The 144,179-nt window shown below is 42.7% G+C and overlaps 3 protein-coding genes, 1 long non-coding RNA gene and 3 pseudogenes across 4 annotated transcripts; 4 read left to right on the top strand and 3 right to left on the bottom strand.

The window, feature by feature from the left end:
• Positions 1-6,778: 6,778 nt before the first annotated feature.
• LOC132891534 (E3 ubiquitin-protein ligase TRIM39-like) lies at positions 6,779-12,028 on the bottom strand. The gene is made up of 6 exons (XM_060929209.1): positions 11,381-12,028; positions 10,742-10,837; positions 10,419-10,649; positions 8,549-8,571; positions 8,344-8,462; positions 6,779-7,763 (listed from the first exon to the last, which is right to left on the bottom strand). Exons 1-6 carry the CDS (start codon positions 11,777-11,779, stop codon positions 7,228-7,230), a joined length of 1,404 nt encoding a protein of 467 aa, XP_060785192.1. The 5' UTR covers positions 11,780-12,028; the 3' UTR covers positions 6,779-7,227.
• A 522-nt stretch (positions 12,029-12,550) lies between these two features.
• Positions 12,551-45,243, bottom strand: LOC132892121 (protein dopey-1-like; annotated as a pseudogene).
• Positions 45,244-47,347: 2,104 nt separating this feature from the next.
• Positions 47,348-48,175, top strand: LOC132892122 (kelch-like protein 10). Its single transcript, XM_060930521.1, has one exon. The coding sequence runs from the start codon at positions 47,348-47,350 to the stop codon at positions 48,173-48,175; it is 828 nt and encodes a 275-aa protein (XP_060786504.1).
• A 17,781-nt stretch (positions 48,176-65,956) lies between these two features.
• LOC132891536 (zinc-binding protein A33-like) lies at positions 65,957-72,826 on the bottom strand. Its single transcript, XM_060929210.1, has 6 exons — positions 72,235-72,826; positions 68,047-68,142; positions 67,727-67,954; positions 67,576-67,598; positions 67,371-67,489; positions 65,957-66,736 (listed from the first exon to the last, which is right to left on the bottom strand). Exons 1-6 carry the CDS (start codon positions 72,631-72,633, stop codon positions 66,201-66,203), a joined length of 1,401 nt encoding a protein of 466 aa, XP_060785193.1. The 5' UTR covers positions 72,634-72,826; the 3' UTR covers positions 65,957-66,200.
• A 33,503-nt stretch (positions 72,827-106,329) lies between these two features.
• LOC132892123 (kelch-like protein 10) lies at positions 106,330-107,348 on the top strand (annotated as a pseudogene).
• Positions 107,349-126,861: 19,513 nt separating this feature from the next.
• On the top strand, positions 126,862-129,049 carry LOC132891537 (uncharacterized). Its single transcript, XR_009655334.1, has 3 exons — positions 126,862-126,948; positions 127,043-127,177; positions 128,903-129,049. It is a non-coding gene; the product is annotated as an uncharacterized LOC132891537 (long non-coding RNA).
• Positions 129,050-140,161: 11,112 nt separating this feature from the next.
• LOC132892124 (kelch-like protein 10) lies at positions 140,162-141,513 on the top strand (annotated as a pseudogene).
• The last annotated feature ends 2,666 nt before the right edge of the window (positions 141,514-144,179 follow it).

The raw sequence follows: 144,179 nt of genomic DNA on the forward strand, positions 1-144,179 counted from the left end.
AAGGAAAAACTCCCTCAGACGACATGAGGAAGAAACCTCGAGAGGAAACAGACTCAAAAGGGAACCCATCCTCATTTGGGCAACAACAGACAGCCTGACTATAATATTAACAGTTTTAACAGGTATAACCCTCAACTGTCCTCATGGGGCCGTCCTTCACAGGAGTGGGGCGATAAAACTCCGACCAGACACAGGGCACCAGGATGGATCAAGCAGGTCCGAGGGGCAGAAGAGGCCAGCATCTCAATCCCAGGATCAACATGTAACTCAGAGGGACAGATGGGGGGGGATCCCCAAAATTATCGAGTGGGTAAGGCGAGGATTATCCGCTGCCTTCACTATAAATTTTTCCCCTCGAAAAAAATGTGGACCGACACTAAAGGGTAGTTGTGAACATCCCCATGCACACACAACACCTTCACCAATTGTACTCCCCCCAATGCCTCGTCTTGCACCAGGTATTGGTGGATTGAGGCCTGATTACAACCAGAATCCACCAACGCCTGATCTGTATCCGCTTGGATACTCACCGGTATGCGATATGCTCTGGCCCGATCGAGGGCGGCTCCTGGCACGTCGGGGATCCGAACCACCGCGCCCACCTCCATTACTGAGCACTGCTGTTGGAGGTGGCCTGGCTCCCTGCAGCACCAGCAAACCTGTCCGGGCTTCCTCTCTGCACTGGTGCTCTGGGGCTCACTCACCTGAGCGGGGGGAGAGACTGACACAGAAGGGAGAAATGGGAGGGCACCCGGGTGCAGCGGGTCGGCTGGGGTGGGGCCGGCCCCCGCCTCCGCGGTGGGGGAACAGGCCAAGGATGAGACACAGGAGGAGAGGGGGAGAGAGAGAGAGAGAGAGAGAGAGGAGAGGAGAGATGAGGTTGTCTGCTGTCCTGCCATCGGGACAGCCGCCAAATGGTCCTCTGCCAGCTCGATTGCCTGATCCAGTGACACCGGACGGTGGCACTGGACCCACTCTGCAGCTCCGGCTGGTAGACGCACGATGAACTGCTCCAGCGCCACCTGGTCGATGATCCCCTCGGCGTCGTGGTTGTCGGCCCTCAACCACCACCCGCAGGCATCCCGGAGTTGCTGGCCAAACGCGAACGGCTGGCCGACTTCCTCCAAGCACAAAGCGCGGAAGCGCTGCCGTTGTTGCTCGGGGGTGCGCCCCACATGCTGGAGGACGGCCCGGTGAAGGTCCGCGTAGGCCAGCCGGCGGTCGGCGGGGAGCTGTAGCGTGGCCAGCTGCGCCACTCCCGTTAGCAGGGGTAGGACGCGCGACGCGCGCTGTTCCACCGGCCACCCCGAGGTCTCTGCTACCTGCTCAAAGAGCGTGAGGAAGGCCTCGGGGTCGTCCTGCGGGCCCATTTTCGTCAGGGTGAAGGGGGACGGCCCCGTGGCAGTGGACCCTGCCGACGTGAGGAGGTGCCGGTACGCCTGTCGCTCTTCCTGCTGAGCCAGCACCAGGGCCTCGAACCGCTGTTCCTGTTCCTTCCGGAGGGCGACTAGTGCCTGGTGCTGGCTTTGCTGGGCCGTGGTGAGGGCGTGGACCAGCTCGGCGAAAGGGGAGGACTCCATGGGGCTGTTCTGCTTCGACGCTCCAAGTCCCGGGTTTTGGCACCACTGTAGCAGTTCAGATGGGTGGGTGGAGCACAGAAGGAGTGCAGGCTAGAACTGAGTTCACAAAACCCGTTTATTTTAGCTTTTCAGCCTTAACTATACACATACACACACACTCCAGTCATCTGGTTGGGGAGAGAGCCCTCTCTGCTCTCGCTCTCTTCCTTAAATAGGGCGCGGTCACTGGAGAAGACACACAAACACATTAAATCAACCTCAGGTGCAGTGATTCTGCCACTTACCTTCCCCAACTCCGCCCTCCGGTCACAGACCGATGCTTGGCCACGCCCCCGCTGCCACACCATGTAAAATATATCTATTATAAGCATGCACCTTCACATACAGTGGGGCAAAAAAGTATTTAGTCAGTCACCAATTGTGCAAGTTCTCCCACTTAAAAAGATGAGAGAGGCCTGTAATTTTCATCATAGGTATACCTCAACTATGAGAGACAAAATGAGAAAAAAAATCCAGAAAATTACATTGTCTGATTTTTAAAGAATTCATTTGCAAATTATGGTGGAAATTAAGTATTTGGTCAATAACAAAAATTCATCTCAGTACTTTGTTATATACCCTTTGTTGGCAATGACAGAGGTCAAACATTTTCTGTAAGTTTTCACAAGGTTTTCACACACTGTTGCTGGTATTTTGGCCCATTCCTCCATGCAGATCTCCTCTAGAGCAGTGATGTTTTGGGGCTGTCGCTGGGCAACACGGACTTTCAACTCCCTCCAAAGATTTTCTGGGGTTGAGATCTGGAGACTGGCTAGGCCACTCCAGGACCTTGAAATGCTTCTTATGAAGCCACTCCTTTGTTGCCCGGGCAGTGTGTTTGGGATCATTGTCATGCTGAATGACCCAGCCACGTTTCATCTTCAATGCCCTTGGAAGGAGGTTTTCACTCAAAATCTCAAGATACATGGCCCCATTCATTCTTTCCCTTACATGGATCAGTCGTCCTGGTCCCTTTGCAGAAAAACAGCCCCAAAGCATGATGTTTCCACCCCCATAATTCACAATAGGTATGGTGTTCTTTGGATGCAACTCAGCATTCTTTCTCCTCCAAACATGACAAGTTGAGTTTTTACCAAAAAGTTCTATTTTGGTTTCATCTGACTATATGACATTCTCCCAATCCTCTTCTGGATCATGCAAATGCTCTCTCGCAAACTTCAGACGGGCCTGGACATGTACTGGCTTAAGCAGGGGGACACGTCTGGCACTGTAGGATTTGAGTCCCTGGCGGCGTAGTGTGTTACTGATGTTAGCCTTTGTTACTTTGGTCCCAGCTCTCTGCAGGTCATTCACTAGGTCCCCCCGTGTGGTTCTGGGATTTTTGCTCATCGTACTTGTGATCATTTTGACCCCACGGGGTGAGATCTTGCATGGAGCCCCAGATCGAGGGAGATTATCAGTGGTCCTGAATGTCTTCCATTTTCTAATAATTGCTCCCACAGTTGATTCCTTCACACCAAGCTGCTTACCTATTGCAGGTTCAGTCTTTCCAGCCTGGTGCAGGTCTACAATTTTGTTTCTGGTGTCCTTTGACAGCTCTTTGGTCTTGGCCATAGTGGAGTTTGGAGTGTGACTGTTTGAGGTTGTGGACAGGTGTCTTTTATACTGATAACGAGTTCAAACAGGTGCCATTAATACAGGTAACGAGTGGAGGACAGAGGAGCCTCTTAAAGAAGAAGTTACAGGTCTGTGAGAGCCAGAAATCTTGCTTGTTTGTAGGTGACCAAATTCTTATTTTACCGAGGAATTTACCAATTAATTCATTAAAAATCCTACAATGTGATTTCCTGGATTCTTTCCCCCCATTCTGTCTCTCACAGTTGAAGTGTACCTATGATGAAAATTACAGGCCTCTCTCATCTTTTTAAGTGGGAGAACTTGCACAATTGGTGGCTGACTAAATACGTTTTTGCCCCACTGTATAGTACGCATGCACAACCCATGCACACAGACACAAAAAAGTAACAGAAAAGTGTTCTCATAACACTTAGTGCTACCCATCACCTCCCACATCTCTGTACATCTTAAAATAGTATCTTTGAACCTCATTTTAAACGTAGAGCCACCAATTAGCCTAACCTACATGTCTTTGGACTGTGGGGGAAACCAGAGCACTGAGAGGAAACCCACACAGACACAGGAAGAACATGCAAATTCCACACAGAAAGGCCCCCATCAGCCACTGGGCTCGAACCCAGAACCTTCTTTCTGTGAGGTGACAGTGCTAACACCACCGTGCCACCCTAAGACTCACATAAAGAAATCATATCATTCTTTCCATAATGTTTTACAATTACTATGACAACTAAATTTTTTTTTTAGTCTCCAAGATATCTTTAGGAAGTCAATACAATTTATTATCTTCTTCTCATATGTTCCTGCATTATGCAAACTTTAACTGGGAAGCAGGGATAAAATGTTTAGCATAATACAATGCAACTTAATAAACATAATAAATACTTTAAAAATGAGTAGCTCCCCACCAATTAATACCATATGGAATTTCTCCTGGAATGAATAACAGCTCTGATCCTCTTCCTATAATGTCGAACAAGGTTGGAATTCCCCAAAATAACTCCCAAAATGAACAATGGTAATCACATATTTTGTAGAACAGTTCTGATAATCACAGGTTGGCTTTATATCTTACACAAACAAACCTCAATTTCACTGATTATGTTATAATTGGTGTTAAAATGTCTCAAATCTAGAGAAAATGAAATGTGTAGTTCCTATAGACTAATGCTTTGCTCCAATAGCCATTCCCATTCACTAACGCACAGACGTAAACACCCATGGAGAAGCAGAAAGGGAAAGTTTACAAACCCCATTTCTAGAAAATTTGGGATACTTTCCAAAATGCAATAAAAACAAAAATCTGTGATTTGTTAATTCGTGTGTATCTACAGTATATTTAACTGACAGAAGAACAAAGAAAATATTTTCAATAGTTTTGCTGACCAACTTAATTGTATTTTGTATATATAAATGAAGTTTGAATTTGATGCCTGCAACACACTCAAAAAAAAAAAGTTGGGATGGAGGCAAAATAAGACTGAAAAGTTTATAGGATATTCAAGGAACACCATTTTGGAAGATTTCACAATAAGCAGCTTAATTGGCAACATGATTGGGTTTAAAACGTGCAGCACCAAAGGCTCAGTCTTTGCAAGCAAGGATGGGTTTGGCTCACTCTTTGTCCCAAAATTTGTGAGAGAATTGCTAGTCATTAAAAACTAGATAGAACCCGACGCCAACGGTGTCAATGGGGATGCCTCCGCCCGGTAGACTACACGCCTTATTAAGTTGTGATTTGGGGATGGACATTTGACCTCACAGCAACCTTGACCTGGTGAAATAACTTGTATTAGCCTTGGAGATACTGTGTTCACAAGGTTTTCGGACAGACATTTGACCTCACAGTGACCTTGACCTTAGACCTTTTGATCTCAAAATCTAATCAGTTCATGTGTGTCCCAAAGTGCACAAATGGTGAAAGTTTGGTGAAATTCCTTTCATTAGCCTTTGAGATATCGCGTTTATATTGTTTCGGGACGGACGCACGCACGGATGGACGGACGGACAACCCGAAAACATAATGCCTCCTGCACCTTACGGTGGCGGAGGCATAAAAAAAATCTCAATGCAAGATTACAGAGAATTTAGCTCTTTCAAAAACTACAGTACATAACATTTTGAAAAGTTTTAGGGAATTCGGAGACATCACAGTGCATAAAGGGCGAGGTTGTAAACCACTGCTGAATGTGCGTGACCTTTGAGCCCTCAGGCGGCACTGCCTGGGAAACTGTCATGCGAATATGACAAATATAGCCACACGGGCTCGGGAGTACTTCGAAAAACTGTTGTCACGTAACAGACTTAGGAAATCATGGATTACAGCTTGAAAGTTCCGACACTCCATTCAGCTAAAAAATGTACAATTTAAATGGGAAACATGCTTCAGTTACACTGTGTTCACAATACTTTCAAGGGGTGCCAATAATTGTGGAACATATTTTTTGTTGAAAATAATTATTTCTTGATAAGTCATTTGTTTTTCTCTGAATACATTTATTTCTATTAAATTTTGGATTTTTTCCTCATTTTTTCAGCGTGAGATGAAGCGACTTCATTAAACGGTTGATTTTTTTTCTAACCCTTTTCACTCATCTTTACAAGGGGTGCCAATAATTGTGAAGGGCACTGTACATGCAATGGCTTCTGAGAAAAACATTGGAATACTGTGCCTTGATAAGCTTTAGGGATCAAGATATAAGGAGCATCTCACTACTCGACTTGATGCCTTCTTGATTTCTTGCTCCTGCATCCATCATCCTTCCATAAAATAAAATCTTTATGGATGTATCAGTTCTCACTCAGAGGAAACAAGGAGAGCAGAGATAGGAGACCTTTTTTTCCATCGCATGTGACATAAACACACAGTATAACTCCACCTCCTCCAAAGAACAAATTACAAAAAATAATCATAAAATATACTAATATTGAACTATAATCAAACATTGGATAAACGTCCAGATGTGTGTGAGAAGTCAAACTACAGTTTTATATGTGATTTGTTTTTACACAACACACACAAGTCTGGATCTCGAAGAAACTGCCGGAAAAGTAAAACTGAAATTGACACGTCACTCGTATGTGTAATTACACATCAAATATAATCCAGATTAAAGGTGTGGGGAAAAAAGGCTTGTGCACAGTTCTGGATATACAGGTTGGGTTAAAATGTTCGGTTTTATTAAAACACTTTGAGGCAGAAAATTTGTCAGGACAAAGTGAACTTAAAAACCATCGAGCAGGCACAGTGCAGGTGATGAGCAAATAGACAGGGAGAGACTCGATAATGATCACAAACCAGAATATCAAACACAGAATAAGCAGCTCACTAACGTCCCGAGTAAAGACCAAGTGTGAGATTTCACAGTGATTAACTGAAATCGAGTGATTGTGAATGTGATGTGGTCGGTACTTTTGAGAATCATGGAAGTGGGAGTTTCTGTTTTCAGTCGAAGGAGACGAGACAGATCTTGTCATGTTTTGACCCACATGATACAGCAGCCAGGGATAATGTTTGATCGTTAAATATAACTTGAAGTTAAATGACGATAGAGAACATTGAGAAAATTGTTGCTTTTAACACCTTTAATGACTGACTCTCTCACCTGCCTCTCTCTCCCACATCCTCTCAGTGATCACTTACACAGACATTAAACTGAACACATCCCTGATACTAATCATGAAAATAACAACAACCACTGCACACATCTGTACAAATATATAATTGCCCACATCATTAACATTTTAACTATTAATAATAAACATAACACGGATTACAGACATATTTATTTGTGCATATTTTAATTGTCCCATTATGCAGATTAACAATGTTTAATATCAGAATGAACAAAGTGAATTTATTTCACTCAGAATTGATTTGAACTTGTGAATCATGACCTAATGCAGCATGAACATACAAATCCATCTGATCTTTACAAAACCACTTACACAAAACACTAAACTTTTAATCTGCAGTATTTTATTAATGAACTGGAATAAAATAACATCAATGCTAACTGATCTGATTCACTCTTACAGAGCACTCAAGTGGGAGGATCTTTATGGAACCAAAAACACCTAGGACTGGCAGTAATTTATCAGTAAATGTGTGTGTGAAAGTGTGTAAGTGTGTGTTAGTGAGAGGGTCGGAGAATGACAGTTTTCCTCTGTCCCAGTCCAGCTTCACTCTGATCCTCTGGAGTTTCTGTGTGACTGAGAGCTGAGTGTCTGTATGTGGTGTAGAAGCTGCGTAATATTTACCATCATAATACCGCACACACCAGAGTCCACTTCTGGAGATTATTCCCCCCTTCCTCTGAGCAGATTCTGTCATCACACCCACACTCCACCGTGTACAGTCTCCAACTTCCACATCCCAGCAGTGTGTCCCTGAGTTAAAGCCCTCAGATTCCAGGATACACAAATATTCATCAAATCTCTCTGGATTATCAGGAAGTTTCTGTTTCTCATTGCTGCGTCTCACACTTTTCAGATCATCAGATACAATGAGTTCAGGATGAGCAGTGTTGGGGTCCAGAGTTACAGGTGCTGAAAACACACACACACACACACACACACACACACCTTTTTACATTCTGTTTTGATGGAGCTAATCTAATTTAATCATTACATTAGCATGGAACTAGATAACATTTGCCGAAACCAAAGAAATGGTAACTGTAATTACGAAGTTCATTAATAAACATGAAAAAGTTAATAACATGCCTTGTGTCCTTTTCTTTGTGTGTTTAAATTACAAATGTAAACAATCTTTATAATAACTGTAACTCTAAAACTTTTGTAAGCTGCTGAAACGCTCCATTTTGTCACTCAGTCCCTCTGCTCACACTTCAAACACTGAACAGTCTGATGGAAATAGAAGCTTTTCAAAATAAAACTTCCCTTACATTACATGAGTTCAACATGAAAGGTGAATAAAAAAATAAAAATAAACAAACAAATACATTAATAATAATAATAATTCCAAAACAGTATATAAATGAATCCTATGATAATGACCACATTAGGGAGACTAACAAAGGCAGAAAAACAAAGAAATAAAAACAATTTATTTTCAACACACACACACACACACACACACACACAAACACACAGTTAAGAGTCTTACTGTATTGGACGGTGTACTGCATCTTCTCCCAGACTCTGAACTGCAGGTTGGCCAGATGTTTTGCCACATGGATCAGTGCTCCTGAAAGCTCCTCTGGATGCTGCAGTGTACTCTGGGCTCTGCAAAAACATTCAGGAGTCAGTGTTGCTGTGGGTTTGGATTCAGAAACACAGAGAATGAGAGAGACAGGAAGCACATCACTCACCTTTTGACTGTGGCCTTGTAGTTCTGTAAAACAACAAAGCAAATATCAGTGGATATCATTTACGTTTTTACACCCCTGAAATGTGACGTTTCCATACCTGCCAACCTTGGAAAAAAATTCTGAGTAGCAACTTATCGCGTCGGTGCAGCGCAGCACGGCGTGAGGTCAGGCACATTTGCTGATCAGTACTGATTGTAATGAGTGAGCATGTGAACAATGTATTACTAAGCACAGAGTTCCCACTCACCACCATATCTAGTTATTCAACATACAAGTAGACTATGAAGAAAACAAGAACTCTTTTCATGAAAAGGCATGAATATATTTCCAATGCTTTCACCAATGTACTGCCTTTGGCATATTGTGTCTTAAATACATTGGGAATTATAAACAACAAAGAATCCCAAATAGCATGCTATGTCCCTTTTGACATTTAGCATTATATTGTATAGATAACAGAAAAATCAAAGGGCTATAGCCTATCTCTTTTAAAAGAGACGCCGGCAGTCTGCAAAATACACACACACACACACACACACACACACACACACACACACACAATCCTTTTTTCATAAATTTAGTTTTGACCATAAAAGGAGATTCTGTTGCTCCTTGCTACACTTTGAACTAGGCTACACTAAACATCGAAAGTGAATATTCCAGAGTACCTATATAAATATATATTTTTCAATATTAATATTTAGTAAATGCAAACTGATAACCACACTTAGAGAAAAAATTATAGGCTACTCTGTCCTATCCAATAGCACAGCCTTTATAATATTCATATTCACTGACCTGGCCTAATTTGGAAAAAATAATGGCCTATGTATATAAATGCAAGCATTTCTATGTTAGCAATATTATTACCTGTATTTCCTTGATGGCTAATGTCAAAATCATAATTGCACACTGTGGAAAACGCATGATTAGGCAGTTTAGAGGGGCGGAGGCATGGCCATTGATCTTGATACTTCGTTAGGAACTTCTGAGGGGCATAGACTCGCATCTTTTTAGATTTGTTTCCCTCTCACTCTCTCTGTCAGTATCCTCATCTGACGTCATGTGTATTATTAACTGCAAGGCACGCACACAAACACATCATCATCCACCACACACACTTACGTGAAAACACTTCATGCGCTGCTCATTGAATCTCACATGCACGAGTAGCCTAGTTCAGAAGATTTTAACGCGTCTATCGGTTGACTGGATGGAAACGTCAGTAGGCCACTATATTTTCACTTTAGGCTATGCAATATTTTTTGGATTGAGAAGCCTGGGTCAAATATCAAAACAAGCTGGAACAAATATTTCCTTCAGATAAGGCGGAACACTGTGCTTTGAACTATGACGTTAGGACGGTTGTCCTTGCTTTATTCACAATACCCTTGCCCTGACCATTTACCTTCGAAACGGTGTTTAGCACCGTCCTCCCTTGTAAAATCAGTCACAGTATGAAGATCGACCGAGAGGGATGAAAATCAATTTCGTTACTTTCGTTTTGACGGTTCCTCGGCTCTCCGCTTAGCCTCATAGCCTAGGCCTATTTGAAGAGTTTAAAACTAGCGCTGTGATTGGTCGAAGTCTTCTTTTCTCTACAGGTTGCTGGTCAATGCGGTTACACCCATAGACGAGTTACCTAGTGCACGAATGCACAGACGGTTGAACCGGAATATTAAAGATCTTTGAACTCAAAGCCATCAATGGCTTTTTGCGTATTTTGAAGTGTTAAATCGTAGCAGTGTAGTTTGATGTCTAAATGCGTATCTGCTAAGCAAAATGTGTAAAGGTTGGCAGGTCTGCGTTTCTGATGATGGAAAGAAGTTTTACTTTCTCACAGTATAAATACTGACTAAATGACCCTCACTTCTAAGAACGAAACGTCTTCAGCTCCCATCTCCTCTTCTATGGCTTTGATTGTGTCTGAAAGAGAGGATATGTCTTTGCTCAGCTTCTCAATCTTCTCCTTCATCATCTGACTCTTCTGCTCCTCTTCCTCTCTCAGTGCAGTAATCCTGAATGCCTCTTCATCTCGTAGAAACTGGTGAAGCTTCTCAAACTCCTCCTTAATCTGACTCTCTGTGTATTGGGTCTGAATCTACAGTGAAGAGAAAATCAAATGAAACATAACTGAATATGCAATGAAGCAAAATATAATGAGAATATTAAACCCATGTTATTGATTCTAACCTTTATATGTTCTGCAGTCTGACTCCAGTTCAGTTTACAGTCTTTAAAGATCTTCAGTTTCTCCTGTAGGGGCTTCAGTGCAGTTTTGAGCTTCTCCTGAAATAAATTAACACACTGCATGGAGTCTCTGTGTTTTAAATATTATTTGAACTCAGATGAACTAAATTGATTACAAAGTAATTGTCATAATTATGAACAACAGTGGGCGGCACGGTGGTGTAGTGGTTAGCGCTGTCGCCTCACAGCAAGAAGGTCCGGGTTCGAGCCCCGTGGCCGGCGAGGGCCTTTCTGTGCGGAGTTTGCATGTTCTCCCCGTGTCCGCGTGGGTTTCCTCCGGGTGCTCCGGTTTCCCCCACAGTCCAAAGACATGCAGGTTAGGTTAACTGGTGACTCTAAATTGACCGTAAGTGTGAATGTGAGTGTGAATGGTTGTTTGTGTCTATGTGTCAGCCCTGTGATGACCTGGCGACTTGTCCAGGGTGTACCCCGCCTTTCGCCCGTAGTCAGCTGGGATAGGCTCCAGCTTGCCTGCGACCCTGTAGAACAGGATAAAGCGGCTACAGATAATGAGATGAGATGAGATGAACAACAGTATTTGTTCACATGTGACCCATGAGTTCATATGTCCATTTTATTTACCTTACAGTCTGTTACTGCCTCATCAATGGGGCAGAATTTGTGGTTGGTGTGTTTTCTTGAATCTCGACACACCAAACACACCGGCTGTTGATGATCCAGACAGAAGAGTTTGAGTTTCTCACTGTGCAGACTGCAGACTGTTTCAGACCCTGATGAAGATCTCTGACTTCTCTCCTGTAAGAAAGTCTCACACAGGTTCTTTAAGGCCAGGTTTATGGGAGGCTGAGCCACAGATGACTTCCTCCTACAAAGAGGACATTCTCTGGATCCTTTCGTCTCCCAGAACTGCTGCAAACACACTTTACACACACTGTGACTGCAGAGCAGAATAACAGGATCCTTGAAGATTTCACAGCACACAGGACAGGAGAAATCCTCCTCTGAAAACTTAGAAGCCATTTTATTTTGCTGCTATTGTTGTTCTCTTTAGTCCGAATGCTCAGAGTTTCACTTTCACTTCTGTAAAAAGTCATCACACCCTGATTTCAGGTTTCTTTAAAGTTAAATAGATGACTTTGTAGGTTCAGTTAATCATCACTTCCTTTCACAGTGCTGAAAATGAGACTCGGATTTATTCATAAACTGAGAATAAATCTCAACTTACCAGAGCAGAACACTGCAGGCTGTTAATGAAGGACTTCAGTCATGTCAGACTTGGCACTTCCTGAATAGGAGGAGTTTTTGAGAGACATGTTATGACCTGTTATTCTTCTTTAACCATTCTTTGGTAGAACAACTTGTGTGCTTAGGGTCGTTGTCTTGCTGCATGACCCACCTTCTCTTGAGATTCAGTTCATGGACAGATGTCCTGACATTTTCCTTTAGAATTCACTGGTATAATTCAGAATTCATCGTTCCATCAATGATGGCAAGCCATCCTGGCCCAGATGCAGCAAAAGAGGCCCAAACCATGATACTACCACCACCATGTTTCACAAATGGGATAAGGTTCTGATGCTGGAATGCAATGTTTTCCTTTCTCCAAACATAACGCTTCTCATTTAAACCAAAAAGTTCTATTTTGGTCTCATCCATCCAGAAAACATTTTTCCAATAGCCTTCTGGTTTGTCCACGTGATCTTTAGCAAACTGCAGATGAGCAGCAATGTTCTTTTTGGAGAGCAGTGGCTTTCTCCTTGCAACCCTGCCATGCACACCATTGTTCTTCAGCGTTCTCCTGATGGTGGACTCATGAACACTAACATTAGCCAATGTGAGAGAGGCCTTCAGTTGCTTAGAAGTTACCCTGGGGTCCTTTGTGACTTTACCGACTATTACACGCCTTGCTCTTGGAGTGATCTTTGTTGGTCGACCACTCCTGGAGAGGGTAACAATGGTCTTGAATTTCCTCCATTTGTACACAATCTGTCTGACTGTGGATTGGTGGAGTCCAAAATCTTTAGAGATGGTTTTGTAACCTTTTCCAGCCTGATGAGCATCAACAACGCTTTTTCTGAGGTCCTCAGAAATGTCCTTTGTTCATGCCATGATACACTTCCACAAACATGTGTTGTGAAGATCAGACTTTGATAGATCCTTGTTCTTTAAATAAAACAGGGGGGCCCACTCACACCTGATTTTCATCCCATTGATTGAAAACACCTGACTCTAATTTCACCTTCAAATTAACTGCTCATCCTAGAGGTTCACATACTTTTGCCACTCACAGATATGTAATATTGGATCATTTTCCTCAATAAATAAATGACCAAGTATAATATTTTTGTCTCATTTGTTTAACTGGTTTCTCTATATCTACTTTTAGGACTTGTGTGAAAATATGATGATGTTTTAGGTCATATTTATGCAGAAATATAGAAAATTCTAAAGGGTTCACAAACTTTCAAGCACCACTGTATGTTTCATTTGATTTCCTCTTCACTGTAGATTCAGACCCAACACACATAGAGTCAGATTAAGGAGGAGTTTGAGTAGCTTCACCAGTTTCTACGAGATGAAGAGGCAGGCAGGATCACTGCACTGAGAGAGGAAGAGGAGCAGAAGAGTCAGATGATGAAGGAGAAGATTGAGAAGCTAAGCAAAGACATATCCTCTCTTTCAGACACCTGTCTCGTGATGTCCATGAGTTCAAGACTTCAGGCAGTCATTGCCAACAAAGGGTTTTCAACCAAGTATTAGAAATGAACATTTTATTTACAATTATTTAATTTGTCCAATTACTTTTGAGCCCCTGAAATGAAGGGATTGTGTTTAAAAAATGCTTTAGTTCCTCACATTTTTATGCAATCATTTTGTTCAACCCACTGAATTAAAGCTGAAAGTCTGAACTTCAACTGCATCTGAATTGTTTTGTTCAAAATTCATTGTGGTAATGTACAGAACCAAAATTAGAAAAATGTTGTCTCTGTCCAAATATTTATGGACCTACCTGTAGCACAGAATGAACACTGTATTGTTAAGGAGCTGCCTTGAGTGCCATCTAGAGGTAGTTTACAGCTCAATAATAATTGAATGTAAACTTAGAAAACGAGAGAATTTACAGATGACATATCTCATCACTGTTTATAAAACAATCACAATAAATTCCACACTCACAAGGACAGATTTATTGATGTGTTCTGCTTATTAGTCTGTGTAAAGTTTCACAGTTTTACTGTAAAACATCATCCAGTGTTTCTGATCAACACCAGCAGCCACCATCCCCTTTCAGTTCTTTGAGCAGATTTATTTTATTTGGCTCATTTGTTTTTCTTTAAGAACTGAGACATGTCAGTCAAGTTAAACCCCAAACAGGAGTGTATCTGTGAGGGGATTCTCTCACCTCCAGCTCCCGCTGCTCCTTCTTACTCTCCAGAGTCAGATTTTTCAGGATAAATTCAGTCAGAACTCTAAAATACACAACAGACTATTTACAATAATGAACACAGTGAGGTTGCAGACAAGATATCAATAACTGAACAACTATTACACCTGAAAACTGAGATTTTGTGTGTGTGTGTGTGTGTGTGTGTGTGTGTGTGTGTGTGTGTGTGTGTGTGTGTGTGTGTGTGAGCGCACGTGTGTGAGTTACACAAGGAGTAGGAATTGTCCTGGAGCAGGAAGACTGAGCTGCACCGAGTTCTTCAGTAGTGCGAGCAGTGAGGGCCAATTGTCAACTAAACTACACACTAGAATCCTGCAGAAAAACATTGACAATTAATCACTATGCTATTATTTTAAAGGTTCTGACTGCAAAGTCATCTGAAATTTAAAAAAAAAAATGTACTGTGTCTGGCATTTTTCTCTGTCTCATAAGAACAGTATCATCTGGATGAGATGTGATCATTTTGATGTGCTGAAGGTCACTTTTCTCCATTTTGGGACCGTTTTCCTACCTCTTGAGGTAAACAGTATGGCCCCATGGAAACAGCTGAATGAAAGGAGTTTTAACTAATTAGCACATCTATGGAACTGTGTCACAGCAAGATGGCGATACATGGAAAACATTGTGACTCTGCATCAACCTCGGAGACTTTTGAGTGATAGGTATGTAACTTGTCTCCCCGGCGGATCACCACCTTGCCATAGTTGGAGAGCTTGTGTGCCTCTATGACTCCTAGGTCTATGCTGGCTGGAATGTAGTCTCCTGGTAGACTCACCTAAGCCAGACAGGTCAAAGGGTAGAGGTTGGACAAAGAGCGATTCACTGGTCTTACAGGTTAGGGGGTTGGGCACAGGGCTGACAACCCTGTCTCACCCAGACAATGTTGTGTTTTCCATGAAAAGTCACACTTTTATTTACCACCATAGGTTGTAAAATGAATAGAAAATATAGTCAAGACATTTTTCTGGCCATTTTGTGCATTTAATCGACCCCACAAATGTGATGCTCCAGAAACTCAATCTGCTCAAAGGAAGGTCAGTTTTATAGCTTCTCTAAAGAGCTAAACTGTTTTCAGCTGTGCTAACATGATTGTACAAGGGTTTTCTAATCATCCATTAGCCTTCTGAGGCAATGAGCAAACACATTGTACCATTAGAACACTGGAGTGATAGTTGCTGGAAATGGGCCTCTATACACCTATGGAGATATTGCACCAAAAACCAGACATTTGCAGCTAGAATAGTCATTTACCACATTAGCAATGTATAGAGTGGATTTCTGATTAGTTTAAAGTGATCTTCATTGAAAAGAACAGTGCTTTTCTTTCAAAAATAAGGAAATTTCAAAGTGACCCCAAACATTTGAACGGTAGTATATATATATATATATATATATATATATATATATATATATATATATATATATATATAGGGGAGAGCGGGGTAAGATGAGCCACTTTTTACATTTTTCATCATAACTACATGTTAAAGCCATTTTTGCTTCCAGTCTACACACCATACCAAATTTCAAAGTGTACTGTTACTATCTGAGCAAAAAATAATTGATAAGCTCTTATGGTTAGAGTGATATTACCTCTTGAAAAAAAAATGTCAAGTGGCTCAACTTACCCCATGCACGGGGTAAGATGAGCCACTGTGTGGGGTAAATTGAGCCAACACAAAACATGTTAGGTTAACAAAGTAAACAACTTTTATTATTAGAAATGCAATCAGTGAATCAAGTCAAGTCAATCAAGTGGGGGATAGGGCCGTTGCATAGAGAAGGAGAGATGAAGAGAGAGGTGATAGAACGAGATGGGATAGGGAGGGATAGATAGATGGATAGAGAGAGAGATATGCATAGATAGATAGAAAGAGGGATGGTTAGAGAGGGAATGAGAGATATACTATATTATAGAAATTACTAAAACAGTAGACCAGTGCCAAAAAATCTTATTTCTTTCAGTAGGTTAAAACATTGCTAAAACATGCAGCAATCATTCCATCAATCATTTCATCATTATTCAATGTTCCAAGCGTTCAAATTGCAAGGGAACACCATTTGCCTCTCCCTCCGTGCTGTCCCCCCAACAGTAAAGGGGTGGGGCAATTTTTTCACAATATCCTGTCTTGACAGGACAGCCTTATCTTTCTCTTTGAAGACAAAGGTCGGCTTTCTTGCAGAGCCATGGCATGACTGGCTTCTTTTGACAAATCTTGCCTCTATTTCGAAGACATCCAATTTGATTATCTGGCCAATGAAGAAATGCACTTTCTTCTTCCCCGTGAATTTTGCCACAACATAATCCCCCACATCTAACAACTGGTCTTCCTCATCTGATGTCATATATATATATATGTTGTTGTCATATATGACCAGTAAATGTGAAAACTTAAGTGTCATCCATATTGGGTAAGCTCAGCCACCAATGGGGTAAGTTGAGCCAGTGGCTCAACTTGCCCCACATCTAATGGCTCGTCTTACCCCGTGGCCACCATTTTGTAGAAAAATGCTAATAAAGGGGATTAGGCTAATCAAAATTATTTTTATTAGCATTCATATCATAGCTTAGAAAGCCACTAACTTAACCCTAATGTGTCTAAATATTATTCTACTTTTGTCTTCTCTAAATCATCTTCACTGTGGGCAAACATGGAATTGACTTAGAAAGCACAAAAACACATTTTTATAAATATCTCCCTCACCTAGTTTGACATGTGGTGCTCCTCTCCACAAGTGTAAGTAAATGGTCCCGCCCCCCCTTTGAATGTGGTCACATGGTCACATTTGTTTACTGTTTCTTAGAAACAGGGGGTGGCTCATCTTACCCTCTGGCTCATCTTACCCCGCTCTCCCCTACAAACAGTGTCTTGCAAAAGTATTCATTTCATCCCCCTTGGTGTTTGTCCTGTTTTGTCACATTACAAGCTGAAATTTTTGGGGGTTAGCACCATTTGATTTATACAACATGTCTATCACTTTAAAGGTGCACATTGTTATTTTTTTTTATTGTGACCCAAACAATAATTAAGATGAAAAAACAGAAATCTGGAGTGTGCATGTGCACAAGTATTATATGGGTTGTTTTACAATCAGGGTACAAAGTTTGTGTCACAGGGGTCCAAAATTCAAATTGATTCAAACTGGTTCTTGTACCAGTTTTTAAGTGAAGGACAAGTTAAAGAACAGATTTCAGGTAATTTTTTGACACGTGTATGGTAGTTTTGTGTAATCTGCTATAAGATAAAGAAGATTAAGTGTAGCTTTAAGCAGGGCTGGGAGAAACAAATGAAGTGATTCTCGGAGAGGACATTTTTTTTTTGACAATTCAGAATCCACTACTTCCATAGTGCTTTAAATATAAGGCTGTAAGCTTTGTGTTAGTTGTCTCTAATATTTATGTCCCAATATCTTGACCACATTTAAGGATGAAAATAATCATTTTAGATATGTTATTTTACATTGAAAAGTTAGCTGTCTCGGAGAGGACATTTTTTTGACACAATTACATACTAATTTGATCAAAATAGTCTGAAAACTTACTGGCATTCAACATTAAAACTTAACTATGTTTCCAATGATATGGAACCAAATATTTGTTTTATGGTATAAAGAATGATTTAAGTGCATCCCTTTTGGAGCTACCTGTGGTCAAAAAAGCACTTTTTCTAAATGACATGAGTAATTTTGCTAAATATGACATATATTGCCATACATTCACCAAAAATAACGTTATCACCAAATTTTTTTTTGCATGGTAAATAGAGCTATCACAGGGCTACAATAAACAACCAAGTTTATTTAGTCAAGCCTTTTGATATTGAAGATAATAAGTGTTAAATGTGATTTTTATCTCATTCAGAGATAATGAGATGAGATGAGACACATTCACGCAGCTGAGCATGCTATGAACTGACAACAGCGGTCTGCAGTGGGGCTTAGCCCACTTAGCACACTACTGCCTCCGCCGAGTGCGCGCGCACACCGCATGTCGGGGCACGGATGAGTTACTCTCCCTTGATCAACTGTTCAGTTTGACATTATTGTCAGTCCGTTAGATAAACATTTAATTTTATTAAAATCAAAAATTAATATTTAGAGCCTGTGGGCTACAAAAATAGTCATTAAAGTAGCCGTCTGGACTTAATTGTGTGGCCGGCAGCCGGAGCATGTGGAAAGCCCTGTCGAATCAGCTCTGCGCATGCGCCATGCGGCACAAAAAAAATGGCAGCCACCATGAAGGAAGGAGATCCGGAGTTTTCAAACATTTGCTTAAGTGTGAAATCGCAAAATGTTATTCTAGCGAACAACAAAATAGTAATAAAGATTCAGAAAAACAAATCATTCAGTGATCATTTTAATAGTGTAATTTCATTTGATTTTCTCTTCACTGTAGATTCAGGCCCAACACACATAGAGTCAGATTAAGGAGGAGTTTGAGAAGCTTCACCAGTTTCTACGAGATGAAGAGGCAGTCAGGATCACTGCACTGAGAGAGGAAGAGGAGCAGAAGAGTCAGATGATGAAGGAGAAGATTGAGAAGCTGAGCAAAGACATATCCTCTCTTTCAGACACAATCAAAGCCATAGAAGAGGAGATGAGAGCTGAAGACGTTTCGTTGTTAGAAGTGAGGGTCATTTAGTCAGTATTTATACTGTGAGAAAGTAAAACTTCTTTCCATCATCAGAAACATCACATTTCAGTGGTGTAAAAATGTAAATCATATCCACTGACATTTAGTTTGTTGTTTTACAGAACTACAAGGCCACAGTGAAAATGTGCTTCCTGTCTCTCTCATTCTGTGTGTTTCTGAATCCAAACCCACAGCAACACTGACTCCTGAATGTTTTTGCAGAGCCCAGAGCACACTGCAGCATCCAGAGGAGCTTTCAGGAGCACTGATCCATGTGGCAAAACATCTGGCCAACCTGCAGTTCAGAGTCTGGGAGAAGATGCAGTACACCGTCCAATACAGTAAGACTCTTAACTGTGTGTGTGTGTGTGTGTGTGTGTGTGTGTGTGTGTGTGTGTGTGTGTTGAAAGTAAATTGTTTTTTTTTTTCCTTTCTGTTTTTCTGCCTTTGTTAGTATCCCTAATGTGGTCATTATCATATGATTTATTTATATACTGTTTTGGAATTATTATTATTATTATTTATTTGTTTGTTTATTTACATTTTTTTTATTCATGCTGAACTCATGTACTGTAAGGGAAGTTTTATTTTGAAAAGCTTCTATTTCCATCAGACTGTTCAGTGTTTGAAGTGTGAGCAGAGGGACTGAGTGACAAAATGGAGCGTTTCAGCAGCTTACAAAAGTTTTAGAGTTACAGTTATTATAAAGATTGTTTACATTTGTAATTTAAACACACAAAGGAAAGGACACAAGGCATGTTATTAACTTATTCATGTTTATTAATGAACTTTGTAATTACAGTTATCATTTCTTTGGTTTCGGCAAATGTTATCTAGTTCCATGCTAATGTAATGATTAAATTAGATTAGCTCCATCAAAACAGAATGTAAAAAGGTGTGTGTGTGTGTGTGTGTGTGTGTGTGTGTGTGTGTGTGTGTGTGTGTGTGTGTTTTCAGCACCTGTAACTCTGGACCCCAACACTGCTCATCCTGAACTCATTGTATCTGATGATCTGAAAAGTGTGAGATGCAGCAATGAGAAACAGAAACTTCCTGATAATCCAGAGAGATTTGATGAATATTGGCGTATCCTGGGATCTGAGGGCTTTAACTCAGGGACACACTGCTGGGATGTGGAAGTTGGAGACTGTACACCGTGGAGTGTGGGTGGGATGACAGAATCTGCTCAGAGGAAGGGGGAGATATTCTCCAGAAGTGGAATCTGGTATGTGTGGGGTTATGATGGTAAATATCGTGCAGGTTCTACACCAAATACAGCCACTCAGCTCTCAGTCACACAGAAACTCCAGAGGATCAGAGTGAAGCTGGATTGGGACAGAGGAAAACTGTCATTCTCCGACCCTCTCACTAACACACACTTACACACTTTCACACACACATTTACTGATAAATTACTGCCTGTAACTAGTCAGACCCATCAGGATTTCGCGATGTTGCGATTTGCAACTTCAATGCAAATTCAACCAATCTCCGTGAATTCAGGGCGGTGCTGCAATAATATCCAATCACCGCAACTTTCCCGCAAATTTGACCAATCGTTGGCGTCGTCTTGAGGTGACGTCAACAAACTACCTTCCGCCTTACTTCCATGTTTCCGTTCAAGAGAAGCAGGTGCGAGTCAGTGTTTATATAGGCTTAAATTCTGTTACTGAAAGTGTGTTATGTTTGCATTGAAGGACTGTGTGCATTTTACATTATGTTTTTACTTAATACAAGAAATTAATGGATGCCAACATTTTTGCCAAAATGGTATTTTATTTTCCATTGTTTAGGCAGCTTCAGCATCATACTGTGAGATTCTGTTCAAATTGCTTTTTTTTTTCTATGAAGCCTGAGCCATTTATTTTATTAGTTTATAATTATTGTTTAATTTAGTCTTCAGGAGAGACTGCCTGCACACAGTACTAGTATTAATAGTTTTTTTCTTACATGAAAGCTGAGGCATTTATATTATATTTTAAGGTAACTTCATGTTGTGCTGTGAGGTTCTATGCACTTTAACTTTTGACCCAACAGGTGCATTTCGATAAATAAAGCCTATTTTTCTGCATTTTTTTAGTCCTGGTAATCTTTTATATTGGTAAAGTTGTTTATAGGACCATTTCTCAGTGTCTTTGTTTTTTAATCAATAGTTTTTCAGTAATAACTTAATATTTAACATCTCACTCAATTTTAATCACAAAAAGAGAAAATTGCAACAATTTCTCGCAACTTTCACTTCCTCCCGCAATGTAATTGCAACAAAAACCTAAAAAACACCGCAACTTTCATTGCAATTTTTTGGAAAACCCCACTGCAACACCAGACATTTCAGCCCGCAACAATCACAAAAAAGGCCTGCGAAATCCTGGGGGGACTGACAAGTGTTCTAGGTGGGTGGAGCACAGAAGCACGGCAGGCCAGAACTGAGTTCTCAAAAACTCTTTATTTAGCTTTTCAGCTTAAATCACGCATACAAGTATCCAGGTTGGGGAGAAGCTCCCTTCCTCCACTCTCCCTCTCCTCTTTATAGGGCGCGGTCACTGGGGAAGACACACAAACACAGGTTAATTCCCATCAGGTGCAGTGATTCCGCCACTTACCTTCCCTGATTCCACCCTCCATTCACAGACCGACGCTTGACCACGCCCCCACTGCCACATACCCCCACCGCCCGACTCAGGCCGGGCAGCTGTCCGGCCTGCAGCCGACTCCCCCCCCTTGATGGGAGAGGAAGTCCGCCACAATCATCTGCGCCCCCGGCCTGTGGACCACCTCAAACTTAAATGGCTGGAGTGCCAGATACCAACGGGTGATCCACACGTTGGCATCCTTCATGCGGTGGAGCCACTGCAGGGGCGTGTGGTCCGACCAGAGGGTGAAAGGGTGCCCCAGCAGATAGTAGCGGAGGGTGAGGACCGCCCACTTGATGGCGAGGCATTCCTTCTCTATGGTGCTGTACCTGCCCTCGCGCACCGACAGCTTACGGCTGATGTGCAGCACTGGACGGTCCTCCCCCTCCCCCTCCTGGGACAGAACCGCCCTCTGTCCGACGCATCCGTCTGTAAAACAAAGGGGAGAGAAAAGTCAGGGGAGTGTAACAGTGCCCCCCCCCCCCCACAGTGCAGCCTTTACTTTAGGAAAAGCCCGCTGGCATTGCTCCGTCCACTGGACCAGATCTGGTGCCCCCTTTTTAGTGAGATCAGTCAGTGGGCTGGTGACGTCCGAATAATTAGGTACAAACCTACGATAGTAGCCAGCCAGCCCCAGGAACTGCCTCACCCCCTTTTTGGTCTTGGGCCTCGGGCAGGCCACAATCGCTGCTGTCTTATTGATTTGGGGATGCACCTGCCCATTGCCCAAGTGGAAGCCCAGATACCGTACTTCCACCCGCCCAATCGCACACTTCTTCGGGTTGGCTGTGAGCCCCGCTCGCCTCAGCGACCCCAGGACAGCCCTCAGGTGTTTTAGGTGCCGCGGCCAGTCATTACTATAAATAATAATGTCATCTAGGTATGCGGCCACATAGGTGGTGTGGGGGCGGAGGACCCTATTCATAAACCGCTGGAACGTAGCGGGTGCCCCAAACAACCCAAACGGAAGTGTGAGGAACTGGTGTAAGCCAAACGGTGTGGAAAAGGCCGTTTTCTCACGGGATCATAGAGTCAAGGGGATCTGCCAATATCCCTTTGTCAAATAAAGTGTCGAATAAAAATGAGCCGTGCCTAGTCGATTGAGCAACTCGTCAATACGAGGTATTGGGTACGCGTCAAATTTAGACACCGCGTTGACTTTTCTATAGTTCACACAGAACCGGCCCGACCCATCAGCCTTGGGAACCAAGACCACCGGACTGCTCCAGTCACTGTGAGACTCCTCCACGATGCCCATTTCGAGCATGGCCTCGAGTTCTTCCCGAACCACCTTTGTCTTGTGTTCAGGCAGTCTGTAAGGGCGGCTGCGCACTACCACCTGCGGGGGTGTCTCAATGTGGTGTTCTATGAGGTGGGTGCGGCCGGGCAGGGGTGAGAACACATCAAAAAATTCTGTTTGCAACCGGGCAACCTCCGCGAGCTGGGTCGGGGAGAGGTGGGCTCCATAGGGGACCGGAGCGGTGGGTGATGCCGATTTTCCCTTTTGAACCTCCGGCCCCAGCTCCGTCTTCTCTGGAACCACCGACACCAGTACCACGGGGACCTCCTCGCTCCAACGTTTTAACAGATTGAGGTGGTATACCTGTAATGCCCCGCCCCTGTCTGTTTGCCTCACCTCATAGTTGACGTCCCCGACTTGCCGTGTGACCTCAAAGGGTCCTTGCCACCTGGCGATTAATTTAGAGCTCGACGTGGGCAATAACACAAGTACTTTGTCTCCCAGTGTGAATTCCCTAAGGCGCATGCCCCTGTTGTACAGGTGGACTTGACGTTCTTGAGCCTGCCACAAATTCTCCTGGGTTAGGTGTGTGAGTGTGTGGAGTCTTGAGCGCAGGTCAATAACGTATTGAATTTCATTTTTGCTCGGGGAAGGTCCCGCCTCCCAATTTTCCCGCAGCACATCTAGGATGCCACGCGGCTTATGCCCATATAATAATTAGAATGGGGAGAACCCCATGGAGGCTTGTGGGACCTCTAGCACGGAGAAAAGCAGGGGCTTGAGCCATTTATCCCAGTTACGTGCGTCCTCGCTTACAAATTTTTTAATTATATTTTTGGGGGTGCGATTAAACCGTTCAACTAAACCATCCATTTGTGGGTGATAAACGCTGGTGCGGATCAGCTTGATTCCCAATAACCCATACAGTTCGCACAGTGTGCGTGACATAAACGTAGTGCCTTGATCAGTCAGAATCTCTTTGGGGATTCCGACTTGGGAGATGACACGGAAGAGCGCTTCCGTAATACTACGTGTGGAGATATTGCGGAGCGGCACTGCTTCTGGGTATCGCGTTGCATAGTCCACGAGAACTAAAATAAAGCACTACCCTCGTGTTGACCAATCTAATGGCCCGACGAGATCCATCCCATTTCTTTCGAATGGGGTCTCGATTAATGGTAGAGGGCGCAAAGGCGCTTTTGGAATGGCCACTGGATTTACTAACTGGCATTCGCAGCACACTGTACATCACCTATGGACATCGCCGCGAATCCCTGGCCAATAGAACCGGGCCATTATTCGGGCTAGTGTCTTATCCTGCCCTAAGTGTCCAGCCATGGGATTAAAGTGAGCCTCCTGGAATACCAATTCCCGGCAGCTCTTTGGGATCAAAAGTCGGGTTACTTGTTCCTTAGTTTGAGTGTCCTGCATCACTCGGTATAACCTATCCTTAATAATGGAAAAATAGGGGAAGGACGGGGTGGCGTTTGGCTGGAGCGTTTGACCATCGATTAATCTCACTTGGTCAAAAGCATGCTGCAGAGTCTCGTCTCGCAATTGCTCTAACGGAAAATCCGCGAGGGATTCCCCAAGAGAAGGAGGAGGAGCCTGCTGCTCCTCACTCTGAAGCGGTGATGACGTAGACGGCTCTGTGACAGCTGCTCCCGCCAATGCCACACCGGGACCTCCCCCCGCTGAACTACGGCAGGACCCACTCTTCACTAAATGTGTCATTAAATCCCGAAATCCCAGCCAATCAGTCCCCAAAATTATAGAGTGGGTAAGGCGAGGATTAACCGCCGCCTGTACTCTAAATTTCTCCCCTCAAAACAGAATGTGGACCAACACTAAAGGGTAGTTGTGAACATCCCCCTGCACACACAACACCTTCACCAACTGTGCTCTGCCCAATGCCTCGTCTTGTACCAGGCTTTGGTGGATTGAGGTCTGATTACACCCGAAGTCCACCAAAGCCTGATACGTATCCCCTTGGATACTCACCGGTATGCGATACGCTCTGGCCCGATCGAGGGTGGTTCCTGGTGCGGCGGGGATCTGGACCACCACGCCCACCTCCATCGCCGAGCACTGATGCTGGAGGTGCCCCGGCTCCCCGCAGCACCAGCACACCGGCCCAGGCTCTCTCTCTGCACCGGTGTTCCGGATATCACTCACGTGAGGGGGGGAAGACACAGACATGGAAGTAAGAAACGGTAGGACACAGTGGGTGCGGCGGGCCGGCTGGGGTGGAGCCGGCCCCCGCCTCCGCAGTGGGGGAATGGGGCAAGGGCAAGGAACACGAGGGGAGAGAGAGGGGAGGGGAGAGGGCGAGACACGCTGTCCTGCCATTGGAACGGCCACCATATGGTTCTCCGCCAGCTCAATGGCCTGATCCAGCAATGCCGGGCGATGGCACTGGACCCACTCCACGGTCCCTTCCGGAAGTTGAGCGACAAACTGCTCCAGCACCACCAGATCGATGATTTCCTCGGTGTCGTGGTTGTCGGCCCTCAGCCACCAGTGGCAGGCGTCCCGGAGTTGCTGGCCAAACGCGAACGGCTGGCCGACCTCCTCCAGGCGCAGCGTGCGGAAGCGCTGCCGCTGCTGCTCCGGAGTGCAACCCACGCGCTGGAGGACGGCCCTGCGGAGGTCCGTGTGGACCAGCCAGCTGTCAGCGAGGAGCTGTAGTGCGGCCAGCTGCGCCTCGCCCATGAGCAGGGGGAGGCGGCGCACCGTGCGCTGTTCCACCGGCCAACCCCACGCTTCTGCTGCCTGCTCAAAAAGGGCGAGGAAGGCCTCTGGGTCGTCATGCGGGCCCATCTTCATAAGGGTGAGGTGGGGCGGGCCCGCGGCGGTGGAGGTGCTGGACCCCGCCGACGCAAGTAGGTGCTGGAACGCCTGCGCCAACACCAGGGCCTCAAACCTTTGCTCCTGTTCTTTCCGGAGGGCGACCAGCGCCTGGTGCTGGCTCTGTTTGGCTGTGGCGAGGGCATGGATCAAGTCCTTGAAGGGGGAGGACTCCATGGGGCTGTTCATTCCTGTGCTCCTTCCCGGGTTTCAGCACCACTGTAACAAGTGTTCTAGGTGGGTGGAGCACAGAAGCACAGCAGGCCAGAACTGAGTTCTCAAAAACTCTTTATTTAGCTTTTCAGCTTAAATCACGCACACAAGTATCCAGGTTGGGGAGAAGCTCCCTTCCTCCACTCTCCCTCTCCTCTTTATAGGGTGCGGTCACTGGGGAAGACATAGAAACACAGGCTAATTCTCATCAGGTGCAGTGATTCCGCCACTTACCTTCCCTGACTCTGCCCTCCATTCACAGACCGACGCTTGACCACGCCCCCACTGCCACACTGCCATTCATGAATGTTAATGGTTGCATAAAGATCCTCCCACTTGAGTGCTCTGTAAGAGTGAATCAGATCAGTTACCATTGATGTTATTTTATTCCAGTTCATTAATAAAATACTGCAGATTAAAAGATTAGTGTTCTTTGTGTAAGTGTCATTGCCCCCCTGGAAACCCTGTATTGACAGAATATCTTGAAATAATGAATTAACTCAAATAATAAGATGTCTTAAAATATATTATTATGATATATTTTGAAAGTACTAGTGCATCTCAAAAAATTAGAATACCATGAAAAAGTTCCTTTTTTTCATAATTTAATTCAAAAAGGTAAACTTTCATATATTCTATATTCATTACATGTAAAGTGAAATATTTAAAGCCTTTTTTGTTTTAATTTTGATGATTATGGCTTATAGCTCATGAAAATCAGAAATCCAGTATCTCAAATTATTAGAATATTCCCTAAGATCAATCAAAAAAAGGATTTACAATACAGAAATGTCCAACTTCTGAAAAGTATATTCATTTATACACTCAATACTTGGTTGGGGCTCCATTACCATGAATTACTGTATCAATGCGGTGTGGCATGGAGGTGATCAGTCTGTGGCACTGCTGAGGTGTTAATGAAGCCCAGGTTGCTTTGATAGTGGCCTTAAGAGTATCTGTATTTTTGGGTCGGGTGTTTCTCATCTTCCTCTTGACAATACCCCATAGATTCTCTATGGGGTTCAGGTCAGGCAAGTTGGCTGGCCAATCAAACACCGTAATATCATGGTCAGCAAACCATTTGGTAGTAGTTTTGGCACTGTGGGTAGGTGCTAAGTCCTGCTGGAAAAGGAAATCAGCATCTCCAAAAAGCTCGTCAGCAGATGGAAGCATGAAGTGCTCTAAAGTCTCCTGGTAGATGGCGGTGTTGACTTTGGACTTGATAAAATACAGTGGACCAACACCAGCAGATGACATGGCACCCCAAATCATCACAGACTGTGGAAGCTTCACACTGGGCTTCAAACACCTTGGATTCTGTGCCTCTCCACTCTTCCTCCAGACTCTAGAACCGTGATTTCCAAATTAAATGCAAAAGGTACTTTCATCTGAAAAGAGGACTTTGGACCACTGAGCAACAGTCCATTTCTTTCTCTCCTTAGCCCAGATAAGACACTTCTGACATCGTCTCTGGCTCAGGAGTAGCTTGATATTAGGAATGCGAAAGTTGTATCCCCTTTCTTGAAGATGTCTGTTCGTGATGGGTCTTGATACACTGACACCAGCCTCAGTCCACTCCTTGTGAAGCTCTCCCAAGTTCTTGAATTGACTTTTCTTGGCAATCCACTCAAGACTGCGGCCATCCCTGTTGCTTGTGCACCTTTTCCAGCCACCCTTTTCATCAGTGACCTTTTGTGGCTTACCCTCCTTGTGGAGGGCATCAGTGATCATTTTCTGTACAACAGTCAAGTCAGCGGTCTTCCCCATGATTGTGGTTGTGTGTACTGAACTAGACCGAGAGATACACTGTGTTCATACTGTTTTACTCAAACTCGAAATGAAATATTCTAATATTTTGAGATTTTTTTTTGTTTTTGTACTGTATGCCATACTGATTAAAATTAAAATAGAAAAATGCTTGAAACATTTCAAAATGCTTGAAACATTTTAGTTTATGTGTAATGAGTCTATAATATATAACATTTTTACTTTCTTAAATAACTGATGGAAAATATTGAACTTTTTCACAATATTCTAATTTTTTGAGATGCACTAGTATGAGGAAGTCAAAATAATCAGTGAAATAATGACACACTGTCTTGAAATAACAAGGTATTAACTCAAAATAATGACTTAGCGTTTAATTAAAATCACAAAAGAGTGTTTAAATGCAGAATGAGCTGAAAAGATTATTTAATTTTCTTGATGTATTTTAAATAGTTTTAAATAAACTGAGAATTTGAAAGCTCATGTATTTACTGTATTTGTACTTGTTAGCGTTTGCTGTTAATCTTGGATTAAATGTTTAGCTGTTTGTGTGTGTGTCTGAAACTGTACAGTGGAGGAGAATTTAAGCTCTAAGTTTCCTCCACCAGCAGTTTGTGTTTTGGAAAGATCAGATGGATTTGTATGTTCATGCTGCATTAGGTGATGATTCACAAGTTCAAATCAATTCTGAGTGAAATAAATTCACTTTGTTCATTCTGATATTAAACATTGTTAATCTGCATAATGGGACAATTTAAATATGCACATATAAATATATCTGTAATCTGTGTAATGTTTATTATTAATAGTTAAAATATTAATGATGTGGGCAGTTATATATTTCTACAGATTTGATATCCCGGTTTGTTATCATGATTGAGTCTCTCCCTGTCTATTTGCTCATCACCTGCACTGTGCCTGCTCGATGGTTTTTAAGTTCACTTTGTCCTGACAAATTTTCTGCCTCAAAGTGTTTTAATAAAACCAAACATTTTAACCCAACCTGTATATCCAGAACTGTGCACAAGCCTTTTTTCCCCACACCTTTAATCTGGATTATATTTGATGTGTAATTACACATATGAGTGACAAGTGTCAATTTCAGTTTTACTTTTCCGGCAGTTTCTTTGAGATCCAGACTTATGTGTGTTGTGTAAAAACAAATCATATATATTTGATGTCTCGCACACATCTGGACCTTTATCCAATGTTTGATTAGTTCAATATTAGTGTATTTTATGATTATTTTTTGGAATTTGTTCTTTGGAGGAGGTGGAGTTATACTGTGTGTCAGTGACAGCTGGTAGTCTTTCAATCAGGGGAGGCTGGTCGGTTACGATATTTCCAGATTTTAAAAGAAAAAAGAAAAAGCATAAATTTTGCCCATACTCTTGCCTCTGATCTGGCTGATTGTTGGCAGGGTCACAAACTGTGAAATAACAGGTTCTTTTGGCCCATTAGCCTACTGTCCAATATACATGATGGTGGTGTTGGGGGGGTATATTTTAACATTTTATATTTTAAAATTGTGGCATGTTGTTTAAAAATTGATCATTATTGAAAGCAGCTCTTTGTCAGGAACCTCAGCAGTAACAGCAGAGTGTTCTGGAATAGGCACAAGCACTGACCTTGGGGAGCCAAACATAGAGCTGGGTGCCACACATTTCATTCAATGACACTTTCCCTATATTTTACTTATTTTGGCTGAGAAATGTTTTATTGACAATTTTGATAACCCTTCACTTTTAATCCAGGTCTGTAGTGTGAAATGTTCTCGGCTGTGTTTTTGTTTAAAAATGTTTTCCAAATTGTAGCTGTGTTTAATTCATATCCAGAAAAAATATATATTCCAATATAATATACTCAGCATAAACATTTTAAATAGATTCTATATTTTTGGTCCATCCATGACATATTACTAAAGTAGCCTATTTACTGTTGTTGATGTGGGTCACTTGCTGTTAGCCAATTCACTTTCTCGTACCAGGAGAGCTGTGTAGTACAGTCCCTTTAGAAACTACATTTCCCATCAGCCCACTTCCGCGTTGACCTGCGTCACGCCGGGGCAGGATCACCACCACGTCCTCTCAGGAAAGCATAAGACAAAGAGAAACGCCCAGCTTTTCCTCTCTCGTGTCCGGATTCCAAGCCATCTGGACGCCTAAAGAGATACACTCCAACCAGATAAAGAAGTATTTTCTTTTCTTTCTTGCAAGATCCACGAGTTAGCGCGATTTCTTTGTTTACCACTGGCCACGGTAAAAATCCAGAATAGCGCGATTTTAAACTCAGTGAGTTACAACCAGTTTCATTCATTAAGTATGTACGACTGCAGCTCAAAGCAGTTAATTTATAATTAAGAGCGACCAGAATTCCTCCTGATTGAAGTGCTGTGCACATTGTTAATCAGAGACTTTCCTTCTCATTACGAGCCACGACGCGTCGGATCAAGAGAAGTTCTCTGTCCACGGAATTGACTCACGGAATCGACTCACGTGCTCCACATTGGCGAACCTCCAACGCCTCGAATATCTCTTCATATCTTGCTAAAGGCAGGATATTAAGTAAGACTTTGGCATTTGGGCATAGTTAAGCTAGTCTTAGGAATTAGCTTTATGAAGTAGTGTGAATTTAATTGTGCACACTGTAGACAGTGTGTTGAGTTGATCATTGTGTTCTACAATTGTTCTCTCTCCGTTGTTTTAATAGATAAATTGCTGCATGCTTCTTTGCTATCTTTTCCAACACTCTTAGTTTCATTATTATCAAGATTTCAGGGGATTTGATAAGTAGGTGGAATTCCTTTGTCTCAAGGCAAACCAAGAGGATTCACCTTCCCCCAACACCTCAGATAACATTCCAAACTTTATAGCCCCTCACACACACACACACACACACACACACACACACCCTTGCTCTCCCCCTCACACACACACACACACACACACACACACACACACACACACACACACACATACACGCTCTTACACATCTACATACTCAAGTATATGATCATATCATCATATTTGTATATATCTGCTGATGTTATTCAATTTTTTTAATCTTTGTTATAATAAATTCGTTTATTAAACAAACTGTGTATTTATTTGTGTGCATGATATTTCCGAAGTCACCCAATCTCCCAAAGAATTCAAAAAGGTGCATATAAGTTATGTAATATGGTAAGTGATCATAATAATTTGGAATATACCATAATTTAGCTGTTTGGTAATTTATTATTAAGCACCAGGATTAATGGTATGATTTACTTTGAATGATTCACTGATTTACTTTGAATGATTCACTGATTCACTTTGAATGATTCACTGATTCGATTCACTTGAATGATTCACTTGAGTGATTCACTTCAAACGATTCAAATGAGACTGATTCATTTTAATTATTAACCTTCAAATTTAATGAGACTGATTTAATGAGATCACTTAATAGTTACCAAATGCACAGCTGAAAGGAACGAGTATTATTCCCTACCTTTTTCACCAAGTCAATTTGAGGCGTTGGTCTACCCTGCTCTTTAATTTAAATTTTTTTCCTCGAAAGGAAGACTGGCAAATGGCTTCGCCAAAATTAAATCAGCAATGCTTGGCATCCGTGCGCAGCTTTCTTGCTAGCTGACTAGCCCCCTCAAGTTCAGTCACTCAAATAAACGAAATTTCTGGAACTAAGATAGCAAACTTGACAACACTATATTTACACTTTATTTACAATGAAAATATATACAAACTAAAAAAGCTGGTAGAAACCGTATGTAATGAATGAAATCGAAATGTAAGCTGATCTCTTACAATACACCACAGCACTTGCGAATCCGCATGGGACTGAACTGAAATTCACCGCTGCCTGTCTATAGTTGAAATGAGCTGTCAATCAAAGAAAATATCCAGCCGCTTTCACCAATCACCAGTCTCCTCGCGGAAACTGCCATGTCCCTCCCACTGCGAGGCTGGGAGTCCGTGGGCGGGCATTTTCGCAGTATTTGTCCAATAACCGTCTTGCATTTTGAGATTGACAAGCACATAGCTCCCAAATGCCATTGAAGTCCACTGAGGCTGGGCTGCATCACGCTGTCACGAGGGGGAAAAACTCACGCACACATTAGGCGAACTGGAGAAAGTTATAACGGAATGATTTCGCACTGTAGTTGGGTTGAGCACATATATTTCTATGATTCTGGATCTGAAATAGCAACGTTATAAGGTCGGCTATAACATAAGCCTAGCGCAATTCATCCTACACGATGTTCATCATTTTTAGAGGAGGCTGAGCCTCCCTTGTTGTCTTAGAGCAATCGCCCGTGCTGTGTGTTTATGTCACATGCGATGGAAAAAAAAAGGTCTCCTATCTCTGCTCTCCTTGTCTCCTCTGAGTGAGAATTGATACATCCATAAAGATTTTATTTTATGGAAGGATGATGGATGCAGGAGCAAGAAATCAAGAAGGCATCAAGTCGAGTAGTGAGATGCTCCTTATATCTTGATCCATAAAGCTTATCAAGGCACAGTATTCCAATGTTTTTCTCAGAAGCCATTGCATGTACAGTGCCCTTCACAATTATTGGCACCCCTTGTAAAGATGAGTGAAAAGGGTTAGAAAAAAAATCAACCGTTTAATGAAGTCGCTTCATCTCACGCTGAAAAAATGAGGAAAAATCCAAAATTTAATTCAAATAAATGTATTCAGAGAAAAACAAATGCCTTATCAAGAAATAATTATTTTCAACAAAAAAAAAATTCCACAGTTATTGGCACCCCTGGAAAGTATTGTGAACACAGTGCAACTAAAGCATGTTTCCCATTTAAATTGTACATTTTTTAGTTGATTGGAGTGTCGGAACTTTCAAGCTGTAATCCATGATTTCCTGAGTCTGTTACGTGACAACAGTTTTTCGAAGTACTCCCGAGCCTGTGTGGCTATATTTGTCATATTCGCATGACAGTTTCCCAGGCAGTGCCACCTGAGGGCTCGAAGGTCATGCACATTCAACAGTGATTTCCAACCTCGCCCTTTATGCACTGTGATGTCTCTGAATTCCCTAAAACTTTTCAAAATGTTATGTACTGTAGTTTTTGAAAGACCTAAATTGTCTGTAATCTTGCACTGAGATTTTTTTTTCATGACTAGCAATTCTCTCTCAAATTTTGGCACAAAGAGTGAGCCACAACCCATCCTTGCTTGCAAAGGCTGAGCCTTTGGTGCTGCTCAATTTATACCCAATCATGTTACCAATTAAGCTCCTTATTGTGAAATCTTCCAAAATGGTGTGACTTGAATATCCTATAAACTTTTCAGTCTTATTTTGCCTCCATACCAACTTTTTTTTTTTGAGTGTGTTGCAGGCATCAAATTCAAACTTCATTTATATTTACAAACTACAATTAAGTTGGTCAGTAAAACAATTGAAAATCTTTTCTTTGTACTTTTGTCAGTTAAATAAAGATACACAATTAATAAATCACAGATTTTTGTTTTTATTGCATTTTGGAAAGTATCCCAAATTTTCTCGAAATGGGGTTTGTACACTTTCCCTTTCTGCTTCTCCATGGACACTTATGTCTGTGCATTAGTGAATGGGCATGGCTATCGGAGCAAAGCATTAGCCTATAGGAACTACACATTTCATTTTCTCTAGATTTGAGACATTTTAACACCAATTATAACATAATCAGTGAAATTGAGGTTTCTTTGTGCAAGATATAAAGCCAACCTTTGATTATCAGAACTGTTCTACAAAATATCTGATTACCATTGTTCATTTTGGGGGTTATTTTGGGGATTAAGGTATGTGTCGAATTTAGAAAGTGTGTTGACTTTTCTATAGTCCAAACAGAACCAGATCGACCTGTCGGTCTTGGGGACCAGGACCACCAGGCTGCTCCAGTCACTGTGGGACTCCTCAATTATGCTCATTTCAAGTAAGGCCTTGAGTTCAAGATGAATGTTTTTGGGGATTTTTTGTGTTCGGGCAAGCAGTATGGGTGGCTACACACCACCACCCCTGGGGGCACTTCAATCTGGTGTTCTATGAGGTGATTGCAGCCAGGAAGGGGCGAGAGCATGTCGAAAAATTCCATTTGCAACCTGGCAACCTCTGTGAGTTGGGCCGGTGAGAGGTGGTCTCCACAGGGGACCAGAGCAGCTTGAGCAGCTGCTTTTGTTTTTACCTCTGACCCCAGCTCCACCCTCTCCAGAACTACCAATGCCAACACCACGGGGATCCCCTCATTTCTGTTTTATCAGTTTGAGGTGCTGTATTTGTAGTCCCTCGCCCCTATTTGTTCACCTCACCTCATAGTCAACGTCCCCGATTCACTGTATGACCTCAAAGGGCCCTTGCCACTTGGCGATCAATTTGGAGCTTGAAGTGGGCAATAATATGAGTACTTTATCTCCCGGTGTGAACTCCCTAAGGCACACACCCCTGTTGTACAGCTGGGCCTGATGTCCTTGTGCCTGCCATAAATTCTCCTGGGTTAAGAGAGTGAGTGGAGCTTTGCGTGCAGGTTGAGAATGTACTGAATTTCGTTTTTCCTATTTGAAGGTCCCTCCTCCCAATTTTCCCGTAGCACATCCAAGATGCCGCAAGGCTTACGCCTATATAATAATTCAAATAGGGAAAATCCTGTGGAGGCATGTGGGACCTCTCATACTGCAAATAATAGGGGCTCGTGCCATTTATCCCAATTACATGCATCTCTACTTACAAACTTCCGAATTAAATTTTTAAGTGTTTGATTGAACCATTTTACCAAGCCATCTGTTTGTGGGTGATAGATGCTGGTGCAGATGGATTTAATTCCCAGTAACCCATACAGCTTGCAAAGTGTGTGTGACATAAACATAGTGCCTTGGTCACTTAGGATTTCTTTGGGAATCCGGACTCGGGAGATAATTTTAAAGAGTGCCTTTGCCATGTTACATGCAGAAATGTTACACACCAGGACTGCTTCCGGATATCACATTGCATAGTCCATCAGGACTAAAATAAAGTGATATCCTCATGCTGACCGATCTAATGGCCCAACGAGATCCATGCCAATTCTCTTGAAGGATTGTCTTGATTAGAGGGAGAGGGTGCAAAGGTGCTTTTGGGGTGGCCTCTGGATTTACCAGTTAGCATTCGTGGCACGCCACACACCACCGACAGACAGCCCCACAAATCCTTGGCCAATAGAACTGGGCCATTATTCAGGCTAGTGTTTTATCTTGACCTAAGTGTCCGACCATCAGATTAAAGTGAGCTGTATGGAATATGAGTTTCCTACAATTCTTTGGGATTAATAACCAAGTTATCTGTTCACTGGTTTGAGAGTCCTGCATTACTCAATACAGCCTATCTTTACTAATTACGAAGTACAGAAAGGAGGGTGTCGCATTTGGCTGGAGGGGTTGACTATCAATTACTCTCACTAGGTCAAAAGCATGACACAGAGTCTTGTCTTACATCTGCTCTAACAGGAAATCCTCGAGGGAATCCCCAAGAGAGGGAGGAGGGTGGGCTGCTCCCCACTCCTCATATCGCCCTGACATGATGCTGATGTGGACAGCTCTGAGACAGCTTCCCCAGTCAATGCCACACAGGGATCCCTGTGTGATGTGTTACCGCAGGATCCACCCACTACTACATGCTCCATTAAACCTCTAGACCCCGGCCAATCAGTCCCCAGAATCAGTGGGTGAGTGAGGCGTGGGTTAACCGCTGCCTCTACACTATGGTTTTTTCCCCCGAAATAGAATGTGGATGGACACTAGTAGATTTTTGTGAACATCCCCGTGTACACACAAAACTTTCACCACTTGTGCTCTCCCCAGTGCCTCACCTTGCACCAGGCTTTGGTGGATTGAGGTCTAATTACAGCTGGAATCCACCATCACGTGATATGCATCTCCTTGAATACTCACCGGTATGTGATACGCTCCAACCTAATCGAGGGCAGTCTCTGCCGTGTCAGGGATCCAGTCCACAGCACCCACCTCCATTGCAGAGCACTGGCCCTGGAGATGCCTGGGTTCTTCACAGCCCCAGCATACTGGCCCCCAGGCTTTATCTCTGCACCAGTGATATGGGGATCACTCACTTGGGGGGAGAAGACACAGAAGGGAAAGAAGGGAGGGGGACACCACAGGTGTGGCAAGATGGCTGCAGGGGGGCTGGCCCCCACCTTCATGGTGGGGGAACAGGGCAGGTATGGGGAGAGATGAGAAGGGATAAAGGAGAGAGAGAGAAAGAGAAGAGGCAGAATGTCCACCTACTTCCAGAACCGCCGCCAAATGGTCCACCGCCAACTCAATGGCTCGATCCGGTGACACCGGGTGGTGGCACTAGACCCACTCCATTGTTCCTTGTGGCAGCCACGTGATGAACCGCTACAGTGCCACCATGTTGATGATTCCCTCTGCATCGCAGTCATCCACTCTCAGCCACTGCCAGCAGGCATGCTGGAGCTGTTGGCCGAACATGAACGGCTGACCAAATTCCTCCAATGTCAGCATGCAGAAGTGCTAATGGTGTTATTCTGGGGAGCGGCCGACAAGCTGCAGGATGGCTTGCTTCAAGTCAGTGTAAACAAGCCAATTGTTGGCAGGGAGCTGTTGCACAGCAAGCTGCACCCCCCAGTCAGCAGTGGTAGTAAGCGAGCTGCGTGTTGCGCAACTCACCACCCCTATGCTTCGGCCGCTTGCTCGAAGAGTGATAAACGCCTCCAGATCATCATGCGGCCCCATCTTCATTAGTGTGATGTGGGGTGGGTCCACAGCAGTGGCACTCCAGGACCCTGCTGATGCAAGCAGGTGCCGGAATGCCTGGTGATCTTCTTGTCTGGCCAGCAGCAAGGCTTCAAAATGGTGTTCCTGCTCCTTCTAGAGGATGATTAGCGCTTGATGCTGGCTCTGTTGGGTGGCAGTGAGGGCATGACTCTGGTCCTTAAGCGGGGAGGACTCCATGGGGTGGTTTCCTTCATTATCCCAACTTTTGGCACCACTGTAGTATGACCCAGACATGGGTGGAATACTGACGCATAGATAGGCGGGAATTGGTGCCAACACAATTTTTATTACAGTATTCTTCACTACTGCTTTTCAGCTTTTTCTCGACTTATTCAGTCACACACACACAACACAGAGACATGCTCTGGTCAGGAGAGACCCTCCTGCTTCACTCTCTCCCTCCTTATCTATGCTCTGTCCTCACTGTCACAAAACACACACACACACACACACAAAACATTAATTGACAACAGGTGTAGTGACTTTGCCACTCACCTTCCCTGGCCCCACCCTCCATTCACAAACTGGTGCTTGGCCACACCTCTGCTGCCACACATGGAAACCATCATTATGGGAAGGCAGTGGAGATGGATTGGACACATCCTTCAAAGAGAGCAAGATAACTTCACACATACTGCACTACACTGGACACTAGAAGGACAGCGTAAGAGCGGGCAACCCAAGAATACCTGGCAATGCGCGGTCGAGTCAGAAATGAAGACCCTGAACCACATTTGGGGCACAGTACAGAAATTGACCCAGGACAGACAGAAGTGATCATCCTTTGTTACATGCCAGGAGGCATAATAAGCAGTAAGTAAGTAAGTATGTAATTTGTGGCTGACATTTGAGAAAAGATCTGTGAAACAAAACACTAAAATATATTTTCTCTGGGGCGGCACGGTGGTGTAGTTGTTAGCGCTGTCGCCTCACAGCAAGAAGGTCCGGGTTCGAGCCCCATGGCTGGCGAGGGCCTTTCTGTGTGGAGTTTGCATGTTCTCCCCGTGTCCGCGTGGGTTTCCTCCGGGTGCTCCGGTTTCCCCCACAGTCCAAAGACATGCAGGTTAGGTTAACTGGTGACTCTAAATTGACCGTAAGTGTGAATGTGAGTGTGAATGGTTGTCTGTGTCTATGTGTCAGCCCTGTGATGACCTGGCGACTTGTCCAGGGTGTACCCCGCCTTTCGCCTGTAGTCAGCTTGGATAGGCTCCAGCTTGCCTGCGACCCTGTAGAAGGATAAAGCGGCTAGAGATAATGAGAGAGAGAGATATTTTCTCTGTTACTGCTTTTGTGTTATCGTTTCTTTCTCTGTAAGATCAAAACATTAGGTGTATAACTCTATACTTGCTACCATGGAGTCAAGCCTATGCATTCTCAAGGCCAATTTATGCTGACAACCCAGTCCTCGCAGACGGTGTCGCAGACAGTGTCTGCGTAGCCCCCCCACCTTCGCAGACGCTCTGCGCGCACCTCCCAAAAATTGTGACCACCGCAGAAGCCTCGCACCAGCGCCGCAGACAAGAGGGCTCTGATTGGTCCACTCTACCCGCTGTACATGCACTTCCGCGTCCCTACTTTCCCGGTTTGTTTTGTTTTCACGACCGCCATTTTTAAAAACACGAGCGAAGATGGAGCAGCACAAACAGCGGTTGATTGAGGAAGTGAGGAAGTACGTACATCTATACGACTCCAGTTCTAGTCATTATAAAAAAAGTTCTATTCATTATAAGTAACCGGAGGATAAACACTCCACTAACCACACCCACCAACTACTCCTAGCGACTTCGCGCCCCCTTGCGTTGTGCCGGTGAATAACATCGCGCACGCCTATTCCCCCGCTCAACAATAAATTACAACTGTCTGCGAAAAGCTATCTGCGAAAACCTTGTCGCAAGAGCATGCAGAGGCCTTAAGGCTAAGATAGCTAAGCACTAGGTAGAAGGATTTACCATAGTTATCTGTCCAGAAAAATGATGTCATATAACCTTGCTCGTTCTTGCAGTTGCACTCACTAGGCAGGATTTCCTTTTCTTTTCCACTGGCTTTAAGCTGGTGAGAGAGTGGAATCTGCCATGTTTGCCCACACTGATATGTTTTGGTTAAAAGTAGGTCAAACATGCCCTGTGTTGGTCACGTGATATTGTTGCTCACTTGCTTCAGCAATCTCTGGAATCGTAAAATGCAGGACGCATTTTATCTTGGCCAAATATTTCCACAGAGAATAATTAGTGTTTACAGCAGCAAAACATTCTGAAACTCCAACAGCAATAGAAATAGAACATTTTGCCCAGAATTCAACTTTGCAGTCAGCACCTTTTAATGAGTGATAATGATACACCATTTATTGAGTGTCAGAGACAAATGTATTCTGTTTAACCAACTCACCTCTGAACATAAGCATAGAAGAAATGAAGCATGCAGACTTCGAGAGAGCTGTTTCTGTAAAGAGAGAGAGAGAGAGAAAATAAATAATACACATTAATATTTGCAAATTGTAAAATATTAATGTTATCAGCTGTCAATGTTTTGCCATTTAAATCAGCACATTTCAGTGACACAAAAATAATTAAAGACAATTTATTTGGTGATAAATTAACAAAAAAAAATCCCATCATAAAATACATGTCTGCTGACTGTGTCATGCCTTTGTTCCTTTTTCCAAAATTTCACTGTGACACTAGGTTTGAGAAATGTTTATAAATTAAACATTATTTATTATTATTAGAACATAAAATGGAAACCTTCTACTTCATGATGGCCAGCGACTGTTTGAGAACCTCCTTCACTGTCTGCATGACAGTTTCAGTGCGCAGGGCATTACCACTCCTCACTAAATCCACCAGGAGGAGCTGTTTATCACTCGCTGAAGGAATTACCCCCCCCACACACACACACACACAGAGAGAGAGAGAGAGAGAGAGAGAGAGAGAGAGAGAACGTGATCACACCTCATGTCCACTCTTTAATATAGAAATAATTGTGGAGGAACAATTCTCCCACCTGGTGGTACTGTGAGCAGGCAGTAAAGAATGATGATCATGACTCCCTCCAGGACAGTGAGGCTCAGATCAGGAGGAATACACAGCACCATCTGCTGGGGCCTGAAAATATAACACACTAACTAAATTTTCAAAAACACACATTTTCCTGACTCCTAACTTGCAGTACCTACACTGGTGCTAGGGGAGGTACCTGGGGTCTGTGATTCCAGTCTCATTGGGGTATTGCTGGATCAGGTTTTCCAGGTTCTTGCAGAGCTGCAGTGTCAGTGACGCAACCACGCAACACAGAATCCAACCCATGTACGGCAGCATAGCTGTGATGAGGCTGATCCACTGAGGGTGCATCTTACACACATGGTGCTGGTGAAGCGCCTTTATAACTGCACATCAAAATATACCCTGTGCTGTAATTGGCTGCCCGTGCAGGTACTGAAGTGATATCATTGGCTGTTGAGGATTCACATGTTCCACTTTTGCACCCAGAATCTCAAAACCACCACAACCAGCCCTAGCTCCATCAGGACTTCTTGAATTCCTTGTTTCTGGACCAGCATCTCCACTTTTGTCTCCAGGAACCAGGACATGATGCTCAAGTACAACAAGGCTCTGAACGAGGCAAAGGAGTTGTGATTGTATGCCACTGCATCCATCCAGGTGGTACTTGGAAAAGTTGATGACACTGTCCTTGGACAGTCCCTCTTCGATGGCGAGCAGGTTGGTTCCATGTATGCGCTGCTTGTGCCACTTCTGAGCACTAAAGATGGACAAGAGCAGGCAGTGCAGTGCCCCCTTCTGGACATCGCTGATGAAGCTGGTGAACCCTTTAGTGGCACCACCTTGGCAAGCTCACTGAAGAGCAGTGTCAAGACTTCAACGCTGGTTAGCTGCATGGTGCAGTTCCCTGCCAAGTCTTGCAGTGCTGCTGGAAAGTGTGCTGGATAATAGCTCTTCAAGGAGTAGAGGCCCAGTGAGATGATGATCTCCAGGTACGTGGTGCTGTGGAAGGAATGTGAATGTGAATCCTGTGGAATTGGGCAATAAAATCCTTCCCCATGACGGAAATACAATGACGAGCTAGAAGGTTCTGAAGTAGTGAGAGCTGAAGTGTGTAGGTGTTGTTGAAGCTGGTGGTCGATATGGCGCTGACAAAGCCAGCAGGAGTTGTGCACAACATGGCAGTGATGGCAAAAAGAGCATGAACAGCCTGAGAGGAATTGCAGATCTGCAGATACAGCAGGACATGCTGGTAAAGGGGATGGATATTAAAGTGTATAGGACACACAGAGGATTGGGAAGAGCCCAGGACTCCACCGGTGCCACCACTTAGAGATCTGATATAACTCTCAATTTCAGAAACCTCATCTGCTCCACAGCTGGACCAATTCTCCAAGTCCAAGCTGTCACCAAAGAAGATGATGAGGGGACAGTTCTTATCTGTCTGGTTGGACTTCCAGCATTCCTCCTCTTTCCTCTTATTCTTCTTCACCTAGGGCTTGGCTTCAGAAGATTTGTCAGTGAGACCCTCCATGATTTTACCCTTGAGGCTAAGCTGAGTGCTGCTGTGGCTGTGTTTTCAGGACTGAGGGTCATCTGGGTGCAAGCTTAGCTCTGGAGTACCATTTTCACTACTATCTGAAAGTGTGATGATGGAAGGTAAGGAACTGTGCCTTGTTATTCCTTCACAAGTTTGATCACATGATGAAGGAACTGTGAGAAATTCCAGCATGCCATCAGCCATCAATTCAGGAAGTGTTTGAAACTGGTTGCCAGGAAACTGCCCCATATTGACTTGGGGATCAACAGATGCTTCTGAGGTGTTGGAACTGTCTGAGTCAGTTTGAGTCCAAACTTCCAGAGGTGAAGGTGTTTCAATAGAACTGTCTTCCACCATGTGCACCAGTCTGTCCACCAGTTCAGCAAGAATCACAAAAACAGCCATGTTTATGGACTCTTCCTCTAGTTCTGCCTCTTGTATTGCCTGAGTGCATGTGTTAACAGGACTACCACTTCCTTCCAGCTCGCTCAAGCTGCCATTGTCCACAGTGAAGGACTGGAAGCTGGCTGACCCTGAGCTTGGTGGCTCCCCCTGCTGGTCCAGAGGTTGATATTCACCACAAAGATGCAAGTTTTTGGTGCTGAGGTTCAGAAGTGACAGAATGTCACTTAAAGGGTTCACGGTCAGTCTGAAGGGCTCCACATCATCCAGAGGAAGGACTTGGCCTTTTAGGTTATATTGAGACATACAGTATTCTGTCGGAAACAACAAATGATAAAAGTAGACCAGGGAAAACTATCAGAAATATATTTACCTCTCAGATTGTTCTTGATCAGAAAGCATCAGATGCACAAATTCATAAACAAAGCAAAAAAAATCAAAAGCAGAACTAAACTGCACTTATAGTCAGAGCAGCCTTTGACCCCTAAGCAAGAAAGCAAGGGGGGGGGGGGGGGACACTGTGCCCTGGCTGAATGAGGAATGTAGGAAATTAATGAAAGCTAGAGACTAATTTCTGAAACAATCTTTAAAATCAGGTCTGATAACAGACCAACAAAAATTTACTTCAGTGAGAAATAAAGTAATATAGACCATTAGGCAGGCCAAAGCAAAATTTTTCATAAACATTACTGAAGAGGCAAAAGGAAACTAAAAAAAAAATCTGGCAAAAATAATAACAAACTAATTGGCAAAGAAAATAATTACAAAAGTAAAGGATTAAAACTTAGAATTAATAATGAATTTGTGACAGATGCAATCACAAGCTACCGAACTGAACACTTTTTTCCTAGATTCTGTTCATGAGATAACTAAACTTTTTAATATACTTGACTATACTCTTTGTCCTATAAACTATGCACAGCCTGTTTTTAATATAAAGGAAATAACAGAACCAGAAGTGGCCAACATCATCAGTGCATTGAAAAACTCTCAGGCTAAGGATATCTATGGGCTTGATACAAACTTCTTAAAAATGCACAAAGAGTCCTTAGTATACCCAATTACACATCTGGTTAATTTGTCTTTCAGGCATTCAGTCGTACCATTAGCTTGGAAGGCAGCCATGGTTACACCAATATTTAAATCAGGGGAAAGAACAGACATGGCCAATTACCAGCCAATTATTAGAAAAGGATAAATGCAGGGGTGATAGCGTTCCGGCGCCGCGCCGGATTTCCGGCGTACCGTGGCTGGGGAAAAAAAAAAAAATCTAGTTCGCCCATTGTCCTGTGTCATTCTGAGATGCGCAGATAGACAGTAAAGGGAATTCGGAATTCCCTTTACTGTCTATCTGCGCATCTCAGAATGACACAGGACAATGGGCGAACTAGATTTTTTTTTTTTTTCCCCCAGCCACGGTACGCCGGAAATCCGGCGCTGCGCCGGAACGCTATCACCCCTATAAATGCTTCTTGGATAATAGTTCTTATGTTGGTGCTGTGTTCTAGGATCTAAAGAGGGCATTTGATACTGTTAATCATCAGGTTCTTTTATCTAAATTAACACATTTTAATTTCTCTGAGAAAGCTCTCCAGTGGATAAAATTGTACCTGTCCATCAGGAAGCAATGTGTTTGTGTTGGCAACATTACATCACCCCTTCTTAATTGTCCAGTAGGAGTCCCACAAGACTCTATACTTGGTCCAAGTTTATTCACACTTTTCATTAATGACCTACCTGATGTTTGCCAAAATGTCAATATCCAGATGTACACAGATGATGTAGTAATTTATACACATGCAAAAAACATCCAAGAGGTCTCATCGACTCTCACAGCCGCAATGACTCATATTCATGACTGGCTTACTAAATCATGTCTCCTTTTAAACACAAAAAAACAGTTTGCATGATATTTACAAAACAACCTGTAAAGTTGACACATTCTAATGTGTTCCTTAGAGGAGAAGAGCTTGATGTTGTGAATGAGTTCGGGTATCTTGGAGTAACACTGGACTCAATGCTAACTTTTAAAATTCATGTGAAAAGGGTGTCAAATAAAGTAAAATTTAACATACAGAATTTTAGGCAAATCAGGCCATTTTTCAACATGAAAGCGGCTAGGATGTTCTTACACTCTGTGGTCCTTTCACATATTGAGTACTGTTTTGCAAAATGGTCACTAATTGGTACAACACTGAAACCAATAGAATTACTTTTTTAAAAAGCCATAAACATCTTTGATAAAAAAGCCATTGTCATTTCATCACTGTAACATCTTGGAAAGACACAATCTTTTGAGCTTTCATCTCATCTCATCTCATTATCTGTAGCCGCTTTATCCTTCTACAGGGTCGCAGGCAAGCTGGAGCCTATCCCAGCTGACTACGGGCGAAAGGCGGGGTACACCCTGGACAAGTCGCCAGGTCATCACAGGGCTGACACATAGACACAGACAACCATTCACACTCACATTCACACCTACGGTCAATTTAGAGTCACCAGTTAACCTAACCTGCATGTCTTTGGACTGTGGGGGAAACCGGAGCACCCGGAGGAAACCCACGCGGACACGGGGAGAACATGCAAACTCCGCACAGAAAGGCCCTCGCCGGCCACGGGGCTCGAACCCGGACCTTCTTGCTGTGAGGCGACAGCGCTAACCACTACACCACCGTGCCGCCCCTTTTGAGCTTTGAGAATTTTAAAAACTTTAAGTATGCATGCTTTATAAGGTTTGACATGGGCTTGCCCCAGCCCATTTAAATGATTTTTTTTAAAAGAGTTGATAGTGGCGGTAGCACAAGCACCTTTACTGAAGGGGACTGTACAGTACCATTTAGGCGCATCACATTTGGACAAACTGTACTGTCAGAAAGGGAACAAATTTTGGAACTGTTTACCACTTACAATAAGGGTGTACCCTACATATGGCTGCGGTGCACTCTTCTCACAATAAGGGTGTACCCTACATATCATCAGTTCAAGACTCATAAACTATGGCTCATGGAAAATCAGAATTGTAACCACTTCTCACAGTGTTTTTTTTTTTTTTGTGTGTGTGTGTGTGTTTATTTATTTATTTATGAATTATTTTAAGTCTATTCTGTCTGAGACCGGATTTGTGCAGAGTGTGCCTTGCTGTTGTTCTTGTCTCTATTTATGTTATTGTATCTTGTACTGCATCATTGTGTCTTGTGTTGTCTGTTTTTGTTGGTTCTGTTACTGTCCTGCATGTGTCTGTGCATTTGTATCCCATTCTGTTTTATGTCACCTGCCTAGGGACTATGAATGAAAATTAGCAATTATGCTAACTTCAGCATATTTACATCATGTATTTTATACCACTGTTCATGAATGTGCACTGTCCCTATCAAATAAACTAATAAATAAATAAATAAATCCAGGATCTGATGGCTCTGATCCAGATTCTAGTGCTGGAGGGTCAGAAAAGGCCCAGGTCCAGTGGCGTTGCACCTGAACATGCTGGATGGACACACGGTGTGTTTTTGAATGCAGCAGGAAAAGAAGTGGCTCAAGAACTCGAGTAATGTCGTATCTTTGGAGCACTTGATTGAGCCATATCAGTGATTTCTAATTTCTTGATAACTGATAAACTTCACTGCACATCCTGAATGCTTTATATCACCTGTCAACGGTGTGGCTGAAAGGTGAAAACTTGGTGATATTCAAGTCCCGGGTTCGATGCCACAAGACCGAGAATTTCACATGAGCCTCCAATCGGATCCTCTGAAGGGGGGGGGAGGTTGTTTAGGAAGCAAAGCAATTTGTTCCATGAATATTGATCATATTTTTATGTATACTAAAGATTCCCACCTTGTCTCGATGCATGAGCTGGTTACTGATAACGTCCTCACAGATGTTGGAGCAAGGAACGAGGTTGTGTTGCTGATAGAAAAGTTCCACACTGCACTGATGATGCTGAGGAGTCACTTCACCCAACTGATCCCCCAACAACACAGCCATGCTCTACACACAACCAGTGGGATGAGAGAGAGAGAGAGAGAGAGAGAGAGAGAGAGAGAGAGGAATCATTTCAGGCTGCAATTTAACTGGAAAAATTTATTTCTTAACCTTCTGGTAGACCACCCTGGAACAAATCTGAATATAATCCGTAGCAAGAAATAATTTCAGGACACATGGCCATGCTTCTTACAGAACATCAAGAAATAGTTTCTCTTTCCACACCTCTCTTTGGATAAAACGTTTATTCATGTAACTTGTTCACGCTCCTCATCTTCACTTCTCTCTTTTGCAGAAAAAAGGTGCTATTAAGAGAGTGTGTTGTCAGGGAGTGTGTCGTGTAATGATAAAATATCCTATGACAGTTTTTGGAATAAAATTTCCATAAAATATCCATACATATCCAGCTGTAATAAAACCTATGTTGGCTGCACTGACTCAAGAACACAATTAGAATCTCACTTCAGGCATCAGGGCATCAAATCTTATGGCAGCTGTCATCAGTGGCAGACTCAGGGCTGCCTCTCAGTGCCCCAAGGATAAAAAACAAAACAAAAAACAGTCAAAGTGTCCTCTAAAGAGCCTTTATAGTCGAGAAAATGTGATTAAATGCCCTCTAGGGAGTCTTACAGTAGGTGAAAACACATGCATTTTATTGGTTTCTTCATATTGCAAGTTTGATTCTATGATGATCGGATGAGCGTTTCTTACATCTCTTTTGGAATAATCAAGTTCAACATACTGAAGCAGCTCAACTTCCTGTCTGCGCTTGAAACAACAGGAGCACAGAAAGTGGAAATAAATCATTTAAGTTGTACGTGATCATATACAGATGATAATGCATTATAATGTCCTGACAGGCAGTAAAGGTAGTTTAAGGTTATATTTACTAAACCAATTCTATTCTTTAGATGCAGCACCACTTCAGTGCTGCGTCTGTGCTGCATTTCCACACCTAAAATGAATGAATGAATGAATGAATGAATGAATGAATGAAACCTTTATTATCACTAGTCACAAGTACCAGCGAAATTGACCATCAACCTGTCCTTACATACACACATACAATTGACAGAGGGGGAGTAGACAGGACAGGAAGACAGGGATGAAAAGAAAAAATAAGACAGAGTAACATGAGGAGAGGGGAGAAAAAAAAGCAACCCCCACACTATACTCCTGTGAGGAGTACAGTGTGGGAACATTAAAAAAAACACCTCAGCACATAAGCACAAAATAACACAAGTACACTTTACAACATGAAAACTTGGGACTTGGGGGGGAGGGGGGAGGGGAGGAGGTAGAGGTAACCCAGCGCAAGCAAGCAGCTGTCCGTTCCTGCAGCCATAATGGCGCTGGTCACACACCCGCTTGTCACACTGGGGGTAGCAGCGACCGTGGGAAGAGGGGGGAGGAATACAAGAGAGTCTAACAGCAGTGACCTCTGGGGGGGAATTGTTGACCCAGCAACGGCCTTGGCCAAGGCCAGTGCTGTCTGAGGGAGCTGAAAGGAGATTAGTACAGTAAAAAATGAGTACTTTATTTTTTCTGGTGTAAAAAGTGTTTTACATTTACTTAAAATGGACATGTTTAATTACTTTCCTCACCAAAATGTTGGAAAGGCTATGTTTACCTGAATAAATTATCTATCTATCTATCTATCTATCTATCTATCTATCTATCTATCTATCTATCTATCTATCTATCTATCTATCTCATAAATAAATCCATCATTAACTGTTTCCCCATCAATTTTTAATAATTTTAATGTATAATTAATGCCATTTGGACATTTCACCCTGGAGTTGTTTTTTTTTCAGGAGGGTAAATTGTTCTTTACAGTGGACGTGTGTGTATCTTGGACAGACTCAGGCTTTAAAAGCTTTTGCACAAAACCCCTTTACAGAGATTTATCCTGATGTACAGGGTTTCTCTCAGGTACATTCTGTTCTGTATTCATACGTGTTTACAGAATTAGAACTGGAACAGTGAATCGGAATATTCTTATTTTCAAATAAAGAATCAGAACTCTCTAAATTTAAAAACTCATCTGTACCATCAACACAAATACACTGAAGGGAATACGAGTAAGCAGGAAGAAGAGAATGAAATGGAGAGGAAGTTGGAGATTAGCTACAGCGCAATGAATCAGCTGAAGTTAGAGAAGAAGCTCTGTGACATTCTCATCAAAGTTGATGGTGCCGAGTTCCACGCGCACAAGATCATCCTGTGTGCCTGCAGCACATACTTCACGACTCTGTTCACCAACAGCTGCTACCCTCCAGATAAGCACGAGTACTTCATCCCTGACATTTCCTCTGAGATGATGGAGCTGATCATCGAGTACGCGTACACACATCATGCTAACATCACGGAGGAAAATGTGCATGAGCTGCTGATCACTGCTGATTATCTGGCAGTGAGCAGCCTGATGAATGAGTGCTGCATGTTCCTCAAGGCTCAGCTGTGTCTGGAGAACTGCATTGGCATCTGGTGTTTCGCTCACCTTTACCTCTTTGAGAAGTTGAAGCAGGAGGCCTTCCAGTTTATCTTAGACAACTTTGAGGAGATGGTGCACGTCTCTGAGGAATTCCTGGAGCTGACGGTTGAGCAGCTCAGTGAGATCATCGAGAATGACAAGCTGAATGTGAAAGAGGAGAATGTAGTGTTTGAGACCATCTTACAGTGGATCAGACACGCGCCACAGGATCGGAACACACACATGGGAGTGTTACTGCCCAAGGTGTGTATGGCACTACTGACGCACGGTTACTTTATGGACAACGTTTTGAACAATGCTTTAGTGAAAGACAATGCAGCATGTAAGCCGATCATCATCAGAGCTCTGAACAGCATCAATAGGCTCAACATGAACAAATCTTTTGGCTCTGAATTCATACGTTGTCGCCTAAAGGAGAGATATGTGTGTGAGAAATGATATATTTTGATTAAACTGATAATAATCTTTACTTGTGATATTTAATAGTCAAATGGCACAGAAACTGAAGTGAACTAGATAAATTTAAAAAAGAGCAGTGCAAAAATCAGTGATAAAGAGCTCATAACCTTTGAATGTGTGTGGGTGATAATATTTCTTGTAAAGTTAGATATAACTTCACCAACCTATCTATGGCAATCTCCCTTAAAAAATACAAGCCCCAGGAAAACTTGACTGAGCCCCTGGTCTTTTCAATAGCTAGAAATGAAGAGGATGATAGTGCAGATAAAGAGAATGGCAAGGAATATAATACATGTACAGTGGTGCTTGAAAGTTTGTGAACCCTTTAGAATTTCCTATATTTCTGCATAAATATGACCTAAAACATCATCATATTTTCACACAAGTTCTAAAAGTAGATAAAGAGAACCCAGTTAAAGAAATGAGACAAAAATATTATACTTGGTCACTTATTTATTGAGGAAAATGATCCAATATTACATATCTGTGAGTGGCAAAAGTATGTGAACCTCTAGGATTAGCAGTTAATTTGAAGGTGAAATTAAAGTCAGGTGTTTTCATTCAATGGGATGACAATCAGGTGTGAGTGGGCACCCTGTTTTATTTAAAGAACAGGGCTCTATCAAAGTCTGATCTTCACAACACCTTTGTGGAAGTGTATCATGACATGAACAAAGGAGATTTCTGAGGAGCTCAGAAAAAGCGTTGTTGATGCTCATCAGGCTGGAAAAGGTTACAAAACCATCTCTAAAGAGTTTGGACTACACCAATCCACAGTCAGACAGATTGTGTACAAATGGAGGAAATTCAAGACCATTGTTACCCTCCCCAGGAGTGGTCGACCAACAAAGATCACTCCATGAACAAGGTGTGTAATAGTCGGCGAGGTCACAAAGGATCCCAAGGTAACTTCTAAGCAACTGAAGACCTCTCTCACATTAACATTAGCCAATGTTCATGAGTCCACCATCCGGAGAACACTGAACAACAATGGTGTGCATGGCAGGGTTGCAAGGAGAAAGCCACTGCTCTCCAAAAAGAACATTGCTGCTCATCTGCAGTTTGCTAAAGATCATGTGGACAAGCCAGAAGGCTATTGGAAAATGTTTTGTGGACAAATGAGATCAAAATAGAACTTTTTGGTTTCAATGAGAAGCGTTATGTTTGGAGAAAGGAAAGCACTGCATTCCAACATAAGAACCTTATCCCTTCTGTGAAACATCGTGGTGGTAGTATCACGGTTTGGGCCTGTTTTGCTGCGTCTGGGCCAGGATGGTTTGCCATCATTGTTGGAACAAGGAATTCTGAATTATACCAGCAAATTCTAAAGGAAAATATCAGGACATCTGTCCATGAACTAAATCTCAAGAGAAGGTGAGTCATGCAGCAAGACAGCAACCCTAAGCATACAAGTCGTTCTACCAAAGAATGGTTAAAGAAGAATAAAGTTAATGTTTTGGAATGGCCAAGTCAAAGTCCTGACCTTAATCCAATCGAAATGTTGTGGAAGGACCTGAAGTGAGCAGTTCATGTGAGGAAACCCACCAACATCCCAGAGTTGAAGCTGTTCTGTATGGAGGAATGGGCTAAAATTCCTCCAAGCCAGTGTGCAGGACTGATCAACAGTTACCACAAATGTTTAGTTGCAGTTATTGCTGCACAAGGGAGTCACACCAGATACTGAACGCAAAGGTTCACATACTTTTGCCACTCACAGATATGTAATATTGGATCATTTTCCTCAATAAATAAATGACCAAGTATAATATTTTTATCTCATTTGTTTAACTGGGTTCTCTTTATCTACTTTTAGGACTTGTGTGAAAATCCGATGATGTTTTAGGTCATATTTATGCAGAAATATAGAAAATTCTAAAGGGTTCACAAACTTTCAAGCACCACTGTACAGTGTGATGGTTAATGGAGCCAGGAGCTTATAATATTTTTATGTTTAATTTGTTTAACTCATTTGGTTCTTGTCAATATCTCTATTGATGAGATGATGAATGGGAAACAAATAAAGGTGTGTGGGTCCCAGGCCACAGGGGTGCTGGGGGCAACAGGATCATACAGCAGGATCACATTCAATGCAAAAGCACAACCTGGAGTTGTTAAAGGTTATTCCAGTAAAATTGCCATCTCTTCTTCCTTTTCATCTTCATCTGATGAGCTTTCGTATTGAAAGTCAAAAGTTATATTCCTGAAAATGATCATTTGTTATGTATGGTGATGATGTCACTAACACTACTGGAGGGACCGTGTTGAATTAGGATGTGGAATTTTACCTGGTGAACACAGAAGAGTGGAGTGATACACACAGTGAAATGTCCCAGTGCAGTTCTGTGAAATATCGACACTCTTGGAACACCACTCAACCAATCAAGTCAAAGGACCAGAACTAACTGTTGTATAAACTGTTGTATCAAACATATTTTTGTGGGGTCTGTGAATCATGACAACCCAAGTTTATCAAAGTTATTATATTTATTATAGAATTCTGATAACCCCTTTAACAGGTCAAATGAATGGGTTTAATCCAAACCTCAGCCACTCAAAACTGCCGAATATATTCACACCCCTTAACAAGAGCCATTGTAACGAGATAATCAGATAATCAGTGTTACTCACTTCACCTGTCAGTCATTTTAATGTGATGGCAGAACATGCTCCTCTCTCTCTCTCTCTCTCTCTCTCTCTCTCTCTCTCATATACATATGGTTTGTGTGTGTTATATACTTACTTGTCTACAATTTACTCTTTCTATATTATAGAAATATAAAATATATTCTCCAGTATATATTATGTGAATAAATCATGCATGAAAATATAAAACAATCGCTCAGATGTTAGGAACAGGGCTGATTTTTATTTTAAAAACATAAGATCATATCTGTGCGTGTGACCGGTGAAACAGCATGGGCATGCATTTGCTGTGACGTCTCAGGCCATGGCACGTGGCCCGGCCTTTGCAATGTTTGTGTTTCAATCTTTGGAATAGTTTATTTCCAAAAATGTTTTAGTTTTGAAGCTTGCAAACTCAGGATCACGTGCACTACTTTTACATTGCTATTTATTTATTTATTTATTTATTTAGCACAGCGGCTACAATTATTGACAGTCCATAATTATCAATACCTTTTCAGATTTACCAATAAAAAACAATTTTACAGAGGTGCGTTTCAGTTACAACAGTTATTACTGGTTAATTAATCAACCAGAAGACCCCCTTCACCCTTTGATCTTGTCGACTGATGACACAGCTTGCCGAGATGGAACTTTTTTTTGCATGATCAGTAATTTGAGGAGAACCCGGACATTCTCATCGCAGGTAAGCATGGTGGAAAGATCATGGACATGTTTTTACTGATCAAATTCACTGATATTTCATGATCTCCTTGTCGAAACCTACTTTGTTTCTTACTCTTTCATTTGACAGTCACCATTTTGTATCTAAACGTGTATTTGAGAAGTCACTTGAGGTGTCGATAATACTGATCATTTTCACCGGTGTCCACCATTATCGACACCCTGTGGAATTAAAGGACGTTTACAACTGTTATGGATCTATCTTTGTGTGACATTGTTGAAGTAGATGAAGTACTTTAAAACAATAAAAGTGCTGTGATTTATAATTTTTCTTTTCTGATTCATAACAGAATGGAATGTTTATAGAGTATTTGGAATCATATTGCAATAAATAGAATTAGACCAGAATTAAATTCCTAGCATATAAAAAATTACATGCTTGAAATATTCAGATTTTTCTGTTCATTCAGATTTTTTTTCAGTTAGTTGTAAATATCTACCACATATATTACTATTGTAGACATTTTATATTTTGGTTCAAAGAATGGCATGTGACCTTTGACCTGGATGTTCATGTGGTTACAACGTCAATTGCCTGTTGAGATTTATTGGTAAACTGCAAAGCTAGAAATTAATACAAACAACAATAAATGATTAACAAAATGCAATCTTCAAAAATACTTAGAAAGTGGGTAGAAAGTTGAACAAAAATATTTTCTGACACAGGCTAAACATTATCAGATCATTTGTTTACAAACATTAGAATTGCTTCCTCATTTGCATAAGCACTGACATCGATATATTTATACAAAATATATTTTGTATGAAATATAAGTCTAGTAAAACAAATTTTAAATAAAAACTATGTTTTGTTAACTTAATACCACATACCAATTATTTTTTCATAAATAATCATCTGGATGTTGATTATTGTGGAACGGTGTCGATAACTGTGGACAAAGGTGTCAATAATTGTGTAACGGTATCATGTGATCTGATACACTAAGTAATCAGGAATCAACTTATTTTTTCCAGTGGAAGTTTGAATAATTATTCATGCACAATTTACGTAACGAAAGTCTTGTTTATTAGGAACAGTGCACATTCATGAACAATAGTATAAAATACCTAATGTAAATATGCTGGAGTTAGCATGATTGCTAATTTTCATCTGCAGTCTCTAGGCAGGTGACATAAAACAGAATGGGATACAAATACACATACAACACTCCACTAATTAAGGACAGATACAGCATCACTATTCACTGTTCACAAGCCCAGGACAGTGACAAAACCAACAAAAACAAACAACACAATACACAATTATGCAACACACAATATACAACAATGTGGATGGACACAAGGACAACAGCAAGCCAGACAGAATAGACTCAAAAAAATAAAAACACATAACACAGTTAGAAGTGGTTGCAGTTCTGATTTTCCATGAGCCGTAGTTTAAGATGAGTCTTGAACTGATATGTGGGGTACACCCTTAATGTAAGTGGTAGACAGTTCCAGAATTTGTTCCCCTTTCTGACAGTACAGTTTATCCAAATGTGGTGCGTCTAAATGGAATTGTACGGTACCCTTCAGCAGACGCCCTTGTGCTACCGCCACCATCACTGCTTTTATAAAAAATAATTTAACGGGGCAATATGTGACAAAATGTGACAATATGTGACAAAAGCATTGAGTGTAAGAACATCCTAGCCGCTTTCATATTGAGAAATGGCCCGATTTGCCTGAAACTCTATACGTTAAATGTTACTTTATTTGACAACCTTTTCACATGAATTTTAAAAGTTAGCATGGAGTCCAGTGTCACTCCAAGATACCTGAACTCATTCACAACATCAAGCTCTTCTCCTCTAAGAAACATATTAGAATGTGTCACCTTTGCAGGTTGTTTTGTAAATATGATGCAAACTTTTTGTGTTTAAAAGGAGACATGATGGGGCGGCACGGTGGTGTAGTGGTTAGCGCTGTCACCTCGCAGCAAGAAGGTCCTGGGTTCAAGCCCCGGGGCCGGCGAGGGCCTTTCTGTGTGGAGTTTGCATGTTCTCCCCATGTCCGTGTGGGTTTCCTCCGGGTGCTCCGGTTTCCCCCACAGTCCAAAGACATGCAGGTTAGGTTAACTGGTGACTCTAAATTGACCGTAGGTGTGAATGTGAGTGTGAATGGTTGTCTGTGTCTATGTGTCAGCCCTGTGATGACCTGGCGACTTGTCCAGGGTGTACCCCGCCTTTCGCCTGTAGTCAGCTAGGATAGGCTCCAGCTTGCCTGCGACCCTGTAGAAGAATAAAGCGGCTAGAGATAATGAGATGAGATGAGGAGACATGATTTAGTAAGCCAGTCATGAATATGAGTGACTGTGAGAGTTGATGAGACCTCGTGGATGTTTTTTTACATGTGTATAAATTACTACATCATCTGCGTACATCTGGATATTGACATTTGGCAAACATCAGGTAGGTCTTTAATGTATAGTGTGAATAATATTGGACCAAGTATAGAGCCTTGTGGGACTCCTACTGGACAATCAAGAAGGGGAGATGTCGTGTTACCAATACAAACACGTTGCTTCCTCATGGAAAGGTACAATTTCATCCACTAAAGAGCTTTCTCAGAGAAATTAAAATGTGTTAATTTAGATAAAAGAATCTGATGATTAACAGTATCAAATTCCCTCTTTAAATCCTAGAACACAGCACCAACATAAGAACTATTATCCAAGAAGCATTTAATCTTTTCTAATAATAAGCAATTTGCAGTTTCTGTGGAATAGTGGGCACGGAACCCAAATTGCATGTTGTGCAGATGGTTATAGCCTTTATTTAGATGTTTAATCAATAATTTACCAACCCATTTTTCAGCAACTTTAGACACAATTGGAAGGATGCTGATTGGTCGGTAATTGGCCATGTCTGTTCTTTCCCCTGATTTAAATATTGGTGTAACCATGGCCACCTTCCAAGCTAATGGTACGACTGAATGCCTGAAAGACAGATTAACCAGATGTGTAATTGGTTATACTAAGGATTCTTTGTGCATTTTAAAGAAGTGCGTATCAAGCCTGTCGATATCCTTAGCCTGAGAGTTTTTCAATGCACTGATGATGTTGGCCACTTCTGGTTCTGTTATTTCCTTCATGTTGAAAACAGGCTGTACATAGTTTATAGGACAAAGAGTATAGTCAGGTGGATTGAAAAATTCAGTCATCTCATAAACAGAATCTCGGAAAAAAGTGTTCAGTTTGGTAGCTAGGGTGATTGTATCTGTCACTAATTCCTTGTTAATTCTAAGTCCTAATTCTTTACTTTTGTGATTATTTTCTCTGCCAATTAGTTTGTTAATATTTTGCCAGATTTTTTCCCATTTCCTTTTGCTTCTTCAATAATGTTTATGAAAAATTTTGCTTTAGCATGTCTAATAGTCTGTTTTACTTTATTTCTCATTCATCTCATCTCATCTCATCTCATCTCATCTCATCTCATTATCTCTAGCCGCTTTATCCTGTCCTACAGGGTCGCAGACAAGCTGGAGCCTATCCCAGCTGACTACGGGCGAAAGGCGGGGTACACCCTGGACAAGTCGCCAGGTCATCACAGGGCCGACACACAGACATAGACAACCATTCACACTCACATTCACACCTACGGTCAATTTAGAGTCACCAGTTAATCTAACTTGCATGTCTTTGGACTGTGGGGGACACCGGAGCACCCGGAGGAAACCCATGCGGACACGGGGAGAACATGCAAACTCCACACAGAAAGGCCCTCGCCGGCCATGGGGCTCGAACCCGGACCTTCTTGCTGTGAGGCGACAGCGCTAACCACTACACCACTGTGCCGCCCCCTCCCACAATGTAATCGCAAGAAAAACCTAAAAAACACAGCAACTTTCATCGCAATTTTTTGGAAACCCCCCTGCAACATCAGCCATTTTAGCCCGCAACAATCACAAAAAAGGTCCGCGGAATCCTGGGGGGGACTGAGATTATAGCAGAGATGAGGCGCTACAACTTACATGTCCTAGGAATCAATGAGAACAGATGGACAGGATCAGGTAGGATGAAGAGCAACACAGGTGAGACAGTGCTGTATTCAGGGAGGGATGACAATCAACACCATCAAGGAGTTGCCATTATTTTGAAGAAGGTTACAGAGAAATGCCTAATGGCGTGGAAGCCTGTCAACAGCAGACTCATGACAGTCAGACTGAAAGGGAAGCACATCAATACAACCTTGATCCAGTGTTTTGCTCCAGCCAATGACAGCAAGGTAGAAGTTAAAGATGCATTCTTTGACCAACTTCAAGCCGAGCTCGAAAATACACCAAAGCATGATATGAAAATTCTGATGGGGGACTTCAACGCCAGAGGTGGAAAGAAACAAATTACATTTACTCACGTTACTGTAATTAAGTAGATTTGTTGTGTAATTTGTAATTTTTTAAGTAGTTTTTGAAATGGGTAATTTTACTTTTACTCAAATACATTTTGAGCCAAGTATTTTACTTCGCTACATTCGAAAACCACCTGTTACTGAGTAAAAAAATTAAATGCGGGGAAAAAAAACAATTGGCCTGAACTGAAAGGAAACTGGTACAAGCGTGCGTGGAATATCCATATTAGCCTACATGCATTGTTGGATGATGGCTGGTGCCGAGGTAGCCGAGCAAGAGATGGAGGAGGTCATGGAGGAGGTTGAGGATTGCCAAGAAGAGAATTCCTGTAGAACAGGTGCGCCGGACAGCAAGGGAAATCCTTGTTGTAAATCCAGGTTGTAAACATTATGCAGTTAATTTGTCAATTATATTTTCTATATAAGGAAGAGCACAGTGTTACTAAGGAAACGCTTAGCTGTCTTTAAATTGTGAGAGTCCTGGACACTTTGAGTTTGGTTGGTTTACATTTCATATGTGTCATTTAGTAAGTCTGCTTTAGTGGCTTTAATAGCTGGCGTTTGTCGGTAAAGAAAAAAATGGATGATAGAATTTACAAGTTATGCCACTTGTACTTGAAAATGTTTTATGGGGTAGTCCAAACAAAGCTTTATATATTATACTGCCTAAAGTTAAGTTAAAGTCCTTCCCGCACCATGTGGTGCATCGGCGGCACCGATCTCCATTTCCGCAGCCCTCGGCCTCTCGCCTATTACATAGCTAGGGTTACAGTGGGGGGCTAGTCCTCTGATAACCACAAGAGTTTAACTCCCCACTCGCATCTGTATTGCAGCGTGCCTTGCCAGAAGGTATCATTTTTATGATGGTCTTTAGTATAACCCGACCGTGAATAGAACTTACGATCTCCTGATCGACACGCTACCACTAGGCCACTAGATACATTATACTGCCTGAAAGGTTATTATGTGGACTAATAGTTCATTAAAACAATTTGATTTATGGTTTGTCCTTTCTTTTTTTTACATCAAATAATTGAAAGTAACTAAGTAACTTTTACTCAAAGTACATTTTAAATTGAGTACTTTTTTTTATTTTTACTCAAGTAGATTTTTAGATGGGTACTTTTACTTGAGTAGAATTTAAGCAAAGTAAAGATACTTTTACTTAATTACAATTTTTCAGTACTTTTTCCACCTCTGTTCAACGCTAAGGTGGAAAGTGACAACACCAACTATGACAGAGCCATGGGAAACGAAGGTTGTGGTACCATCAATGAGAATGGGGAAGGGCTACTGGAGTTATGCACAAGCTACAACCTAGTCATCGGAAGGACCCTCTTCCCACAATGGGACATCCACAAGCTCACATGGTACTCGCCCAATGGAAGGGACAAGAATCAGATCGATCATTTGTTGATAAATGGCACTTGGATAAGATCACTACTTGATGGTAAAGTGAGAAGGGGAGCAGATGTCAGCAGTGACCATCATTTGGTAAAAGCAATGCTGAGATTGAAGCTTAGAAGAACCAGATACCAAAAGACAGGATATCAGCATGATGACATTGGGAAGTTTGAGGATCCTGAAGTGAAGATTGCTTTTACTTTACAACTGAAGAGCAGGTTCTAAGTGCTGGTTGATATTGAAGATCAGTCAATATGATCCAATCAGATACAGATGAAGTAAATAGGAAGTGGATGCAAGTCAAAACAGCATTCTCCAAAAGTAGTGAGGCTTGCCTAGGTTTCAACAAGAAGAAAGAATTGAGAATACCAACCACCTGGCAGGCTATAGAAAATAGAATAGCACTAAAGAAGAAAGTCCATGAGTTAAGGTCTGGAAGACAACAAGAAAAATACAAGCACCAATATCGGGAAGCTGATCGGATTGTCAAGAAAATTGCCAGAGCAGACAAGCGAGTATACATGAACCACCTTCCAAGGCAGGCAGAGAAAGCTGCCAGTAATGGGGAGCAAGGCAAAGTATACAGGATCACCAGAACCATATTTGGCGAGTGCAGAGGAAGTACAGATGTTCCTGTTAAAGACAAGCAAGGGAGACTACTAACATCAGAAAGAGACCAAGATGCTCGATGGGCAGAACACTTCAGTGAAATCCTTAGCAGACCACCACCACTAATAGAAGCTGATATACAGGAAGCCAAGGAAGACCTGGATGTTATCATCACCCCACCTGAGAAGAAAGAAATTATTGCTGCCATACAATCACGCAAGACCAAGAAGCCTCCCAGATATGACAACCTAAATGGAGAGCTATTCAAAACCAATCCTGAGCTGGCAGTAAAGATTCTCCAACTACTTTTTACAGCCATTTGGGAAGAAAAGAAGATACCAGATGGCCAAGGGCATCATTATGAAGATATTGAAGAAGGGAACACTTAGTAATTGCAGTAACTGGCATGGGATCACCCTACTATCCATTCCAAGCAAGATCCTTACAAAGATCATCACACAGAGAATCTCTAATGCAGTGGATAAGCAGTTAAGAAGAGAGCAGGCAGGCTTCTGCGAAGAACAAGGTTGTGTCAACAAAATATTCACCTTGCGCAATATCATAGAGCAGTGTACAGAATGGCAGAGACAGTTGTACATGAACTATCTGGATTTTGAGAAAGCCTTTGACAGTATCCATTGAGTCAGCTTCCAGCGTATACTTCCAGCGAATATGGCATCCCCCAACAGATATTTCTGCTCATCAAGAGTTTCTACAGCAACTTCACTTGGGCAGTGGGAAACAGTGACAACACTTATGAAGTTAAAACAGGAGTCAGGCAGGGATGCATCATGCCAGCATTACTCTTCAACCTGACCATAAGGTTGCATATGCACCAACCAAGAGGCATAAGATGGAGTGTCTTTACTACTCTGGAGGACCTCAACTTTGCAGATGATCTAGCCCTTCTTTCCCATACACACCAGCACATACAAGAAAAAACATCTCATCTCAGCACACATGCTAAGCAAGTGGGATTGAAGATCAGTCAAAAGAAAACAGAAGTCATGACACTCAACATCCCTTCACCAATCCGAGTAGATGGAGTAGACTTATGAGCAACAGAGGAGTTAACCTACCTAGGCAGCATTGTCAGGCACGATGGACAGGCATGTAGTGATATTAAGAGTGCAATCCTCAAAGCCAGAAATGCCTTCATTATGTTAAATAATGTATGGCAGTCACCCCAATATAGCACCAATACCAAGCTAAGATTGTACAAGAGCTGTGTTCTATCTACACTTCTATACGGTTCAGAATGCTGGAAGATGACTGAGTATGACATGTCCAAACTCTCAGCATTCCACACCAAAAAATCTCTATTGAATTCTACGTATCTTCTTGCCAAGAACCATGTCTAACCAAGAACTATTCACTCAGTGTAATCAGGACAGCATGGTGTAGTGTGACCCAGACATGGGTGGAATCCTGAAGCATGGACAGGCTGGAATTGGTGTCAACACAAGCTTTATTATGACTTTCTTCACTACTGCTTTTCAGCTTTTTCTTGACTTATTCAGTCACTTGCACATGTACACAGGTACAGCACATCTCCACAACTACATTTCCCATAATTCCCTCACTTCCTTCCCCAGATGATATCTGCTTCATCTCATCTTTCACTGCTCCACGACTGGCTCATCTCATCTTTCACTGCGCCACAACTGGGTAGTGTACTGCTGTAAATCGTGACACAAGCTCATCCATGAATTAAATGATCTGAGCGAATTTTGTTCTTTTTGGCTTTTTGGACTGGTGTAATCAAGACATGCCTTACTCTCCAGCTTCTTTCTTTGCCTCACGCCTTCTGACTGGCGCACTGACCACCTCTCTGCCTCTCATGGCCATGGATGCGCCTCGCCCTCTCTGACCTCGCACTCTGACCTCGCGCCATCAGTTTTGAAATAGAGACATTTGCAGCCTGCAAAACAGAAGCGAAGAACAAAGGGACAAATGCGTGGTTGTATGATCCACTGGCCACTGTTAAAAAGCTCCCTCCACGTCTTCAACCAATGAACTTCCAACCAAGGACCTTCTGGATCATGAGATCCCACCTGGGAAGGACTTGTGCAACACAGCAAAGCTGATTTAAACTACATTGAAACAGCTCCACTCTTCTAGCAGAGTACACCAAACGGAGAATCACTGATGAACTCCTTCACGCTGCCACGTGAGAGTGGTCCCAAGTAAGGCTGGCATTTTGGGCATTGTTAGTCTTAGTTTGATTAATTTATGTGAGAAATGCTACCGTATTTAAACCTAAGGTTGTTTGAAGTATGTGCACAATAATCACATAGCTTTGGTTTGATCATATGTTACTGTATTTCTCAGTTTTACTCTGGTAGATAGGTTTTGCATGCTTTATCTCTTTTTATCTCTTTTATATACTCTAATATTTTCTTACTGCACCCATTATTATATGCATCTGAACATTCAGCCTTCACGAACCTAAGGGCTGTTAGCTCAGCTGGTTAGATTGTCTTGCTGACATTGTGGGTTCTAGCCCTGTAGAGGCCAGAGGTTATTTATGCGCCTTTATCTAATCAGTCACACACACTGCCTACGGCCCCTCCCACACTTTTTCGTGTGCAAACAATTCTTTGTTAAGCCTGCACACACACACACCTCATATCACCATTTTTGTGCCTCGATCTGTTAAACTGCTGCTAGTATTAGTGAATGTACCTGATCAGTATTATTCTCATTTGATTTTGTCATTTTAATAAATTGATTATTTACAAGAAACTGTGTCTTATCTCTTGTGCTGCAGTATTACTTGAAGCTATCCTCTGTCATCACAGAATTCACATTGCCATCAATGATCTACTGTATCACTAAAGTAATTTATTCATTAATTTATTAATTAATAGAAATATTGATTAGTAAAATTAATGAACTGATATTTTATGAGACTGATTTAATAACATAATTGCACCCACATAATATTGGTGCCTCTTGTGAGGAGTGCAATTACACCTACATAATTTTGGTGCACTGTCTGAGGCATGGTACTATTGTACCTACACACACAACACTCAGACATGTGCTCTGGTCAGGAGAGAACCCCCCCCCCCCCCTCGCTCTCTCCCTCCTTATATGTTCCATTGTTACTGTAACACACACACACACACACACACACACACACACACACACACACACACAACATTAATTGACAGCAGGTGTAATGACTTTGCCACTCTCCTTCCCTGGCCCCACCCTCCATTCAAAAACCAACACTTGGCTATGCCCCCACTGCCACATACCCCCACCACCTGACTCAGGCCAGGGAGCCATCCAGCCTGCAGCGGAACCCCCTGCCGACAGGACAGAAAGTCCGCTATTACCATTTGCGTCCCCAGCCTGTGGACCACCTCAAATTTAAAAGGCTGGAGGGTGAGATACCAAAGGGTGATCCACGCATTGTCATCCTTCATGCAGTGCAGCCACTGGAGCAGCACAGGGTCCGAACAGAGGGTGAAAGGGTGCCCCAGCAGGTAGTACAATGCGATCAAGCAACTCATAAAGCTTCCTTGTTACCTGTCTAGATGCTCATGCCTGATACTTATAGATAAATAAAGTGTATTTCTGACTTTGTATTTAGAAAAACCTAAATTTAATTTACATACAGTATATCCATACCCATATATACATACATACATATATATACACATAAGCATAAACACATATGTATACATATACATACATACATACATACATACATACATATACATCCCTATATACACACACCTCCCCATACATACATACATACATACATACTGTACATACATACATATACCCATGTGTAGCAGTTCGGATGGGTGGGCGGCGCACAGAAGGACGGCAGGCCAGAACTGAGTTCACAAAACCCGTTTATTTTAGCTTTTCAGCCTTAACTGTACACATACACACACACACTCCAGTCATCTGGACCCTATCCATCAGCCACTGAAACATAGCGGGCACCCCAAACAGCCCAAAAGGAAGTGTGACAAACTGGTGTAAGCCGAACGGTGTGGAAAAGGACGTTTTTTCTTGGGATAATGGAGTCAAGGGGATCTGCCAACAACCCTTTGTTAAATCCAGTGTCAAGTAAAAACGAGCCGTGCCTAGTCGATCGAGCAACTCATCAATACGAGGCATTGGGTACGCGTCAAATTTAGACACCACGTTGACTTTCCTATAGTCTACACAGAACCGGACTGACCCGTCGGCCTTGGGTACCAAGACCACCGGGCTGCTCCAGTCACTGTGGGACTCCTCAACGATGCCCATTTCGAGTATGGCCTCGAGTTCTTCCCGAACCACTTTTTTCTTGTGTTTGGGTAGCCTGTAAGGGCGGCTACGCACTACCACCCCTGGGGGCATCTCAATGTGGTGCTCTATGAGGTTGGTGCAGCTGGGCAGGGGCGAGAATACGTCCGAAAACTTGGTCTGCAACTGGGCAACCTCCACGAGTTGGGTCGGGGAGAGGTGGTCTCCAGAGGGGACCGGAGAGGTACGTGATGCCAATGTTCCCTTTTGAAACTCCAGCCCCAGCTCCGCCTTCTCCGGAAGCACTGACATCAACGCCACAGGGACCTCCTCGTTCCAGAGTTTGAGCAGATTGAGGTGGTAAACCTGTAACACCCCACCCCTGTCCATTCGCCTCACCTCATAGTCAATGTCCCCGACTCGCCGTGTGACCTCAAAGGGTCCTTGCCACTTGGCAACTAATTTGGAGCTCAATGTGGGTAACAGTATGAGTACTTTATCTCCTGGTGTGAACTCCCTGAGGTGCGTACCCTTGTCGTACAGGCGGGTTTGTCGTTCTTGGGCCTGCCGCAAATTCTCCTGGGTTAGGTGGGTGAGTGTGTGGAGTTTTGCGCGCAGGTCAATAACGTATTGGACTTTCATTTTTACTTGGTGTAAACGTATTTCATTTTTACTTGGTGAAGGTCCCTCCTCCCAATTTTCCCACAGCACATCTAGAATGCCGCACGGCTTATGCCCATATAACAATTCAAACGGGGAGAACCCCGTGAAGGCTTGTGGGACCTCTCGCACTGAAAACAACAAGGGTTCGAGCCACTTATCCCAATTACGTGCGTCCTCACTTACGATTTTTTTAATTATATTCTTGAGGGTGCGATTGAACCGTTCAACTAAACCGTCCGTTTGTGGGTGATACACGCTGGTGCGGATCGGCTTAATACCCATCAACCTATACAGTTAATTTAGTGTATATGACATAAATGAGGTGCCTTGGTCAGTCAGAATCTCTTTCGGGATTCCAACTTGGGAGATAACGCGGAAGAGCGGTTCCGCAATACTGCGTGCTGAGATATTGCGAAGAGGCACCGCTTCCAGGTATCGTGTTGCATAGTCCACCAGAACTAGTATAAAGCAGTACCCTCGTGTTGACCGATCTAATGGCCCTACGAGATCCATCCCAATTCTTTCGAACGGGGTCTCGATTAATGGGAGAGGGCGCAAAGGCGCTTTTGGAATGGCTGCTGGATTTACTAATTGGCATTCACAGCACGCCATACACCACCTATGGACATCGCCACGAATCCCTGGCCAATAGAACCGGGCCATTATTCGGGCTAGTGTTTTATCCTGCCCTAAGTGTCCAGCCATGGGATTAAAGTGAGCCACCGGGAATACCAATTCCCAGCGGCTCTTTGGAATCAACAGATGCGTGACTTGCTCTTTAGTTTGAGTGTCCTGCGTCACTTGGTATAATCTAGCCTTCATAATTGCGAAGTAGGGGAAGGATGGGGTGGCGTTTGGCTGGAGCATTTGACCGTCGATTACTCTCACTTGGTCAAATGCATGCCGCAGAGTCTCGTCTCGCAACTGCTCTAATGGAAAACCCGCGAGGGATTCCCCAATAGAGAGAGGAGGAAATGGCGGCTCCTCACTCTGACGCGGAGCTGACGTAGACAGCTCTGTGACAGCTGCTCCCGCCAACGCGACACCGGGACCTCCCCTTATTAAACTACGGCAGGACCCACTCTTCACTAGGTGACTCATTAATTCCCCAAATCCCGGCCAATCCATCCCCAAAATTATTGAGTGGGTAAGGCGAGGATTAACCGCCGCCTTCACTATAAATTTTTCCCCCTGAAAAAAATGTGGACTGACACTAAAGGGTAGTTGTGAACATCCCCGTGCACACACAACACCTTCACCAATTGTTCTCCCCCCAATGCCTCATCTTGCACCAGGTTTTGGTGGATTGAGGTCTGATTACAACCAGAATCCACCAACGCCTGATGTGTATCGCCTTGGATACTCACCAGTATGCGATATGCTCCAGCCCGATCGAGGGCGGCTCCTGGCACATCGGGGATCCAAACCACCGCGCCCACCTCCATTACCGAGCACTGCTGTTGGAGGTGGCCCAGCTCCCCGCAGCGCCAGCAAACCAGCCCGGGCTTCCTCTCTGCACTGGTGCTCTGGGGCTCACTCACCTGAGGGGGGGGAGAGACCGACACAGAAGGGAGAAATGGGAGGGCACCACGGGTGCGGCGGGCCGGCTGGGGTGGGGCCGGCCCCCGCCTCCGTGGTGGGGGAACGGGGCAAGGATGAGACACAGGAGGAGAGGGGGAGAGAGAGAGAGAGGAGAGGGGAGAAAAGGTTGTCTGCTGTCCTGCCGTCGGGACAGCCGCCAAGTGGTCCTCTGCCAGCTCGATTGCCTGATCCAGCGACGCCGGGCGGTGGCACTGGACCCACTCTGCAGCTCCGGCTGGTAGACGCGCGATGAACTGCTCCAGCGCCACCTGGTCGATGATCCCCTTGGCGTCGCAGTTGTCGGCCCTCAACCACTGCCCGCAAGCGTCCCAGAGTTGCTGGCCAAACGCGAATGGCCGGCCGACTTCCTCCAAGCGCAAAGCGCGGAAGCGCTGCTGTTGTTGCTTGGGGGTGAGCCCCACACGCTGGAGGACGGCCTGGCGAAGGTCCTCATAGGCCAGCCGGCGGTCGGCGGGGAGCTGTAGCGCGGCCAGCTGCGCCTCTCCCGTTTAGCAGGGGGAGGAGGCGCGCCGCGCACTGTTCCACCGGCCACCCCAAGGTCTCTGCTACCTGCTCAAAGAGCGTGAGGAAGGCCTCGGGGTCATCCTACGGGCCCATCTTCGTCAGGGTGAAGGGGGATGGCCCCGCGGCGGTGGACCCCGCCGACGTGAGGAGGTGCCGGAACGCCTGTCGCTCTTCCTGCTAAGCCAGCACCAGGGCCTCGAACTGCTGTTCCTGTTCCTTCCAGAGGGCGACTCGTGCCTGGTGCTGGCTTTGCTGGGCCGTGGCGAGGGCGTGGACCAGCTCGGCGAAAGGGGAGGACTCCATGGGGCTCTTCTGCTTCGGCGCTCCAAGTCCCAGGTTTCAGCACCACTGTAGCAGTTCGGATGGGTGAGTGGAGCACAGAAGGGCTGCAGGCCAGAACTGAGTTCACAAAACCCGTTTATTTTAGCTTTTCAGCCTTAACTATACACATACACACACACACACACACACTCCAGTCGTCTGGTTGGGGAGAGAGCCCTCTCTGTTCTCGCTCTCTTCCTTAAATAGGGCGTGGTCACTGGGGAAGACACACAAACACATTAAATCAACCTCAGGTGCAGTGATTCTGCTACTTACCTTCCCCGACTCCGCCCTCCAGTCACAGACCGACGCTTGGCCACGCCCCTGCTTCCACACCATGTAAAATATATCTATTATAAGCATGCACCTTCACATACAGTATGCACGCACAACCCACGCACACAGACACAATTCTTTCCATAATGTTTTACTCAGAATTGATTTGAATTTGTGAATCATCACCTAATGCAGCATGAGCAAGCAAATCCATCTGATCTTTACAAAACCACAAACTGCTGGTGGAGGGAAACTTAGAGCTTAAATTCTCCTCCACTGCACAGTTACACACACACACACACACAGCTAAACATTTCATCCAAGATTAACAGCAAACGCTAACAAGTACAAATACAGTAAATACATGAGCTTTCAAATTCTCAGTTTATTTAAAACTATTTAAAATACATCAATAAAATTAAATAATATTTTAGCTTTTCAAGACAGTGTGCCATTATTTCACTTATTATTTTGACTTCCTCATACTTTCAAAATATATCATGATAATATATTTTAAGACATCTTATTATTTGAGTTAATTCATTATTTCAAGATATTCTGTCAATACAGGGTTTCCGGGGGGGCGATGACACACAAAGAACACTAATCTTTTAATCTGCAGTATTTTATTAATGAACTGGAATAAAATAACATCAATGCTAACTGATCTGATTCACTCTTACAGAGCACTCAAGTGGGAGGATCCTTATGGAACCAAAAACACCTAGGAATGGCAGTAATTTATCAGTAAATGTGTGTGTGAAAGTGTGTAAGTGTGTGTTAGTGAGAGGGTCGGAGAATGACAGTTTTCCTCTGTCCCAGTCCAGCTTCACTCTGATCTTCTGGAGTTTCTGTGCTACTGAGAGCTGAGTGGCTCTATTCGGTGTAGAAACCGCGTAATATTTACCATCATAATACCGCACACACCAGATTCCACTTCTGGAGATTATCTCCCCCTTCCTCTGAGCAGATTTTGTCATCACACCCACACTCCACCGTGTACAGTCTCCAACTTCCACATCCCAGCAGTGTGTCCCTGAGTTAAAGCCCTCAGATCCCAGGATATACCAATATTCATCAAATCTCTCTGGATTATCAGGAAGTTTCTGTTTCTCATTGCTGCGTCTCACACTTTTCAGATCATCAGATACAATGAGTCCAGGATGAGCAGTGTTGGGGTCCAGAGTTACAGGTGCTGAAAACACACACACAAACACACACACACACCTTTTTACATTCTGTTTTGATGGAGCTAATCTAATTTAATCATTACATTAGCATGGAACTAGATAACATTTGCCGAAACCAAAGAAATGATAACTGTAATTACAAAGTTCATTAATAAACATGAATAAGTTAATAACATGCCTTGTGTCCTTTTCTTTGTGTGTTTAAATTACCAATGTAAACAATCTTTATAATAACTGTAACTCTAAAACTTTTGTAAGCTGCTGAAACGCTCCATTTTTTTACTCAGTCCCTCTGCTCACACTTCAAACACTGAACAGTCTGATGGAAATAGAAGCTTTTCAAAATAAGACTTCCCTTACATTACATGAGTTCAACATGAAAGGTGAATAAAAAATTAAAATAAACAAACAAACAAACAAACAAACAAACTAATTAATTAATTAATCAATCAATTAATTAATTAATAGTAATAATTCGAAAACAGTATATAAATGAATCATATGATAATGACCACATTAGGAATACTAACAAAGGCAGAAAAACAGAAAGAAATAAAAACAATTTATTTTCAACACACACACACACACACACACACACACACACACACACACACACACACACACAGTTAAGAGTCTTACTGTATTGGATGGTGTACTGCATCTTCTCCCAGACTCTGAACTGCAGGTTGGCCAGATGTTTTGCCACATGGATCAGTGCTCCTGAAAGCTCCTCTGGATGCTGCAGTGTGCTCTGGGCTCTGCAAAAACATTCAGGAGTCAGTGTTGCTGTGGGTTTGGATTCAGAAACACAGAGAATGAGAGAGACAGGAAGCGCATCACTCACCTTTTCACTGTGGCCTTGTAGTTCTGTAAAACAACAAAGCAAATATCAGTGGATATGATTTACATTTTTACACCACTGAAATGTGACGTTTCTGATGATGGAAAGAAGTTTTACTTTCTCACAGTATAAATACTGACTAAATGACCCTCACTTCTAACAACGAAACGTCTTCAGCTCTCATCTCTTCTATGGCTTTGATTGTGTCTGAAAGAGAGGATATGTCTTTGCTCAGCTTCTCAATCTTCTCCTTCATCATCTGACTCTTCTGCTCCTCTTCCTCTCTCAGTGCAGTGATCCTGACTGCCTCTTCATCTCGTAGAAACTGGTGAAGCTTCTCAAACTCCTCCTTAATCTGACGCTCTGTGTGTTGGGCCTGAATCTACAGTGAAGAGAAAATCAAATGAAACATAACTGAATATGCAATGAAGCAAAATATAATGAGAATATTAAACCCATGTTATTGATTCTAACCTTTATATGTTTTGCAGTCTGACTCCAGTTCAGTTTACAGTCTTTAAAGATCTTCAGTTTCTCCTGTAGGGGTTTCAGTGCAGTTTTGAGCTTCTCCTGAAATACATTAACACACTGCATGGAGTCTCTGTGTTTTAAACATTATTTGAACTCAGATGAACTAAATTGATTACAAAGTAATTGTCATAATTATGAGGAACAGCATTTGTTCACGTGCAGTGGCGGCTGGTAGTCTTTCAAACAGGGGAGGCTGGTCGGTTACGATATTTCCAGATTTTAAAAGAAAAAACACATCAGTTTTGCCCATACTCTTGCCTCTGATCTGGCTGATTGTTGGCAGGGTCACAAACTGTGAAATAACAGGTTCTTTTGGCCCATTAGCCTACTGTCCAATATACATGATGGTGGTGGGGGGGGCAGGGGTATATTTTAACATTTTATATTTTAAAATTGTGGCATGTTGTTTAAAAATTGACCTCGGCTGTGTTTTTGTTTAAAAATGTTTTCCAAATTGTAGCTGTGTTTAATTCATATCCAGAAAAACATATATTCCAATATAATATACTCAGCATAAACATTTTAAATAGATTCTATATTTTTGGTCCATCCATGACATATTACTAAAGTAGCCTATTTACTGTTGTTGATGTGGGTCACTTGCTATTAGCCAATTCACTTTCTCGTACCAGGAGAGCTGAAAGGAACGAGTATTATTCCCTACCTTTTTCACCAAGTCAATTTGAGGCGTTGGTCTACCCTCCTCTTTAATTTTAATTTTTTCCTCGAAAGGAAGACTGGCAAATGGCTTCGCCAAAATTAAATCAGCAATGCTTGGCATCCGTGCGCAGCTTTCTTGCTAGCTGACTAGCCCCCTCAAGTTCAAGTTCAGTTACTCAAATAAACGAAATTTCTGGAACTAAGATAGCAAACTTGACAACACTATATTTACACTTTATTTACAATGAAAATATATACAAACTAAAAAAGCTGGTAGAAACCATATGTAATGAATGAAATCGAAATGTAAGCTGATCTCTTACAATACACCACAGCGCTTGCGAATCCGCATGGGACTGAACTGATGTTGCCAGATACTGCTGATAGTCCGGGAGCCAAAGGCCCAAATTTGGCTGAACCTGGCTTCGTCGGTTAAAGTTTTTTTTTTTGCTGTTTGTTGTTGTCCAAGGTCTACTCATTAAGATAAGAGAGGGTGCCCGGTGATATCCCTTGGGCAATTCCGGATATTGGCCCTTTATTGTTGGATGTGCTGCAGTCATAGCCTAAATTATGACATTTTGACATTCTTCACTTTATGTTCACCAAAGTCTATATATCATACTTATTTTTGTGTTTGTTAACATAATAGGATGAGTTTAAGGCCTGGGGGTGGGGTTCCAGCCATGGTTGGGGGTGTGGCCATGCAATTGGGGGCGGGGCTTATACCAAAAAGCCCTTTATTACTCTATTACTTTGGTTGTTAATGCGAGCCTTAAATTATTAGGCATACACTCCATTGTCATCCTTGTGTTTACTTCTGCAGGGGCATATGAGGGACACAATTAGCTAATTCAAGCCAACTTGTGTAGCTATCTTGCTAACTCTATCAATCACACTGCCCCCAAAAGATCACAGCACGCATAAGCTAAGCAGAGAAACTATTTGACTGTAATCATGAAAGAGCAGTGACATGTACTCACTGCTCACCAGTGAACTAGACCCATAGTTTCACAACACTGGCTAGCACACCCAACTCTCACCTAGTAAATGCTAGTCACTGATTTTTTTAAGCTAATACATTAAGCTAATAGATTGCTTATTTTAACGATATTGACTGTTGAAATAGTAATGTCCCTGGTTCCCTAGTAAAATTCAGGGCATTGTCCCCGATTATCATCTCAAAAGTCTGTTAACCTTACCCTCACCCCCACTCCAAACCACACTGCTTGTGGACTGAGAGTCATGTGCACTAGCCAGTCCACTGACTAGCACGACTTTTAAAATGTTGGGCAGTAAGGTTTCCTTAAGCTAATACATTAAGCTAATAGATTGCTTATTTTAACGATATTGACTGTTGAAATAGTAATGTTCCTGGTTCCCTAGTAAAATTCAGGGCATTGTCCCCGATTCACCCCCACTCCAAACCACACTGCTCTTCCACTGACTAGCACGACTTTTAAAATGTTGGGCAGTAAGGTTTCCTTAAGCTAATACATTAAGCTAATAGATTGCTTATTTTAACGATATTGACTGTTGAAATAGTAATGTTCCTGGTTCCCTAGTAAAATTCAGGGCATTGTCCCCGATTCACCCCCACTCCAAACCATACTGCTCTTCCACTGACTAGCACGACTTTTAAAACGTTGGGGAGTAAGGTTTACTTAACATTCTCCTCTGTACTAGCTGGCATCCAGTACATAAGCATATTTTTACAGACACTAAGCAATGGCAAAGGGTTTAGAGGGTTTTTTTTTTCATCTGAACTCTTAGTTCTTTCCTTAAATAGTTTTTGTGTTTTGTGTGTGTGTTTGCATACTGTATGTAATCATTTTACATAATTATTGCTCATTAGTGTGTGTGCATGTGTATGTGTGTGCGTGTGCATGCATGCATGCACGTACATGCTTTATGTACTGTAGTTCTTGTATCAAAATTGTTAATTTTGCAAATTTATGAAAGGGTCAATTACACGTTTGACTAATTTGAATGACAGTAAAGCGTGAATACTGTACAGCCAATTTGGTTAATTGAAAATCAGTATCTTTTGCTATTCTTGTGTGTGTGTGTGTGCGCATGCTATATATGCCATTTTGCATGCTTGATATATTGCATACTGTAGTTTTACATAGTGGATCACTGGTGTGAGTGTATATGCATGCTGTATATAGTTCTATTGCATGCTGTCTATAGTTCTTTTACATAGTGGATCACTGGTGTGAATGTATATGCATGCTGTATATATTTCTATTTCATGCTGTATATACAGTAGTTCTTTTGCATAGTGGATCACTGGTGTGAGTGTATGCATGCTGTATATAGTTCTATTGCAGGCTGTAGTTCTTTTACATAGTGGATCACTGGTGTGAGTGTATACATGCTGTATATAGTTCGTTTACATAGTGGATCATTGGTGTGAGTGTATGCATGCTGTATATAGTTCTTTTACATAGTTATTGGTCATTAGTGTGTGTGTGTGTGCATGCTGTATATAGTTCTTTTGCATGCTGTATAGTTCTTACATAGATATTGATCATTATTTTGTATTAACTGTAGAGTTTATGTAATACTTGTATAAAAATCACTAATTTGGAAAAGTTATGAAAGGGTTAATTAACCCACATTTGATGTATTTGAATGACAAATATAGAGAAAAATGTGAATACCTATCAGATACAGCCAACTTGGTGCATTTAATATCAGTATTTACACTGATATTATTTTTTTTTGTATTTTCTTCCATTATTTGGGCATATAGGGCATTAAAGGGTTAATATATTAAATTGCCCAAGGGATATCACCGGGCACCCTCTTAAATCTTGAAGAGCTACCTCAAATCTATAAGATAAAGCAAAAAAAAAAACTTTAACCAAAAATTCCGGGTCCGACCCCATGGCTCCCGGACTATGACGTTATCCAGCCCAAAATATGTTCAAAACCCGCCAAAATGCACTTAAAACCGCCCAATCTGGCAACACTGTACCGCTGCCTGTCTATAGTTGAAACGAGCTGTCAATCAAAGAAAATATCCGGCCGCTTTCACCAATCACCAGTCTCCTCGCGGAAACTGCCATGTCCCTCCCATGTGAGGCTCGGAGTGCGTGGGCAGGCGTTTTCGCAGTATTTGTCCAATAATCGTCTTGCATTTTGAGATTGACAAGCACATAGCTCCCAATCCACTGAGGCTGGGCTGCATCGCGCTGTCACGAGGGGGAAAAACTCACGCACACATTAGGCGAACTGGGGAAAGTTATAATGGAATGATTTCGCACTGTAGTTGGGTTGAGCACATATATTTCTATGATTCTGGATCTGAAATAGCAATGTTATAAGGTCGGCTATAACATAAGCCTAGCACAATTCATCCTACACGATGTTCGTCATTTTTAGAGGAGGCTGAGCCTCCCTCGTTGTCTTAGAGCAATCGCCCGTGTTCACGTGTGAGCCATGAGTTCATATGTCCATTTTATTTACCTTACAGTCTGTTATTGCCTCATCAATGGGGCAGAATTTGTGGTTGGTGTGTTTTCTTGAATCTCGACACACCAAACACACCGGCTGTTGATGATCCAGACAGAAGAGTTTGAGTTTCTCACTGTGCAGAATGCAGACTGTTTCAGACCCTGATGAAGATCTCTGACTTCTCTCCTGAAACAAAGTCTCACACAGGTTCTTTAAGGCCAGGTTTATGGGAGGCTGAGCCACAGATGACTTCCTCCTACAAACAGGACATTCTCTGGATCCTTTGGTCTCCCAGAACTGCTGCAAACACACTTTACACACACTGTGACTGCAGTGCAGGAAAACAGGATCCTTGAAGATTTCACGGCACACAGGACAGGAGAAATCCTCCTCTGAAAACTTAGAAGCCATTTTATTTTGCTGCTGTTGTTGTTCTCTTTAGTCCGAATGCTCAGAGTTTCACTTTCACTTCTGTAAAAAGTAATCACACCCTGATTTCAGGTTTCTTTAAAGTTAAATAGATGACTTTGTAGGTTCAGTTAATCATCACTTCCTTTCACAGTGCTGAAAATGAGACTCGGATTTGTTCATAAACTGAGAATAAATCTCAACTTACCAGAGCAGAACACTGCAGGCTGTTAATGAAGGACTTCAGTCATGTCAGACTTGGCACTTCCTTAATAGGAGGAGTTTTCGAGAGACACGTTATGACCTGTTATTCTTCTTTATCTATTCTTTGGTAGAACAACTTGTGTGCTTAGGGTCATTGTCTTGCTGCATGACCCACCTTCTCTTGAGATTCAGTTCATGGACAGATGTCCTGACATTTTCCTTTAGAATTCGCTGGTATCATTCAGAATTCATCGTTCCATCAATGATGGCAAGCCGTCCTGGCCCAGATGCAGAAAACAGGCTCAAACCATGATACTACCACCACCATGTTTCACAGATGGGATAAGGTTCTGATGCTGGAATGCAATGTTTTCCATTCTCCAAACATAATGCTTCTCATTTAAACCAAAAAGTTCTATTTTGGTCTCATCCGTCCAGAAAACATTTTTCCAATAGCCTTCTGGTTTGTCCACGTGATCTTTAGCAAACTGCAGATGAGCAGCAATGTTCTTTTTGGAGAGCAGTGGCTTTCTCCTTGCAACCCTGCCATGCACACCATTGTTGTTCAGTGTTCTCCTGATGGTGGACTCATGAACACTAACATTAGCCAATGTGAGAGAGGCCTTCAGTTGCTTAGAAGTTACCCTGGGGTCCTTTGTGACTTTGCCAACTATTACACACCTTGCTCTTGGAGTGATCTTTGTTGGTCGACCACTCCTGGGAAGGTTAACAATGGTCTTGAATTTCCTCCATTTGTACACAATCTGTCTGACTGTAGATTGGTGGAGTTCAAACTCTTGAGAGATGGTTTTGTAACCTTTTCCAGGCTGATGAGCATCAACAACGCTTTTTCTGAGGTCCTCAGAAACTTCCTTTGTTCATGCCATGATACACTTCCACAAACATGTGTTGTGAAGATCAGACTTTGATAGATCCCTGTTCTTTAAATAAAACAGGGTGCCCACTCTCACCTGATTGTCATCCCATTGATTGAAAACACCTGACTCTAATTTCACCTTCAAATCAACTGCAAATCCTAGAGGTTCACATACTTTTGCCACTCACAGATATGTAATATTGGATCATTTTCCTCAATAAATAAATGACCAAGTATAATATTTTTGTCTAATTTGTTTAACTGGTTTCTCTATATCTATCGGTACTTTTAGGACTTGTGTGAAAATCTGATGATGTTTTGGGTCATATTTATGCAGAAATATAGAAAATTCTAAAGGGTTCACAAACTTTCAAGCACCACTGTATGTTTCATTTGATTTCCTCTTCACTGTAGATTCAGACCCAACACACAGAGCGTCAGATAAAGGAGGAGTTTGAGAAGCTTCACCAGTTTCTACGAGATGAAGAGGCAGTCAGGATTACTGCACTGAGAGAGGAAGAGGAGCAGAAGAGTCAGATGATGAAGGAGAAGATTGAGAAGCTGAGCAAAGACATATCATCTCTTTCAGACACAATCAAAGCCATAGAAGAGGAGATGAGAGCTGAAGACATTTCGTTCTTAGAAGTGAGGGTCATTTAGTCAGTATTTATACTGTGAGAAAGTAAAACTTCTTTCCATCATCAGAAACATCACATTTCAGTGGTGTAAAAATGTAAATCATATCCACTGACATTTAGTTTGTTGTTTTACAGAACTACAAGGACACAGTGAAAAGGTGAGTGATGTGCTTCCTGTCTCTCTCATTCTGTGTGTTTCTGAATCCAAACCCACAGCAACACTGACTCCTGAATGTTTTTGCAGAGCCCAGAGCACACTGCAGCATCCAGAGGAGCTTTCAGGAGCACTGATCCATGTGGCAAAACATCTGGCCAACCTGCAGTTCAGAGTCTGGGAGAAGATGCAGTACACCGTCCAATACAGTAAGACTCTTAACTCTGTGTGTGTGTGTGTGTGTGTGTGTGTGTGTGTGTGTGTGTGTTGGAAATAATTTTTTTTTTTCCTTTCTGTTTTTCTGCCTTTGTTAGTGTCCCTAATGTGGTCATTATCATAACATGATTCATTTATATACTGTTTTGGAATTATTATTATTATTATTATTTTAATTTTTTAATTCACCTTTCATGTTGAACTCATGTAATGTAAGGGAAGTTTTATTTTGAAAAGCTTCTATTTCCATCAGACTGTTCAGTGTTTGAAGTGTGAGCAGAGGGACTGAGTGGAAAAATGGAGCATTTCAGCAGCTTACAAAAGTTTTAGAGTTACAGTTATTATAAAGATTGTTTACATTTGTAATTTAAACACACAAAGAAAAGGACACAAGGCATGTTATCAACTTATTCATGTTTATTAATGAACTTTGTAATTACAGTTATCATTTCTTTGGTTTCGGCAAATGTTATCTACAACCCCGATTCCAAAAAAGTTGGGACAAAGTACAACTTGTAAATAAAAACGGAATGCAATGATGTGGAGGTTTCAAAATTCCATATTTTATTCAGAATAGAACATAGATGACATATCAAATGTTTAAACTGAGAAAATGTATCATTTAAAGAGAAAAATTAGGTGATTTTAAATTTCATGACAACAACACATCTCAAAAAAGTTGGGACAAGGCCATGTTTACCACTGTGAGACATCCCCTTTTCTCTTTACAACAGTCTGTAAACATCTGGGAACTGAGGAGACAAGTTGCTCAAGTTTAGGGATAGGAATGTTAACCCATTCTTGTCTAATGTAGGATTCTAGCTGCTCAACTGTCTTAAGTCTTTTTTGTCGTATCTTCCGTTTTATGATGCACCAAATGTTTTCTATGGGTGAAAGATCTGGACTGCAGGCTGGCCAGTTCAGTACCCGGACCCTTCTTCTACGCAGCCATGATGTTGTAATTGATGCAGTATGTGGTCTGGCATTGTCATGTTGGAAAATGCAAGGTCTTCCCTGAAAGAGACGTTGTCTGGATGGGAGCATATGTTGCTCTAGAACCTGGATATACCTTTCAGCATTGATGGTGTCTTTCCAGATGTGTAAGCTGCCCATGCCACACGCACTAATGCAACCCCATACCATCAGAGATGCAGGCTTCTGAACTGAGCGCTGATAACAACTTGGGTCGTCCTTCTCCTCTTTAGTCCGAATGACACGACGTCCCTGATTTCCATAAAGAACTTCGAATTTTGATTCGTCTGACCACAGAACAGTTTTCCACTTTGCCACAGCCCATTTTAAATGAGCCTTGGCCCAGAGAAGACGTCTGCGCTTCTGGATCATGTTTAGATATGGCTTCTTCTTTGAACTATAGAGTTTTAGCTGGCAACGGCGGATGGCACGGTGAATTGTGTTCACAGATAATGTTCTCTGGAAATATTCCTGAGCCCATTTTGTGATTTCCAATACAGAAGCTTGCCTGTCTGTGATGCAGTGCCGTCTAAGGGCCCGAAGATCACGGACACCCAGTATGGTTTTCCGGCCTTGACCCTTACGCACAGAGATTCTTCCAGGTTCTCTGAATCTTTTGATGATATTATGCACTGTAGATGATGATATGTTCAAACTCTGCAATTTTACACTGTCAAACTCCTTTCTAATATTGCTCCACTATTTGTCGGCGCAGAATTAGGGGGATTGGTGATCCTCTTCCCATCTTTACTTCTGAGAACCGCTGCCACTCCAAGATGCTCTTTTTATACCCAGTCATGTTAATGACCTATTGCCAATTGACCTAATGAGTTGCAATTTGGTCCTCCAGCTGTTCCTTTTTTGTACCTTTAACTTTTCCAGCCTCTTATTGCCCCTGCCCCAACTTTTTTGAGATGTGTTGCTGTCATGAAATTTCAAATGAGCCAATATTTGGCATGAAATTTCAAAATGTCTCACTTTCGACATTTGATATGTTGTCTATGTTCTATTCTGAATACAATATCAGTTTTTGAGATTTGTAAATTATTGCATTCCATTTTTATTTACAATTTGTACTTTGTCCCAACTTTTTTGGAATTGGGGTTGTAGTTCCATGCTAATGTAATGATTAAATTAGATTAGCTCCATCAAAACAGAATGTAAAAAGGTGTGTGTGTATGTTTTCAGCACCTGTAACTCTGGACCCCAACACTGCTCATCCTGAACTCATTGTATCTGATGTTCTGAAAAGTATGAGACGCAGAGATGAGAAACAGAAACTTCCTGATAATCCAGAGAGATTTGATGAATATTGGCGTATCCTGGGATCTGAGAGCTTTAACTCAGGGGCAAACGGCTGGGATGTGGAAGTTGGAGACTGTACATGGTGGAATGAGGGTGTGATGACAGAATCTGCTCAGAGGAAGGGGGGGATATTCTCCAGAAGTGGAATCTGGTGTGTGGGGTTATGATGGTAAATATTACGCAGTTTCTACACCACATCCATTCACTCAGCTCTCAGTAGCACAGAAACTCCATAGGATCAGAGTGAAGCTTGATTGGGACAAAGGAAAACTGTCATTCTCCGACCCTCTCACTAACACACACTTACACACTTTCACACACACATTTACTGATAAATTACTGCCATTCATGAACGTTAATGGTTCCATAAAGATCCTCCCACTTGAGTGCTCTGTAAGAGTGAATCAGATCAGTTAGCATTGATGTTATTTTATTCCAGTTCATTAATAAAATATTGCAGATTAAAAGATTAGTGTTCTTTGTGTAAGCGTCATAACCCCCCGGAAACCCTGTATTGACAGAATATCTTGAAATAATGAATTAACTCAAATAATAAGATGTCTTAAAATATATTATTATTATATACTTTGAAAGTATGAGGAAGTCAAAATAATAAGTGAAATAATGGCACACTGTCTTGAAATAACAAGGTATTAACTCAAAATAATGACTTAGCATTTAATTAAAATCACAAAAGAGTGTTTAAATGCAGAATGAGCTGTAAAGATTATTTAATTTTACTGATGTATTTTAAATAGTTTTAAATAAACTGAGAATTTGAAAGCTCATGTATTTACTGTATTTGTACTTGTTAGCATTTGCTGTTAATCTTGGATGAAATGTTTAGCTGTGTGTGTATGTGTGTGTGTGTGTGTGTGTGTGTGAGAAACTGTGCAGTGGAGGAGAATTTAAGCTCTAAGTTTCCCTCCACCAGCAGTTTGTGGTTTTGTAAAGATCAGATGGATTTGTATGTTCATGCTGCATTAGGTGATGATTCACAAGTTCAAATAAATTCTGAGTGAAATAAATTCACTTTGTTCATTCTGATATTAAACATTGTTAATCTGCATAATGGAACAATTAAAATATGCACAAATAAATACGTCCATAATCTGTGTAATGTTTATTATTAATAGTTAAAATATTAATGATGTGGGCAGTTATATATTTCTACAGATTTGATATCCCGGTTTGTGATCATTATTGAGTCTCTCCCTGTCTATTTGCTCATCACCTGCACTGTGCCTGCTCGATGGTTTTTAAGTTCACTTTGTCCTGACAAATTTTCTGCCTCAAAGTGTTTTAATAAAACCGAACATTTTAACCCAACCTGTATATCCAGAACTGTGCACAAGCCTTTTTCCCCCACACCTTTAATCTGGATTATATTTGATGTGTAATTACACATACGAGTGACAAGTGTCAATTTCAGTTTTACTTTTCCGGCAGTTTCGAGATCCAGACTTGTGTGTGTTGTGTAAAACAAATCATGTATAAAAATGTAGTTTGATGTCTCACACACATCTGGACCTTTATTCGATGTTTGATTAGTTCAATATTAGTATATTTTATGATTATTTTTTGTAATTTGTTCTTTGGAGGAGGTGGAGTTATACTGTGTGTTTATGTCACATGCGATGGAAAAAAAAGGTCTCCTATCTCTGTTCTCCTTGTTTCCTCTGAGTGAGAACTGATACATCCATAAAGATTTTATTTTATGGAAGGATGACGGATGCAGGAGCAAGAAATCAAGAAGGCATCAAGTCGAGTAGTGAGATGCTCCTTATATCTTGATCCATAAAGCTTATCAAGGCACAATATTCCAATGTTTTTCTCAGAAGCCATTGCATGTACAGTGCCCTTCACAATTATTGGCACCCCTTGTAAAGATGAGTGAAAAGGGTTAGAAAAAAAATAGACCATTTAGTGAAGTCGCTTCATCTCACGCTGAAAAAATGAGGAAAAATCCAAAATTTAATTCAAATAAATGTATTCAGAGAAAAACAAATGTCTTATCAAGAAATAATTATTTTCAACAACAAAAAAAATGTTCCACAATTATTGGCACCCCTGGAAAGTATTGTGAACACAGTGCAACAGAAGCATGTTTCCCATTTAAATTGTACATTTTTTTAGTTGATTTGAGTGTCGGAACTTTCAAGCTGTAATCCATGATTTCCTGAGTCTGTTACGAGACAACAGTTTTTCGAAGTACTCCCGAGCCCGTGTGGCTATATTTGTCATATTCGCATGACAGTTTCCCAGGCAGTGCCGCCTGAGGGCTCAAAGGTCACGCACATTCAACAGTGATTTCCAACCTAGCCCTTTATGCACTGTGATGTCTCCGAATTCCCTAAAACTTTTCCAAATGTTATGTACTGTAGTTTTTGAAAGACCTAAATTGTCTGTAATCTTGCACTGAGATTTTTTTTTCATGACGAGCAATTCTCTCTCAAATTTTGGCACAAAGAGTGAGCCACAACCCATCCTTGCTTGCAAAGACTGAGCCTTTGGTGCTGCTCCTTTTATACCCAATCATGTTACCAATTAAGCTGCTTATTGTGAAATCTTCCAAAATGGCGTGACTTGAATATCCTATAAACTTTTCAGTCTTATTTTGCCTCCATCCCAACTTTTTTTTTTGAGTGTTGCAGGCATCAAATTCAAACTTTATTTATATTTACAAACTACAATTAAGTTGGTCAGTAAAACTATTGAAAATCTTTTCTTTGTACTTTTGTCAGTTAAATAAAGATGCACGCGGATTAACAAATCACAGATCTTTGTTTTTATTGCATTTTGGAAAGTATCCCAAATTTTCTCGAAATGGGGTTTGTACACTTTCCCTTTCTGCTTCTCCATGGACACTTATATCTGTGCGTTAGTAAATGGCTATTGGAGCAAAGCATTAGCCTATAGGAACTACATATTTCATTTTCTCTAGATTTGAGACATTTTAACACCAATTATAACATAACCAGTGAAATTGAGGTTTGTTTGTGCAAGATATAAAGCCAACCTTTGATTATCAGAACTGTTCTACAAAATATCTGATTACCATTGTTCATTTTAGGGGTTATTTTGGGGATTAAGGTATGTGTCGAATTTAGAAAGCATGTTGACTTTTCTATAGTCCACACAGAACCAGATCGACCTGTCGATCTTGGGGACCAGGACCACCAGGCTGCTCCAGTCACTGTGGGACTCCTCAATTATGCCCATTTCAAGTAAGGCCTTGAGTTCAAGATGAATGTTTTGGGGGGGTTTTTTTGTGTTCGGGCAAGCAGTATGGGTGGCTACACACCACCACCCCTGGGGGTACTTCAATCTGGTGTTCTATGAGGTGATTGCGGCCAGGAAGGGGCGAGAACATGCCGAAAAATTCCATTTGCAACCTGGCAACCTCTGTGAGTTGGGCCGGTGAGAGGTGGTCTCCACAGGGGACCAGAGCAGCTTGAGCAGCTGCTTTTGTTTTTACCTCTGGCCCCAGCTCCACCCTCTCCAGAACTACCAATGCCAACACCACGGGGATCCCCTCATTTCTGTTTTATCAGGTTGAGGTGCTGTATTTGTAGTGCCTCGCCCCTATTTGTTCACCTCACCTCATAGTCAACATCCCCGATTCACTGTATGACCTCAAAGGGCCCTTGCCACTTGGCGATCAATTTGGAGCTTGAAGTGGGCAATATGAGTACTTTATCTCCCGGTGTGAACTCCCTAAGGCACACACCCCTGTTGTACAGCCGGGCCTGATGTCCTTGTGCCTGCCATAAATTCTCCTGGGTTAAGTGAGCGTGTGGAGCTTTGCGTGCAGGTTGAGAATGTACCGAATTTCATTTTTCCTATTTGAAGGTCCCTCCTCCCAATTTTCCCGTAGCACATCCAAGATGCCGCAAGGCTTATGCCTATATAATAATTCAAATAGGGAAAATCCTGTGGAGGCATGTGGGACCTCTCATACTGCAAATAATAGGGGCTTGTGCCATTTATCCCAATTACATGCATCTCTGCTTACAAACTTCCGAATTAAATTTTTAAGTGTTTGATTGAACCATTTTACCAAGCCATCTGTTTGTGGGTGATAGATGCTGGTGTAGATGGATTTAATTCCCAATAACCCATACAGCTTGCAAAGTGTGTGTGACATAAACATAGTGCCTTGGTCACTTAGGATTTCTTTGGGAATCCCAACTCGGGAGATAATTTTAAAGAGTGCCTTTGCCATATTACATGCAGAAATGTTACACAGCAGGACTGCTTCTGGATATCACATTGCATAGTCCATCAGGACTAAAATAAAGTGATATCCTCATGCTGACCGATCTAATGGCCCGACGAGATCCATGTCAATTCTCTTGAAGGATTGTCTCGATTAGAGGGAGAGGGTGCAAAGGTGCTTTTGGGGTGGCCTCTGGATTTACCAGTTAGCATTCGTGGCATGCCACACACCACCGACAGACATCCCCGCAAATCCCTGGCCAATAGAACTGGGCTATTATTCAGGCTAGTGTTTTATCTTGATCTAAGTGTGCGACCATCAGATTAAAGTGAGCTGTATGGAATATGAGTTTCCTATAATTCTTTGGGATTAATAACCAAGTTATCTGTTCACTGGTTTGAGAGTCCTGCTGTTAGAGTCTGAATGTCTTGAACTCTGGCCACCCACTGGACAGTTGTAGTACTGCAGGTGTGTTGACAGTGTGTTTGTTTTGATGTCCCATGTGCCCTTTGTTTTGGTCTCCTGCCACACCCCCCTCATGCCTTACCCTTGTCACCTGACTCAATCACCATTGTAATCAGTGTCAGCTGTTTACTGTTCAATTCTGTGTGCTGGACTGCTACTTAAGCTCTGTCATTTCTCTGCTCTGTCTCTGATCATCTGACCTTGACTCTGATGTTTGTGAATCTGTTTTTGCCTGTGAAGATTATCCTGTTTGTCCGTGAGTAACCAGTGGAATCTGGAATTCTGCTTGGAACCTTTGATAGTTTGTTCTTATGGGTTTTTGTGGACTGCCTCAGTGACTTTTTGAATCTGAAAGTACTACTACTACCCTCTGTACTTTGCTGGATTTTTTTTGGGATTTTTGTGTGAACTGATTGATTAACTTTGAACACAGAGCCCACAGTGATCTTCTGTGCCTTTTTGTTTTTGGACGTGTTGAGGACTGCATAGAAGCATAATCTTTTCACCTGCCCTGACCCTGTGACTGTGTTAAAAGAATAAACCTGCCAAACTGATCTGCATTTAGGTTTCTGTCTCTGAAACCTTACAGTACGATCAGAGCAGGATGGACCTAGCAGATCCAGAGCACCTGAGGGCTTGTCTCAAACAGCATGAAGTGCTTCTGGGCCGCCAACAAGCCCAACTGGAGGAAGTAGCTGCCAGCATCAGAGACCTGACAGCCCAGATCCAGCCACTTCAACTCTCCCAGTCTGCTTCTGCATCTGCACAGTCCGCAGAGCCTGCCCAGTCTGCCTCAACCGCACAACCAGCCCACAAGCCACGACTGCCCCCACCGGAGAAGTACGCTGGTGAACCCGGTACCTGCCGCTCTTTCCTGTCTCAGTGTACCCTCATCTTCGAGCTGCAACCAGGTACCTTCCCCACCAATCGAGCGAAGGTTGCCTATGTGATTACCCAACTGTCGGGGCGTACCAGAGAGTGGGGAACTGCAGTGTGGGATGCTCAGTCAGCAATCTGTGTGAATTTCCAGGAGTTTTCGACTGAGATGAAGAGAGTCTTTGATCGATCCAAGCAAGGGCATGAGGCTGCCCATGAGCTACTCCTTATGCGCCAGGATCGTAGGTTGGTGTCAGACTTTGCCATTGACTTTCAAACTCTTGCAACCACTACAGGGTGGGGCACTGAGGCTCTCTATGACACCTTCCTTAATGGCCTGTCAGAGGAGATCAAAGATGAGTTGGCTTCTCACGATCTGCCTGGCTCCTGCGAGGACCTCGTCAACCTTGCAATCCGCATTGACACCAGGCTACAGTAACGCCGCCGGGCCAGGACCTTTAGGTCCACAGCAGGAAGGCCTCTTGTCAGTCCAGTCATGCCCCCTCCTTCTCCTCCCACCACCACATCGGTACCAGAGCCCATGCAAGTGGACCGCACCCGCTTGACCCAAGAGGAAAGGCAAAGAAGAATCAACACACGTTCCTGCTTGTACTGTGGCCAACCAGGTCACTTCGTTGCCTCCTGTCTGGCTAAAAGCCAACACTCACCTGTGAGGGGGGTACCGGTGAGCGTGACCCCCATACACCCCTTCTCTACTCAGCGCACTCTTCTCTCAGCTGTCCTCTGGTGGGGAGATCAACAACTGGAGGTGGGAGTCCTTGTCGACTCTGGTGCCGAGGAGAACTTCATCGATGCCAGCCTGGTGAGTCAGTGGAGTCTGCCTACCAAGAGCCTGGAGAAAACCCTGGTGGCCAACGCGTTGACTGGAGTGAAATTGGCCAACTTTACCCACATCACTGCTCCAGTGAGTCTCACCCTCTCTGGCAACCATCATGAACAGTTACACTTTCTTGTCATTAATGCCCCTCATGCTCCAGTAGTTCTTGGCTACCCATGGCTTATTAAGCACAACCCACATGTTGACTGGGTAGGGAGGTGTATTATGGGTTGGAGCCCATTTTGCCACTCAAACTGTCTCCTTCAGGCCCAGACTCTGTCGAAACCTGTCTCTGATGTCAACGAGGAGTTTCCAGATCTGTCAGGCATCCCTCCGGACTATATGGACCTCAAGCCTGTATTCAGTAAGTCCAAAGCCTCTTCCTTACCCCCTCACCGCCCCTATGATTGTGCTATTAACCTCCTTCCCGGCACAACTCCCCCTAGAGGTCATTTGTACTCCCTGTCACGGCCTGAGACGGAAGCTATGGACAAGTACATTCAAGAGTCCCTTGCTGCAGGCATCATCCGCCCTTCCTCATCTCTGGCAGGAGCCGTTTTTTTCTTTGTTGGAAAAAAGGATGGTTCGTTACGCCCCTGCATTGATTACCGTGATTTAAATGATATCACTATTAAAAACCGTTACCCTCTCCCTCTCATGTCCTCAGCGTTTGAACTCCTCCAAGAAGCCAAGGTATTCACCAAACTGGACTTAAGGAATGCCTACCACCTGGTCCGTATCCGCGAGGGGGATGAATGGAAAACGGCCTTTAACACCACCTCAGGTCATTATGAGTACTTGGTCATGCCCTTTGGCCTTACCAATGCCCCTGCGGTTTTTCAGGCCTTAGTCCAGGGGTGTCAAACCTGATCCATAAAGGGCCGTGTGGCTGCAGGTTTTCATTCCAGCCATGCAGCAGCACCCTGATTTGGCTTATTCAATCAACTGACACACCCACCCTTTAATCAAGGGTGGGTGTGGCTGCAAGTATTTGACTGTGTGAAGACAGTTCAGTTGATTGAATGAGCCAAGTCAGGTGTGCTGCTGCATGGCTGGAATGAAAACCTGCAGCCACAAGGCCCTTTATGGATCAGGTTTGACACCCCTGCCTTAGTCAATGATGTCCTGAGGGACATGCTCAACCAATTTGTCTTTGTGCTTTTAGATGACATCTTGATTTTTTCCAAGTCACTCACTGAGCATATTGTCCATGTCCGTAAGGTCCTGAAGCGTCCAGCTGTTTGTGAAGGCAGAGAAATGCGAGTTCCACCAGGAGACGGTCACTTTCCTCGGGTATGTGATCACCCTGGGGGGCATCCAAATGGACCAACGTAAGGTCAAGGCAGTGTTGGAATGGCCCACACCCACTAGTCGACGGGACCTGCAGAGCTTCCTTGGCTTCGCCAACTTTTACCGGCGCTTTGTCCGAAATTTCAGCACTGTAGCCCCCTCACCGCCCTGACCTCTTCAGTGGTCAAGTTCATCTGGACCACAGCTGCAGAGGAGGCCTTTCAAGGCCTGAAGCGGCGATTCACCTCTGCTCCAATCCTGATCCAACCCGATCCCAACCGGCAGTTCATTGTGGAGGTAGAAGCTTCTGAGGTGGGTGTTGGCGCTGTGCTCTCCCAACGCTCTGCTAAGGATAATCGCATACACCCATGTGCCTTCTTCTCTCACTGTCTGTCACCAGCAGAACAGAACTATGACGTGGGGAACAGGGAGCTGCTTGCAGTGAAGCTAGCCGTGGAGGAATGGCGGCACTGGTTGGAGGGCGCCCTGCTGCCATTTTTGGTCTGGACTGACCATAAGAACCTGCAATACATCAGTTCAGCCAAGAGACTCAACCCCCAACAGGCACGCTGGTCCCTATTCTTCTCCAGGTTTAACTTCACCCTGTCCTACCGCCCTGGTCATAAAAATGTTAAGCCTGATGCTCTGTCCCGACAGTTTCCCATGTCCCAGATGAATCCAGACTCTAACACCATCCTCCCTTCCCGCTGCATTTTGGGGGCAGCTCTGTTTGATGTGGAATCCGCTGTGAAGGCTGCTCAAGCAGATGAAGCAGGCCCCAGTCAATGTCCCACTAACCGTCTGTATGTTCCTAACTCTGTCCGCTCACAGGTGCTGCAGTGGGGTCACTCCACCAAGCTGTCCTGCCATCCTGGACCCCGACAAACCCAAGCGTTCATCGGGAGGAGATTTTGGTGGCCATATCCACATTACCAACTTTGTCCGGTCCTGCCAGGTCTGTGCCCGAAACAAGACCTCCACTCAACCCCCTGCTGGCCTGCTGCAACCCCTGTCCGTGCCCCAAAGACCATGGTCCCACATCTCCTTAGATTTTGTGACTGGTCTGCCCCCATCAGATGGTAACACTACCATTCTTACTGTTGTGGATCGTTTCTCAAAGTCTGTTCATTTCATTCCCCTGCCTGGTCTTCCATCTGCCAAAGACACTGCTAACCTGATGATTCAACATGTATTCCGCATACATGGGCTGCCTGTAGAAGTGGTATCAGACAGGGGCCCCCAATTCACTTCTGCATTCTGGAAGGCTTTCTGTAGATTGCTTGGTGCCTCTGTGTGTTTATCTTCTGGTTTTCACCCGCAGAGCAATGGCCAGACCGAGAGGGTGAACCAGTTGCTGGAGACTGTGCTACGCTGTATGGCATCCCAGAACCCATCCTACTGGAGCCAGCAGCTTCCATGGGCAGAGTATGCAATCAATTCACACATCTCCTCTGCCACGGATCGATCTCCCTTTGAGTGCTCCTTGGGGTACCAGCCGCCACTGTTCCCGGAACAGGAGAAGGAGGTCGGGGTTCCATCAGTGGAAGCCTTCATCCGCCGGTGCCACCGAACGTGGAGGCGCACCCGCTCCACCCTGCTTCGCTCTGCTGCCAGGATGAAGGTCCAGGCCGACAAGCGTCAGTCCCGGGCCCCTCGATATCGCCAGGGACAACGCGTATGGCTTTCCACACAAGACCTACCCCTGAAGATGGAGTATCGCAAGCTCACAGCACGTTTTATCGGGCCCTTCCCCATTGCCAAAGTCATCAGCCCCACAGCGGTCCAGCTCAAGCTCCCCTTACCCCTGTGCCGTATCCACCCCACATTCCACGTCTCTCAGGTCAAGCCCTTTCTGTGCAGTCCCATGCATCCTGCCCCAAAGCCCCCCCGCCCCCATGATGGCTCTGAGGCATACACTGTCCGACAGCTGGTGGACGTTCGGCGCCGAGGCCGTGGGCTCCAGTATCTCGTCGACTGGGAGGGCTATGGCCCTGAGCAGAGGTGCTGGGTCCCGGCCCGGCACATATTGGACCCCACACTTATCAGGGACTTTTGCCGTCAGCATCCCGTGTCTGCCCGGGGGACGCCAGGAGGCGTCCGTTGGGGGGGGGTACTGTTAGAGTCTGAATGTCTTGAACTCTGGCCAGGGGCGGCACGGTGGTGTAGTGGTTAGCGCTGTCGCCTCACAGCAAGAAGGTCCGGGTTCGAGCCCCGTGGCCGGCGAGGACCTTTCTGTGTGGAGTTTGCATGTTCTCCCCATGTCCGCGTAGGTTTCCTCCGGGTGCTCCGGTTTCCCCCACAGTCCAAAGACATGCAGGTTAGGTTAACTGGTGACTCTAAATTGACCATAGGTGTGAATGTAGGTGTGAATGGTTGTCTGTGTCTATGTGTCAGCCCTGTGATGACCTGGCGACTTGTCCAGGGTGTACCCCGCCTTTCGCCCATAGTCAGCTGGGATAGGCTCCAGCTTGCCTGCGACCCTGTAGAAGGATAAAGCGGCTAGAGATAATGAGATGAGATGAACTCTGGCCACCCACTGGACAGTTGTAGTACTGCGGGTGTGTTGACAGTGCGTTTGTTTTGATGTCCCATGTGCCCTTTGTTTTGGTCTCCTGCCACGCCCCCCTTGTGCCTTACCCTTGTCACCTGACTCAATCACCATTGTAATCAGTGTCAGCTGTTTCCTGTTCAATTCTGTGTGCTGGACTGCTACTTAAGCTCTGTCATTTCTCTGCTCTGTCTCTGATTGTCTGACCTTGACTCTGATGTTTGTGAATCTGTTTTTGCCTGTGAAGATTATCCTGTTTGTCTGTGAGTAACCAGTGGAATCTGGAATTCTGCTTGGAACCTTTGATAGTTTGTTCTTATGGATTTTTGTGGACTGCCTCAGTGACTTTTTGAATCTGAAAGTACTACTACTACCCTCTGTACTTTGCTGGATTTTTTTTGGATTTTTGTGTGAACTGATTGATTAACTTTGAACACAGAGCCCACAGTGATCTTCTGTGCCTTTTTGTTTTTGGACATGTTGAGGACTGCATTGAAGCATAATCTTTTCACCTGCCCTGACCCTGTGACTGTGTTAAACGAATAAACCTGCCAAACTGATCTGCATTTAGGTCTCTGAAACCTTACACCTGCATTACTCGATACAGCCTATCTTTACTAATTACGAAGTACAGAAAGGAGGGTGTCGCATTTGGCTGGAGGGGTTGACTATCGATTACTCTCACTAGGTCAAAAGCATGACACAGAGTCTTGTCTTACATCTGCTCTAACAGGAAATCCTCGAGGGAATCCCCAAGAGAGGGAGGAAGGTGGGCTGCTCCCCACTCCTCATATCGCCCTGACATGATGCTGATGTGGACAGCTCTGAGACAGCTTCCCCAGTCAATGCAACACCAGGATCCCTGTGTGATGTGTTACCGCAGGATCCACCCACTACTACATGCTCCATTAAACCTCTAGACCCTGGCCAATCAGTCCCCAGAATCAGTGGGTGAGTGAGGTGTGGGTTAACCGCTGCCTCTACAGTATGCTTTTTTCCCCCCGAAATAGAATGTGGATGGAGACTAGTGGATATTTGTGAACATCCCCGTGTTCACACAAAACTTTCACCACTTGTGCTCTCCCCAGTGCCTCACCTTGCACCAGGCTTTGGTGGATTGAGGTCTAATTACAGCTGGAATCCACCAACACGTGATATGCATCTCCTTGAATACTCACCGGTATGTGATACACTCCAACCCAATTGAGGGCAGTCTCTGCCGTCTCAGGGATCCAGACCACAGCATGACCTCCATTGCAGAGCACTGGCCCTGGAGATGACCGGGTTCTTTACAGCCCTAGCATACTGGCCCAGGCTTTATCTCTGCACCAGTGATATGGGGATCACTCACTTGGGGGGAGAAGACACAGAAGGGAAAGAAGGGAGGGGGACACCACAGGTGTGGCAAGATGGCTGCAGGGGGGCTGGCCCCCACCTTCATGGTGGGGGAACAGGGCAGGTATGGGGAGAGATGAGAAGAGATAAAGGAGAGAGAGAGAAAGAGAAGAGGCAGAATGTCCACCTGCTGCCAGAACCGCTACCAAATGGTCCACCGCCAACTCAATGGCTCGATCAAGCGACACCGGGTGGTGGCACTAGATCCACTCCATTGTTCCTTGTGGCAGCCAGATGATGAACTGCTCCAGTGCCACCATGTTGATGATTCCCTCTGCATCACAGTCATCCACTCTCAGCCACTGCCAGCAGGCATCCTGGAGCTGTTGGCCGAACATGAACGGCTGACCAAATTCCTCCAATATCAGCATGCAGAAGTGCTGATGGTGTTGTTCTGGGGAGTGGCCGACAAGTTGCAGGATGGCTTGCTTCAAGTCAGTGTAAACAAGCCAATTGTTGGCAGGGAGCTGTTGCGCAGCAAGCTGCACCCCCCAGTCAGCAGCGGTAGTAAGTGGGCTGCGTGTTGTGCAACTCACCACCCCCACGCTTCGGCCGCTTGCTCGAAGAGTGATAAATGCCTCCAGATCATCATGCAGCCCCATCTTCATTAGTGTGATGTGGGGTGGGTCCACAGTGGTGGCACTCCAGGACCCCGCTGACGCAAGCAAGTGCCGGAATGCCTGGTGATCTTCCTGCTGGGCCAGCAGCAAGGCTTCAAAACAGTGTTCCTGCTCCTTCTAGAGGATGATTAGCGCTTGATGCTGGCTCTGTTGGGTGGCAGTGAAGGTATGACTCTGGTCCTTAAGTGGGGAGGACTCCATGGGGTGGTTCCCTTCATTATCCCAACTTTTGGCACCACTGTAGTATGACCCAGACATGGGTGGAATACTGACGCATAGACAGGTGGGAATTGGTGCCAACACAATTTTTATTACAATTTTCTTCACTACTGCTTTTCAGCTTTTTCTCGACTTATTCAGTCACACACACACAACACAGAGACGTGCTCTGGTCAGGAGAGACCCTCCTGCTTCACACTCTCCCTCCTTATCTATGCTCTGTCCTCACTGTCACAAAACACACACACACACAAAACATTAATTAACAACAGGTGCAATGACTTTGCCACTCACCTTCCCTGGCCCCATCCTCCATTCACAAACTGGTGCTTGGCCACACCCCTGCTGCCACACATGGAAACCATCATCATGGGAAGGCACTGGAGATGGATTGGACACATCCTTCAAAGAGAGCAAGATAACTTCACACATACTGCACTACACTGGACACTAGAAGGACAGCGTAAGAGAGGGCAACCCAAGAACACCTGGCAATGCACGGTCAAGTCAGAAATGAAGACCCTGAACCACATTTGGGGCACAGTACAGAAATTGGCCCAGGACAGACAGAAGTGATCATCCTTTGTTACATGCCAGCAGGCATAATAAGCAGTAAGTAAGTAAGTAAGTAAGTAAGTAATTTGTGGCTGACATTTGAGAATAGATCTGTGAAACAAAACACTAAAATATATTTTCTCTGTTACTGCTTTTGTGTTATTGTTTCTTTCTCTGTAAGATCAAAACATTAGGTGTATAACTCTATACTCACTACCATGGAGTCAAGCCTATGCATTCTAAGGCTAAGATAGCTAAGCACTAGCTAGAAGGATTTAGTTATCTGTCCAGAAATGTCTTATAACCTTGCTCGTTCTTGCAGTTGCACTCACTAGGCAGGATTTCCTTTTCTTTTCCACTGGCCTTAAGCTGGTGAGAGAGTAAAATCTGCCATGTTTGCCCACACTGATATGTTTTGGTTAAAAGTAAGTCAAACATGCCCCGTGCTGGTCACGTGATATTGTTGCTCACTTGCTTCAGCAATCTCTGGAATCGTAAAATGCAGGATGCATTTTATCTTGGCAAAATATTTCCACAGAGAATAATTAGTGTTTACAGCAGCAAAACATTCTGAAACTCCAACAGCAATAGAAATAGAACATTTTGCCCAGAATTCAACTTTGCAGTCAGCATCTTTTAATGAGTGATAATGATACACCATTTATTGAGTGTCAGAGGCAAATGTGTTCTGTTTAACCAACTCACCTCTGAACATAAGCATAGAAGAAATGAAGCATGCAGACTTCGAGAGAGCTGTTTCTGTAAAGAGAGAGAGAGAGAGAGAGAGAGAGAGAATAAATAATACACTAATTAATATTTGCATATTTTAGAATATTAATTTTATCAGCTGTCAATGTTTTGCCATTTAAATCAGTACATTTCAGTGACACAAAAATAATTAAAGACAATTTATTTGGTGATAAATTAACAAAAAAAAAAAATCCCATCATAAAATACATGTCTGCTGACTGTGTCATGCCTTTGTTCCTTTTTCCAAAATTTCACTGTGACACTAGGTTTGAGAAATGTTTAATTTATAAACATTATTTATTATTATTAGAACATAAAATGGGGTGGCACGGTGGTGTAGTGGTTAGCGCTGTCGCCTCACAGCAAGAAGGTCCGGGTTCGAGCCCCGGGGCCGGCGAGGGCCTTTCTGTGTGGAGTTTGCATGTTCTCCCCGTGTCCGCGTGGGTTTCCTCCGGGTGCTCCGGTTTCCCCCACAGTCCAAAGACATGCAGGTTAGGTTAACTGGTGACTCTAAATTGACTGTAGGTGTGAATGTGAGTGTGAATGGTTGTCTGTGTCTATGTGTCAGCCCTGTGATGACCTGGCGACTTGTCCAGGGTGTACCCCGCCTTTCGCCCGTAGTCAGCTGGGATAGGCTCCAGCTTGCCTGCGACCCTGTAGAAGGATAAAGCGGCTAGAGATAATGAGATGAGATGAGATTTCATACACAATGGCAGTTCAGTGTGCTTTACAGAAGTAAAAACAAAACAGTAAACAATAGAGAATAAAATTACATAAAATAATTTTATTTTTATTCTAATATATAATATTAAAAGAATTAAAAATTAATTAAAATAATTAAAAGAAAATAATAAGAATTAAACAATAGTAGAAATAAAATAATAAAATGAAGTAGTAGTTCAAATAGGAGGAGAAAAAGAAAAAAAATAAACCAGCAGAATAAAATAGAATAAAGTTAAAGTAAATTTGAGTAAAAAGTATAAAAAATGTAAAGAAGACAATATTCATTATTTAACAGAAAGCATCTGAAAACAGCTTGGTCTTTAACCTAGATTTGAAGCTGCCAACAGCAGGAGCATTTTTGATGTCCTCTGGCAGTTGGTTCCATAGCTGTACTGCATAGTAGCTAAAAGCTGCTTCACCACACTTTGTTTTAACAACTGGTTTTAATAATAAATTATTCTGTTTCGATCTGGTAGATCTGATTGGGTTAGGCCGCTGCAACATATCAGAGAGGTAATTGGGCCCTGTACCATTTAGAGATTTGTACACCAGCAGCAATGTTTTAAAGTCAATTCTGTAGCTTACTGGAAGCCAGTGAAGGGACCTTAGAATTGGAGTAATGTGCTCTGTTCTTTTTGTTCATGTGAGAACCCTAGCCGCTGCATTTTGAACCAGCTGAAGTCGTTTGATGGTCTTTTTTGGCAGGCCTGTGAAAAGGCCATTGCAGTAATCAACCCTACTAGAGATGAAGGCATGTATTAGTTTTTCCAGATCATTTTTTGACATAAGTCCTCTTAGTTTGGAAATGTTTTTTAGGTGATAAAATGCCGTTTTAGTGATTGCTTTCATGTGACTGTCAAAGTTTAGCTCGCTGTCAATGAAAACACCAAGATTTTTAACCATTTCTTTAGTTTTAATCCCTTTTGTGTCAAGAATAGTGGTAATCCTGAGTCTTTCATCTTTTTTTCCAAATAGAATTACTTCTGTTTTATCTGTGTTCAACTGAAGAAAATTTTGTGACATCCAGCTGTTGATTTGATTGATACACTGGTAGAGACATTCAAGGGGGGCATGATCATTAGGTGATAGAGCAAAATAAATTTGGGTGTCATCTGCATAGCAGTGATACAAAATTGAATTGTTATTGATAATTTGCCCAAGTGGGAGCATATAAAGGTTGAAAAGTAATGGTCCAAGAATCGACCCCTGGGGGACACCACAGGTCAAGGACATTGACGTTGAGGAACAATTTCCCATGGTAACAAAGAAGCTTCTATCTTTTAAGTATGAATTTAACCAATTGATAACTTTACCAGTCAATCCAGTGTTCAAGTCGATATAGCAGTATGTTGTGATCAACAGTATCAAAAGCTGCACTGAGGTCCAGTAATACCAGGACCAATGTTTTGCCTGCATCAGTATTAAGACGTATGTCATTTATAACTTTAATCAGTGCTGTTTCAGTGCTATGATTGGCACGAAATCCTGACTGAAAATTATCAAAACGGCTGTTTGATATCAAGAAGGCAGTTAATTGATTGAAGACAATTTTTTCAAGGATTTTCCCAATGAATGGTAAATTTGATATTGGCCTGTAGTTATTTAATACTGGAGGATCCAGATTATTTTTTTTAAGTAGGGGCTTTACAACGGCTTTTTTTAGGGACACAGGAACAACGCCAGTCTCCAGGGATGTATTTATAATTTGAAGCACATCTGTAATTATAAGATGAAGAACAGACTTAAAGTTGGTGGGCAGAATGTCCAATTCAGATGTTGAGGAACTGAGATTTTGTACAGTTTTTTCAAGAGTCTCATAATCAATTAAACAAAATTCTGACATTGTGTTGAAGTTATCTATCTGTGTCATTGGTGATTGCAGTTTTTCAATTTTTTGCAACTGAGATATATTATGAGGAATATTCTGCCATATTTTATCAATTTTACCTTTGAAAAAGGATGCAAACTCATTGCATTTATTAACTGAGAGAAGTTCAGGTGCTAATTGTGGTGGGGGATTAGTTAGCTTCTCTACTGTTGAAAATAGCACACGGGCATTGTTCATATTCCTGCTGATGATGTTGGAGAAGAAAGACTGTCTTGCTTTATGAATTTCATAATTATAATTACAAAGCATCTCTTTATGGATTTGATAATGGATGTGAAGTTTAGATTTGCGCCATTTTCTTTCAGTCTTTCTACATTCTCTCTTTAGCAGTTTAACAGCCGGGTACTGCTTCCATGGTGCTTTCTGCTTATCATTGACTCTTTTGATTTTGAATGGAGCAATATCATCCATAATTTGGGTCATATTTAAATTAAAAATTTCCAGTAAATCATCTACAGAGTCTGAAATTTTGGTTGAGTTCTGAGAGAGAGCTTGCTCAAAGAGAGCACATGTGTTGTCTTTTATGACTCTCCTACCTATAGTCGTTGAGCTGTTCTGAATGTGAGGAGACATAGAAACATCAAAGAAAACACAGAAATGATCGGCTAAGGCCAGGTCAACAACAGTAGTAGAAATAGTAAGACCCTTTGTAATGACGAGGTCAAGAGTATGACCACGAGAGTGGGTCAGCCCCTGTACATGTTGTACTAGGTTGAAGTTGTCAATAATTGCAAGTAGTTCTTTGGCATAAGTGTTATCAGTATTATCTACATGCAAGTTAAAATCCCCAGATATAATAAGACAATCAAACTCTAAGCAAATGACTGACAACAGTTCACCAAACTCTTCAAGAAAGACTTTGGCTGAATGTCTCGGAGGCCTATAAATAGTTAATAATAATATATTAGGAGAGCATGTAACAAGTGCACATAAGTGTTCAAAGGACGTAAAATCACCAAGTGAGGATTGTTTACATTGAAAAGAGACTTTGAATATATTTGCGATCCCTCCACCTTTCCCTTGTCGGATAACATTCAAAAAATTAAAATTTGGGGGAGCTGCTTCAAGAAGGGTGGTAGCACTATTTGCTTGATCCAGCCAAGTTTCAGTTAGAAGCAAAAAATCAAGATTGTGTTTGCAAATAAGATCATTAATTAAAAATGACTTGTTTAAAAGTGATCTAACGTTCAGAAGAGCTAGCTTTACAGAAAGTCTAGAAGTAATATCTGCTTGTGCACTCTGATGTTGTTTTAAAACAGGAAGGAGATTAGATTGGTTCACCCCCAGGGTTAAATGTGCTCTATGTTTTCTATTTTTTATCAACACAGGAATAGAGAATGGCATAGGCACATTGGGTCCCAGCTGGTTTTCAAAACTACACCCATTCGCAGGGACCCAGAGTACATCAAACAAGACTTTCTAAATGTTCCATTTGGTTTGAGGGTGAAAGGATTGGAGATGACATGTATCTTTTGGATGGTGAAAAAGATTTGTAGCCAGCTAAAAGTCCTGGGCGAACACAATTTTGATGAACTGGGTACACTGCTTGTCGCGACAGATTTGGGCTGGAAAAAAAGAGTGTAGCCATTGGAAGCAATTTTTTCATGCTATTTGGGAAATCCATCCGAGGGGAAGATAGAGATGACGAAATGGGGTCATCTGATTTTTGGCAGTCTGTCTTTGAATGTTGGCAGTCTTGTAGGTCAGATGTCTGTGTGTCCTTGATGACGACTTGCAAAGATGATTGTTTAGGCTTTGTAACTATGTCAGTCTGCGACATCTTATCAACTGTTTTCCTCAATGCTGGCTGAGAAAAGATTGCAAGTCTGTAATGGTCTACTAAGACTTTGGCTCCAATCCAGCTGAGTTCAGTACTATTTGGCTTGTAAAATTCTCTGCGATTCCAGAAAAGGTTAAAATTGTCTATGAAGTTCATACCAAATGAAAAACAAGTTTTTTCCAAGCCAGGTGTTAAGACTGAAGAGTCGAGAAAAAGCAAAACTTCCTCTCGCTGGAAGTGGGCCACTGATAAGATTGAATTCCAGTCTTATAGAGCTCAGAAAAAAGTTTTCTGAAATCATCTTGGACAAACAGCTGTTCTCTGAAAACATCATTTGCTCCCACATGCACAACAATATGTTTCATAGTTTTATGCTCGGACATGAGTTTCAAAATGCTGTCTTTGGTTTGAGAGATGGATGCATTTGGAAGGCAACAAATAATCATCCCATAACCTTTTAATTGTCTTACAGTGGAATCACCAAGAACAAGGGTTGTGGGATCAGGTGGTGTTACGAGCTGCTTTTTGCCTCTTCCCACAGCTCTTCGATCTTGGTGCGATCTCTTTTTACTATGTGTTTGTCCGCTTGAAAAATCCTCTTCCACATCCCTGAGGCATTCAAATTTGTTCTGAAGCCTTATGGGCTGTGGATTTTCCATAGGATTGTAGATCCTATTGTAATTTGTAGAACGAGCTGGTGTTGAAGTAATTACTCTTCTGTTTTTATTTTTGGGCTTGCCACCCATCATTTGCCAGTTTTCTGTACTCACATTTTGCCCAGCTTGATTGATGAATTCATCCACTTGATCTGCAATGCCATCGGTCTGTTGGAGTGCAATCTCTGCATTCTCAGCCACTGTTTCTGTACTCCTTTCCTGAGATATTGCTTTTAATTCGTCTGTCTTTGGCAGAGCATTAATCTTTGATTCCAGAATAGAAATCCTCTGTTCTAGTTCCATGCATTTTCTGCAGGATTTTTTGCTCCCTGGCATTTTGTTTTAAAAACTAACTTATCTTATAAAGATGAAAAATAAAATGAAAAAAATAGTGGAAATTAAATGAGAAAGTAAAGTATAGAAATAAAGATCAAGAAAGCAGGAGCAAAGCAAAGAAGCAACCATGCAACACAGAATCCAACCCATGCACGGCAGCATAGCTGTGATGAGGCTGATCCACTGAGGGTGCATCTTACACACATGGTGCTGGTGAAGCGCCTTTATAACTGCACATCAAAATATACCCTGTGCTGTAATTGGCTGCCTGCGCAGGTACTGAAGTGATATCATTGGCTGTTGAGGATTCACATGTTCCACTTTTGCACCCAGAATCTCAAAACCACCACAACCAGCCCTAGCTCCATCAGGACTTCTTGAATTCCTTGTTTCTGGACCAGCATCTCCACTTTTGTCTCCAGGAACCAGGACATGATGCTCAAGTACAACAAGGCTCTGAACGAGGCAAAGGAGTTGTGATTGTATGCCACTGCATCCATCCAGGTGGTACTTGGAAAAGTTGATGACACTGTCCTTGGACAGTCCCTCTTCGATGGCGGACAGGTTGGTTCCATGTATGCGCTGCTCGTGCCACTTCTGAGCACTAAAGATGGACAAGAGCAGGCAGTGCAGTGCCCCCTTCTGGACATCGCTGATGAAGCTGGTGAACCCTTTAGTGGCACCACCTTGGCAAGCTCACTGAAGAGCAGTGTCAGGACTTCAGCGCTGGTTAGCTGCATGGCACAGTTCCCTGCCAAGTCTTGCAGTGCTGCTGGAAAGTGTGCGGGATAATAACTCTTCAAGAAGTAGAGGTCCAGTGAGATGATGATCTCCAGGTACGTGGTGCTGTGGAAGGAATGTGAATCCTGTGGAATTGGGCAATAAAATCCTTACCCATGACGGAAATACAGTGACGAGCTAGAAGGTTCTGAAGTAGTGAGAGCTGAAGTGTGTAGGTGTTGTTGAAGCTGGTGGTCGATATGGCGCTGACAAAGCAAGCAGGAGTTGTGCACAACATGGCAGTGATGGCAAAAAGAGCATGAACAGCCTGAGAGGAATTGCAGATCTGCAGATACAGCAGGATGTGCTGGTAAAGGGGATGGATATTAAAGTGTGTAGGACACACAGAGGATTGGGAAGAGCCCAGGACTCCACCGGTGCCGCCACTTAGAGATCTGATATCACTCTCAATTTCAGAAACCTCATCTGCTCCACAGCTGGACCAATTCTCCAAGTCCAAGCTGTCACCAAAGAAGATGCTGAGGGGACAGTTCTTATCTGTCTGGTTGGACTTCCAGCATTCCTCCTCTTTCCTCTTATTCTTCTTCACCTTGACCTTGGCTTCAGAAGATTTGTCAGTGAGACCCTCCATGATTTTACCCTTGAGGCTAAGCTGAGTGCTGCTGTGGCTGTGTTTTCAGGACTGAGGGTCATCTGGGTGCAATGGTAGCTCTGGAGTACCATTTTCACTGCTATCTGAAAGTGTGATGATGGAAGGTAAGGAACTGTGCCTTGTTATTCCTTCACAAGGTTGGTCACATGATGAAGGAACTGTGAGAAATTCCAGCATGCCATCAGCCATCAATTCAGGAAGTGTTTGAAACTGGTTGCCAGGAACTGTTTGAGTCAGTTTGAGTCCAAACTTCCAGAGGTGAAGGTGTTTCAATAGAACTGTCTTCCACCATGTGCACCAGTCTGTCCACCAGTTCAGCAAGAAATCACAGAAACAGCCATGTTTATGGACTCTTCCTCTAGTTCTGCCTCTTGTATTGCCTGAGTGCATGTGTTAACAGGACTACCACTTCCTTCCAGCTCGCTCAAGCTGCCATTGTCCACAGTGAAGGACCGGGAGCTGGCTGACCCTGAGCTTGGTGGCTCCCCCTGCTGGTCCAGAGGTTGATATTCACCACAAAGATGCAAGTTTTTGGTGCTGAGGTTCAGAAGTGACAGAATGTCACTTAAAGGGTTCACGGTCAAGCTGAAGGGCTCCACATCATCCAGAGGAAGGACTTGGCCTTTTAGGTTATATTGAGACATACAGTATTCTGTCGGAAACAACAAATGATAAAAGTAGACCCGGGAAAACTATCAGAAATATATTTACCTCTCAGATTGTTCTTGATCAGAAAGCATCAGATGCACAAATTCATAAACAAAGCGACAAAATCAAAAGCAGAACTAAACTGCACTTATGGTCAGAGCAGCCTTTGACCCCTAAGCAAGAAAGCAAGGGGGGGGGGGGGGGGGGGGGGGGACACTGTGCCCTGGCTGAATGAGGAATGTAGGAAATTAATGAAAGCTAGAGACCAATTTCTGAAACAATCTTTAAAATCAGGTCTGATGACAGACCAACAAAAAATTACTTCAGTGAGAAATAAAGTAATATAGACCATTAGACAGGCCAAAGCAAAATTTTTCATAAACATTACTGAAGAGGCAAAAGGAAATGAAAAAAAAAATCTGGCAAAAATAATAAACTAATTGGCAAAGAAAATAATTACAAAAGTAAAGGATTAAAACTTAGAATTAATAATGAATTTGTGACAGATGTAATCACAAGCTACCAAACTGAACACTTTTTTCCTAGATTCTGTTCATGAGATAACTAAACTTTTTAATATACTTTACTGTACTCTTTGTCCTATAAACTATGCACAGCCTTTTTTTTAATATAAAGGAAATAACAGAACCAGAAGTGGCCAACATCATCAGTGCATTGAAAAACTCTCAGGCTAAGGATATCTATGGGCTTGATACAAACTTCTTAAAAATGCACAAAGAGTCCTTAGTATACCCAATTACACATCTGGTTAATTTGTCTTTCAGGCATTCAGTCGTACCATTAGCTTGGAAGGCAGCCATGGTTACACCAATATTTAAATCAGGGGAAAGAACAGACATGGCCAATTACCAGCCAATCAACAGCCTTCCAATTGTGTCTAAAGTTGCTGAAAAATGGGTTGGTAAATTATTGATTAAACATCTAAATAAAGGCTATAACCATCTGCACAACATGCAATTCGGGTTCCGTGCCCACCATTTCACAGAAACTGCAAATTGCTTATTATTAGAAAAGGATAAATGCTTCTTGGATAATAGTTCTTATGTTGGTGCTGTGTTTCAGGATCTAAAGAGGGCACTTGATACTGTTAATCATCATGTTCTTTTATCTAAATTAACACATTTTAATTTCTCTGAGAAAGCTCTCCAGTGGATAAAATTGTACCTGTCCATCAGGAAGCAATGTGTTTCTGTTGGTAACATTACATCTCCCCTTCTTGATTGTCCAGTAGGAGTCCCACAAGACTCTATACTTGGTCCAAGTTTATTCACACTTTTCATTAATGACCTACCTGATGTTTGCCAAAATGTCAATATCCAGATGTACACAGATGATGTAGTAATTTATACACATGCAAAAAACATCCAAGAGGTCTCATCGACTCTCACAGCCACAGTGACTCATATTCATGACTGGCTTACTAAATCATGTCTCCTTTTAAACACAAAAAAACAGTTTGCATGATATTTACAAAACAGCCTGTAAAGTTGACTGTAACACTGGACTCAATGCTAACTTTTAAAATTCAAGTGAAAAGGGTGTCAAATAAAGTAACATTTAACGTATAGAATTTTAGGCAAATTAGGCCATTTTTCAACATGAAAGCGGCTAGGATGTTTTTACATTCTGTGGTCCTTTCACATATTGAGTAGGGGAGAGTGGGGTAAGATGAGCCACTTTTTACATTTTTCATCATAACTACATGTTAAAGCCATTTTTGCTTCCAGTCTACACACCATACCAAATTTCAAAGTGTACTGTTACTATCTGAGCAAAACATAATTGATAAGCTCTTATGGTTAGAGTGATATTACCTCTTGAAAAAAAAATGTCAAGTGGCTCAACTTACCCCATGCACGGGGTAAGATGAGCCACTGTGTGGGGTAAATTGAGCCAACACAAAACATGTTAGGTTAACAAAGTAAACAACTTTTATTATTAGAAATGCAATCAATGAATCAAGTCAAGTCAATCAAGTGGGGGATAGGGCCGTTGCATAGAGAAGGGGAGATGAAGAGAGAGGTGATAGAACGAGATGGGATAGGGAGGGATAGATAGATGGATAGAGAGAGAGATATGCGTAGATAGATAGAAAGAGGGATGGTTAGAGAGGGAATGAGAGATATACTATATTATAGAAATTACTAAAACAGTAGAGCAGTGCCAAAAGAATCTTATTTCTTTCAGTAGGTTAAAACATTGCTAAAACATGCAGCAATCATTCCATCAATCATTCAATCATTTCATCATTATTCAATGTTCCAAGCGTTCAAATGGCAAGGGAACACCATTTGCCTCTCCCTCCATGCTGTCCCCCCAACAGTAAAGGGGCGGGGCAATTTTTTCACAATATCCTGTCTTGACAGGACAGCCTCATCTTTCTCTTTGAAGACAAAGGTTGGCTTTCTTGCAGAGCCATGGCATGACCGGCTTCTTTTGAGAAATCTTGCCTCTATTTCGAAGACATCCAATTTGATTATCTGGCCAATGAAGAAATGCACTTTCTTCTTCCCCGTGTATTTTGCCACAACATAATCCCCCACATCTAACAACTGGTCTTCCTCATCTGATGTCATATATATATATATATATATATATATATATATATATATATATATATATATATATATGTTGTTGTCATATATGACCAGTAAATGTGAAAACTTAAGTGTCATCCATATTGGGTAAGCTCAGCCACCAATGGGGTAAGTTGAGCCAGTGGCTCAACTTGCCCCACATCTAATGGCTCATCTTACCCCATGGCCACCATTTTGTAGAAAAATGCTAATAAAGGGGATTAGGCTAATCAAAATTATTTTTATTAGCATTCATATCATAGCTTAGAAAGCCACTAACTTAACCCTAATGTGTCTAAATATTATTCTACTTTTGTCTTCTCTAAATCATCTTCACTGTGGACAAACATGGAATTGACTTAGAAAGCACAAAAACACATTTTTATAAATATGTCCCTCACCTAGTTTGACATGTGGTGCTCCTCTCCACAAGTGTAAGTAAATGGTCCCGGCCCCCTTTGAATGTGGTCACATGGTCACATTTGTTTACTGTTTCTTAGAAACAGGGGGTGGCTCATCTTACCCCCTGGCTCATCTTACCCCGCTCTCCCCTACTGTTTTGCAAATTGGTCACTAATTGGTACAACAACACTTAAACCAATAGAATTACTTTTTTAAAAAGCCATAAACATCTTTGATAAAAAAGCCATTGTCATTTCATCACTGTAACATCTTGGAAAGACACAATCTTTTGAGATTTGAGAATTTTAAAAACTTTAAGTATGCATGCTTTATAAGGTTTGACATGGGCTTGCCCCAGCCCATTTAAATGATTTTTTTTTAAAGAGTTGATAGTGGCAGTAGCATAAGCGCCTTTACTGAAGGGGACTGTACAGTACCATTTAGGCGCACCACATTTGGACAAACTGTACTGTCAGAAAGGGAACAAATTTTGGAACTGTTTACCACTTACAATAAGGGTGTACCCTACATATCATAAGTTCAAGACTCATAAACTACGGCTCATGGAAAATCAGAATTGTAACCACTTCTGTGTGTGTGTGTGTGTGTGTTTTTGTGTGTGTGTGTGTGTGTGTGTGTGTGTGTGTGTGTGTGTGTGTGTGTGTGTATTTATTTATTTATTATTTTAAGTCTATTCTGTCTGAGACCGGATTTGTGCAGAGTGTACCTTGCTGTTGTTCTTGTCTCTATTTATGTTATTGTATTTTGTACTGCATAATTGTGTATTGTGTTGTCTGTTTTTGTTGGTTCTGTTACTGTCCTGCATGTGTCTGTGTATTTGTATCCCATTCTATTTTATGTCACCTGCCTAGGGACTATGAATGAAAATTAGCAATTATGTTAACTTCAGCATATTTACATCATGTATTTTATACCACTGTTCATGAATGTGCACTGTCCCTATCAAATAAACTAATAAATAAATAAATCCAGGTTCTGATGGCTCTGATCCAGATTCTAGTGCTGGAGGGTCAGAAAAGGCCCAGGTCCAGTGGCGTTGCACCTGAACATGCTGGATGGACACACAGTGTGTTTTTGAATGCAGCAGGAAAAGAAGTGGCTCAAGAACTCGAGTAATGTCATATCTTTGGAGCACTTGATTGAGCCATATCAGTGATTTCTAATTTCTTGATAACTGATAAACTTCACTGCACGTCCTGAATGCTTTATCTCACCTGTCAAAGGTGTGGCTGAAAGGTGAAAACTTGGTGATATTCAAGTCCCAGGTTCGATGACACAAGACCGAGAATTTCACTTGAGCCTCCAATCGGATCCTCTGAAAGGAAGGGGAAAAAAGAGGCTGTTTAGGAAGCAAAGCAATTTGTTCCATGAATATTGATCATATTTTTATGTATAGTAAAGATTCCCACCTTGTCTCGGTGCATGAGCTGGTTACTGATGACGCCCTCGCAGATGTTGGAGCAAGGAACGAGGTTGTGTTGCTGACAGAAAAGTTCCACACTGCACTGATGATGCTGAGGAGTCACTTCACCCAACTGATCCCCCAACAACATAGCCATGCTCTACACACAACCAGTGTGATGAGAGAGAGAGAGAGAGAGAGAGAGAGAGATATGAATCATTTCAGGCTGCTATTGAACTGGAAAAATTTCTTTCTTAACCTTCTGGTAGACCACCCTGGAACGAATCTGAATATAATCCGTAGCAAGAAATAATTTCAGGACACATGGCCATGCTTCTTACAGAACATCAAGAAATAGTTTCTCTTTCCACACCTCTCTTTGGATAAAATGTTTATTCATGTAACTTGTTCACTCTCCTCATCCTCACTTCTCTCTATTGCAGAAAAAAGGTGCTATTAAGAGAGTGTGTTGTCAGGGAGTGTGTCGTGTAATGATAAAATATCCTATGACAGTTTTTGGAATACAACCCCAATTCCAAAAAAGTTGGGACAAAGTACAAATTGTAAATAAAAACAGAATGCAATAATTTACAAATCTCAAAAACTGATATTGTATTTACAATAGAACATAGACAACATATCAAATGTCGAAAGTGAGACATTTTGAAATTTCATGCCAAATATTGGCTCATTTGAAATTCCATGACAGCAACACATCTCAAAAAAGTTGGGACAGGGGCAATAAGAGGCTGGAAAAGTTAAAGGTACAAAAAAGGAACAGCTGGAGGACCAAATTGCAACTCATTAGGTCAATTGGCAATACGTCATTAACATGACTGGGTATAAAAAGAGCATCTTGGAGTGGCAGCGGCTCTCAGAAGTAAAGATGGGAAGAGGATCACCAATCCCCCTAATTCTGCGCCGACAAATAGTGGAGCAATATCAGAAAGGAGTTCGACAGTGTAAAATTGCAAAGAATTTGAACATATCATCATCTACAGTGCATAATATCAATAAAAGATTCAGAGAATCTGGAAGAATCTCTGTGCGTAAGGGTCAAGGCCGGAAAACCATACTGGGTGCCCGTGATCTTCGGGCCCTTAGACGGCACTGCATCACAGACAGGCATGCTTCTGTATTGGAAATCACAAAATGGGCTCAGAAATATTTCCAGAGAACATTATCTGTGAACACAATTCACCGTGCCATCCACCGTTGCCAACTAAAACTCTATAGTTCAAAGAAGAAGTTGTATCTAAACATGATCCAGAAGCGCAGATGTCTTCTCTGGGCCAAGGCTCATTTAAAATGGACTGTGGCAAAGTGGAAAACTGTTCTGTGGTCACATGAATCAAAATTTGAAGTTCTTTATGGAAATCAGGGACGCTGTGTCATTCGGACTAAAGAGGAGAAGGACGACCCAAGTTGTTATCAGCGCTCAGTTCAGAAGCCTGCATCTCTGATGGTATGGGGTTGCATTAGTGCGTGGGGCACGGGCAGCTTACACATCTGGAAAGACACCATCAATGCTGAAAGGTATATCCAGGTTCTAGAGCAACATATGCTCCCATCCAGACGACGTCTCTTTCAGGGAAGGCCTTGCATTTTCCAACATGACATTGCCAAACCACATACTGCATCAATTACAGCATCATGGCTGTGTAGAAGAAGGGTCCGGGTACTGAACTGGCCAGCCTGCAGTCCAGATCTTTCACCCATAGAAAACATTTGGCGCATCATAAAACAGAAGATATGAAAAAAAAGACCTAAGACAGTTGAGCAACTAGAATCGTACATTAGACAAGAATGGGTTAACATTCCTATCCCTAAACTTGAGTAACTTGTCTCCTCAGTCCCCAGACGTTTACAGACTGTTGTAAAGAGAAAAGGGGATGTCTCACAGTGGTAAACATGGCCTTGTCCCAACTTTTTTTGAGATGTGTTGTTGTCATGAAATTTAAAATCACCTAATTTTTCTCTTTAAATGATACATTTTCTCAGTTTAAACATTTGATATGTCATCTATGTTGTATTCTGAATAAAATATGGAATTTTGAAACTTCTACATCATTGCATTCCGCTTTTATTTACAATTTGTCCTTTGTCCCAACTTTTTTGGAATCGGGGTTGTAAAATTTCCATAAAATATCCATACATATCCAGCTGTAATAAAACCTACGTTGGCTGCACTGACTCAAGAACACAATTAGAATTTCACTTCAGGCATCAGGGCATCAAATCTTATGCCAGCTGTCATCAGTGGCAGACTCAGGGCTTTCTCAGTGCCCCAAGGATAAAAAACAAAACAAAAAACAGTCAAAGTGTCCTCTAAAGAGCCTTTATAGTTGAGAAAATGTGATTAAATGCCCTCTAGGGAGTCTTACAGTAGGTGAAAACACATGCATTTTATTGTTTTCTTCATATTGCAAGTTTGATTATACGATGATCGGATGAGCGTTTCTTACATCTCTTTTGGAATAATCAAGTTCAACATACTGAAGCAGTTCAACTTCCTGTCTGCGCTTGAAACAACAGGAGCACAGAAAGTGGAAATAAATCATTTAAGTTGTACGTGATCATATACAGATGATAATGCATTATAATGTCCTGACAGGCAGTAAAGGTAGTTTAAGGTTATATTTACTAAACCAATTCTATTCTTTAGATGCAGCACCACTTCAGTGCTGCGTCTGTGCTGCATTTCCGCACCTAAAATGAATGAATGAATGAATGAATGAATGAATGAATGAACCCTTTATTATCACTAGTCACAAGTACCAGCGAAATTGACCATCAATCTGTCCTTACATACACACATACAACTGACAGAGGGGGAGTAGACAGGACAGGAAGACAGGGATGAAAAGAAAAAAAAAGACAGAGGGGGAGTAGACAGGACAGGAAGACAGGGATGAAAAGAAAAAAAAATACAGAGTAACATGAGGAGAGGGGAGTAGAAAAAAAGCAACCCCCACACTATGCTCCTGTGAGGAGTACAGTGTGGGAACATTAAAAAAACCACCTCAGCACATAAGCACAAAATAACACAAGTACATTTTACAACATGAAAACTCGGGACTTGAGGGGGGAGGGGGAGGGGAGGAGGTAGAGGTAACTCAGCGCAAGCAAGCAGCTGTCCATTCCTGCAGCCATGATGATGCTGGTCACGCACCCGCTTGTCACACTGGGGGTAGCGGCAACCGTGGGAAGAGGGGGGAGGAATATGAGAGAGTCTAACAGCAGTGACTTCTGGGGGGGGGGAATTTTTCCCTGCAACAGCCTTGGCCAAGGCCAGTGCTGTCTGAGGGAGCTGAAAGCAGATTAATACAGTAAAAAATGAGTACATTATTTTTTTCTGGTGTAAAAAGTGTTTTACATTTACTTAAAATGGACATGTTTAATTACTTTCCTCACCAAAATGTTGGAAAGGCTATGTTTACCTGAATAAATTATCTATCTATCTATCTATCTATCTATCTATCTATCTATCTATCTATCTATCTATCTATCTCATAAATAAATCCATCATTAATTGTTTCCCCATCAATTTTTAATAATTTTAATGTATAATTAATGCCATTTGGACATTTCACCCTGGAGTTGTTTTTTTTCAGGAGGATAAATTGTTCTTTACAGTGGACGTGTGTGTATCTTGGACATACTCAGGCTTTAAAAGCTGTTGCACAAAACCCCTTTACAGAGATTTATCCTGATGTACAGGGTTTCTCTCAGGTACATTCCGTTCTGTATTCATACTTGTTTACGGAATTAGAACTGGAACAGTGAATCGGAATATTCTTATTTTCAAATAAAAGAATCAGAACTCTCTGAGTTTAAAAACTCATCTGTACCATCAACACGAATACACTGAAGGGAATACAAGTAAGCAGGAAGAAGAGAAAGAAATGGAGAGGAAGTTGGAGATTAGCTACAGTGCCATGAATCAGCTGAGGTTAGAGAAGAAGCTCTGTGACATTCTCATCAAAGTTGATGGTGCAGAGTTCCACGCGCACAAGATCATCCTGTGTGCCTGCAGCACATACTTCACAACTCTGTTCACCAACAGCTGCTACCCTCCAGATAAGCACGAGTACTTCATCCCTGGCATTTCCTCTGAGATAATGGAGCTGATCATCGAGTATGCGTACACACACCGTGCTAACATCACGGAGGAAAACGTGCATGAGCTGCTGATCGCTGCTGATTATCTGGCAGTGAGCAGCCTGATGAATGAGTGCTGCATGTTCCTCAAGGCTCAGCTGTGTCTGGAGAACTGCATTGGCATCTGGTGTTTCGCTCACCTTTACCTCTTTGAGAAGTTGAAGCAGGAGGCCTTCCAGTTTATCTTAGACAACTTTGAGGAGATGGTGCACGTCTCTGAGGAATTTCTGGAGCTGACAGTTGAGCAGCTCAGTGAGATCATCGAGAATGACAAGCTGAATGTGAAAGAGGAGAATGTGGCGTTTGAGACCATCTTACAGTGGATCAGACACGCGCCACAGAATCGGAACACACATGGGAGTGTTACTGCCCAAGGTGCATCTGGCGCTACTGACACACAGTTACTTTATGGACAACGTCTTGAACAATGCTTTAGTGAAAGACAATGCAGCATGTAAGCCGATCATCATCAGAGCTCTGAACAGCATCAATGGGCTCAACATGAACAAATCTTTTGGCTCTGAATTCATACGTTATCGCCTAAAGGAGAGATATGTGAGTGAAAAATGATATATTTTGATTAAACTGATAATAAATTTTACTCATGATATTTAATAGTCAAATGGCACATGCCTCAGTTTCCTGAGACATTATGGGTGTTAATAAAAACTTAGTAATAAGGAGACAGAAACTGAAGTGAACTATATAAATTTAAAAAGAGCAGTGCAAAAATCAGTGATAAAGAGCTCATAACTTTGAATGTGTGTGGGTGATAATATTTCTTGTAAAGTTAGATATAACTTCAACAACCTATCTATGGCAATCTCCCTTAAAAAATACAAGCCCCAGGAAAACTTGACTGAGCCCCTGGTCTTTTCAATAGCTAGAAATGCCCTTGGAAGAGGATGATAGTGCAGATAAAGAGAATGGCAAGGAATATAATATATGTACAGTGTGATGGTTATAGGAGCCAGGAGCTTATAATATGAATGGGTTTAATCCAAACCTCAGCCACTCAAAACTGCCGAATATATTCACACCCCTTAACAAGAGCCATTGTAACGAGATAATCAGATAATCAGTGTTACTCACTTCACCTGTCAGTCATTTTAATGTGACGGCAGAACATGCTCCTCTCGCTCTCTCTCATATACATATGGTTCAGTGGTGGCTGGTAGTCTTTCAAACAGGGGAGGCTGGTCGGTTACGATATATCCAGATTTTAAAAGAAAAAACATCAATTTTGCCCATACTCTTGCCTCTGATCTGGCTGATTGTTGGCAGCGTCACAAACTGTGAAATAACAGGTTTTTTGGCCCATTAGCCTACTGTCCAATATACATGATGGTGGTGTTGGGGGGGGGGTATATCTCATCTCATTATCTCTAGCCGCTTTATCCTTCTACAGGGTCGCAGGCAAGCTGGAGCCTATCCCAGCTGACTACGGGCGAAAGGCGGGGTACACCCTGGACAAGTCGCCAGGTCATCACAGGGCTGACACATAGACACAGACAACCATTCACACTCACATTCACACCTACGGTCAATTTAGAGTCGCCAGTTAGCCTAACCTGCATGTCTTTGGACTGTGGGGGAAACCGGAGCACCCGGAGGAAACCCACGCGGACACGGGGAGAACATGCAAACTCCACACAGAAAGGCCCTCGCCGGTCCCGGGGCTCGAACCCAGGACCTTCTTGCTGTGAGGCGACAGCGCTAACCACTACACCACCGTGCCGCCCGGGGTATATTTTAACATATTATATTTTACAATTGTGGCATGTTGTTTAAAAATTGATCATTATTGAAAGCAGCTCTTTGTCAGGAACCTCAGCAGTAGAGCTGGGTGCCACACATTTCATTCAATGACACTTTCCCTATATTTTACTTATTTTGACTGAGAAATGTTTTATTGACAATTTTGATAACCCTTCACTTTTAATCCAGGTCTGTAGTGTGAAATGTTCTTGGCTGTGTTTTTGTTTAAAAATGTTTTCCAAATTGTAGCTGTGTTTAATTCATATCCAGAAAAATATATATTCCAATATAATATCTCTCATCTCTCATCTCATTATCTCTAGCCGCTTTATCCTGTTCTACAGGGTCGTAGGCAAGCTGGAGCCTATCCCAGCTGACTATGAGCGAAAGGCGGGGTACACCCTGGACAAGTCGCCAGGTCATCACAGGGCTGACACATAGACACAGACAACCATTCACACTCACATTCACACCTACGGTCAATTTAGAGTCACCAGTTAACCTAACCTGCATGTCTTTGGACTGTGGGGGAAACCGGAGCACCCGGAGGAAACCCACGCGGACATGGGGAGAACATGCAAACTCCACACAGAAAGGCCCTCGCCGGCCACGGGGCTCGAACCCGGACTTTCTTGCTGTGAGGCAACAGCGCTAACCACTACACCACCGTGCCACCCCCAATATAATATACTCAGCATAAACATTTTAAATAGATTCTATATTTTTGGTCCATCCATGACATATTACTAAAGTAGCCTATTTACTGTTGTTGATGTGGGTCACTTGCTGTTAGCTAATTCACTTTCTCGTACCAGGAGAGCTGAAAGGAATGAGTATTATTCCCTAACTTTTTCACCAAGTCAATTTGAGGCATTGGTCTACCCTGCTCTTTAATTTTAATTTTTTCCTCGAAATGAAGACTGGCAAATGGCTTCGCCAAAATTAAATCAGCAATGCTTGGCATCCGTGCACAGCTTTCTTGCTAGCTGACTAGCCCCCTCAAGTTCAAGTTCAGTCACTCAAATAAACAAAATTTCTGGAACTAAGACAGCAAACTTGACAACACTATATTTACACTTTATTTACAATGAAAATATATACAAACTAAAAAAGCTGTTAGAAACCGTATGTAATGAATGAAATCGAAATGTAAGCTGATCTCTTACAATACACCACAGCACTTGCGAATCCGCATGGGACTGAACTGAAATTCACCGCTGCCTGTCTATAGTTGAAACGAGCTGTCAATCAAAGAAAATATCCGGCCGCTTTCACCAATCAGCAGTCTCCTCGCGGAAACTGCCATGTCCCTCCCATGTGAGGCTCGGAGTCCGTAGGTGGGCATTTTCGCAGTATTTGTCCAATAACCGTCTTGCATTTTGAGATTGAAAAGCGCATAGCTCCCAAATGCCATTGAAGTCCACTGAGGCTGGGAGTCCGTGAGACTCCGTGGGTGGGCGTTTTCGCAGTATTTGTCCAATAATCGTCTTGAATTTTGAGATTGAAAAGCGCAGAGCTCCTAAATGCCATTGAAGTGCACTGAGGCTGCGCTGCATCGCGCTGTCACGAGGGGGAAAAACTCACGCACACATTAAAGTTATAAGGGAATGATTTCGCACTGTAGTTGGGTTGAGCACATATATTTTTATGATTCTGGATCTGAAATAGCAATGTTATAAGGTCGGCTATAACATAAGCCTAGCACAATTCATCCTACACGATGTTCGTCATTTTTAGAGGAGGCTGAGCCTCCCTTGTTGTCTGAGAGCAATCGCCCGTGATATGGTTTGTGTGTGTTATATACTTACTTATCTACAATTTACTCTTTCTATATTATAGAAATATAAAATATATTCTCCAGTATATATTATGTGAATAAATTGTGCATGAAAATATAAAACAGTCGCTTAGATATTAGGAACAGGGCTGATTTTTATTTTCAAAACATAAGATCATATCTGTGCGCGTGACCGGTGAAACAGCATGGGCATGCATTTGCTGTGACGTCTCAGGCCATGGCACGTGGCCCGGCCTTTGCAATGTTTGTGTTTCAATCTTTGGAATAGTTTATTTCCAAAAATGTTTCAGTTTTGAAGCTTGCAAACTCAGGATCACGTGCACTACTTTTACATTGCTATTTATTTATTTAGCACGGCGGCTACAGTTATTGACAGTCCATAATTATCAACACCTTTTCAGATTTACCAATAAAAAACAATTTTACAGAGGTGCGTTTCAGTTACAACAGTTATTATTGGTCAATTAATCAACCAGAAGACCCTCTTCACCCTTTGATCTTGTCGACTGATGGCACAGCTTGTTACCCGAGATGGAACTTTTTTTTGCATGATCAGTAATTTGAGGAAAACCTGGACATTATCATCGCAGGTAAGCATGGTGGAAAGATCATGGACATGTTTTTACTTATCAAATTCACTGATATTTCATGAACTCCTTGTCGAAACCTACTTTGTTTCTTACTCTTTCATTTGACAGTCGCCATTTTGTATCTAAACGTGTGTTTGAGAAGTCACTTGAGGTGTCGATAATAGTGATCACTTTCACCGGTGTCCACCATTATCGACACGCTGTGGAATTAAGTATCATTTACAACTGTTATGGATCTATCTTTGTGTGACATTGTTGAAGTAGATGAAGTACTTTAAAACAATAAAAGTGCTGTGATTTATAATTATTTTTTCTGATTCATAACAGAATGGAATGTTTATAGAGTGTTTATATAGTATATAGAGTATTTTGGAATCCTATTGCAATAAATAGAATTAGACCAGAATTAGACTAGCATATAAAAAATTACATGCTTGAAATATTTAGATTTTTCTGTTCATTCAGATTTTTTTTTCAGTTAGTTGTAAATATCTACCACATATGTTACTATTGTAGACATTTTATATTTTGGTTCAAAGAATGGCATGCGACCTTTGACCTGGATGTTCATGTGGTTACAACGTCAATTGCCTGTTGAGATTTATTGGTAAACTGCAAAACTAGAAATTAATACAAACAACAATAAATGACTAACAAAATGCAATCTTCAAAAATACTTAGAAAGTGGGTAGAAAGTGGAACAAAAAGATTTTCTGACACAGGTTAAACATTATCAGATCATTTGTTTACAAACATTAGAATTACTTCCTCATTTGCATAAGCACTGACCGATATATTTATACAAAATATATTTTGTACGAAATATAAGTCGATGTAAAACAAATTTGAAATAAAAACTGTTTTGTTAACTTAATACCACATACCGATTATTTTTTCATAAATAATCATCTGGATGTTGATAATTGTGGAACGGTGTCGATAACTGTGGACAAAGGTGTTGATAATTGTGGAACGGTATCATGTGATCTGATACGCTAAGCAATCAGGAATCAACTTATTTTTTTCCTGTGAAAGTTTGAATAATTATTCATGCACAATTTACGTAACGAAAGTCTTTTCTACTTTTGCAATGGCCAAAAGATGGTTAAGGTGTCGATAATTGTTGCCGCCGCTCTATTTTTTTGTTTGCTTATTAGGAACAGTGCATATTCATGAACAATAGTATAAAATACCTAATGTAAATATGCTGGAGTTAGCATGATTGCTAATTTTCATCTGTAGTCTCTAAGCAGATGACACAAAACAGAATGGGATACAAACACACATACAACACTCCACTAATTAAGGACAGATACAGCATCACTATTTACTGTTCACAAGCCCAGGACAGTGACAAAACCAACAAAAACAAACAACACAATACACAATTACGCGACACACAATATACAACAATGTGGATGGACACAAGGACAACAGCAAGGCAGACAGAATAGACTAAAAAAAAAATAAAAATATATAATACAGTTAGAAGTGGTTGCAGTTCTGATTTTCCATGAGCCGTAGTTTAAGATGAGTCTTGAACTGATGATATGTAGGGTATACCCTTATTGTAAGTGGTAGACAGTTCCAGAATTTGTTCCCCTTTCTGACAGTACAGTTTGTCCAAATGTGGTGCATCTAAATGGAATTGTACAGTCCTCTTCAGCAGAGGCCCTTGTGCTACCGCCACTATCAATGCTTTTATAAAAAATAATTTAATGGGGCTGGGACAAGCCCATGTAAAACCTTACATATAAAGCATGTGTGGCAGTATGCGGTGATTGGCTGTTGTGACTTTCAGCTGGGTGCTGATTTCAGCCAATCACTGCCGCAAATTGCCGTATAAAGGTGGGCTGAGAGCACCTGTCTGTCTTTCACTGGCCAGAGGCTGAGCATGTCACGTCCTGACGTCGTCCACTTCCGCATTCCTGTGGTGCAGAGGCTTGCTTGGGTGTTGCTGCTGGCTGCACGTTGCTCACTGCTCCTGTGCACTCACTGTTCGTTGCTGGTGATGCTTATGTAGTGTCGATCCCTCCGCTTCACGCTGCGTTGTTTGGAACGGCCTGATTGAATAAGGATCGCCTAGCAGCGGCACTGCGCTGGCTAACCCGAGAACCCACTGCTGCTTTCCTTTGCCTTGTGTTGTTTTGCTTCGCGTGTGCTTTGCCTTTGCTTTATGTCTGTTTCGCCCTGTGCTATTTGCGCAGCTTCGTTTGTTCGGCGTTGCTGGTGCTTGTTGTGGCTTAGCAACGAGGGAGAGACTCTAATAGAGTTTTCATTGGCGTTGATGGGCCTTATGACTTCTGTTAAGCAGCGTGCACCTGGTGGCATACTCAATACGGAGGTCTTGTTACTTGACCAGTTTGTGGAGCATGTGCTGGATGGGTCGCTTCGTCAGGAGTTGAAGCAGTTTGTGTGCCGGCAGCCTACTGCTACATTGCTGGAGGCTAGAAGTGAGGCAATCAGGTGGGAATGAGAGGGTTTGCCTGGAGGTATTAGGGGTCACAGTTACTCCATCCCTTCTGTCCTTGGCACTCAGTGCGTGGTCCAGAGCAGTTGCCAGGTAGGCGTTGGTCCTTCTCAAGCCTCTGAGCTGCATGAGATGAAGGAAATGCTCAAGTTATAGCAGGAGCAGTTAAATCAACTGACTCATAGCATTTCCCTTCTGCAGGGCTTTCAGCCGCATAGCTGAACAGTTTTTCGTGGTCCCATAGTGTGTAGACGGCGTCAGCAACCAGGTCATATTGCTAGGGAGTGTGATGGAGCTTATGCTCCTCCTTGCACCCAGACTCAGCCAAATAGGCCCTTCCACTCCCAGGGGCTGGGAAACTAGCACCCGCTGAGCTGCAGAGCCACAGTTCGGAGGGGGCAGTTACTGGCTCAGGTTTAGGTGCAGGTGATGTGGAAGCATCAAAGCTCATGTCATCTTGCCCTTATTTAAGTGTGAGTATGGGAGGGGTTGCGGTTTCGTGTTTGATGGATACAGGGTCGATGGTGTCGACAATCACAGAGTCTCTCTTTCGCCAGCAGTTTGAGCCCTGGGGTCAAGAGCAGCTCAAATTATGTCACTGGCTGCAGCTTAGAGCAGCCAGTGGCCTGGCCATCCCTTATATTGGTTATTTAGAGTTGGATGTGGAGCTCTGTGGTAAGTTATTGCCCACTTGTGGAATCTTGGTCATTAAAGACCCACCTGGTGGCATGTCTTCACAGGTTCCTGGGGTTTTAGGGATGAACATCATTTGCAGTTGTTATGGGGAACTCTTTGGGCAGCATGGCTTGGTGTTGTTTAACCTGCCAGTGGTATCTGAGGCCCCCAAGCTTGTGACACAGGCCCTCCAAAGGTGCTATGAAGTCAGCGTTACAGCTGATCAGGGAGCAGGGAAAGTCAAGGTCCATGGTAAAAAGGCTTGTTGCATCCCAGGTGGCGTGATGAAAATTGTCGCAGCCACATGCTCGGAGCAGTACTCTGGTGCTACTGTGCTGTTCAAGTCTTTAGACTCTGGCTTGCCTGCCGGCCTGCTTGTTTCTCCTGCCCTGGTACTGGTGGTACAGGGCACAGCCTCCATTTCTATTGTGAGTGCAAGGTCCTTGGATGTACTGCTGTATCCCCATGCAGTTGTTGGGACCATAGAGGAAGTACGGGTGGTGAGTCTACCTGCTGGTGTGACTGAGGTGCCACCCATGGTGGCTACAGTGGCTTCTCAGTCTGTGTCCCCACCGGTGCAGGAACAGATAGTAGACTTAGAGTTGGATCATTTGCCGGCAGAAGCACAGGGCAAGGTGAGAGCGCTTTTGGGTCAGTATGGGTCCATCTTTTCAGTCCATGATGGGGACCTGGGTTGTACTGACCTGATCTCTCATGAGATCCTGCTCCTGGATGATGTCCCTGTGTGGCAACGGTATCGCCGGATTCCCCCATCGGATTATGAGGTTGTTAAAGACCACATTAACCAGCTGCTCAGTGCGCAGGTCATCAGAGAGAGTAGCAGCCCCTATGCCTCTCCAATTGTTTTAGTTAAAAAGAAGGACAGCAGTCTCCAGATGTGCGTGGATTACAAGCTCCTGAATAGCAAAACCAGGAAGGATGCCTTTCCATTGCCCTGGATTGACGAGTCCTTAGATGCCCTGACCGGAGCTTGCTGGTTTTCCACCTTGGACCTGGCTAGTGGGTACAATCAGGTCCCCATGGCAGACTCTGATCGGGCCAAGATGGCCTTTTGTACCCCCTTTGGTTTGTTTGAGTGGAACCACATGCCCTTCAGGCTTTGCAAAGCTCCCAGCACCTTTCAAAGGTTGATGCAGTGGATTTTTGGCGATAAGCAGTGCCAATCGCTGCTGCTCTACCTAGATGACATTGTGGTCTTCTCCTCTACCATAGAGCAACATCTGGAGAGGTTGGGTGTGGTGCTGGGGCGTTTGCAGCATGAAGGGCTGAAGGTGAAGCTTAGCAAGTGCACCTTCTTCCAGCAGGAAGTGCGTTACTTAGGACATGCAATCTCCAACCAAGGTGTCTCCACAGACCCCATCAAGGTCAATGCAGTCTCCCGCTGGCCATCTCCTACCACCATCTCCGAGCTGCACTCGTTTCTCGGGTTTGCCAGCTATTACCGCCACTTTGTAGAGGGTTTTGCAAAGTTGGCTGCGCCTCTGCATAAGCTGGTGGTGGAGCTGTCAGGCCCGAAGTCTAAGCAGGAAGATCGCACAGTCTCTAGCCATTGGACAGCGGAGTGTCACCATAGCTTTGAGACTTTGAAAGCCCATCTCACCTCTGCGCCTGTACTAGCGTATGCAGACTTTTCCCCTTCCCTTTATTTTGGAGGTGGATGCCAGCTATGGTGGTCTTGGGGCTGTATTGTCCCAAGAACAGAATGGTAGGGTTAGGCCTATCGCCTATGCGAGTCACGGTTTGAGGCCCACTGAGCGCAATATGAACAACTACAGCTCCATGAAGTTGGAGTTTTTGGTGCTCAAGTGGGTGATCACTGAAAAGTTCAGGGAGCACCTGTTGGGCCACAAATGTGTCGTTTAAACCGACAATAACCCACTGAGTGGGTTATCGTCTGCCAAGCTTGGAGCCACGGAACAGCGTTGGGCAGCCCAACTGGCTTGCTTTGATTTCAAGATTAAGTACCGTTCGGGCCGGATTAATAAGAATGCTGATGCTCTGTCTCGTCAGCACCCCCCTGAGGCACCAGACATGCATGCCATGGTCTGTGGCACCCCATTCCCTCAACTCTTGCAGCAGGCCCTGCAGCTGGACAAGGTAGATGCGACACAAGCTGTTGTTGCAGCCTTGCCCCATCCTCCTCCTCCATCTGATCTTGCCACGCTCCAGCACACTGATCCAGTAATTCGGGAAGTGTTGGTCTTCTGGACACTCAAACAGCGTCCAGATAGAGAGGAGCAGAAGCAGGTATCGCAGGCAGCCTTGGTCTTGCTTCGCCAGTGGGATCGGCTGGTTGAGAGAAATGGCATTTTGTATCACCAGGTTTTTAGGCCAGATGGAGCTGAGGTTGTTTTTCAGTTGTTGTTGCCTGCAGCATTAAAAATCGAGGTGCTGACTGAGGTCCATCAGGGGCATGGTCATCAGGGGGTCAAAAGGACCTTGGAGTTTCTATGCCAGCATTTTTACTGGCCAGGCATGTCGGCTGAGGTGACACAGTGGTGCCAGGCATGTGAGAGGTGCCAGGTGGCCAAGGTGAGTCAACCAGTCGCTCATAGCTTCATGGGACACCTGTTGGCTTCTCGGCCTAACGAGGTCCTGGCTATTGATTTTACAGTTCTTGAGCCCAGCCGTAATGGGTTGGAAGATGTCCTGATTATGACGGACATCTTCAGCAAGTACACATGGACTGTCCCCACCCATGATCAGGGAGCTGCTACCGTAGCTCGAGTCCTGGTTACTTAGTGGTTTTCGAGGTTTGGTGTTCCAGCCCGGATCCACTCAGACCAGGGATGGTGCTTCAAGAGCTCCCTGGTTCAACAGCTCTGTGGTTTATATGGCATCAAGAAATCTCACACCATGCCATACCATCCCTCCGGGGATGGCCAATGTGAGCATTTTAATAGAATGCTTCATGACCTGCTGTGTGCCTTGCCCATGTCCCAGAAGTGTGACTGGAGCTCCTGTTTGCCCCAGGTCCTCTATGCCTATAATACCACCCTGCATCAGGCAACAGGTGAGTCTCCATTCCTTCTGATGTTCGGTCAGGAGCCAAGGCTCCCGGCTGACTTCCTATTAGGTAGAGTTCAGGATCCTGTTGGTGGCTATGTGCATGAGTGGGTTCAGGAGCACCAGGCTCGCTTGCAGATGGCATTCAAGGGAGCTCATGACAGGTTGAGGGCTGCTGCAGAGCAGCGTAAGAAAAATCACGACCAACATGTCCGAGATGTTCCCTTGAAGGAGGGCCAGTTGGTGTGGTTGCGAGACCTTGGTGTATGGGGGCGCCACAAGATCCAGGATCAGTGGGCCTCAGTCATGTATTGTGTCTTAAGGGCACCGAGGGAAGGTGGATCGGTTTACACCATTGCCCCTAGGGATGACCAAACTAGAACCAGGCAGGTCCATCAATCTCTGCTGAAGGCTGTCATAAGGGTCGGTTCTCCAGGTGATGCCACTGTTTCTCCACATCCTCCTGAGCAGCCTCAGTCAGAGGATGAGCCATCTGATGATGGTGATTGGTTTGTCTTGGGACCTGAGAACCCATTGCCTGCTCCTCTTCAGGCCGAAGTAGTGGCTCAAATCACTCCTTGGCAGCTGGTTTCACCACCTGACTCCGTCTCCGTCGTGCCACCTTCGGTTGTGGACCCGGTGGCAGGTACTTCTTCTCTCCCTGTCTTGGAGGAAGCTGCTGTCCATTGGACCACTAGGTCAACGGCAGGTCATCACTCCAACGTTCATCGTCTCCCACAGCCTGCAGGGGGGGTTGAACAAGGAGCTGTTAATCCTCCTGACCCTGTGTCTAATGGAGTTGTCACACTGTTTAGGCCTTGGAATTAATGGTTGGCTTCTTAGTTGTTTCATCGTCGGGATGACGATTCAATTGTTGGGGGCAGATTGTGGCAGTATGCGGTGATTGGCTGTAGTGACTTTCAGCTGGGTGCTGATTTCAGCCAATCACTGCCGCAAATTGCCATATAAAGGTGGGCTGAGAGCACCTGTCTGTCTTTCACTGGCCAGAGGCTGAGCACGTCACGTCCTGACGTCGTCCACTTCCGCGTCAGAGTTTCTATGGTACAGGTAGGCTGTTGGCGGCAGCTGTGTTCTCTCCCACATCATCCATCCAGTGCTCATTCTGGTTATTTTTATGTCATAGAAGCTCGCTTGGGTGTTGCTGCTGGCTGCACACTGCTCACTGCTCCTGTGCACTCACTGTTCGTTGCTGGTGATGCTCGTGTAGCGTTGATCCCTCCGCTTCACGCTGCATTGTTTGGAACGGCCTGATTGGTATGTAGTACAGTGGCTTTGGCTTTCTCCTCCAGCCATTTGTGCATTTCTCATGTCTGCTTTATTATTATAGAATAAGGATCGCCTAGCAGCGGCACTGCGCCGGCTAACCCGAGAACCCACCGCTGCTTTGCTTTGCCTTGTGTTGCTTTGCTTCACGTGTGTTTCGCCTTTGCTTTGTGTCTGTTTTGCCCAGCGCTATTTGCGTAGCTTCGCTTGTTCGGCGTTGCTGTTGGTGCTTGTTGTGGCTTAGCAACGCTGTTTCCCTTTCCCGTTTTGTGATCAGGGCAGCCACATTTTAATGGTGTTTGTGTGTGTGTGCGCGCACGCGTGTGGGGCAGCATGGTTAATCTTTTTTTGTCCCTTTATTTGTGTGCATTTGTTTTGTTGATTGTGTTCCTTATTTTTTGTTATAATTGGCATTATGTAATTTGTGTTCATTTAAGTTATTGATTTTGTATTTCATTTGATTTTGTACATTTGGATTAATTATTTGATTTGTTAGTATTTTATTGTTATAGTTCCTTTTCTTAATTTCTTTTTCTTTTGTGTGTTATTAGTTTTGTTTTATTTTTCCTGATTTTTAACCTGTGCCTCTCATCTCCCCCCATTCAGGTGCCGAGTCTTTGGTGGTGGATTGGTGTCCTGGTGGTGGTGTCCCTTTTTTTGTGTTTTGCACTTTTGAGTTGATTTTTTTTTTTTAGTCTAACGTGTGGTGTTCCTGGTTTCCCCTTTCCTTTGGACAGCCCCCACTGTAAGTCTCAGCCCTGATTGGTCCCCTCCCTTGAGTGAGAGAGATTTTATCCTTTTTAAAGTATTATGTAATTAATAAAAAGTATCTTTTGTATTGGAACTATGTCTCTGCCTCTTTGCTGATGGATCGGAGTGCCTCCCCCTTTTGCTGTGTTTTTTTTTTACAACTTAAACTATTTCCCTGGGTGAAATTCCCAGGGTGGCGTGGTCTGGCAATCTCAACTTTATACTGCCTTATTTAACCCTCTTTATATCACGCCACGTGCTGCCACACATGCATACTTGAAGTTTACAATTCTCAAAGCTCAAAGATTGTGTCTTTCCAAGATGTTACAGTGATGAAATGACAATGCCTTTTTATCAAAGATTTTTATGGCTTTTTAAAAAAAAGTAATTCTATAGAGATCTTGCAGTTACGTGACCGGAAAGTACACAACCGCCATCGTGTCGGTCAAAAACACTGCTGAATACTGCTGCACTCGTGTACAGAATGGATCAATTTCAACCGACGGACTACACGGCTCATTTTTCTAATGAACAGATAACTACCGTATTTTCTGGACTATAGAGCGCACCTGTATATAAGCCGCATCCGCTCTATTTAAAAAAAAAAAAAGATATACAAGCCGCACCGGGCTATAAGCCGCAGATATCTATGTTGAAAAATTAGATATTTACTGCATGTACAGAACGATTTTGTACTGTAAATGTACATGTATGTACCTGAACAGATTCTTTCCGAACAGTGCCTTTTAACACGGCAGCAACTTTGCTGATTAAAACGGAACAGAACCAAGAGAAAATAACCGGTATTTATTTACCTTCATTTCTCCTGTGTTTGAAACCACAAGTCACTTTAATCATCTTCGCTGGATTTGAAAATAATTACCAGTTAGTAATTTGTCGTGCGTGTTCTATCTGCTAAAGATCTGCTAATTCTTCTTTGCATTGATTTTTCGTCTATCTTATTTTTGATTCTACTTCCGGTTAGAGCGCCCCTAGCGGTGGAAGAAAAATCCACAGAATAGCCGCACCTTTGTATAAGCCGCATGGTTCAAAACCTAGGAAAAAAGTAGCGGCTTATAGTCCAGAAAATACGGTAGATATATGTCTAAAATAAACGAGCTACAGATTTGTGACCCTTATGGCTTTCCGGACGGAGTTTTCACGACCGGATTTTGAACTGCCAGCGGAATACCCGGACGTGTATGATTACCTCATTAACTTTCCCTCGCTGTTCAGTGGTGAAGCACTGCGTGCTTATAAATCTCTGGACAGTTTTCTTTACAGAAATTCAGGATTTGTCAGCGACTCAGATGTGGCATCTTGTGAACAAGAAAATGATCCTCACTGGATAGTTACTTAAGTATTGAGTATAGCACTGACCAGCCGATTATAGAATAAAGTAATTCCAAATCGTCCGTGTTGTTTACATGGATCTGGCGTTGGAGAGATAGAGGCTTGGCAGTGGAGATTTGAGTGGCTGTTTTCTGAGCTTAGTCAACAGGCCGGCTCTGCCTGTAGCCTCGCTTTTGCTTCGGCTCCTGGCGCTGCCTCCTTCGCTTTGCTTCCGATAACAATCCACGGAGACCCCGCTGGTCTCGCAATCTGGGCCCTGTACTGCGAACGGAGGTTAACCTACCCAGAAGTAACCCAGGGTTCCCCCGCTAAACCGGGGTTGACAAAACCTGGTTATCTTGTTTGGGGTTAAATGGTACTACGATGCCAGTTATGAAGTTGATTTGTTGAACCTGTGTTAACCTAATCAGGGTTAATGCGCGTTCACGTTAAAGGGGAGGTTATCAGCGCAAATCCCCACTGTTCACAATGGCACGGTCGCCGTACTTCACGGAGGAAGAATGCTCTGTCATAATGCAAAGCTACGAGGAGTTCAAAACAACATTAAGAGCAAAATCTAACACAGCGGCTGCCAATAAGGAGCGGCAAGCATGTTGGCAACGAATTGCCGATCGGGTAAATGCGCAAGTACATTCTCCCTTCTACATGTTCCAGAACAGAAGTATAGGATGAGAGAAGCTTCATGATCAATCACAAGTCACAGAAAATGGTCCTTCGACGTGGCCCCAGTCATATATAGCTTGTTTAATGTCCGAAAAATCCTGAATAAAATTTGGTATGGTAAATTCATGGAGTAGCCTACTTAAGCTGATCTGTGCACAGAGTCACATGAATTAGGATGACTGACTGTTCAGTCCCTTTGATTAAGTTGGTGTATGTCCTGTGAACATTTCAGAGGCAACAGCAGCGCCAAACGCACCTGGCAACAGGTGAAAATGAAATATAAAAACATCATTCATAATGGGGTGTGTGCGTGCAAGCAAGCATTCATTTGCCTTTTATTTATTCAAGTTTTATCTGTTTGCCTAATGGTTCAAATTGTTTTATATCTAGTTTATGTTGTGTGATATTAATGATAATATTGTGGGAAAACTACTTTGCACGGACGTTCATTTAATTTATTCTATCGTCATTTTGTTTGTTCTATTTTTGTGTATTTCATTTATTTATCTGTTTGTCTAGTTGTATCTATTTTTCTAATAATATATTTTTTGCATTAATAGTTTTTTTCCTATTAAAATAATCTTGTGTTCTTGTTATAACTTTATCTATTTATCTGACTGTTTAGTTGTATCTATTTTTGTTACAATTTCAATATTAATATAGAAAGTTTGTTTTTTTTCTATTAAAATGTTCTTGTGTGATAACTAGTTCTTGTTATATTTATTGTAGTTTTATCTATTTTGTATCTCAGACTTAAATGTTTTTGTAAAACAAGTGTTTTTCTATAAAATATTCTTGCGTTCTTGATAACTATGTTCTTGAGTGGGTTTTTTTTTTTTTTACAGAAAAGCCGTTCTGCATGGACATTCATTGAAGCCCTCATTGTTTTTTAATGGTTATTTATGAGCGTTTAGGGGTTACAATAATGTAAGTCTAGGTTGCTTTATATAAAAGGTATGTCCAGAAATATTGATGTCACTGTCTAAGCAGAGGGATCTGGCTTCTTTAGACGCTGTCTTCTTAAAACTGAATAAATATTTAAAAAGAGCCAAATGAGCCAGTCTTTTGAACGGCTCTTTTCAAAGAATGGATCACAAAGATGCGGATCCCATCAAAGAGCCATAAATCCCATCTCTAATCTGCGCTCCGATATCGCACGGGTCATCCAGGTACGCTGGCATTGTCTCTAGAGGAAATGTCGGTGGAGAGGTGGTGTTTAAAAAGGGTGTGGTTAATCGGAAACCTCAGGTTAACCAAGAACATAACCTGAGACGAGCAGGTTTGAGATACAGCGTAAGTTGCCATGGCAGCATACCTCGGTTTGAACATAGCCAACTTTCATAGTATGGGTTAATCGGGAAGTTACGCTGCACGTGATCAAGTTACTCTCGAAGTTACCCTGGTAAGCCAGAAAACCCGCTTCGTAGTACAGGGCCCTGGTCTCGTCCGGAATGTTTTGTTTTTTTTTTTCTCGTCCGGAATGTTGTGCATGCGATGGAAATCGCTACAAACCGTCATTTTCTGCTGGAAACCAATGTCCAGTAAGTCCATACGGTTGTAGTGGATATTGAAGTCCGGTACAGATGAACAACACGCAAAAATACACACAAAAAACATAAAAACCATGCACAGGTAGGGAGAGCTTGTAGCCGCAGCCATTGTAGTAGAATTGTATATAGTAGGGTTTTCCAGAAGAAAAGGTAGAAGTAAAAGCAGAAGTAGAAGTAGAAGGCGGAATATGGCGTTTGACCGACACGATGGCATCTGTCACAATCTGGATCGGCTGTGACGTCACATGCAAGCTCTCTATTGGTTTAAGTGTTATTGTACCAATTAGTGACCAATTTGTAAAACGGTACTCAATATGTAAAAAAAGCATTGAGTGTAAGAACATCCTAGCCGCTTTCATGTTGAGAAATGGCCTGATTTGCCTGAAACTCGATATGTTAAATGTTACTGTGGCAGCTGGGGCGTGGTCAAGCATCGGTCTGTGGCCGGAGGGCGGAGTCAGGGAAGGTAAGTGGCAGAATCACTGCACCTGATGTCAATTGACCTGTGTTTGTGTGTCTTCCCCAGTGACCGCGCCCTATATAAGGAGGGAGAGAGCGGAAGAAGGGAGTTCTCTCCCCAACCAGATGACTGATGGGTGTGTGCGTGTCTGAATGTCTGGGAGAGTGTGTACGCTGAAAAGTGTTACAATAAAGAGTTTTGGAAACTCAGTTCTGGCCTGCCGTACTTCTGTGCTCCACCTACCTGCTCAAAGTTTTACAGTTACTTTATTTGACACCCTTTTCACATGAATTTTAAAAGTTAGCATGGAGTCCAGTGTCACTCCAAGATACCTGAACTCATTCACAGTATCAAGCTCTTCTCCTCCTCTAAGAAACATATTAGAATGTGTCACCTTTGCAGGTTGTTTTGTAAATATGATGCAAACTTTGTGTTTAAAAGGAGACATGATTTAGTAAGCCAGTCATGAATATGAGTCATTGTGACTGTGAGAGTTGATGAGACCTCGTGGATGTTTTTTGCATGTATATAAATTACATCATCTGCGTACATCTGGATATTGACATTTTGGCAAACATCAGGTAGGTCTTTAATGTATAGTGTGAATAAAATTGGACCAAGTATAGAGCCTTGTGGGACTCCTACTGGACAATCCAGAAGGGGAGATGTCGTGTTACCAATACAAACACGTTGCTTCCTTATGGACAGGTACAATTTTATCCACTGGAGAGCTTTCTCAGAGAAATTAAAATGTGTTAATTTAGATAAAAGAACCTGATGATTAACAGTATCAAATTCCCTCTTTAAATCCTAGAACACAGCACCAACATAAGAACTATTATCCAAGAAGCATTTAACCTTTTCTAATAATAAGCAATTTGCAGTTACTGTGGAATAGTGGGCACAGAACCCAAATTGCATGTTGTGCAGATGGTTATAGCCTTTATTTAGATGTTTAATCAAGAATTTACCAACCCATTTTTCAGCAACTTTAGACACAATTGGAAGGATGCGGATTGGTCGGTAATTGGCCATGTCTGTTCTTTCCCCTGATTTAAATATTGGTGTAACCATGGCCACCTTCCAAGCTAATAGTACGACTGAATGCCTGAAAGACAGATTAACCAGATGTGTATATTGGGTATACTAAGGATTCTTTCTGCATTTTTAAGAAGTGCGTATCAAGCCCATCGACATCCTTAGCCTGAGTGTTTTTGAATGCACTGATGATGTTGGCCACTTCTGGTTCTGTTATTTCCTTCATGTTGAAAACAGGCTGTACATAGTTTATAGGACAAAGAGTATACTCAGGTGGATTGAAAAATTCAGATATCTCAAACAGAATCTCGGAAAAAAAGTGTTCAGTTTGGTAGCTAGGGTGATTGTATGTGTCACTAATTCCTTGTTAATTCTAAGTCATAATTCTTTACTTTTGGGTCATTCCATATCAATTCACACACCCTCCCCAGGTGACCCTCTTCGATTTGCCTGATATTCGACACACAGGTACCTTTTGATGCCAATGGAAAGAATCCCAAGTTTTAGCATCCTACGTCTAACGGTTTTGGAGATGAGGCCCTCCAAAGTTTGGGTGCCACGCCCACTTTTCAAGCCTGTGAATTGCATACAGAATTTACAGGCATATTTGGACACCTCTAGTTTTAGATTGAAAGAAGATACAGGCCTAAAAATCGCCATGTCCCCTCAGCATGACCTTGTCTATCAGATGGTGTACTTAAGAATAGCATAGCTTGACTATATCTGCATATATTAAGCCTTGAAAACTATAAGTGTGAAAAGGGTGATGAAGAGTCTTGACATTTTGGGGTTCCAGATCTTGGAAACTATGAATGCTGTGGGAGGTATCATTGATTTTCCATCATATTTGGTAACTGTACTGTGTATTCAAAAAAGTGTACGGACACTCAGACCTTAAATGACAGAATAGGAGGTACACAAAAATGGCTTTGGGAGAAAATGACCCTACGGTACCCCCTACTTCATGCTCCAATTTAATCATGTGGGCACTTGATGAGTGGAATGCCCTTTTAACCCCATGCACAGTAACACTGTATCAAACATTCAAGCTTTGAAGAACTTTGTTTTTCAGAGTTCTTCATACTAATTTAGGCCTTCAAAATATGGGGAAATTTGTCCCTTTTTCATCACAGTATCTGGGTTTCTGCTGCCATCTGCTGGTCAAAAAAGTAACAACAGCATAAATTATGAAAACACCCAGGAGGAAGTCACAAGAAAACAAATTTTGTATTCACCCATAAACCATTTTCACACGCAGAAAGTATGTTAACTGTTTAACCACATACTCATGACAAAATTGAGGTTATTGAAAGATGGGTGTGAGTGTGGAGTGGAAGTGTCTGGTAGAGATGTAGTGCAGGGCTGAGGCCGTCTTGGGACTGTCACCATCTTCTCAGTTGGCCCTTTTCCACTACCCTTTTTCAGCTCACTTCAGCTCGCTTCAGCTCACTTCAGCCCGACACGGCTCGCGTTTCGACTACCAAAAACCAGCACGACTCAGCTCGTTTCAGCCCTGCTTAGCCCCTAAAACTCGCACCGTTTTGGAGTGGGGCTGAAGCGAGCCAAACCGTGCCGAGTGAGGTTGGGGGCGTGAGCAGACACTCCCCTGTGCACTGATTGGTGAGGAGGAGTGTCCTCACATGCCCACACACGCCCCGCGAGCGCGCTGGGATCTGTAAACACCGCAAACCCGGAAGGAGAATAATTACGAATTACGAGAATTTCTGAAGCCTTATGCGCCTCGCCTCATCTATACACTCTTGCCAGTATCTGTCCGCGTTGTCGGTGACAACAAGCCACAGCACCAAGACCAGCAACACTAACGACTCTATGTCCTCCATGTTTATTGTTTACTCTCCGGGTCGTGAGACTACCGCTTAAAAGATCACTGAATCAGTGACATACAGAGCATCGTGGACGAGTTCGCGGAGCGCAAGGCTCGTCGTATGCCCTTCAAATAATGCGCGCAGTAGGCTATTGATGTTTTATTATGAGCCATGTACAGTATGTCGCCGAATGTTTTTTTGTTTGAGTTACATGTTCGTTTGAAGGACTTAATGTACAAAATAACATAGTTGCACCCTGTAGTGTTGAAATTGGTAAACACAGTGCATTCAGTGAGGTTTGCACCGCCCTCCTTTTATTTCTGACTCTTCCTGTCACCGTTGCAACCTCTGAGCGCTCATTCGTATGCCCTTCAAATAATGTGCGCAGTATAGGCTATTGATGTTTTATTATGAGCCATGTACAGTATCCTAATGTTTTTTGTTTCTGAGTTACATGTTCGTTTGAAGGACTTGATGTACTAAATAACATAGTTGCACCCGGTAGTGTTGAAATTGGTAAACACCGCAGTTGCGGACATTTTGTAGCCTAAAATGATGTTATGATAAGCTTTAATAAAGGGCCCGGTCATTTGCCCCGCCCCCGGCCCGGCTCTGACTTGTTCCGCCACTGTCACTGATGTCACTGTTTGCGCTGCTTAACGACATCACGTGACGTCCACCCACTTTCGCTAACTCCACCCAATGTGTCCACCCACTTCCAGCCAGCACGGTTCAGCGCGGTTGTAGTCGAAATGCAACTCCAACAGCCCCGCTCAGCTCGACTCAGCTCGACTCGGCACGGCACGGCTCAGCCGTGTTTGTAGTGGAAAAGCGGCAAATGTGCGACCATCATTGAGCACCTCAGTCCTCTGATGTGTTTGGCTGAGCTGGATGGCAGGCTGGCTGCAGTCAGGGGAGAGAGGACAAAGTAAGTTATGCAGAATTGAATAGGCATAGGTATGGTTTGGGAGGTGTATATGGATGTAAGAAAGAATGGTGTGCTGTTACCTTTCTTGTTCCAGCGATCAGGTGTGGGTCCAGAGCCAGAAGAGTGGAGTGATGGGGCAGGGCCTCCAGTGCTGGTTTCAGCAGGAGGAGGCATCCAGGGCCGGGGGTGGAGTGGAGTATTGAGGAGTGAATATGTGCCGTATAAGTCTGTGAGTCTATGGTTTCAAAAACACCATATCAAACTGAAAATATCAGTGGATTACATTTTAACTCAAGTTTAAACTTTATGGGTGAAATTGGGAAGGAGCATCTGAATTCTTTCCACATCAGCTGGAACAAGTTTGTAATGCCGAGCACTACGACCCTGAATCTCTGGAGCATTTATGTGGCATATGATGTCTTGAAATGGGATCCAACATGGTGGATTCTGACGGTTTTCAGCAGGCCAAGACAAAGTCATGTTTGAGCGCTTCATGAAATGACAGTAGACATCATTGTGTTCATCTGAACGTTCAATAATGTTGGCCACGTACCAGTTTGCGTCGTACACACAAGCAACATACTGCCCAGGCTGATAGCAACTGAAATCCTCGGAGATCTCATGACCAGGGGTTGCACTTGTTTCCACAGTCTCATCAGAATTCCTCACAGACACAATGGAAAAAGTCACATCTTCAGAGATCCTTCGCATCTCCAGCTTTCCATTAGCAACTGGAATATAACTGTGGTGAGACCGAGTTCCGGTCACAGTTTTGGCTGATGTGTACCTCTTCTCAAGTTCAAGCTCTGTCTCATGAAGTCTTATATCCTCAGTGCTCACATATAAGAATTTCACATTCTCAATATTGCCGTTTGCCCATTCATACATTTGGTGAGGAGTTAGAATGTGGTTGTTATCTGTGGCCTGAAGACTGGCTCGTGCAACCAGGTGCTTTACAGTGCCACCAATACCATCACAGGGACTCTTACCATGTGACGTAGCAAAAAAGTGCCATTCAACCTTTACTCCAAAGTCACTTTCATGGTATGATAAGTTCACAAGGTTCTTATAGTTCTTGTATTGTGAGGCTGCTCCATCACTGAAGTAGATGACCTTCTTAAGATCAGGAATGCTCTCTTGCAGCCTCGGCAAAACCTTTGAAATAAAGGTGTGCACTGCAGTTGTGTCATGCTTCAGGCAATCCGAGATCACTGCAAGACTGTCACACTTAAGTTGGTCACCATTCTTGTAATAAACTGCAAATGGATGCACTGTAGCTTGGCTATTGTCCCAGTGGTGACCCTGTACAGCATCCTGCACAATGAAGCTGTAATTCTCGGCAAAGTCAAGCAGTATGACAGCAATGTTAGGCGTCAGTCCCTCTTTGAGCATCCGCAGATAGGAAGCCTGAGATTTCATTACAAAATGATGATGACGAAGTTGATCAAAAGCCTGACAAACAGCCTGAAGGAATTCTTGCAGAGGTTGCTGCAAAGAAACAAGTGTAGTCCTGTCTGTGTAAACCCACTGCATGTATGTGATCATGTCATCCATGTCCATGTCATTATTTGTGAAGACAGTCATCAAATAATTTTGAAGTCCATCCTTTCCAGGACAAGAGTCACACAGATGAAGCATGCACTCCCTACTCTCCAAATTACACACCATTTCTTTCAAAAGGTGCTTGTAGTCATCCTGTGTTGGAACGGCATTTACCATTAGTTTTGCATTCTGATGCGACTGGCATACACACAGAGTGCATCCCGGCACTGTTCACAGGCAGACACCACTTTGGACAAAGTTCACAAAACTTAGAGAAGCCAATTTTATCCTGGTATTGTGCTTTGTATTGTGTGTATATAGCTCCTTTACATTTACCAACAATAGTCTCTCCTGCATTTGTTCACGTTTGTCATTGATCTTTACAGATACATAATCCTTTTTCCCTGGGCAGATCCTTGAATATTCATCCATCTGGTAGAACTTCATGACACGTTCTCTAACTTCAGCTGACAGTGGTTTTCCCTTGTTCACATGCAGCTCACCAAGTATTCCCTGTTGTTCTCTAACAGTCTTTGCTTTCCTCACCATATGAGTAGTGACAGAAAATTCTTTAGCTACCTTTCTGATACTCCATGTAGCTAGGAGAAGTGTGAGGATCTTGATCTTTTCTTTTTTTGATGCCACTTTACACTTCTCTTTCAGTAACTTTAGTAATTCCTCCCACTCCTCACATGTCTGGCAGTTATCTGAACTCGATGAAAGAAGTTCATCAGTTGGCACATCAGCCAATCTGGCTGCCTTGGTCTGTGTGGCATGATGCAAGTCTTTAATCTTCTGTTTCCAGTATCCCTTTTTATCGCGTGAAGATGTATATTTCAGAGGAGAACATCCCATTGCTTTGTTACTTACATCCATTGACTCTCGAACTTCAGTCTGTGGCTCGAATCTGTCTCCTGCATCCATCATTTCACCCATGGCGAGTTGTTCCTTTAACTTGGTGCAACAGTTGCTGCACAGCTTCTGTCCTGGCTTCAACTTGAATTTCACTGCCTTAGCCTCATCTACAACCCGGAGGTTTTCTAAAAAAAGAGGGAAGAATTCATTAATCATTTGAAGGAATCACTACATTTTTAGGAAATTATTGAATTAATGCTAGTTATGCAATGTAGCATTGACATTTTTAGAGGAAATTAATTGAGAAATATGTACTTTTGCATTTTTTTTGGTGCATCTTCAGTGGATCACAGCATGCTTTTTGTAAACATTGATACCTTGAAAGGAACACTTTTTCATGGTGGTAGCAAATTACATCATTATCTGAAAATGACACTCCTGATCGCCATTTCAGCATCCTCCTTTCAGAAGGAGGAAGAGTCATCAGACCTTTCTGCCTACAGTAGGTAAGTTTATGGCAGACATCATTCACTAGAGACAAGCCAATTTTACAGTTTGGTAGCTCCATTCTCCATATGCTTAGCTTAAAAAATAGAAGTTAATTTAAGCTGTAGAAATCTGCAGTTTCAAGAGCTAGTTGTAGCCTTTTGTATAGAGGCTGAAGTGGAGTGAAGTGAAGACAGAAATTAAGGATGTACCTGAGTTCACCACCTGGCACATGATTGTAATCGCCCATAGCAGTTTTCTTAATTCTTAATTTAATTATCATTCATTCATTCATTCATTATCTCTAGCCGCTTTATCCTTCTACAGGGTCGCAGGCAAGCTGGAGCCTATCCCAGCTGACTATGGGCGAAAGGCGGGGTACACCCTGGACAAGTCGCCAGGTCATCACAGGGCTGACACATAGACACAGACAACCATTCACACTCACATTCACACCTACGGTCAATTTAGAGTCACCAGTTAACCTAACCTGCATGTCTTTGGACTGTGGGGGAAACCGGAGCACCCGGAGGAAACCCACGCAGACACGGGAAGAACATGCAAACTCCGCACAGAAAGGCCCTCGCCGGCCTCGGGGCTCGAACCCAGGACCTTCTTGCTGTGAGGCGACAGCGCTAACCACTACACCACCGTGCCCTTAATTTAATTAATTAATTAATTTCTTAATTTTCTTAATGATCCTGATTGATGTTGACCTATTTCTGAACCATGCAATCACAATTTAGAAAATATTTAAACTAGAAACACTCTGCTTTTCCAACATGAAATCTTTACTTAGTCTTATTTTCATAAATACACTAGAGGCGACTGTTAATTTAACTCCCTAATACTTGTTAAAATCACCTATATAATTAAAGTGGTTTATTGATAAAGTGGTTTATTGGTTTATTGGTCAAGACTTTCCAGTCCCTTTTGTTTTCATGATTTATGCTGTTGTTACTTTTTTGACCAGCAGATGGCAGCAGAAACCTAGATACTGTGATGAAAAAGGGACAAATTTCCCCATATTTTGAAGGCCTAAATTAGTATGAAGAACTCTGAAAAACAAAGTTCTTCAAAGCTTGAATGTTTGATACAGTGTTACTGTGCATGGGGTTAAAAGGGCATTCCACTCATCAAGTGCCCACATGGAGCATGGAGCATGAAGTAGGGGGTACCATAGGGTCATTTCCTCCCAAAGCCATTTTTGTGTACCTCCTATTCTGTCATTTAAGGTCTGAGTGTCCGCACACTTTTTTGAATACACTGTACAGTTACCAAATGTGATGGAAAATCAATGATACCTCCCACAGCATTCATAGTTTCCAAGATCTGGAACCCCAAAATGTCAAGACTCTTCATCACCCTTTTCACACTTACAGTTTTCAAGGCTTAATATATGCAGAAATAGTCAAGCTATGCTATTCTTAAGTACACCATCTGATAGACAAGGTCATGCTGAGGGGACATGGCGATTTTTAGGCCTGTATCTTCTTTCAATCTAAAACTAGAGGTGTCCAAATATGCTTGTAAATTCTGTATGCAATTCACAGACTTGAAAAGTGGGCATGGCACCCACACTTTGGAGGGCCTCATCTCCAAAACCGTTAGACATAGGATGCTAAAACTTGGGATTCTTTGTATTGGCATCAAAAGGTACCTGTGTGTCAAATATCGGGCAAATCGAAGAGGGTCACCTGGGGAGCATCTAGGGAATCGTGTGAATTGACATGGAATGACCCTTTTGTGATTATTTTCTCTGCCAATTAGTTTGTTAATATTTTGCCAGATTTTTTTCCCATTTCCTTTTGCTTCTTCAATAATGTTTATGAAAAATTTTGCTTTAGCCTGTCTAATAGTCTGTTCTACTTTCTCACTGAAGTAAATTTTTCTCCGTCTGTAGTCAGACCTGATTTTAAAGATTGTTTCAGAAATTGGTCTCTATCTTTCATTAGTTTCCTACATTCCTCATTCAGCCAGGGCACAGTTTTCCCCCTTGCTTTCTTTTGGCTCACCTTTCTAATAAAGGGCTTCATAACTTCTTTAATTGTTGCAATAAATTGGTTACAGTCACTCTCTAGATCCCCTTTAGAGAGGACTTTACCCCAGTCAAGATGTCTTAGTGCTGCCCCAAGGTTTTGCTGTTGACTAATTGGGACTGGATCATAATAGCATCTGGTTTTAACTGAGGATGAAAAGCATTGTTTTGTGAAGTTTCTTGTGAAGAAAATTACATTATCTCCCGGCCGACAAAGAAATTATTGTGCGCATGCACAACAGAAAAGTTTTGTCATTGGATCTTCGGGTGTGACGTCGTGTTGTCTTGACTAGGGGTTGACCGATAGTCGGCCTGGCTGATATTCTGCATTTTTAGGGTTATCGGTATCGGCCATAATTTCCACCGATATGCCAATAACATGCCTTTTTGCAGCCATTTCGTTCCTAACGCGACTGTCACTGCACGTCCTTTCCTGCACTCGCCTCTCTGAGTTCAAGAACACGGTCCTGCCCACCACAACATCTGATTTGTTTGGCACAAGAGATATAGCCAATCGACACGTGTAGCTAAACGCTGTGAACTGTTTCAAGGTGGCCGTACGGGCACTCAGGCAGAAGTGGCACAAGGGATACAGCCAATCAACACGCGTAGCTAAACACTGTGAACTGTTTCAAGGTGGCCGTATGGGCACTCGGGCAGAAGCAGATCCCACTTCAAGGTAAGGACACTGCTTTTGCCGCAATAAGTCACAAACACGCAAGTTGCAAAAGCACAGCATCATTATATGTTTACATTCTTCATCTACTACTCGTTAAAATTGTCCATTTGCATCTGTGTAGCCAGGCAAACTTAGCTTACGGAAGGAAGCACTTGAATTAGCCTACAACCAACTAGTCTCACTGAAATTACATGTAATGCTTCCTTCACTACAATATAATCCTCCTAAATTGGGAATATTAGGCTTGGGCATTAAAAGCATTAGAATGTAGATGGTTACTTGTTAAGTTGTTACATAATAGGGAGTGATAGCCTACTTTATGTTTGATTTTACTTTTTAAAAAATGCTGCAGGCAGCTCCCTACACTTGATTTGTTATTTAAAAACTACTTGAAGTTGGTAAGTCTTACTTAGTTCTTAGTGTAAAAGAATCCAGAGTGTATTTTCATTTATTTTCCACTGAAAATGGTGAGCTGTAATATAATAGGGAGTGATTTATTTTTTTATTGGTGAATATTTATTTTATTATTATTTTATTTCTCATTTTATTCTAACTAATGTTTGACTTTATTGTACAAATGCTGCTGGCATCTCCCTGCACAAAATTTCATGTTCAATTTTACAATTAAACATACATTTCATGGATATGAAGGTCTGTGTCAGTGTGTGTTATGTTTAATTTCATGTGAATTATAATGTTTACATTTATCGGTTGCGCATATCGGTTATCGGCATCCCAATTCCATAATAATCGGTATCGGCCCTGAAAAAAGCATATCGGTTGATCCCTAGTCTTGACAACATGCAATATTATAACAATATTGCACGCTCATTCTCCAGTGGGGAGACTGGCGTAATACATGGAGGACAAGCGATATGATGACAATATTGCATGCCATCAATAAACCAACGAGAAGGGAATAGAATACATGTTTTTATTCCATGGAACGTGTCCTGTATTTATAATAATTGTTGCTATTGTTCAAGTCTTTATTTAATAAGTTGATGAACGTTGAATTTTCTCTCACTGCATTGCTGATTACTGTATTTATTGTGTTTTCTATTAAATTGACACAGCCAAAAAAGGAAAAATAAACCTCAGTGGATTTCTTACAGCGCAATATGTAATCTTTAAATCAATTAATAATTCATCAACTGAGAAAAATTTTTGGGGGGGCTTTTTCACCTTTATTGGATAGGACAGCATAGAGAGAGGAAAGGAGTAGGATTGGGAAATGACCTTGGGTCGGAATCGAACCCGGGTCCCCGGATTTATGGTATGGCGCCTTATCCATCTGAACCACAACACCCCCATCAACTGAGAAATTTAAGTGCATATAATGAGTCAGTACATGAAGGAGACATGAGGATGAATTTGGAAGTCTGTTTGTGACAGCAAGGCCAGTCTACACTAAGTTTATACTTATCTACTTTTATCTACAGGCTACAGCCTGGGTAGGTCTCAAACTAAATACTTACACCTAGTGGTGAAAAGTAATATCAGGGTATAAACAAAGGCTGTGCCTTCTGTGATCAGTTCAGTTGAGGTGTTCAGATCCAGTGGGTCATTACTGGAGTTTGACAAGCTCAGACTTTTGAATTTTTTTTTAATTACCCTAATAACACTTCCTCTGGATAAACTAAGGGTCTGGTTTGTTTGGGTTGTTTTTTTTTGGGGGGGAAGGGCAATATTATATTCTTGCGTAGGGCCCAAAATTTCTAGCAGTGCCCCTGTGTGCAGCATAATGATATAAAATGTCCTATGACAGTTTTTGTAATAAAATATCTGACATAAATATCATCCCTGCCATCGGTAATAAAACCTACGTTGGCTGCACTAACTCAAGAATACAGTTAGAATATCACTTCAGGCATCAGGGTGTCACATCTTACATCAGCTTTCATCAGTGCCAGACTCAGGGTTGCCCCCCCCCAGTGCCCGACTCAGGGTTGCCCCCCCCCCAGTGCCCCATGGATTTAAAAAAAAAAGTGCCCTCTAGAGTGCCTTAATAGTCGATAAAATGTGATTAAATGCCCTCTAGGGAGTCTTACAGTGGGGGAAAACACATGCAGTTTATTGTTTTCTTCATATTGCAAGTTTGATGAGTGTTTCTTACATCTCTTTTGGAATAATCGAGTTCAACATACTGAAACAGCTCAACTTCCTGTCTGCGCTGGAAGAACAGGAACACAGAAAGTGGAAATAAATGATTTAAAGTGCACCTGACAGCAAAATTATGTTCTAAAATAGGTTTCTGTAATAAAACTACAAACACCACTGATCACTTTCATGATAGAACTAACCACCAACAGAATGAAACTCTTTGTGCGCAGCTGCGTCAGTCTGGCCAAGCACCAAGCCGCTGTCAGTGGCCGCCATATTTGCCGTGACGTCACATGCAGAACGACTGCTCGGCCTTCAAGGCAGCTATGGCCGATGAAACAGAGCGATTTTCTGACCAGTCTTCAGAAACTGAGGCCCTTTTTGAGGTTGACACTGGACATGTCGGATTACATGAAGACGAAGCAGTGGGTGGCATTTTGCCTTGTCGTTTTGAGCCGTATCTGGACGATTTGCCTACAGAAGGCGAGATTTCCGACTCGGACACAGAATACATGTGAATAATACCTCAGACTTCATTCAATCTGTAATTTGTGACAATATAACAGGATTACTACATATAATAAATATTTTGGAGTATCTTTCATTATATTTTCGTGACCAAAGGCTCTGTATACAGTTCAGTAAACAGACCCTCCAGGATTTCGCGATGTTGCGATTTGCAACTTCAACGCAAATTCAACCAATCCCCGCGAATTCAGGGTGGTGTTGCAATTATATCCAATCACCGCAACTTTCCCGCAAATTTGACCAATTGTTGGCGTCGTCTTGAGGTGACGTCGACAAACTACCTTCCGCCTTACTTCCAGTGTTGCGAGATTGGGCGGGTTTTTAAGTGCATTTTGGCAGGTTTTGAACATATTTTTGGCTGGAAAACGTCAGCAGTATCTGGCAACACTGCTTACTTCCGTGTTTCCATTCAAGAGAAGCAGCATGTGCGAGTCAGTGTTTATATAGGCTTAAATTCTGTTACTGAAAGTGTGTTATGTTTACAGTGAAGCACTGTGTGCACTTTACATTATTTTTTTTTACTTAATACAAGAAATTAATGGGGGCGGCACGGTGGTGTAGTGGTTAGCGCTGTCGCCTCACAGCAAGAAGGTCCTGGGTTCGAGCCCCGGGGCCGGCGAGGGCCTTTCTGTGCGGAGTTTGCATGTTCTCCCCGTGTCCGCGTGGGTTTCCTCCGGGTGCTCCGGTTTCCCCCACAGTCCAAAGACATGCAGGTTAGGTTAACTGGTGACTCTAAATTGACCGTAGGTGTGAATGTGAGTGTGAATGGTTGTCTGTGTCTCTGTGTCAGCCCTGTGATGACCTGGCGACCTGTCCAGGGTGTACCCCACCTTTCGCCCGTAGTCAGCTGGGATAGGCTCCAGCTTGCCTGCGACCCTGTAGAAGGATAAAGCGGCTAGAGATAATGAGATGAGATGAGAAGAAATTAATGGATGCCAACATTTTTGCCAAAATGTTATTTTATTTTCCATTGTTTAGGCAGCTTCAGCATCATACTGTGAGATTCTGTTCAAATTATTTTTTTTCTTCTATGAAGCCTGAGCCATTTATTTTTAGTTTATAATTATTGTTTAATTTAGTCTTCAGGAGAGACTGCCTGCACACAGTACTAGTATTAATAGTTTTTTTTTTCTTACATGAAAGCTGAGGCATTTATATTATATTTTAAGGTAACTTCATGTTGTGCTGTGAGGTTCTCTGCACTTTAACTTTTGGACCAACAGGTGCATTTCGATAAGTAAAGCCTATTTTTCTGCATTTTTGTAGTCCTGGTAATCTTTTATATTGGTAAAGTTGTTTATAGGACCATTTCTCAGTGTCTTTGTTTTTTTTAATCAATAGTTTTTCAGTAATAACTTAATATTTAACATACTCAATTTTAATCACAAAAAGAGAAAATCGCAACAATTTCTCGCAACTTTCACTTCCTCCTGCAATGTAATCGCAACAAAAACCTAAAAAACAATGCAACTTTCACTTCATCCTGCAATGTCTCATCTCATCTCATTATCTGTAGCCGCTTTATCCTGTTCTACAGGGTCGCAGGCAAGCTGGAGCCTATCCCAGCTGACTACGGGCGAAAGGCAGGGTACACCCTGGACAAGTCACCAGGTCATCACAGGGCTGACACATAGACACAGATAACCATTCACACTCACATTCACACCTACGGTCAATTTAGAGTCACCGGTTAACCTAACCTGCATGTCTTTGGACTGTGGGGGAAACCGGAGCACCCGGAGGAAACCCACACGGACACGGGGAGAACATGCAAACTCCACACAGAAAGGCCCTCGCCGGCCACTGGGCTCGAACCCGGACCTTCTTGCTGTGAGGCACTAACCACTACACCACCGTGCCGCCCCCTCCCGCAATGTAATCACAACAAAAACCTAAAAAACACCGCAACTTTCATCGCAATTTTTTGGAAAACCCCCTGCAACATCAGACATTTTAGCCCACAACAATCACATAAAAGGCCCGTGAAATCCTGGGGGGACTGAGTAAAGTTGGAAAGATATTGGCAGATTCGAACTTCCAGGATCAATCACTCTTAAGTGAAACGTTGTTAAAACACAAAACACGCATATTTTCAACCGTAGTAAGATAGACAACGAGCTACAACCTAACTTTCATCAAAACGAGCCATCCTTGGAGCCACACCAACAACATTAGTGTTTACGAGCAGCGTGCAGAGACCGTCTACAAAGTGCAACACCAAAAAGAGACATTACAAAAAATATTCAATAACTTCACTATGATACAGTGTAGTGTCACCAAACTCACAACACACTTCATTGGTCTCCTACAGATTACACTACAACACTTGGTTTGAAAGAAAGGCATTTTTCATAATTTCTGGGAATTTTTAATAGGAATATTAATCAATAACTTCACTATGATACAAGTGTTGTAGTGTAATCTGTAGGAGACCAATGAAGTGTGTAGTGAGTTTGGTGACACTACACTGTATCATAGTGAAGTTATTGATTAATATTCCTAATAAAAATTCCCAGAAATTATGAAAAATGCCTCTTTCAAACCAAGTGTTGTAGGGTAATCTGTAGGAGACCAATGAAGTGTGTTGTGAGTTTGGTGACACTACACTGTATCATAGTGAAGTTATTGAATATTTTTTGTAATGTCTCTTTTTGGTGTTGCACTTTGTAGACGGTCTCTGCGCGTTGCTCATAAACACTAATGTTGTTGGTGTGGCTCCGAGGATGGCTCGTTTTGATGAAAGTTAGGTTGTAGCTCGTTGTCTATCTTACTACAGTTGAAAATATGCGTGTTTTGTGTTTTAACAACGTTTCACTTAAGAGTTATTGATCCCGGAAGTTCGAATCTGCCAATATCTTTCCAACTTCACTGAACTCTGTATACTATAATATTATGTACATGTGAATAATACCTCAGACTTCATTCAATCTGTAATTTGTGATGATAGAACAGGATTACTCCTACTTTACGCTAATATCGTCGGTGATTGGAAATTTTAGATGATAGACTGATTTTATACACAAAGCTATCCTGACATCATTTCCTCCCAAGATACGGTCTGTTTTCAAATGAAAATATCATTTTGTTGTTATAAATATTGATACTTACACAAACAGTTCCGGTGTCCGGCGCACTTGTTTTGCCCAATCTTCGTGTCTGATGGGATCCTTGGGAAAGGTATACGGACTATACCCGGCTTCCCTGGGGTTGGAGCAAAATCCAGCCACACAACAAGCAGGCATATTCACCAAAATAAACGACTCAGACGCAAAAATATTCACTTGCAAAAGCACTGGTGAACAACGAGAAGTTGAGAAAATATCTGTCAGCGGTTCTGCATGTGACGTCATATCTGCCTTCTTCCTCGGCCATGGGTTGGCTTGCCATGATATCAATTTATCTGCGTGGCGGCCCAGTCAAAACTATGTTTCTTACTATTCTGTCGCACGATGTGTGAAGTAAATCTGTCATTTTATTCAACTCAATATGGCTGAAATTAACATGCTTTTTGGTGTCAGGTGCACTTTAAGTTGTATGTGATCATATCCAGATGATAATGCATTATAATGTCGTGACAGACAATAAAGGTAGTTTAAGGTTATATTTACTGAACCAAGTGTAACGCGGCTGTAACAAACCAGACACTCGCGGATTATGAATGAACTCAAGGTTTTAATGAGCACAATGGAAAAAGACAATGTGCAACAGCCAGGCCAGGTCAATACCGAGAGATCCAAAACAGTAACGAGGGCTAGACAAATCATGGTTGGAAAACAGGCAAGGATCGAGAAACCGGGAAGCAAGAGAAATGAGCAAACAAACACAAGAGCTAGGCAAAACCTTCTGGGAGAAAACCAGAAGGCAAAAAGGGTCATACACAGGAATACAAATCAGAATAGTAACGCTCAGTAGGCTCACGAAATGTGGAGGCAATACTGTGCGAGGAACAAAACAAACAAAGGGGTATAAATACAAACGGGAAAAAAAAGGTACAGGTGATGTAATTAGAACTCGGGGGAGCCACTCCTAGGAAGTGGCTCCGGGTTGGCTGATGGAGTGCACGTGGTAGTGACTGGTGTGTGAGGGGGATTGTGGGAAGTGGAATCCTGAGTGTTAGGTGAGCCCGGGAGCATGACACCAAGTCTATCGTTTACATGCAGTACCACTTCAGTGCTGCGTCTGTGCTGCATGTCCACACCTAAAAACTCTCCAAAGATTTTTGTGGTGTAAAAAATATTTTAAATGATTAAAGTAAAAAAAAAAAAAGAGTTAAAGTCCATCCCGTGTGGCACATCAGGTGGCGCCGATCTCCATTTCCGCAGCCCTCGGCCTCTCGCCTATTACATAGCTAGGGTTACAGTGGGGGGCTAGTCCTCTGGTAACCACAAGAGTTTAACACCCCACTTGCATCTGTATTGCAGCATGACTTGCCAGATGGTAGTAGGTACCATTTTTATGATGGTCTTTGGTATGACCCGACCGTGAATAGAACTCACGATCTCGATGCAGACACGCTACCACTAGGCCACTAGCCGGTAAAATGGTTAAAGTGGACAAGCTTAATTACTTTCCTCACCAAAATGGTGGAAATGCTGTTTACCTGAATAATCTATCTATCTATCTAATAAATCCATGATTAACTATGTTGCCATAAAGGTTGAATAATTTAATATATAATTAATCCCATTTGCACATTTCACCCTGGAGTTGTTTTTTTTTCAGGAGGGTAAATTGTTCTTTACAGTGGACGTGTGCGCATTTTGGACAGACGCAGCCATTAAAAGCTGTTGTACAAAACCCCTTTACAGAGATTTATCCTGATGTTCAGGGTTTCTCTCAGGTACATTCCATTCTGTATTCATACGTGTTTATGGAATTAGAACTGGAACAGTGAATCGGAATCTAATTATTTTCAAATAAAGAATCAGAACCCTGAGTTTAAAACCCATCTGTACCATCAACACAAATACACTGAAGGGAATATGAGTAAACAGGAAGAAGAGAAAGAATTGGAGAGGAAGTCAGAGATGAACTCCAGCGCCATGAATCAGCTGGGGTTAGAGAAGAAGCTCTGTGACGTTCTCATCAAAGTCGATGGTGCAGAGTTCCACGCGCACAAGATCATCCTGTGTGCCTGCAGCACATACTTCACGACTCTGTTTACCAACAGATGCTACCCTCCAGATAAGCACGAGTACTTCATCCCTGGCATTTCCTCTGAGATAATGGAGCTGATCATCGAGTACGCGTACACACACCGTGCTAACATCACGGAGGAAAACGTGCATGAGCTGCTGATCGCTGCTGATTATTTGGTGGTGAGCAGCCTGATGAACAAGTGCTGCACATTCCTGAAGGCTCAGCTGTGTCTGGAGAACTGCATTGGCATCTGGTGTTTCGCTCGCCTTTACCTCTTTGAGAATTTGAAGCAAGAGGCCTTCCAGTTTATCTTAGACAACTTTGAGGAGATGGTGCACATCTCTGAGGAATTCCTGGAGCTGACGGTTGAGCACCTCAGTGAGATCATCGAGAATGACAAGCTGAATGTGAAAGAGGAGAATGTGGTGTTTGAGACCATCTTACAGTGGATCAGACACGCGCCACAGGATCGGAACACACACATGGGAGTGTTACTGCCCAAGGTGCGTATGGCACTACTGACACACGGTTACTTTATGGACAACGTCTTGAACAACACTTTAGTGAAAGACAATGCAGCATGTAAGCCGATCATCATCAGAGCTCTGAACAGCATCAATGGGCTCAACGTGAACGAATCTCTTGGCTCTGACTTCACACAGCAACGCCTTCCCAGTGCCATTCTACTGGCCGGAGCTACAGGGGTCTCACCAACACCATAGAAGTGTATGATATGCGAGTGGAGCACTGGGTCAAAGTGACATGGCACAATAAGAGTCCAAGATCCCATCACGGGACGGTGTACCTGAACGGCTTCATGTACTGGATCGAAGGATTCGATAGTAACATTTACTTCAACACTATGAGAAGGTTTGACCCCATCACCTGAACCTGGGCTCAGGTGAGCCCCATGCACTCAGGTTGGCGTTACGTGAGTGTGTGTGTGCTGGAGGGTCGTATCAATGCACTGAGAGGATTTGATGGCAAAGAACTGGTTAACACAGCCAAGCTATATGAACCTGAGAATAATCAGTGGAGTATGATAGCACTGATGCATGCAAGATGTGATGCAGGTGCTACAGCACTGAACATTAAAGTGTACGTATGTGGAGGGTTTGACAGGAACGGGTGTTTGTTCACTCCTCAGAGACGGACCAGTCGACTATCATCCCCCACATGCAGGCCTCAACATTAACTTTTGATACCTTTTACCCTGCAGGGCAAATGGCCTCAAAAAAGTTTTGCCCCCCTTGAATTTCCTTTTGCCCTAAATTTTGCGCTATTTCCGCAAGTTTTCAAGTATATGGTTCAAGGCAATACTGATGTTTTCTAGGGGTATAATTGAGTTATTTAAACAAAAGTACATTTTTTGAAAACGTTTATTTTTAAAAACATTTCTGCAACAGAAGAACAAGACAAGCCCTGAAAACATGAAACACAAATCAATATCATACATGTAAGACTTGCCTACGGTACTAGTATGTAATACGTCTTTTTATATAGAGTTTAGGACACAAAACACACTTTGTTTGCCATTCTAAAACAGGAGTCTGTACTGCAGTACTGTCTTATCATTCAGTTTGCCACTGCATTTAGGAGGAAATTAAACAATCTGTCCTCATCTTCAAATGCATGATGGGCCAATGTCAAATGATAAAGGGGGTAAGACAGATTTATCTATGGGATAATTCCCTCTGTAAATTATTGTAGCGCTCCCCTCAGTAGTTATGTGGATGAGGGCAGGGCTTTGGGGTTCTTTTTAAAAAACTTATCAAATGTCTTAACCCTGATGAACTCATACTTATGTCTTAACCCTGATGAACTCATACTTGAATTATTTACACTTTATCTTGATGAATATTGATTTGTTTAAGTAAGACTCTTCAGGATTATAATAATTTAGTTATTCTCTCAAATTTACCAACTTGGTATAGCTTAATTAGACTGCTGTCATTGGACCTAGTCAGAATTTACCAGCCCAATATGATAGGAGATTTATGATCAAACTTGATCCACAAATAAATTATTTTCACTTTATCTTGATGAATATTGATTTGTTTGAGTGAGACTCATCATGATTATAATATAGTTATTCTGTCAAATTTACCAACCTGGTATAATTAGACTGCTGTCATTGGACCTAGTCAGAATTTACCAGCCCAATATGATATGGGATTTACATTCATACTTGATCCACAAATAATTTATTTTCACTGATTTCTGATGTTTCGGTGGTCTTTCTTGTCAGTGTCACTGGAGTGCTTTCTAGTTTGTAGGAAGAAGGTAAGTTGGGTCATCTTTCTTTTGAAAATGGTGACTCGCTGGTCTCATGCCTCTTTGGACTGTGTGTTTTGCTGATCTTCATTTTGTGACTGGGAAATGATTGTTTCCTCATCCATATTCAACAGCTTGTCTACTGATAATCAAATCTCACAATTGTAGTCACAATTTGCGTTCTATTAGTCCACAAATGTGTTGAAATGCTCAGTACAAAATCGCAGCAAGAAATGGCAAATTTAGACTTCCCGGAAGTTGACCAGGAAAAAAAAATATATATATATATATATATATATATATATATATATATATATATATATATATATATATAGGTCTGCACATGCGCATGGTAAATTTGTACCAGCGCACGATCAGACCGTGACACCGGCAACTAAAATTACTGTAAACTAAAATGTACCGTAGCAGGCCTGAGGTGATGCTTGTGTTCGTTGAGGCCCAAAACTTAATGGCCGCTTCACTCTTCAGTGAGCAAAATAAATAAATAATACCTGAGTTTATGTGTCTGTTCCGTCCTTGCTCTCACAGTCGCAACATCCAATCAGCTTTTCCACATGGAATCTGTCTGTCTCTCTTTTTTCCTCCACGTTGCCAGAACACTCAAGTGAAAGTCTTTGTTGCTCCACGCTCTGTCTGAGTCTCTTCTCTGTTTCCCGGTCAAAAACAGCAGCTAAAACCCTTAAACAGTTCAACTGAGGAAGCCAAACTTTAACTTGAAAATGTCCGTTCAGTGGTAATGAACTGACGCGGGCCTATACTTCCAGGTAGCTAAGCGTTAGCATGAGCAGTAGCACAAACTTAAACAGTCTTTGAACTTCGGGTAGAAATCCTTCCCGTTTCTCCCAATGCAGTCCGTCACCCTTCTCTTTGGTTGTTGTGCAAACAATCACAAGAGAACGAGCTAAACACTGGTTTGTGCACTCTTACTCAATAATTAACTCTGAAAATCTCAGAGTCATGCTCACTCTCGAGCTTACTCTGGCCGCTCTCTCATCCTTGTCCCCCTCTACCTGTCCGTGCAGACCCCCCACCCCCGGATCTGGCGTTCCGGCCAATTGATATCAACCCCATAAATGCTGGTTATGAGAGTTCTCACAGATACATTGTCTTTTAAATAAAACAATAAACATGTAATAATTTTTAAACTGCTTTAACAACATTTTAATATCATTTTAATTAATTTTAACCTTAAGATTTTTATCATAGTGTTTTAAGGAATTTCAACCTTTTTTAATCTTCACTATTTATGTGCTTATAATACTTAACGATCCTACAAGTTTTTAACCGGGTTACATATACATACATATACATATACCGTATATATATATTTACTGTAGGGGGTGTATCTATCTATGCACTAGAGCAGATGGAAGGCTTTTTAATATTGCCAGGCTCCACACTAAGACAAAAGTCAGGAAGATCCTCATTCGTGAGCTCGACCTGCGTGCCAAACTCCACACACTCACGCACTTAACCCAGGAGAATTTGCGGCTGGCTCAAGAATGTCAAGTCCCACTATACGACAGGGGCACACGCCTTAGGGAGTTCACACTGGGAAACAAAGTA

Source organism: Neoarius graeffei, chromosome 9 (assembly GCF_027579695.1).
Source record: "Neoarius graeffei isolate fNeoGra1 chromosome 9, fNeoGra1.pri, whole genome shotgun sequence".
Lineage (NCBI taxonomy): Eukaryota > Metazoa > Chordata > Actinopteri > Siluriformes > Ariidae > Neoarius > Neoarius graeffei.

Excerpts from the sequence above, each read along its gene's own strand:
- LOC132892122 (XM_060930521.1), top strand. The coding sequence starts at position 47,348 with ATGGAGAGGAAGTTGGAGATTAGCTACAGCGCAATGAATCAGCTGAAG.
- LOC132891536 (XM_060929210.1), bottom strand. The coding sequence starts at position 72,633 with ATGGCTTCTAAGTTTTCAGAGGAGGATTTCTCCTGTCCTGTGTGCCGT. Across the intron at positions 67,490-67,575 it reads TACAAGGCCACAGTGAAAAG|AGCCCAGAGCACACTGCAGC; the intron begins GTGAGTGATGCG and ends ATGTTTTTGCAG. Across the intron at positions 66,737-67,370 it reads GCAGTACACCATCCAATACA|CACCTGTAACTCTGGACCCC; the intron begins GTAAGACTCTTA and ends GTGTGTTTTCAG.
- LOC132891534 (XM_060929209.1), bottom strand. The coding sequence starts at position 11,779 with ATGGCTTCTAAGTTTTCAGAGGAGGATTTCTCCTGTCCTGTGTGCTGT. Across the intron at positions 8,463-8,548 it reads TACAAGGCCACAGTCAAAAG|AGCCCAGAGTACACTGCAGC; the intron begins GTGAGTGATGTG and ends ATGTTTTTGCAG. Across the intron at positions 7,764-8,343 it reads GCAGTACACCGTCCAATACA|CACCTGTAACTCTGGACCCC; the intron begins GTAAGACTCTTA and ends GTGTGTTTTCAG.